The 144,179-nt window shown below is 44.7% G+C and overlaps 4 protein-coding genes across 7 annotated transcripts; 3 read left to right on the top strand and 1 right to left on the bottom strand.

Annotated features, from left to right (window-relative positions):
- The first annotated feature begins 7,268 nt into the window (after positions 1–7,268).
- LOC138372525 (coagulation factor V-like) lies at positions 7,269–8,069 on the top strand. The gene has a single exon (XM_069337996.1). The coding sequence runs from the start codon at positions 7,269–7,271 to the stop codon at positions 8,067–8,069; it is 801 nt and encodes a 266-aa protein (XP_069194097.1).
- A 2,315-nt stretch (positions 8,070–10,384) lies between these two features.
- On the top strand, positions 10,385–11,233 carry LOC123760483 (uncharacterized). Its single transcript, XM_045746172.1, has one exon. It carries the CDS (start codon positions 10,385–10,387, stop codon positions 11,231–11,233), a length of 849 nt encoding a protein of 282 aa, XP_045602128.1.
- An 8,180-nt stretch (positions 11,234–19,413) lies between these two features.
- Positions 19,414–20,361, bottom strand: LOC138372524 (uncharacterized). The gene has a single exon (XM_069337995.1). The coding sequence runs from the start codon at positions 20,359–20,361 to the stop codon at positions 19,414–19,416; it is 948 nt and encodes a 315-aa protein (XP_069194096.1).
- An 8,454-nt stretch (positions 20,362–28,815) lies between these two features.
- LOC123760292 (allene oxide synthase-lipoxygenase protein) lies at positions 28,816–123,144 on the top strand. 4 transcript variants are annotated; one of them, XM_045745835.2, is made up of 13 exons: positions 28,816–28,905; positions 38,997–40,110; positions 109,743–109,787; positions 110,021–110,146; positions 110,864–110,961; positions 111,632–111,764; positions 112,086–112,181; positions 112,769–112,983; positions 115,476–115,735; positions 116,985–117,098; positions 118,199–118,353; positions 119,025–119,188; positions 119,325–123,144. In XM_045745835.2, the coding sequence occupies exons 1-13, from the start codon at positions 28,892–28,894 to the stop codon at positions 119,437–119,439; spliced, it is 2,649 nt and encodes an 882-aa protein (XP_045601791.1). In that variant the 5' UTR covers positions 28,816–28,891; the 3' UTR covers positions 119,440–123,144. The 4 variants fall into 4 exon arrangements, with proteins under 4 accessions (XP_045601791.1, XP_045601794.1, XP_045601793.1 ...); XM_045745838.2 differs by lacking the exons at positions 28,816–28,905; positions 38,997–40,110 and adding an exon at positions 47,469–48,242; XM_045745837.2 differs by lacking the exons at positions 28,816–28,905; positions 38,997–40,110 and adding an exon at positions 73,916–74,915.
- The last annotated feature ends 21,035 nt before the right edge of the window (positions 123,145–144,179 follow it).

The following is a 144,179-nucleotide window of genomic DNA, read 5'->3' as shown; positions in this document are numbered from 1 at the left end:
ATTAGCGATAAGACCTACCATTAAAGTATAATAACTTACTGTAAATATATAGCTCTTGAAATAGAACATTCTCTAACTAGTTGACATTGTAATTATAAGGTGTGAAGGATAGATGAAACCGTTGAGGTCTGATAAAGACCTTTTGTGCCCTCTGTAATGCTTTTTGCGCTACCGCTCACAGGATGGGTATGGGGTGCACAATAAACTAGACGCCTCCGGCACCAACAATTAAATACGATGTTCCCACGAGTGTGAGGTGGTCCAGCCCCGTGGTGGCCCACAGGGTCGGTGAGGACTGCCTGCCTCTCGTAACATCTTGTGCACCCGGACGCAGTTCTGGACCAAATGAGACACCTTGAGCACAAGAATGTGGATTGAGAGGAAAGAGAAGAGAGCCCAACCGTGATGTGTCACAGGATATGATGAGAGCAGCCTCCCGGGGGTGATAGAAAGGCAGGATATGATGAGAGCAGCCTCCCTGGGGTGATAGAAAGGCAGGATATGATGAGAGCAGCCTCCCTGGGGTGGTAGTGAGGCAGGATATGATGAGAGCAGCCTTCCTGGGGTGGTAGTGAAGCAGGATATGATGAGAGCAGCCTCCCTGGGGTGGTAGTGAAGCAGGATATGATGAGAGCAGCCTCCCTGGGGTGGTAGTGAGGCAGGATATGATGAGAGCAGCCTTCCTGGGGTGGTAGAAAGGCAGGATATGATGAGAGCAGCCTTCCTGGGGTGGTAGTGAGGCAGGATACGATGAGAGCAGCCTCTCTGGGGTGGTAGTGAGGCAGGATATGATGAGAGCAGCCTCCCTGGGGTGGTAGTGAAGCAGGATATGATGAGAGCAGCCTTCCTGGGGTGGTAGTGAGGCAGGATACGATGAGAGCAGCCTCTCTGGGGTGGTAGTGAGGCAGGATATGATGAGAGCAGCCTCTCTGGGGTGGTAGTGAAGCAGGATATGATGAGAGCAGCCTTCCTGGGGTGGCAATGAGGCAGGATATGACGAGAGCAGCCTCCCTGGGGTGGCAATGAGGCAGGATATGATGAGAGCAGCCTCCCTGGGGTGGCAATGAGGCAGGATATGATGAGAGCAGCCTCCCTGGGGTGGCAATGAGGCAGGATATGATGAGAGCAGCCTCCCTAGGGTGGCAATGAGGCAGGATATGATGAGAGCAGCCTCCCTGGGGTGGCAATGAGGCAGGATATGATGAGAGCAGCCTCCCTGGGGTGGCAATGAGGCAGGATATGATGAGAGCAGCCTCCCTGGGGTGGCAATGAGGCAGGAGATGACAACAGGCTGCCTGCCGGGCAGCAGAGCGCCAGCAGTGACACTCCCGCTCAATATCCCAGCAAGTCGGCTGGTGTGGAGCCCCGTGACAGCTCTGGAGCAGCCGCGAGAAACCGGTTTTGCGACACGGTGGGGCCGGGATCGCATGACTTGCGCCTCCAAACATCCGTCAGCGACAGAACACGTAATAATGAACTTTACCACGCGGATAATAGGATTAAAGGCCAGATCTGTTTGTCTGTTTCTTCCTGTGTGTCCAAGTTCGCGGATAATAGGATTAAAGGCCAGATCTGTTTGTCTGTTTCTTCCTGTGTGTCCAAGTTAGACGCTTTGGGGGTAGCCTCACCCAGCTTCCCAAGATGACACATAGGGGATATGGGAGTGTCATAGGCCAGTTGGGGTTGACCCCCAGTGCCACAATTTAAGAAATATTGACATCTGTAGCACCCACCTCGCTTTCCCTGCGTTTTTCATTAAAGTCAAGTTTGAAATTGAGGCTTTGTTTTCCATAGAGTTATTTAGCAGTTTCATTGTTTCGAAACACATGGCCCTGTATGACTAACCATCCTGCGAGATGGGGACTTGTATTACCACTGCTACCTTATTCAATCTTGTGTTGTTGATATCCTCAAAATGCATCCGGAGTCTGCCAGTGCAGACCGCCTATCATATGTCTCTGTATGACTAACCATCCTGTGTGATGGGGATTTTATAGCATCACCTAGTTAGCTTTTTTTTGACACACTGTACTCCACTTCATATAGTCTAGGGTAGCTGCACTAATGCAGATGTACCTCATAACTTAATAAAAAAAAAAATCGAAATATTTAATTTTCTGAGAGGGGGAGGTGGGTGTGGGGGGGGGGGAGATTGGTAGAGAGGGTGAGGGATAGGATATTAGGGAGAAAGGTGGAGAGGGGGAGATGGGAAAGAGAGGGGTGGGAGGGGGTTAAAGATATAAGAGAGGGGGCAGAGAGAAAGAGGGGAGAGAGAGACCCAGGCACAGGGTCAAGGCCAGACGTACGAGGTCGCCATCATTGAAGCGAGTGCCACTTGGTACGGTGACATAGCGAACCCCCCCATAACGAATTTTGTACTTTGCAGTCTTACTCGACAATCTTACTTTTTTTCCCCTTACGATGTTGTAAAACATAATTTACTGGCTGATCACATCAAATTAAACAAAACAAATCTATTCATCATACTTACCTTTTAAAAAGCCTGACCTAATAGTTATGGCTCTGCTGTTTATAAGAGACAGACAGACAGGAAGAGAAAGGCAGACAGACAAAGGAATACAGACGTAAAAACACTGAGATACAGACCAAAAGACAGACTGACATAGAGAGGCAGATAGAAAGAACAAATAATTACCTTTTTTTTATGAAATAGTTCGTAAACGCCAATCTCATCCACAAAATAATTTAAAGTAAAATTTTAAGTAAAATTTTTAAGTAAAATTTATACATTCTCAAGTATCGCCACAAAGTTCCAGAATGAAAAAAAAGAATAAAGTAAAAATATTCTTTGTGAAAATTCTCATGAAGTCAAATATTGTGAAATAAATTAATTTAATTTATTTTAATAATAACAGCTAAACAGTTATTATCAATGACCCGTTTATAGCAGGTCCGTACTCACGTAGTTGTGTTTGCGGGGGTTGAGCTCTGGCTCTTTGGTCCCGCCTCTCAACCGTCAATCAACTGGTGTACAGGTTCCTGAGTCTACTGGGCTCAATCATATCTACACTTGAGCCTGTATGGAGTCAGTCTCCACCACATCACTGCCTAATGCATTCCCGTGTCCAGGTGTCTCGAGACCTTGAGTGTGGTACACATGCGAGGCCGAGTCATAATGTGTATTCTGTGTGAGTGTACCAGCACCTAGGCATGTACTAGCACCTAGGCATGTACCAGCACCTAGGCACGTACCAGCACCTAGGCATGTACCAGCACCTAGGCACCTACCAGCACCTAGGCATGTACCAGCACCTAGGCACCTACCAGCACCTAGGCATGTACCAGCACCTAGGCACCTACCAGCACCTAGGCATGTACTAGCACCTAGGCATGTACCAGCACCTAGGCACGTACCAGCACCTAGGCATGTACTAGCACCTAGGCATGTACCAGCACCTAGGCACGTACCAGCACCTAGGCACCTACAAGCACCTAGGCACGTACCAGCACCTAGGCATGTACCAGCACCTAGGCAGGTACCAGCACCTAGGCATGTACCAGCACCTAGGCAGGTACCAGCACCTAGACACGTACCAGCACCTAGGCATGTACCAGCACCTAGGCAGGTACCAGCACCTAGGCATGTACCAGCACCTAGGCAGGTACCAGCACCTAGGCATGTACCAGCACCTAGGCATGTACCAGCACCTAGACACCTACCAGCACCTAGGCACGTACCAGCACCTAGGCACGTACCAGCACCTAGACACGTACCAGCACCTAGGCAGGTACCAGCACCTAGGCATGTACCAGCACCTAGACACGTACCAGCACCTAGGCAGGTACCAGCACCTAGGCAGGTACCAGCACCTAGGCATGTACCAGCACCTAGGCATGTACCAGCACCTAGGCAGGTACCAGCACCTAGGCACCTACCAGCACCTAGGCACCTACCAGCACCTAGGCAGGTACCAGCACCTAGGCACCTACCAGCAACTAGGCAGGTACCAGCACCTAGGCAGGTACCAGCACCTAGGCACCTACCAGCACCTAGGCACGTACCAGGACCTAGGCAGGTACCAGCACCTAGGCAGGTACCAGCACCTAGGCACCTACCAGCACCTAGGCACCTACCAGCACCTAGGCAGGTACCAGCACCTAGGCACCTACCAGCAACTAGGCAGGTACCAGCACCTAGGCAGGTACCAGCACCTAGGCACCTACCAGCACCTAGGCAGGTCATTCATATTCCATGCGTGCTGAGCAATGTTCATAAGACATAAATCTCAGAACCAGACTTCAAGGACTAACACATCACAAGACTGAACATCTCCTTAGCACCGCTCTCCACCTCCTCCCTGGCCGGTGTGTGCACCACACGTGTCTGAGTGGCCTACACTCTGGAATATATATCTAAGACGCTCGAGACAGAAATAAACACGGCCAGAGGTCTGCATGAACGAGTGGTTGTGGCTGCTGCTTTAGAGTCAGCTACTCGGAACATGGAAATTGCATGTAGCACAGTCTATGGTGAGCCCGTAGTGGACTTACCTGGCACAGGGGCGGGGCTCGAATGAGTGGTGTTGTATAGACTCTTCAAGCATGGTTACGCCTGACAGCCGGGTAGACAGATGTTCGAATTCGTAATCCTGAGGTTCCGAGTTCGATCCCCCGGTGGAGGCGGAAACAAATGGGCAAAATGTTTCTTTCACCCTGATGCCCCTGTTACCTAGCAGTAAAGAGGTACCTGGGAGTTAGACAGCTGCTACGGGCTGCTTCCTGTGGGGTGTGTAACAAAAAGGAGGCCTAGTCGAGGACCGGGCCGCGGGGACGCTAAGCCCTGAAATCATCTCAAGATAACCTCAAGATGGTCGCGAGACGTTGGTGTAGCGTGAAAATTCCATTCTAAGAGATTGGGCAGTTAGAGTGGGTAGTTTGGGCAGCCTTGAAGGGGTGATCGGGGAGGTGGGTGGGGAGAGAAGGGAACGAGTGTGTGTGGACAGAAGGGAATGAGTGTGTGGGGAGAGAAGGGAATGAGTGTGTGGGGAGAGAAGGGAATGAGTGTGTGGGGAGAGAAGGGAACGAGTGTGTGTGGACAGAAGGGAATGAGTGTGTGGGGAGAGAAGGGAACGAGTGTGTGTGGACAGAAGGGAATGAGTGTGTGGGGAGACAGAAGGGAATGAGTGTGTGGGGAGAGAAGGGAACGAGTGTGTGTGGACAGAAGGGAATGAGTGTGTGTGGACAGAAGGGAATGAGTGTGTGTGGAGACAGAAGGGAATGAGTGTGTGGGGAGAGAAGGGAACGAGTGTGTGTGGACAGAAGGGAATGAGTGTGTGTGGAGACAGAAGGGAATGAGTGTGTGGGGAGAGAAGGGAACGAGTGTGTGTGGACAGAAGGGAATGAGTGTGTGTGGAGACAGAAGGGAATGAGTGTGTGTGGAGACAGAAGGGAATGAGTGTGTGTGGAGACAGAAGGGAATGAGTGTGTGTGGAGACAGAAGGGAACGAGTGTGTGTGGACAGAAGGGAATGAGTGTGTGTGGAGACAGAAGGGTGCGTGAAACTGTGGAATGCGAAACGAGGCTTCCATTCCCCGGATGAGCTACAAGACAGTCTCAACCAAAAACAAACTTTACAATTAATGTGTGCACTTTGAGGTATGTACATGCGAGTGCAAGGAGAACAGCAGACGGCTTTATATCTGAATGGTGAAAGCCCAGTTATTCACACGGACCCCCCCCTCCCCCTCCCCCCACCCCCTTCTACCGGAGACAGGAGTCAACTCCCAGTGTCACGACACTCTGGTATTTCCGACAGCGCCAGTGGGGCGATGAGGCTGCGGTTCCAAGGACACTTCCCCACACTGGTAAATGGAGTCCCGCAGGGTGAGGTACTGTCGGCCCCGCCGCTCTTCAGAGCACTGATGGACGGCTTATACAGCTCACGAAGGCAAAATTGTAATTAATTTTGTCAATAAAGATGTTAATAATAATAATAATACGAAGCCATCACACACACACACACGTATCAACAGCTACGCAGTTTTAGGCCAAAAACAGGTTCTAAATCTAAAAAATAATAGAAAGTCACCAGGTATTAAATGAACATTGTTGTCATTGCTTGAACTGAATACAATAGAGATCTAAGTCTCATGGTTAACCTCTAAATTGTACATGTCTAAAATTGAGTTTTTTTTTCTTTTTAATAAAAAAACTTGTTAGTTTTTTTTTAACTCACAAAACCAATGGGGAAAATATGGCACATTACACACAGAGATCACACTAACGTGATGCATCAAATGAGCAAATCCACAAGGACCGTGACGAGGATTCGAACCTGCGTCCGGGAGCATCCCAGACACATACGGCACATTGCGACTGGAGCCGTGTTCAGGTTCATAATGATCTTAACATAACAAATAAATGTATAACTGTTCGAAATAAAGGGTAAACCGAACACCTGGAGTCATAAAAATATGTAGAACGCAGTTTTCTTGAATTATATTATAGGTTAACCAAATAAAATCAAAAGATGTCAACTCTGACAGATTTAGTCGCCAAATACACTTGATTAAAACTGTAAAACTGGATTAGGTAACCCCCCCCCCCCACCATGACCGAATGTTAGAAACCGGTTATTGATATGTGGGCAGCTGACTGTTATTCCCCACCCACTTGGGCCGGACGGTAAAGCGACGGTCTACCTTCATGCAGGTCGGCGGTCAACCATTCCTTTCCCTCCCCCGTCACATCCCAAATCCTTATCCTGCCCCCTTCCCAGTGCTATATAGTCGTAATGACTTGGCGCTTTCCCCCCCTGATAGTTCCCTCCCTTCCCGCATCCAAGCCGCCAGAGCCAATCCCTCCTCTCAAAATAACGTCGCTTTTCGCTCGTATTCGCGCTATGGCCAAAAACTGACGTAATTTGAAATGAAATCGGCTCACGAAAGTGACGCACTGTCCCGTTTTCTGTTTGGGTCCGGGGTAGAGCCCAATTCTGACACTCTCAAAACCTCTCCTCCTGAAGCCTGAAATAGTGAATAGTTTTGCTGACAAAGTTTACATTCGGTCAGATCAGCAGGTGGAGCAAACTCACCAGGAGTACTTGTAGCTGAGCCTGAACCTAGCAGTAGTAACGTCTAAATGTCTGCTGACTTTATTGGATGACCCACATATATATATGTGACTCTTCCTGCATAGTAGAATGATGATAGATGGAATAGCTAGTCTAAATTTCACTTTGTTTCCCATCTATTACATTTTGTTCAAGTTCTTGGTATTATACCGTCCTTAGGCTTGATATCTGCTTGATGGGGTTCTGGGAGTTCTTCTACTCTCCAAGCCCGGCCCGAGGCCAGGCTCGACTTGTGAGTGTTCTTGCTGTTCTTGCTGTTCATCAGGCTGTTCATCAGGCTGTTCATCTTGACTGTACCCGCAGGAAACACTCTTGTGTCATCAGTAATTATTTGACCCTCATCCTTGCTTCAGACACAAGCACTCTCATCCTTGCCTCAGACACAAGCACTTTCATCCTTGCTTCAGACACAAGCACTCTCATCCTTGCTTCAGACACAAGCACCCTCATCCTTGCTTCAGACACAGGCACTCTCATCCTTGCTTCAGACACAGGCACTCTCATCCTTGCTTCAGACACAGGCACTCTCATCCTTGCTTCAGACACAAGCACTCTCATTCTTGCTTCAGACACAGGCACTCTCATCCTTGCTTCAGACACAAGCACTCTCATCCTTGCTTCAGACACAAGCACTCTCATCCTTGCTTCAGACACAAGCACCCTCACCCTTGCTTCAGACACAAGCACTCTCATCCTTGCTTCAGACACAAGCACCCTCACCCTTGCTTCAGACACAAGCACCCTTACCCTTGCTTCAGACACAAGCACCCTCACCCTTGCTTCAGACACAAGCACCCTCACCCTTGCTTCAGACACAGGCACTCTCATCCTTGCTTCAGACACAAGCACTCTCATCCTTGCCTCAGACACAAGCACTCTCATCCTTGCTTCAGACACAAGCACTCTCATCCTTGCTTCAGACACAAGCACCCTCATCCTTGCTTCAGACACAAGCACATTACATTTGCCTCAATAAGACCTGAATGCCACTACACACATAAGTCACATGTCAGCTCCGAGTACAAGCAACGTCTGAGTGCGGGGTCTATGGCATGTAATTCTGCCTGAAGGGAATGATAGTAATTTGGAAAGTAATGGAGGATAGTAATTCGTGAAGAGATGGATAGTAATTGAAATGGGAATGATTTCCTACGGTGCAGGGAGGTGTAGGTCTTCTCTCTCTCTCTAGGTAAAGGTTGTGAGTGTGGCTGTTATGAGTTAAATAGCAGTTTCAGTATTCCATTTCGAGATCTTGTGAGAAGGTCTTGAGACCCATAAAGAAGGTTTGGAGGATCTTGATACCAATTAAGTCGCTGATTTCACTGACTCAATCACTTACACTTAGGATATTGAATTCCTTCCTGGTGTAGTAACTAAGTAATATGGGGGGCATGTGAAGATGATCATCTTGGCTTGGTTTTGCAACTGTTCCAGCTCTCCATGCATTCTTTTAAGCACTAGAGGAATCAGGGCTGGAACATAATCAGTTAAGGATCTAATACATGTATGCAATGTGCATCATTTTTGCCATTCTGGCATTTATGCCACAGACGAGGTGACAGCTTGTCACGACCTTGAGGCCCTCAAGCCTCTCTGTCTCTCTACACTGACGACCTCAAGGTGGTATATGCCAAGTTATATTTTGTTTTTAAGTTACAAACTCTTCCTACTGATTTGCTAAACACCAGTTTTCATATTAGGAATTTCTTTTTCAGTTTTATTTAACAATGGAGATTTTATACAATATTTGACAATATCCTGAGTTACTTTACTATTTATTTAAATATTTTGGTTTTGTTTGTACTTAAATAATAATAATAATAATAATAATAATAATAATAATAATAATAATAATAATAATAATAATAATAATAATAATAATAATAATAATAATAATAATAATTAATTTTCAAGAAGGTACAATGGGTTGGGGAGATTACATAAGATTGATGTTTTTACAGTCATGTAAAGCCACTAACACGCATAGGTAATCGGGCAGGTCCTTAGTCTAACATATCAGGTAAGATGAAAGGGTACATGGTAGCAAGACTTTTATATCAACAAATAACTAGAACATAAGTTGAGAGCGGTGATTACACTGGTAAAGGATATACGTCTTTAAGTACTAATATTGGGGAAGTGGGTAGTACAAGACACAGTGTGAGTTTGAAGCACACGGTAGGAAACTATGAGGAGGAAATTAGGTACTTTTTTATTTGACTTTTGAACAGGGTATAAAGTTGGGACTTTTTAATTCACCAGGGAGGGAGGGAGGGAGGGAGGGTGGGAATTATCAGGGAAAAGCGCCACGCTATTACGACTATATAGTACTTGGAAGGGATCAGGATAAGGATTTGGGATGGGACGGGGGGAAGGAATAGTGCCCCAACCACTTGGACGGTCGGGGGATTGAACACCAACCTGCATGAAGCTAGACCGTCGCTCTACCGTCCAGCCCAAGTGGTTGGACATAGGCATGGAGTGCTTTTATTTGCATGGAGTGTTTAAACAGCTTTAGCCTGACTCTGGGAATATCAAAGTGATATTTATTTCTGGTGTGGTAGTCATGAATTTTATTATACCTAACAAGGAAAAGTTTCAGATCACGATTAGCATTTAGGAAGAAGGTGTTGTATATATAGATAAGACATGAGTATGTATGGAGTGAGGGTGTTTAGCATTTACAACATCAACAGTAAGTGTGTCTACGTATGTATTAACACGATGTACTGAACGGGGTGAGAATAGATTGAGCTACCTCATCCCTTTGTGTGTATTTTACCTCAATAAACTTATTTCAATTTCAATTTCAAAACACCAACATTACGACATAGTCACGCGGAGGTCCATCACACAGTTGCATCCTCCAATCATCCTCTCCCATTTTGAGTGGGCGCCAACGTTCAAACATGAGACTTATACTTTTGCTGAATAGAATTAGTATACCTTTTGAGAATTAGTATACCACGTGGCGTGCATCAATACATCATTAGCATAACTAATGAAATGTTTGTTGAGTTTGCCAGCCACAACGTTTAGCACATTAACACCTTCATCAGGGCTGAGGACGCCTCCCTCAGAGGTGCCTATAGTCCACAGCGGCGCAGGGCTGAGGACGCCTCCCTCAGAGGTGCCTATAGTCCACAGCGGCGCAGGGCTGAGGACGCCTCCCTCAGAGGTGCCTATAGTCCACAGCAGCGCAAAGTTGGAATTTCTCACCTGATAATATCAACAAACACCCAACAATAAGACATTAAAACACTAGTGCTGATAATAGTACACCCAAACACCATGTACAACACCCGCCCTCTACAACACCCGCCCTCTACAACACCCGTCCTCTACAACACCCGTCCTCTACAACACCCGCCCTCTACAACACCCGCCCTCAACAACACCCGTCCTCTACAACACCCGTCCTCTACAACACCCGCCCTCTACAACACCCGCCCTCTACAACACCCGCCCTCTACAACACCCGCCCTCAACAACACCCGTCCTCTACAACACCCGTCCTCTACAACACCCGTCCTCTACAACACCCGCCCTCAACAACACCCGTCCTCTACAACACCCGTCCTCAACAATACCCGTCCTCTACAACACCCGTCCTCTACAACACCCGTCCTCAACAATACCCGTCCTCTACAACACCCGCCCTCTACAACACCCGCCCTCTACAACACCCGTCCTCTACAACACCCGCCCTCTACAACACCCGTCCTCTACAACACCCGCCCTCTACAACACCCGCCCTCTACAACACCCGTCCTCTACAACACCCGTCCTCTACAACACCCGTCCTCTACAACACCCGCCCTCAACAACACCCGTCCTCTACAACACCCGCCCTCAACAACACCCGCCCTCAACAACACCCGTCCTCTACAACACCCGCCCTCAACAACACCCGCCCTCAACAACACCCGCCCTCAACAATACCCGTCCTCTACAACACCCGCCCTCAACAACACCCGTCCTCTACAACACCCGCCCTCAACAACACCCGTCCTCTACAACACCCGTCCTCAACAACACCCGCCCTCAACAACACCCGTCCTCTACAACACCCGTCCTCAACAACACCCGCCCTCAACAACAACCGCCCTCTGTAACACAGACCTTGAACCACCAGCCTGAACAACTAACAGCACTGCTCCCTGGAGGGAAAAACGGAATCTCAAATATTTTCCTGAAACCCTGGACACGTGGGAGCCTTGACCCCCTCCCAGGGTGGTGTGTGGGGTCCACCCTACCGACCCCCTGGTTGCTGTGGGAGTGTGTCTACCAGCCCCCCTGGTTACTGTGGGAGTGTGTCTACCAGCCCCCTGGTTACTGTGGGAGTGTCTACCAGCCCCCTGGTTACTGTGGGAGTGTGTCTACCAGCCCCCTGGTTACTGTGGGAGTGTGTCTCCCAGCCCCCTGGTTACTGTTTGAGTGTCTACCAGCCCCCTGGTTACTGTGGGAGTGTGTCTACCAGCCCCCTGGTTACTGTGGGAGTGTGTCCACCAGCCCCTGGTTACTGTGAGAGTGTGTCTACCAGCCCCTGGTTACTGTGGGAGTGTCTACCAGCCCCTGGTTACTGTGGGAGTGTCTACCAGCCCCCTGGTTACTGTGGGAGTGTGTCTACCAGCCCCCTGGTTACTGTGGGAGTGTGTCTACCAGCCCCCTGGTTACTGTGGGAGTGTGTCTACCAGCCCCCTGGTTACTGTGGGAGTGTGTCCACCAGCCCCTGGTTACTGTGAGAGTGTCTACCAGCCCCTGGTTACTGTGGGAGTGTGTCTACCAGCCCCCTGGTTACTGTGGGAGTGTGTCTACCAACATCCTGGTTACTGTGGGAGTGTGTCTACCAGCCCCCTGGTTACTGTGGGAGTGTGTCTACCAGCCCCCTGGTTACTGTGGGAGTGTGTCTACCAGCCCCCTGGTTACTGTGGGAGTGTCTACCAGCCCCCTGGTTACTGTGGGAGTGTCTACCAGCCCCCTGGTTACTGTGGGAGTGTGTCTACCAGCATCCTGGTTACTATGGGAGTGTGTCTACCAGCCCCCTGGTTACTGTGGGAGTGTGTCTACCAGCATCCTGGTTACTATGGGAGTGTGTCTACCAGCATCCTGGTTACTATGGGAGTGTGTCTACCAGCCCCCTGGTTACTGTGGGAGTGTCTACCAGCCCCCTGGTTACTGTGGGAGTGTCTACCAGCCCCCTGATTACTGTGGGAGCACAATATCGCCTTTTACCGCTGATATCGACGTCTATACGCGAGATACACTAAGGGTAAACTTTGTCTCACATGAAGGGTCCAGAGGGACCCGAGTACGCATCAGAAGTTTGTGGAAAAAGTGCCTGAATCTCACCACGAGTGTTGCCGGAGGTTAGTTGGTCACGGAGCTCATTCCTAGTGAGTTCCAGGAACAACTAATTTAGCCTTTTTTCAAATGCCATGAAACTAATCGCAGATAAAATAGGTCGAATAGTGGGTCTTGTAGCGCAATAGTCTACGTCCTCGGCACACAACTGGAAGGGGCTCCGGGTTCATTATTTCCCCCCCAGGCGGGACAGCAGCGGTTGGGTACTTTTTCCTTTGGGCCTGATGCCTCTGTTCACCTAGCAGTAAGACAGAGATGCCCGGGAATTAGGCAACTGGGTGGCATCCGAGGGGGAGGTCAACAGCTGACATAGGGAAGGATGAGCTTAAAAAGCACAAGTGCAGGCTTCCTGTCCCCCCAACAACAGGAATTAAGCAAAGTTAAGCTGACCATCTCCTGGCCCACAGCTGGCACCAGCTGGCAGCGGTGCCACCTGTGGGTCCAGGCAGCTGTGGGGCTCACCCAGGCCAGCTGGCACGGCACAGATGCCACCAGTAATCTGACAGAAAACTCCAGCAATATGGCAGAGTCCGGACGCTGTCGTAAGCGTCCGGACGCTGTTATATGAGTCCGGACGCTGTCGTAAGCGTCCGGACGCTGTTATATGAGTCCGGACGCTGTCGTGAGAGTCCGGACGCTGTTATATGAGTCCGGACGCTGTCGTGAGAGTCCGGACGCTGTTATATGAGTCCGGACGCTGTTATATGAGTCCGGACGCTGTCGTGAGAGTCCGGACGCTGTCGTAAGCGTCCGGACGCTGTTATATGAGTCCGGACGCTGTCGTGAGGGTCCGGGCGCTGTCGTAAGAGTTCGAACGCTGTTATATGAGTCCGGACGCTGTCGTAAGAGTCCGGACGCTGTCGTAAGCGTACGGACGCTGTTATATGAGTCCGGACGCTGTCGTAAGAGTCCGGACGCTGTCGTGAGAGTTCGGACGCTGTCATAAGAGTCCGGACGCTGTCGTAAGAGTCCGGACGCTGTCGTAAGAGTCCGGACGCTGTCGTAAGAGTCCGGACGCTGTCGTAAGAGTCCGGACGCTGTCGTGAGAGTCCGGATGCTGTCATAAGTGTCCGGACGCTGTCGTAAGAGTCCGGACGCTGTCATAAGTGTCCGGACGCTGTCATAAGTGTCCGGACGCTGTCATAAGTGTCCGGACGCTGTCATAAGTGTCCGGACGCTGTCGTAAGAGTCCGGACGCTGTCGTGAGAGTCCGGACGCTGTCGTGAGAGTCCGGACGCTGTCGTAAGAGTCCGGACGCTGTTATATGAGTCCGGACGCTGTTATATGAGTCCGGACGCTGTCGTAAGAGTCCGGACGCTGTTGTAAGAGTCCGAACGCTGTCGTAAGAGTCCGGACGCTGTCGTAAGAGTCCGAACGCTGTTATATGAGTCCGGACGCTGTTATATGAGTCTGGACGCTGTTATATGAGTCTGGACGCTGTTATATGAGTCCGGACGCTGTTATGTGAGTCCGGACGCTGTTATATGAGTCCGGACGGTGCTATATGAGTCTGGACGCTGTTATATGAGTCCGCACGCTGTCGTGAGAGTCCGGACGCTGTCGTGAGAGTCCGGACGCTGTCGTGAGAGTCTGGACGCTGTCGTAAGAGTCAGGACGCTGTCGTGAGAGTCCGGACCCTGTCGTAAGAGTCTGGACGCTGTTGTAAGAGTCTGGACGCTGTCGTGAGAGTCCGGACGCTATCGTAAGAGTCCGGACGCTATCGTAAGAGTCCAGACGCTGTCGCAAGAGTTCGGACGCTATCGCAAGAGTCCGGACGCTGTCGCAAGAGTCCGGACGCTGTCGCAAGAGTCTGGACGGTATCGTAAGAGTCCAGACGCTGTCATAAGAGTCTGGATGCTGTCATAAGAGTCTGGACGATGTAGCAAGAGTCCGGACGCTGTCGCAAGAGTCCGGACGCTGTCGCAAGAGTCCGGACGCTGTCGCAAGAGTCCGGACGCTGTCGTAAGAGTCCGGACGCTGTCGTAAGAGTCCGGACGCTATCGTAAGAGTCCGGACGCTATCGTAAGAGTCCAGACGCTGTCGCAAGAGTTCGGACGCTATCGCAAGAGTCCGGACGCTGTCGCAAGAGTCCGGACGCTGTCGCAAGAGTCTGGACGGTATCGTAAGAGTCCAGACGCTGTCATAAGAGTCTGGATGCTGTCATAAGAGTCTGGACGATGTAGCAAGAGTCCGGACGCTGTCGTAAGAGTCCGGACGCTGTCGCAAGAGTCCGGACGCTCTCGTAAGAGTCCGGACGCTGTCGTAAGAGTCCGGACGCTGTCGCAAGAGTCCGGACGCTGTCGTAAGAGTCCGGACGCTGTCGTAAGAGTCCGGACGCTGTCGCAAGAGTCCGGACGCTGTCGTAAGAGTCCGGACGCTGTCGTAAGAGTCCGGACGCTGTCGTAAGAGTCCGGACGCTGTCGTAACAGCCACGTGACGCTGATGTACAACGAAAAACAAGGAGTCACTCTATTGTTACTAAGCCACATAAAAAGACGATTTGCATAGTGTTTTTTTTTTATTTTAAATTTGCAAGTCAAAGCCAAGCATCGGACGCGGGTATATATATATATATATATATATATATATATATATATATATATATATATACATATATATATATATATATATATATATATATATATATATATATATATATATATATATATATATATATATATATATATATATATGATATTCAAGACCACGTTTTGCAAGGAAGCATTTATCACTCAGACAGGATGCCCTTTAGGCTTATTAAGGTCTCCCTATAGGCTCTATAGGCCTAGAGAAACGGCTGATCTTCCCGAGGACGCAACCCCACAATAGCTGCCTAATTCATGAATATATATTTACTGTTAGGTGAACAGATGCATCAGGTACAAGAAAATCTCAGAACCTCTCGGTTGTGAACAGACTGAACTGATCCACTGAGCCACGCCCGTTGCGGGTCCTCATAATCTGGAAAAACATTAAAGAATAATGATTTTACCGAAGTTGGCCTGGTCGACGACCGGGCCGCGGGGGTCGCTAAGCCCCGAAATCACCTCAAGGAAGAGGAAAGAGTGTGACCTTACAGCCAGAGGGGTCAGGTGTTGGCCTGTCCCTCTTGGCTTCCAGCCAGGGAGAGTCAACATTTTTGACTGTTGCCGGTAACTGGAGACGACATTCCTGGGGTCGACCCTCACACACACTCACTCAGGTATCCCAGGAACGCTTCTTGCTCACCTGATGCTGTTGTTTACACTCAGCTGCTCGGGACGAAATGTCCTGGGGCCAGATTCACGAAGCATTTACGCAAGCACTTACGAACGTGTACATCTTTCCAAAATCTTTGACGGCTTTGGTTACATTTACTAAACAGTTTACAAGCATGAAAACATGCCAATCAACTGTTGTTATTGTTATAAACAGCCTTCTGGTGTTTCGGAGCTCATTAACTGTTTAATAATTGTAAACAAAGCCACCAAAGATTGACAAAAGATGTACAGGTTCGTAAGTGTTTGCGTAAGTGCTTTCGTGAATCTGCCCCCTTGTTTCCATGTAAAGTTATAGTGAACCCGTAATTGAGATCGGTAATTATTCGCGATAATCGTGTTACTGAGATGTTTGGGTCAAAGTTTTTAAGTGAAGGTAGAGTTTCTCGTCTTTTTTTAACACTGGTTTAATGTTTTGTTTTAATAACGTTATCTTCGGGAGCGAGGACCTGATGCTGCGGCACTCTTGGCTTTATTGGCCTTTATGGAGCCTAGATTTATAATGTCAGGCCTTTTAACACCTAAAGTCTAACATTTATATTATAATAAAATAATATGATTCTATAGGAGTGCGTGAGTGAGGGGGGGAGGGGTCACTGAGGCTGGCTTATGTCGGTGATGAAGTAATCAGGTGAACTCTAAGAGATCCTGTCTAAAACACGTCATGAATGTGAAACTAGGTGAGCACACACACACACACACACACACACACATACACATACACATACACATACACACACACACACAGTAGGCTCAGGAATCTGTACATCAGTTGATTGACGGTTGAGAGGCGGGACCAAAGAGCCAGAGCTCAACCCCCGCAAACACAACTAGGTGAGTACAACTAGGTGAGTACACAGATGATGGAACTCAAAGTTGTGACCAAGGGGACAAGAGGTCTGGGAAAGGAGAGTTGATTACAGGAAAGGGGACTACAGAAGGATAAGGGACTACCTGGGAGAAGTTCAGTGGGAGGAAGAAATTAGAGAAAAAACAGTGCAAGATATGATTAACCTAGTCATAGGGAAAAGCAAGGAGGCTGAAGAGAGATATATTCCAAAAGTAAAGGAAAAAAGCAGGAGGGAATATAATAACCCATGGTTTAATAGACAATGTCAGGAAGCAAAAATGAGAAGCAGGAGGGAGTGGAGGAAGTACAGAAGACAAAGGACAGAGGACAACAGGATTAGACGTAACAGAGCTAGGAACGATTACATTAACATAAGACGAGTGTCGGAAAGGAATTATGAGAATGATATTGCAGTCAAAGCGAAAAAGCAACCTAAATTACTACATCGCCATATATGAAGGAAGATGTCGGTAAATAACCAAGTGACAAGACTAAGGAAAACAAAAGAGGCATATACAGAAAGTGACAAGGAAATCTGCGAGGTACTGAATGCCAGTTTCCATGGAGTGTTCACAACCGAGCCTGAGTGGCTCCCATTGCTAGAAGAGATGACCCTAGACGGAAGACTACCAGATATAGAGGTGACAGCAGAGGAGGTAATGAAACAGTTGACAACACTGGATGCAACTAAAGCGGTTGGACCAGACAAAGTATCACCGTGGATACTAAAAAAGGCAAAATTAATGAGAAGAGTTGTGACAGATGAGGATTGTAGGATTCTCCAAGAGGACTTAAACAGGTTGCAGAGATGGTCAGAGAAATGGCTACTGGAGTTCAACACGAGCAAATAGAAAAATTATGGAAATGGAATCAGGTGATAGGAGACCAAAGGGACAGTACAAAATGAAGGGAAACTGCCTACCTGTAACGAGACCTGGGAGTGGATGTGACACCTAATCTAACTCCTGAGGCACATATAAATATGATAACAACAGCAGCGTACTCTACACTGGCGAAAATTAGAACATCATTCAGAAACCTAAGTGAGGAGGCATTTAGGGCGCTTTACACTGCCTACGTGAGGCCAGTCTTAGAGTATGCCGCGCCGGTTTAGAAATTTGCGACGAGGCTCGTCCCAGTGTTACGAGGGATGGGGTATGAAGAACGCCTGAAGGAACTGAACCTTACGACACTAGAAAGAAGAAGGGAGAGGGGGGACATGATAGGAACGTATAAAATACTCAGAGGGATTGACAGAGTGAACATAGACGAAATGTTCACACGGAATAGTAACAGAACGAGGGGACATGGATGGAAGATGGAAACTCAGATGAGTCACAGGGATGTTAGGAAGTATTCTTTTAGCGTGAGAGTAGTGGGAAAATGGAATGCACTTAGGGAGCATGTTGTGGAAGTAAACTCTATTCATAGTTATAAAACTAGACATGATAGGGAAATGGGACAGGAGTCATTGCTGTAAACCACCGATGGCTAGAAAGGCGGAATCCAAGAACCTATGCTCGATCCTGCAAGCACAAATAGGTGAGTACACACACACACTGGTTAACACATATATCTTGACGTGTCCGAACATTCGAAATGTCAACCTATTTGTCTTAGTTGATCTAACTACAGTAATCCTGCCGACCCAAGTAGTGGCTCCACCTCCACAAACTAGAGTCAAGGTTCATGTCAAGGTCAAGGTTGCTACAAACTAGAGACACACAGCTAAGAACATGTCAAAGTTGTAGAATGTCTTGGACATTATAACATATAAGTATTTACAAAGAACAAGTCCTCTGCAAAATAAAGCATCATTCATCATGAGACGGTGAAGAAAGCAAGCTGACCCAGCCCACAGCTGGCAACACTCCCTCGTGATGCAACCAAATTTGTACAATTTTACGAAAATGGCGACAACGAGAAGGTTCCATGACAGCACCGAGGGCCCCCTGTCTCAGGCCTCACCGAGCGACGACGAGAGGGTTCCATAACAGCACCGAGGGCCCCCTATCACAAGCCTCACCGAGCGACGACGAGAGGGTTCCATGGCAGCACCGAGGGCCCCCTGTCACAGGCCTCACCGAGCGACGACGAGAGGGTTCCATGGCAGCACCGCGGGCCCCCTGTCACAGGCCTCACCGAGCGACGACGAGAGGGTTCCATGACAGCACCGCGGGCCCCCTGTCACAGGCCTCACCGAGCGACAACGAGAGGGTTCCATGGAAGCACCGAGGGCCCCCTGTCACAGGCCTGACAGATTCCCATATCCTGTCATTACGAGTTAAGCTGTGATCGCCCGACAACTGTCCTCTTTCCCAGAAACGAGCTGCCGAGGGCGACATCGCTGCTCCATTCTTCCGTCGCTCGTATCCTCTCGCTACGTCATCCTACCTCGCTCGTATCCTCGCTAACACCTTTAACAATAATCCTGACACACACATACATCACAATAACGTAATATAGCAAGGAACAAATCCACAGGAGCCCTGAAGAGGGTTCGAACCTATGCGCTGAGTGTTCCAGGAAGCACTCTAGTCGACTGTACCACGACATGGTACAGCTGACTAGAGCGCTATGACTGGTAAAGAAAATGTCCTGTCGAGACGGGATGCCTTGCCCGTCCTCACCATTTGTCACAACAGAAAATAATGTACTCTATTTACCCGAACCTAACCCAACCCAACCCAAGCATAGAAAATGTGAAATTTTGTGAGCGGCTATGTGATTTGTGATACAACATATTTTGTCCGTTGGAGGATTTTGACGTCGAAATGCTGTTGTGTATTATTTGAGAGGAGAAGGGAACGGTATTTACAGATCCCGCCCTCCCCCGTTTTCTGTGTGAATCACTGCTGATGCTCCTGTCTCATACATAACACCTGGTAGTCCCATAACTCCAGGTAGTCCCATAACTCCAGGTAGTCCCATAACACCAGATAGTCCCATAACACCTGGTAGTCCCATAACACCAGGTAGTCCCATAACACCAGGTCGTCCCATAACACCAGGTAGTCCCATAACTCCAGGTAGTCCCATAACACCAGATAGTCCCATAACACCTTGTAGTTCCATAACACCAGGTAGTCCCATAACACCAGGTAGTCCCATAACACCAGGTAGTCCCATAACTCCAGGTAGTCCCATAACACCAGGTAGTCCCATAACACCTGGTAGTCCCATAACACCAGGTAGTCCCATAACACCAGGTAGTCCCATAACACCAGGTAGTCCCATAACACCAGGTAGTCCCATAACACCAGGTGGTCCCATAACACCAGGTAGTCCCATAACACCAGGTAGTCCCATAACTCCAGGTAGTCCCATAACACCAGGTAGTCCCATAACACCAGGTAGTCCCATAACACCAGGTGGTCCCATAACTCCAGGTAGTCCCATAACACCAGGTAGTCCCATAACACCAGGTAGTCCCATAACACCAGGTGGTCCCATAACTCCAGGTAGTCCCATAACACCAGGTAGTCCCAAAACACCAGGTAGTCCCATAACACCTGGTAGTCCCATAACACCTGGTAGCCCCATAACACCTGGTAGTCCCATAACACCTGGTAGTCCCATAACACCTGGTAGTCCCATAACACCAGGTAGTCCCATAACACCTGGTAGTCCCATAACACCTGGTAGCCCCATAACACCAGGTAGTCCCATAACACCTGGTAGTCCCATAACTCCAGGTAGTCCCATAACACCAGGTAGTCCCATAACACCAGGTAGTCCCATACATAATCACTAATAATAACCTGTAATTCAAATTTGCTCTCAAATCTGCGTTCCATAAAGTATTAAATTCAGAAGCAAAAACATCACGCGATAAATTCCCAACATTAACAAGGTCCAATTGACCAATAGAGTGACTGGACATTGGGATTGAGGGCCTGAGCCACAGGAGTCCTCAACCCACTGACGAAACCTCTTCATCTTTACATTCATCACAGCCATTTGGTTCACCCTTTTAAACAATTTATGAGCTGGTAAACTTTATAACCCAAGGCTATTATTGTGATGAATAGATATATGGAGAGATGGGACACAGACAGACTCTGACAACACCAGGAAACAGCAAACACACACACACACACACACACACACACACACACACACACACACACACACACACACACACACACACACACACACACACACACCACACACACACACACACACACACACACACACACACACACACACACACACACACACACACACACACACACACACACACACACACACTACTCCCAAGTCCCATCAAGGTGTAAATTTTTGAATACAGTTTTCCGTGTGTGTGTGTGTGGGGGGGGGGGAAGGTACGGGCTCCTGGGGCTCCCGGACGTGACGCTTTGCACGTGCGTGTGGGCCAGCTGTGCACGTGCGTGTGGGCCAGCTGTGCACGCGCGTGTAGGCCAGCTGCGGGGACGCATCAGGATGTCATGTAGCACTTTGTGATGTCATGTGCTTGAGGGTGAGGGCTGGGTGTTGTGTTGGTGCTTGAGGGTGAGGGCTGGGTGTTGTGTTGGTGCTTGGGGGGTGAGGGCTGGGTGTTGTGTTGGTGCTTGAGGGTGAGGGCTGGGTGTTGTGTTGGTGCTTGGGGGGTGAGGGCTGGGTGTTGTGTTGGTGCTTGAGGGTGAGGGCTGGGTGTTGTGTTGGTGCTTGAGGGTGAGGGCTGGGTGTTGTGTTGGTGCTTGGGGGGTGAGGGCTGGGTGTTGTGTTGGTGCTTGAGGGTGAGGGCTGGGTGTTGTGTTGGTGCTTGAGGGTGAGGGCTGGGTGTTGTGTTGGTGCTTGAGGGTGAGGGCTGGGTGTTGTGTTGGTGCTTGGGGGGTGAGGGCTGGGTGTTGTGTTGGTGCTTGAGGGTGAGGGCTGGGTGTTGTGTTGGTGCTTGAGGGTGAGGGCTGGGTGTTGTGTTGGTGCTTGGGGGTGAGGGCTGGGTGTTGTGTTGGTGCTTGAGGGTGAGGGCTGGGTGTTGTGTTGGTGCTTGAGGGTGAGGGCTGGGTGTTGTATTGGTGCTTGAGGGTGAGGGCTGGGTGTTGTGTTGGTGCTTGAGGGTGAGGGCTGGGTGTTGTGTTGATGCTTGAGGGGTGAGGGCTGGGTGTTGTGTTGGTGCTTGAGGGTGAGGGCTGGGTGTTGTGTTGGTGCTTGAGGGTGAGGGCTGGGTGTTGTGTTGATGCTTGAGGGCTGGGTGTTGTGTTGGTGCTTGAGGGTGAGGGCTGAGTGTTAGCAAGGGAAACACTCTGGGTCACGTAGGTGGCTGTAGGTTAAGGGTGGGAGTAACGGTTAATTAAGTACTTAAGATTAAGAACGGTACAGTTAAGTTAGGCTAGTGTTTTGTCTCTATTAGTATTGATATCTTTTGTGGAGATTGGTTTAGGTGACAAGTTAAAAGTAGTGACGACCTTATTCTCTCTTCTCTAACTTTACTCTGTTACTGTTTTATGTTCCACCAAGTCAGTATCATTCAGTGTTAATTGGATTATTTTAAAATTTAAGTGTAGTCGTTGCCAGGAGGAGAGCTGTATAATTAGACTGTGTGGACCCTATACAAACTACAGGGTCAAACACAACATGTTGGAACACGGGTATTGTCGTCTTTCTGTTCATTCCCAGGTCGGAGCCAGAGGAGAGGCGAGGTGCACATACAGAAGAGGGAGACGGCTGCCTTATACCACACTCACGGCAGCTCCTCATTACCACCTCGACGACCAGCCCACTACCTGGAGGTCATGGCTCCACCACCACCACCCCGGGGGACCCCAAGATGCAGCCCTCTCGGTCGGTCAACATTGGTCTACCCAGTGGACCCCAGGACGGACGGACCCCAGTGGACCCCAAGACGGACGGACCCCCAGTGGACCCCAGGTCGTTCTGCAGACGACCCAGTAAAGATGGAAGAGGAACAACAACGACTCCAGTCTGTCCTACCAACATCGGTCTACCCAGGATGGACCCAGGACGGACGGACCCCAATGGACCCCAGGTCGCTTGTCAAAGACCCATGGGAGGAGGAAGAGAGAAGAAAGAAGAGAGAAGAAAGAAGAGAGAAGAAAGAAGAGGAGAAGATAAGACCAAGCTGAGTGAGACACGATGCCTAGTGTCCCTTGCTGGTGTCAGCATCATTGCATGGAGCGTAATTGCAAGACAGGATCGTTTGCCTGCACTGGCCGCCCCTCCTGCAAGCATGTTGCTCTGTTGAGTGATTCCTCCTGTGTCGTGCAGACTTGATGTGGCTGTCAGAAGTGGCTCTCTGAAGGAGGCGTGCTGGAGCAACGGGGATGAGAAGAGTAGGATGGGCCACTGTGCCAACTATATGAGGTCTCGAAACTTGTAGTCCCTATAGTTGTGAAGAACCCCAATATACGTCTCTCATGGTGACTGACGTAGGGCCAATTACAGATCAGCTGGGACAACCGAATTCCATGGTCCTGTGCGCAGTTCAAGTAGCAACGGCTTCCTGGTTGACCAAGGGTTGTTGTGCATTAACGACGGAGAAGCGACGGAGGCAGTTGTGTTGAAGAAATGTGGTACAGGACTATCTACAAGACCAAGCAGTGACGTCGCCCAGCCAGAGACAATGGACGTCTGTCTACATATTTCAGTTTTTAGAGTAGGATGATGTATATTTGTTTAGCTAGGATGTATTCTTTTCGTTAATAAAGTTGTCGCACACAGCTAGCTCGCTTTAGCAGTGTTGCAAAAACTTTATTTTCGGGGAGAAGGGGAGATGTAACACTGTAAAAGGTGTTTGGTTTAGTTGTATTTAAAATACATAGAGATACATGAGTCACAGACAGGGATTTGAGAAGGCGCCAGTTTGTCGGCCGGAAAGTCACACCTCTAAGCGTTAATGACCTCAAGTGACCTGAGGTCAGATCATGCGAATTTCACCTTGCTTCTGCTAATCTTATAATTGGAGCCTGGTAGCCTTCAAACATGCCGACGTTTAAGGAGTGGCTTGGTAGATTGCCTGAGGCTATCTACTTGTGGGCGGAGTTAGCTACTAGGTTCCCCAATATATACTCGGAGAGCTATCGATTAAGGGAGGATTAGAAGAACAGGAGCCAGCAGAGGAGAGAAGACGGCCTAGCAGGGAGGCTGTCGGCCGGCAGGGCGGGACAGTCTCTGTCAACTACAGACCCCCCCCCCCTCTCTCAATCCAGCTATAGGCAGACACTTGGTGAGTTGAACATTAAGGTGACTTGGTCGTGTTTACATATGTTGTGTGATGATCAGGGGCAGTCAGTTGTAGGGTTCTCAAATTCTTGGATGATGGCTCACTTTGAATATTAATCTTTAACATTTTAATTGGATTGCTTAAGTTATGATACTTATCATGAAAAATATAATTGTTGAATTTATTATTTAAATGGTCTTTCACTTTGTTCCCTAGAGTTTTTGAGCTGAGGTGAGAAAGCCTCTGTGATTACTGGTTTCATGATTTAATGAGTACATGTTTGGAGTTGATACATGGTAATAACATCTTTTGAGAATATTGTAATACAGACAAGTTCCATTCCTTGTCTTGTATGTAATGGTCTAGAATGGATGGTGGCAGCATTTCGTCTTCTACTTCTACTATCTACTCTTCTACTTCTACCTATCTATTCCTCTCCCTCCACACCTCTCCGAACTTTCCCTTTCAGCTAATGACCCTCCTCGCTCCTCCCACCTCTCTACCTCTCTCACCCCAAACCCTCACTAATTACTTCACTAGTCTTCTCTTTCCTTTCGTGTCTCTTATACGTTGTGGCAGTGAAAAGTATATTCTAGAGTTCTCTCTAGAGTTTCGGGTAGCTGATCAGGTTACGGCGCCTTGTATTCTTAGCACCTAGGTAGTCAAATATCTAGGTTACAAGGTGTTGAACGAGAGGGGCTGCCTTAGGAACTCTGGAGGTACTCTAGAGTAGTTAGCTAACTGGGGACGGGATAACGGACTAGAGAGAGCTGTTTCCCCCGGCCTCGTTAGTTAACTGGGGGGTGGAATAATGGACAAGATAGAGTTATTTCCCCCACCCCCCCGTTACATGAGGGGTGAGGGCTGGGTGTTGTGTTGGTGCTCCGGAGTGAGGGCTGGGTGTTGTGTTGGTGCTCCGGAGTGAGGGCTGGGTGTTGTGTTGGTGCCTGAGGGGTGAGGGCTGGGTGTTGTGTTGGTGCTTGAGGGGTGAGGGCTGGGTATTGTGTGGATGGCGTCAGTCAGCTGATCGCTACTGTTTCTCAGTGGAAGTGTTCGCGTTTTCTATGGTTGGTTGCGAGGGGTGACTTGAATTGCAAGAATTATCCTCAAAACACACAATACAGAACCTCTTTACTGTTTTACCAACATACTTCTACCCGCTCTAATTATAACCTGTTTTTACGGCTGCAAACACTGTGCTTGGATTGAACCTGTTCAGTTCAACAACAACTATTTATTCCTAGAAAATTCTTAGGAATAAAGCATTTATATATACAACAAAGACGAAGAATAACTAAAACACGAAACACAACAAACATGATAAAGAACAACAAGGACCACACACACACACACACACACACACACACACACACACACACACACACACACACACACACACACACACACACACACACACACACACACACACACACACGCACACACACACACACACACACACACACACCGTAATATAACCCAGAGGTGATAACTTAGGCTTGAAGAGCATTACAAGAAGCGAGCGCCGCCTCCCTCAGCCACAAACACCAACACGCCTCCACACTCTTCATATATAACATTTATTCCTCCCTGTAAGAACGTCGTCACGTCTAAGTGGCGCACAAGACGAGTGCTTATGATGAGGTAAGTGAGGAGGGTGAGGTCAGGGAGGTGAAGGTAAGGGTGTGAGGTCGACCCGCTGCAAGACACAACAGCTCGGGGAGACATGATCACCACATATAAAATCCTCAGGGGAATTGACAGGGTAGACAAGTATGGATTATTTAACACGGGTGGTACACGCACAAGGGGTAACATTGGTGGAAGCTGAGTACCCAAATGAGCCACAGAGACATTAGAAAGAACTTTCTCAGTGTCAGAGTAGTTAGTAAATGGAATGCATTAGGCAGTGATGTGGTGGAGGCTGACTCCATACACAGTTTCAAGTGTAGATATGATAGAGCCCAATAGGCTCAGGAACCTGTACACCAGTTGATTGACGGTTGAGAGGCGGGACCAAAGAGCCAAAGCTCAACCCCCGCAAGCACAACGAGATGAGTACACGGCGCAAGCGGAAACAAATGGGTAGAGTTTCTTTCACCCTGATGCACCTGTTCACCTAGCAGTAAATAGGTACCAGGGAGTTAGACAGCTGCTACGGGCTGCTTCCTGGGGTGTGTGTATGTTAAGAGAGAAATATATATAGTAGACATAATAGAGGAAAAATAGATTGGCTAGAAAGGCGGAGTCCAAGAGCTAAACAGCTCGATTCTACAAACACAAATAGTAAATACACACCACCAAATTTCCCCAATCAAACACAATCAACAATCACTAAGAGCTCACGGCAGCCATGCTAACCAACGTGAAGCACACCACCTTCCCGCCAAACACACACCGAAACTACGACGTTGTTACAACGTTCGAACAAGTTTTAAACACCTCCTAACCAGTTATAACAACCAATATAGCAAGTTGTAACAACGTTCTAATGCGTCATAAGCACGTTAAGCCAAGATGTAATAACTTTATTACAAGTTGTAACAATCGGAAAATAGAGATAGTTTCGGTTTGTGTTTCCAGGGAATTCACATTGGTTAGCAAGTCCTATTTACATGGACCCCGCTGAACAAGTCACCTCCTTGTCCATCGAGTGAATGATAGGGGGTTTTGAATCTTCTAATTCAAATGCTTTTTGTATGTGAATCTGAGCGAGTTTGACATTTGGCGTCCCAAAACATTAGCGGGGATATTGTCCCCTTTTCCTTTACTTTATCCATAGGATCATTCACTTCTCTCTGATCCTGTGTACTGTACAGGAAGAGTGATAAAGGAGAGTATTTGTTAACTTCTCGTGGGGTGGAACTTGGAAGAACAACTTACTTCCAATTACGTGGGACTTGTCTATGTGAAATAACACGAGTTTTGTTTTCCATCAACTGTTGTTGTTGTTGTTTTAGATTTAGCTACTCGCAACGAAATGTCCATGTAGCACGGGCTATGGTGAGCCCGTAATTGAGTTCGGTTATTCGCGATAACCTTGTTACTGTGATATTTGGGTCAAAGTTTTAAAATGCAGGTGGGGTTTCCTCCTTTTTCCCCGTTTCTTTTTCGCTGCTGTTCTAGTGCACTGTTCCATCAGCTGAAACCGTGATCATATATAGCTTGTTACGGTGTATGTGAGGGTGACGTGTGAGGGTGACGTGTGAGGGTAACGTGTGAGGGTGACGTGTGAGGGTGACGTGTGAGGGGGGAAAGGAGGAGTGGCCAGGTCTGGTGGGCTCCTCCTCCCTGCTAACTCAAACAAACAACGCTGTAATATATAATAATTACATTAACAGCGTCGCTTCTCGACTCCTTTATTGCCTGTTGTGATGGCGTCACCCGCTGCCCCCCCCCCCCCCCCGACACATTACCATGGGGCGGGTGTTCATGGTGAACACTGGGGCCAAGGTGAACATTTGTTTGTTATTATTTTCTACCACAGACGTGGCCAGACATTTACAATACTAACCAGCATATATACATTTTCTTCTGTCCTCCATGGACAGGGTGAGAGATGTGTTAAACATATAGTTCAAAGGTTTATTGAACATGGTGGCGGGTCGTCCTGATGTTCATGGGATGAACATGGTGGCGGGTCGTCCTGATGTTCATGGGATGAACATGGTGGTGGTCGTCCTGATGTTCATGGGATGAACATGGTGGTGGTCGTCCTGATGTTCATGGGACCAACCTACTCGTGGACTACATCCTAATCTACACAGACCAAGTACAAATTAAGCTACCCTTACCCAACCCGCCAGGAGAGAGAGAGACACTGTCCCCTTCCCCTCTAGGGAGGAGGAAGCCTGACCTTCTCCAGAAGCTCCTGCACCTCCTTGCTATTGTCTTAAGACTGTTCCATCTACAGTTATTTTCAGAACTAGTTATGTTTTTATTTACAGTATATTATATATATATATATATATATATATATATATATATATATATATATATATATATATATATATATAAAGTATATATATATTATATATATATATATATATTATATATATATATATATATATATATAATCAACATTTAATGATGATTTCGTCAATTACACTTAATTACACCAACTCACAAGTCAGAACTTGTGAAGTAAAACTCTCTGAACCCCATCCAGGGAGTAGAAGAACTGGTCGCCAGTTCGACCAGGTCGAAGTCGTCTGGTCGCCAGCTGGTGGCAGTGTCGTCTGGTCGCCAGCTGGTGGCAGCGTCGTCTGGTCGCCAGCTGGTGGTATCGTCGTCTGGTCGCCAGCTGGTGGTATCGTCGTCTGGTCGCCAGCTGGTGGCAGCGTCGTCTGGTCGCCAGCTGGTGGCAGCGTCGTCTGGTCGCCAGCTGGTGGCAGCGTCGTCTGGTCGCCAGCTGGTGGCAGCGTCGTCTGGTCGCCAGCTGGTGGCAGCGTCGTCTGGTCGCCAGCTGGTGGCAGCGTCGTCTGGTCGCGAGAGCAGCTTCAGGATAATCAACTCTCCCTATCAAGCTGAGGAGAAGAATGATTTTGATCATAAGTCACAGAGCAATGAATGAGTCTTGACGCTTGAAATACGCAGCCCCCTCTGCTACTGGCGCCCCAGGCCGATATCAATGACAGCAATCTGAAGAAGTACCTTTGTTATTTGCTATAAAATGTATGTCAACACGTAAAGAATAATGACTTAATCAATAAGAACGCTGTGTTCGGGTGTGGATAGTTACTGACGAGGTCGACCAGGGCTCTGAGTCGACCAGGGTTCTGAACACGGCCTGATAACACGAACACATCGAAGATATATGCCATTACCGCCCGGAAATAACTAAAGATCACAAAGTTATTAGATATCTGTAGCGTTCTTAAGTTACACTGCTGATGTGGTTTGTATAATGAGAATAATTGCTTAGTGAACATGTTCAATTTGATTAAAAATGAGGAAATGATCTTAAAAAAATGAGAGGAGGGGGGGGGTGTTCTCTGTCATGGCTTGGCGTTTTTCTGTTGATAACTACTTCCTTGCTTATCTGCAACTGTCTTGAGATAAGGCGATGGTTCGGACGTTTAGATGTGTGAGTGTTGGTGCAGGTGTGTGTGAGTGTGTGAGGGCTGCCAGGGTGAGCGGCGGCCACGATGTTCTCCTGCAGGTGAGTGACTCCTCCAGGGTGTGAACAGTCACACAGGCCATCATGTTCATCACGGTGAACACCACGACCACCATCATGTTCACCATGAACACCACGACCACGCATCATGTTCATCACCATGATCACTAATCATTCTACACTAATCACTATACAATCATCTTCTGCCACCAGGGAATGGTTCCAATAATCTTAAACAACCCTTAAGAGATTTGTAAAAAAAAAAAAAAGTGTTTTAATATTCTAAATTTGTGGGAAGGCTCACTAGGGAAGAGCTTCACACTTGGTGTGTGTGTGTGAGGAACCTAAAGAGACGTGTTGCATACAGTACACTGTTGCATTACTGCCTCTCTTGTAGTCTCTATTACCTTACCCTGAAGGACCGTTTTTAACAACACTTTTAGAGCGTCTGATAATTGAGTGAACAGCGGATTCGTAGTCCTGAGATTCCGGGTTCGATCCCCGGTGGAGGCGGAGACAAATGGGCAAAATGTTTCTTTCATCCTGATGCCCCCTGTTACCTAGCAGTAAATAGGTACCTGGGGAGTTAGACAGCTGCTACGGGCTGCTTCCTGAGGGGGGTGGAGGCCTGGTCGAGGACCGGGCCGCGGGGACACTAAGCCCCGAAATCATCTCAAGATATCCTCAAGATAGCGTGTTATGTCCGAATCTCACACTGTTATTAATAGCTCCTGCAGCTGGAAAACATCCGTTATCCTTCGTTATCCTTCGTTATCCCTCGTTATCCCTTGTTATCCTTCGTTATCCCCCGCATGACTCGTTAGTACGTTTGTCGAGAGCAAAAACGTGTGTGTTTGTGTGTGTGTGTGTGTGTGTGTGTGTGTGTGTGTGTGTGTGTGTGTGTGTGTGTGTGTACTCACCTATTTGTGCTTGCGGGGGTTGAGCTTTGGCTCTTTGGTCCCGCCTCAGTGTGTGTGTGTGGGGGGGGGCAGTGACAGCAGTCTGGAGCAGTGAGGACGTAACTCTTGGGCATTGAATTCTATTTCGTGTCAGTTATTAACGTTATATTTGGTGGGTTGAAATGGCTTGTATGTTTGGGACGACCATGTTAACAATACAGGGTCCATAATATCGCGTGGTTTGGCGTCTTACGAACGTGAGTGTTTCTCTGTTCGTACACAGTGAACTTAAGTGTGGGTATGTTGCTATGTATGTAGGTATGTTGTATGTGGGTATGTTGTATGTGGGTATGTTGTATGTGGGTATGTTGTATGTTGCGGCGCCTGTTGCTCCTTGTGGCTTGTTATGAGGGTGTTGAGGCGAAGCCTAGCTTGAGTATATATATAGCTTGTGGACCAGCTTGTGGTCCAGTTTGTGGTCCAGCTTGTGGTCTCTGGCTTGTGGTCCAGCTTGTGGTCTCTGGCTTGTGGTCCAGCTTGTGGTCCAGCTTGTGGTCCAGCTTGTGGACCAACTTGTGGACCAGCTTGTGGACCAGCTTGTGGACCAACTTGTGGACCAGCTTGTGGACCAACTTGTGGTCCAGTTTGTGGTCCAGCTTGTGGTCCAGCTTGTGGTCCAGCCTGTGAACCAGCTTGTGGTCCAGCCTGTGGACCAACTTGTGGACCAGCTTGTAGACTCTGAGGTACACAGACCAGCCACCTCTCTTGTCTTGGAGAATCTGAATGCAAATTATGAGGCGGGTTGAGCAGTATTTCCCTCTCACAAGATCTGTGGCGCTGTCTTCAGTTTGCTCTAACGACGTTAGTTGCGTAGACAAGACTTCTAAATTAGTGGGAGTACTCCATGATAGAGTTGCGCGAGATGCAGAACATCACTTAGCATCGAGGCGTAGCCCAGCGTAGATTAATTTAATTTTGCCTCGAGTATGAGTGAATAATGAACATATTCTCATATCATTGCCTAAGATATTATTTTATGTTAAGTTTTTCTTGTCTATCTAGGTTATCTTGAGGTTATCTTGAGTGTCATGTTGGTTATCATAATGTCTAGCATTATGATACGACGGAAAATATGACGCTTTCTTCGGATACAAATTCCCTTTGTCGATGGGGGCAGGAAGCCTTATTCTTAGACTCATCGAGGTGCCCGAGGCCAACTATTGACTTCCTATGAGATGCTATTCACTGCTGAGTGAATAGTAGCATTAGTTGAAAGAAAGCGTGGCCGGAGATTGAACCCGGGTCCCCTCGGGTGTGACGAGTAACTTGCCAAACACCGTCCCCGTGATAAAATAGTTTTGAGGGTTTGAATAATGTGACGATCGTTCTGTTTCTCGTCTCGTGTATAAGTCAGTGTGTAGTTGTTTGAGTAGTCACGCGCCCTTGACGGTGGCGTCACAGTCAGTGGTGCACAGAACAGTCACTGGTGCACAGAACAGTCAGTGGTGCACAGAACAGTCAGTGGTGCACAGAACAGTCAGTGGTGCACAGAACAGTCACTGGTGCACAGAACAGTCAGTGGTGCACAGAACAGTCAGTGGTGCACAGAACAATCAGTGGTGCACAGAACAATCAGTGGTGCACAGAACAGTCAGTGGTGCACAGAACAGTCAGTGGTGCACAGAACAGTCAGTGGTGCTCAGAACAGTCAGTGGTGCTCAGAATAGTCAGTGGTGCACAGAACAGTCAGTGATGCACAGAACAGTCAGTGTTGCTCAGAACAGTCAGTGGTGCACAGAACAGTCAGTGGTGCACAGAACAGTCAGTGGTGCACAGAACAGTCAGTGGTGCACAGAACAGTCAGTGGTGCACAGAACAATCAGTGGTGCACAGAGGAGGTTTGATCGTTTACGTGGAGTGGTCGCGCCAGGAACCATTTTCTGTGACATCATAAAATGTTCGGTAACTTCAAGTAAATTTTCAAGGCGGAACACTAACATTTCCAGGAAGCCCCCAAGTGGCTGTAACCTGTACAGTTTTGTGACCACCGGCGTCAACCGCTCCAACAACATCCAAGATATAGTGTTTCTCCCCCACAGTCAAAACTTTCTACAGTAGCAGATCTAATGTCTCTTTATCTCTTTAACTCTTATCTCTTTAACCAAATTACTTGGCATTTAGTAAATAATTCTTATCAAGGTGGGCTGCAAATCTCCCACGCGACCCATAACCTCTCCGGCACACCCTGAGCGCCGACTTTCATTATATATATATTTTTGGGCCGAGAAATATATATATATATATATATATTAGTATATTTTGGTAGCAGTCTTTCCTGTAGACATATTATGAACATCATGTTGATGAAATTAATACCCTATTAATGCCACCTCACCCCATCCACCTCACTAAAATGTAGATATAAAATCGGAGATGCGTAAGTTCTATTCAGTTGTGTATTTGTAAACTAAAGTCTTTGAAAATGTAATAAGTTTTACGAAACGCGCTCGTGTCGCGTCAGACTAGAAATAAAAATGAATTTTGGAGAATTGATTTTTGATTTACCTCCAACAGTGAAAAGAAATGTACGAAAGATTGAGAAAATTCGTGTTAGAATTATTAATCTTACTTTTTCGGTCATATTTAATATATATATATATATATATATATATATATATATATATATATATATATATATATATATATATATATTGCAAAAGCCAAAAAATCAACAAGAACAGTAACCGGATCAACTTTGTCTGCGATTTACTATTCATCATCTGGATGAATCACGAGTCCCTGACTACGACAAAAGCTGCTTACGAGTTCTGCTTCACTCTCTGGAACTGCGAATCTCAAAACAGAAGCTTCGTAGGATGCACGAGTACGACCTCACGCTGAAGGCTGAGGCCGCAGGCAACACCTCCGCCATACAGGCAACTCTAAGGGAAAGGGAATCATCAGGAGAGAGCATCAAGCCATTACGACTATATAGCACTGGGAGGAGACATCTCCCGTCACGCAGGGTGCAGTCGCACCTCCACAGAGCTCCAGTATCAGCTCTTGATACTGGTAATGGCTCAAAAGGGCCACCACTTACGGGCTATTCATGCCCGTGTCACCTTTTGGGTGGCTTAATCTTCATCAATCAATCATCAGGATAAGGATTTGGGATGGGACGGGGGGAAGGAATGGTGCCCCAACCACTTGGACGATCGGGGATGGTATGAAGCGAGACCGTCGCTCTACCGTCTACCCCAAGTAGCTGGTCCAGGCAACTCTAAGTGTCCAACCAATAGTGCGCAATAAACAAACTTTAGCAACTATGGCCTTGGGAGGACGATAGTGGTAGAGGCAGCGAACATTCCTGGCTCTTAACCCTCAGCCATGAGCATAAAGCCGATGATAGAACCACTTTAAAATGGCTCGAGTGCAACCAATAAGGCAAAACGTTTTGGATTCAATACGACTTTCATCGAATGGGTTAGTATATTCCTGTTTCTGTAAAGTATATCATTGTCACTCAAACAAAGACAGGAAATTGTGAGGAGGAGGAGGGGGGGGGGTGGAGGAGCAGGAAGCTCCCTTTACCCCCCCCCCCCCCCGTGCCTCAACGCCAACGCCGACGTCTGGTGAGGAGGGCCGGAGGAACAGGAAACTTTCCCCCTCGACGCCGACGCCGACTCTGGCGTCTGGTGAGGGGGCGGAAGAATAGGAAGCTTCCTTAACCCAACGCCGACGCCGGTACTCACCTAACTGTGCTTGCTGGAGTTGAGCTTTGGCTCTTTGGTCCCGCCTCTCAACTGTCAATCAACTGGTGTACAGATTCCTGAGCCTACTGGGCTCTTTTATATCTACATTTGAAACTGTGTATGGAGTCAGCCTCCACCACATCACTTCCTAGTGCATTCCATTTATTAACTACTCTGACACCGAAAAAATTATTTCTAACGTCTCTGTGGCTCATCTGGGTACTAAGTCTCCACCTGTGTCCCCTTGTTCGTGCCCCACCCGTGCTAAAGAGTTTGTCTTTGTCCACCCTGTCAATTTCCCTGAGAATTTTGTAGGTGGTTATCATGTCTCCCCTTACTCTTCTGTTTTCCAGGGACATGAGGTTCAGTTCCTTTAGCCTTTCCTCGTAGCTCATTCCTCTCAGTTCCGGGACGAGCCTGGTGGCATACCGCTGAATCTTCTCTAACTTTATCTTGTGTTTAACTAGGTATGGACTCCAGGTTGGAGCTGCATATTCCAGGATTGGTCTGACATAAGTGGTATACAGGGTCCTGAACGATTCCTTACACAAGTTTCCAAAGGCAGTTCTTATGTGGGCCAGTCTAGCATATGCCGCTGATGATACCCTTTTGATGTGGGCCTCTGGGGACAGGTTCGGTGTGATATCAACCCCCAGATCTTTCTATTTGACTCTTGAAGGATTTCACCTGCCAGATGGTACCTTGTGTTCAGCCTCCTGCTCCCTTCGCCTAATTTCATTACTTTACACTTTCCTGAGTTGAACTTTAGCAGCCATTTTCTAGACCATTCCTCCAGTTTGTCCAGGTCATCCTGTAGTCTCTGTCTATCTTCATCCGTCTTGATTCTTCTCATAATTTTTGCATCATCAGCAAACATTGAGAGGAACGAGTCTATACCCTCCAGAAGATCGTTTACATATATTAGAAACAGGATGGTCCAAGTACTGAGCCCTGTGGGACTCCGCTGGTGACATCTCGCCACTCTGATGTCTCCCCCCTCACCGTTACTCGCTGTTTCCTGTTGCTTAAGTACTCCCTTATCCACTGGAGCACCTTCCCTTTTACTCCTACCTGTTGCTCCAACTTTTTTAACAGCCTTTTATGGGGTACTGTGTCAAAGGCTTTCTGGCAGTCCAGGAAAATGCAGTCGGCTCACCCTTCTCTTTCCTGCCTAATTTTTGTTGCCTGTTCATAGAAACCTGTGAAGCACGATTTACCATCTCTGAACCCATGTTGGTGGTGTGTTACAAAGTTATTTCCCTCCAGATGCTCTATGAGCCTTTTCCTCGCGATCTTCTCCATCACCTTGCATGATATACAAATTAGGGAAACTGGACTGTAGTTCAGTGCCTCTTGCCTGTCACCCTTCTTGTATATTGGAACTACATTAGCTGTCTTCCAACTTTCTGGTAGGTCTCCTGTTTCCAGTGACCTGTTATACACCATAGAGAGTGACACATTTAGTGCTTCTGCACCTTCCTTTAGTATCCATGGTGAGATTCTGTCAGGCCCAACAGCCTTTGTCACATCCAGCTCCAACAGACACCTTTTGACCTCATCACTAGTGAGGTCAAATTCCTCAAAGGTTGCTTGGTTTGCCTCCTCATTTAGTGCAGGGGCTTCTCCTTGTTCTATTGTGAAGACCTCCTGGAATATCTTGTTGATTTCTTCACTCACCTTCTTGTCATTCTCTGTGTATCTGTTCTCCCCTTTTTTCAATTTCATCACTTGTTCCTTCACTGCTGTTTTCCTCCTGATGTGGCTGTGGAGCAGCTTTGGTTGGGTCTTGGCTTTACTCGCTATGTCATTTTCATACTGTCTCTCTGCTTCCCTCCTCACTATGAGGAACTCATTTCTGGCCCTCTGGTATCTCTCCCTGCTCTCCGGTGTTCTGTTATTTCTGTAGTTTCTCCATGTTCTTTTACTCAGTTGTTTCGCTACCTTGCATTCTTGGTTGAACCATGGGTTTTTCTGTTTTTTTCGTTTTTCTCCTTTTGGACCGGTATAAACCTGTCTGCAGCTTCCTGGCACTTCTGGGTGACAAAATCCATCATATCCTGCACAGTCTTGTCTCTAAGTTCTGTTTCCCATGGTATTCACCTGAGGAAGTTCCTCATCTCGTCATATTTTCCTCTTTGGTAATTTAGTCTTTTCCCCTCCGATTCCATCCTTGGATAGGTTATCCCTACCTCCACCAAGTACTCAAAAGTCAGTACACTGTGGTCACTCATTCCTATGGGGGGCTTCAACTTTGACTTCCCTTATTTCTGACTCATTCAGGGTGAATATCAAGTCGAGTCTAGCTGGTTCATCATTGCCTCTCACTCTTGTGGGTTCCCTGACGTGCTGGCTCAGAAAGTTCCTTGTTGCCACTTCCAAGAGTTTAGCTCTCCATGTATCTGCACCACCATGTGGGTCCCCATTCTCCCAGTCTACCTTTCCATGGTTGAAATCGCCCATGATTAAGAGTCTTGAGCCATTCCTGTCGGCAACTGAAGCTGCTCTATTATATTATTGGTTGCCATGTTGTTCCTATCAAACTCCTGTCTAGGTCTTCTGTCATTTAGGGGAGGGTTGTAAATGACTGCCACTATTATCTTAGGTCCACCCATTGTTATAGTTCCTGTTATGTAATCTCTGAACCCGTCATAGCCCGGAATTTCCATCTCGTCAAAACTCCAGTCCTTCCTTATCAGTAGGGCCACTCCTCCACCTCCTCTCCCTTCCCTCTCTTTCCTTACCCCATATAGTAGTCCTTTGGAAACACAGCATCTATTATGACTCCTGACAATTTTGTTTCCGTGAGTCCTATTACATCAGGGATTTCTTCTTGCACCCTTTCTGCCAGTTCACTTGCTTTATTGGTAATCCCATCAATGTTTGAGTACATTACCTTGAAGGTCACTTTCTTATATCCAATTTCACCCTCCCTCCCCACAAGTGTAGGAAGTTGTTCCATGGTCATTTCTACTTGGGTAGGCTCATCCTCCTGTGAGGTAGTTGCCAGGGGTTCAGGGGGAGGTGGAGTGGGGATGGAGGGCTTAGGTCTTGTTCAGGCCTGCTTGGGGCAGGAAGAAGTTCTGGGGGTGAGGGGGCAGGGATTGCTTGGGAAGAGGGCACGCCCTCCTGTGGTGTAGTTGACAGGAGTTTGGGGGGAGGTGGAGTGGGGGATGGAGAGCTTAGGTCTTGCCTGGGCCTGCCTGGGGTAGGAAGAAGTCCTGGGGCTGGGAAAGCAGGGGATACTCGGGGGTTAAGGGGATAGGGAGGATTTGGGTGATATGGTGGGCATTGTGCAGGGGCAAGGAAGGGTTTGTGCTGGGGGTTGGAGGTGGGCCCTATTGGGTGGTGGGCTGGGGTGTTGCAGTTCCCTCTGGGGTTCCTGTGTTTGGTGACGGGGGTTGGGGGGGGGAGCCGTAGGAGCAGGAATCTCACCACCCGAACACTGACGTTCAGTGAGCAGGCTGCACGGAGGAGCAGGAAGCTCCCCCTGGCCCCCTCAACGCTGGCATGAATCAGGAAACGCCACACACGACTACAACAGAAAAATAGTTAAGGAAATGGAAATCCGGCGTCCGGTTTCTTATCTGCCAAGATCTGGACTACCGCTGCTCCCTCATGTCGTCTCTCAAACTTTATTAAATGGTGAAAATGATGATGTTGGTTTGCTGTGAAATGGTGACAGTTTTATTTGCTCATGAAACACTAGCTGGTTTCTGGTGAAATCTAAATCTATAGAACAGAATGTCTGTGTCTATGTGTCCTAGGTTGGAAGTCAAATGCTTAGGGCTAGCCTCACGCAACCTGGGATGGTGATTTATGATAGTATGGTCATGTTAGATCACCAGCGTGACCTACCTGGTTGATACCTGGTTGATGGGGTTCTGGGAATTCTTCTACTCCCCAAGCCCGGCCCGGGGCCAGGCTTGACTTGTGAGAGTTTGGTCCACCAGGCTGTTGCTCGGAGCGGCCCGCAGGCCCACATACCCACCACAGCCCGGTTGGTCCGGCACTCCTTGAAGGAAACAATCTAGTTTCCTCTTGAAGATGTCCACGGTTGTTCCTGTAATATTTCTGATGCTCGCTGGGAGGACGTTGAACAACCGTGGACCTCTGATGTTCATACAGTGTTCTCTGATTGTGCCCATGGCACCTCTGCTCTTCACTGGTTCTATTCTGCATTTTCTTCCATGTCGTTCACTCCAGTACGTTGTTATTTTACTGTGCAGATTTGGGACCTGTCCCTCCAGTATTTTCCATGTGTATATTAATTGGTATCTCTCTCGTCTCCTTTCTAGTGAGTACATTTGGAGAGCTTTGAGACGATCCCAATAATTTAGGTGCTTTATCTCGTCTATGCGTGCCGTATATGTTCTCTGTATTCCCTGAATTTCAGCAATCTCTCCTGCTCTGAAGCGGGGTAGTGAGTACTGAGCAGTACTCAAGACGGGACAACACAAGTGATTTGAAGAGCACAACCATTGTGATGGGATCTCTGGACTTGAAGGTTATCGTAATCCATGCTATCATTTTTCTGGCTGACGCAATACTTGCTTGGTTATGCTCCCTAAACGTTAGGTCGTCGGACACCATTATTCCCAAATCCTTGACATGCTGTTTTCCTACTATGGGCAGATTCGATTGTGTTTTGTACCCTGTATTATGTTGAAGATCCTCATTTTTGCCGTATCTGAGTACCTGGAATTTATCACCATTAAACATCATGTTATTTTCATGACCTAACATGACCAAGTGTGAAGAGCATGACCCAGCCGGACCCAGCATAACGCAGTGTGATTCAGCGCGTCCACACACATGTACAGTGTGACCCAGCGTGACCCGGCGTGACCCATTGTGACTCAGCATGACCCAACGTGACCCATTGTGACACAGCGTGACCCATTGTGACCCAGCGTGACGCAGCGTGACACAGCGTGACCCAACGTGACCCATCATGACCCATCATGACCCAGCGTGACCAACAACTACACAAGGAGGGCCCAAGACGGCCGGGACGACTAAAACATCAACACATATATATTCCTCATCACTAAAGGAGACAAAATACGTCATATAGACCACCAACATTTCAATGTAATTCTTATTTATACTAAAAGAGTGAGAGAAATGTTCTGATATAAAGACCACTTTATTATGCCTTCAGCTGAGGTTATGTTACATGATATTCGGGTGATTATCATTTTGTTATTATTATTTTTCTGACTTATAATTATTAGTAGACATAATTATATTTATTATCAGCAATGACTTACAGTAATTACATTTATTATTATTATTATTATTATTATTGGTATTATTTATAGTATTATTATTTTTATTATAATTATTATTTAATTTACCTGATTTGATCACAAGGGATGATAGGGAGATTAGGATATAATGAACATCTATATAACATGAAAAATAAATGTCTTCTCAACACGTGTAAATTATGACGGTGTAACTGTGTGCCTGTCTGTTCCAGAGGAGCAGTTGTGAGACGGGGCGCTGCCTGGCGGTGGACGGGCAGAGTGGACGGCAACCTAGGCTGGGTGACGGAGTGTGACAGACCCGTCATTAGCTGCCCCATCAAGAACCCATCTCGCGCCTCGTCTTATCTCGAGGGCGTTGGTTGTGACATTAAACTCTCTGATAGAGGGAGTTTAACCCCAGTGGCCCAGCACCACCTCTGGCCGGCTGACACCTTCAGCTCGCTCCTCACTTCTGGGGCTCCTGAGACCCGAGCACCACCGGCCACACGTGCCCTCCAGGCCAGGCGTGCCTACACTCCTGCACGACACACTAGCGCACGTGCAAACATTTGTCTACATTTAGGTAATATACGACATTGGAATGATAATCAGTTTGGCAATTCTCCGTTAAAATTCTCACCATTTCTGTTGAGCTTGGCTGGAAGTGGCTCTTATTGTGCCACTGCCTTCAAAGACGTTACCTTGAGAAGGCAAAACACATCTGTTTCATCCTCCGGTGAAGAGCGTTCAGGCGACGGAGATTCTGCGAGTGAGGAAGCTTCTTCTATGACCATGAAGAAGGCTTTCCATCTAGTGGTCAAGACAGGCGACCAGGAAGGCGCTGGAACCGACGCCAACGTATACGTTGCCTTAGAGGATGAAAAGGGCTTGGTCACCCCAAGCGTCAAGCTGGACAAGATCTTCTACAACGACCTGGAGCGTTCCAAGCGAGACACCTACAACCTGGAGTGTCCGGTAGACTTCGGCATCGTCAAGCACCTGAGGCTCTCCAGAGACACGAGGGGCCTCGCCGACGACTGGTTCTGCGACTACATCCACGTCGAGGATCGCCGCACCCCCAAGAAAAAGATCTCCAAGGACCACGGCACGAAGTCGAAGAAAAACTTTTTAGGCTCCAAATATTTGCAAGAGAACTCGTCGACAGAAAAGGGTGTGTATTTCTTCCCGATACATCGTTGGATCGCGCCCAAGCACGACTACCACTTCCACGAGTACGCCGTCTGCCTGCCCCAGCACGACCCCTGCCTGGGTCCCAGGAAGGCCGACCTGGAGAGGAAACGGAACGCTTACAACTACATCGTGCACGCAGCGGGGATGGTCGCCCAGGTAAGTCGCGCGTTTTCTTTGTCCTCCGCGGGGAACACTCAATTATATTATTATATATATATAATCATGCTGCTCTTTGTCACGAAGGGGAAGCCTATAATCTTTTATTTTTCTATGTAATTTTGTCCTGAAGGAAAGTTTTTAAAAAAGCGACATCCAGCCTTCCAGTCAACCTATCGTCACGACAATATGCATATCCTCCCCGTATATCCTTTTCCCCACCTCGACAGAAGGAAAACTGGATGGAGTGTTCATCCTGTGAGTGAACATACCGTCACAGGTACACACCCCGCTTTGTTCATCCTGCCACTTGTACACTGCCGCAGCTGGTGTTCTACTTCATCCTGGTAGTTAATGTGGCGTCAAACAAGGTGATTCACATTTATCAACCCTTAAGCTCATGTTATCTGACGGATACAAAGTGCGGGAATATCAATACACAAAACCGTACTCATTTCTGTCATTTATCGACTGTCCAAACTGTAGCTGAGAAAACTGCTCAAAATCCACTATTCCTCTTACAAGTTATCGGTCACTGGGGACAACCCTGTGTACATACGAAGCATACACGGTACAAACATACACGCTACAAACATACACGCTACAAACATACACGCTACAAACATACACGCTACAAACATACACGCTATAAACATACACGCTATAAACACACACGCTACAAACACACACGCTATAAACATACACGCTATAAACATACACGCTACAAACATACACGCTACAAACATACACGCTACAAACATACACGCTATAAACAGAAAATACTCAACTTAAGTATTTGAACTCACTCATACGTAGCTGAAGGGTCGAGTTGTGACCTTACTGCCCCCCCCTCCCCCCCACTTCCCCCCCTCCCCCCCCCCCAGCTATCGGTTGGTGCAACAAACACTCTTCCTACAGTAATTACAGCAGGAAGAGGTGTAATTATGTTCAATTATGTTCTGTAATTGTTCTCCTGTTCGTTCTCTCAAGCACCCTGGAGTGAACGCTGCGGTTGTGTGCTTCCTTAATAATACAGATATTAAGTACATCTGCGATGTCCCAAGTCTGTGTCTCAAATGGTGGTCTGACTGATTGATTGATTGATGAAGATTAAGCCACCCAAAAGGTGGCACGGGCATGAATAGCCCGTAAGTGGTGGCCCTTTTGAGCCATTACCAGTATCAAGAGCTGATACTGGAGATCTGTGGAGGCGCGACTGCACCCTGCGTGACGGGAGATGTCTCCCGGATCAAGTGGTGACCAGATGGAGGTCCGTGACGTGCTGTTCTGACTGACTGATTGATGGATATTAAGCCACCCAAGAGGTGGCACGGGCATGATTAGCCCGTAAGTGTTCTGACTGGTTATTTCTTCTGTATGTATTATATCTCAACTCCTGTGGGCAGATGGGAGACATCTCCCGTCACGCAGGGTGCAGTCGCACCTTCACAGATCTCCAGTATCAGCTCTTGATACTGGTAATGGCTCAAAAGGGCCACCACTTACGGGCTATTCATGCCCGTGCCACCTTTTGGGTGGCTTAATCTTCATCAATACATACAATCTGTGGGCAGAGTTAGGTATAGAGCGACCCACACATCCATCGACCATCTTTCCGGAGTACGATTCGTGGCTTATTTCCTGAGACAGATATGGAGGACGGGTAGACGGGTGACGCGTCGTCTGTCCACTCCCCCGGGAAGGACGTGAAGGACCTCTGATATAACCGGAAAGGAAAGGAACTGTCAGGAGAAAGCACCAACCCATTACGCCTATGTAGCACTTGGAAGGGATCAGGATAAGGATTTGGGATGGGACATAAGGAGTGGTGCCCAACCACTTGGACAGTCGGGGATTGAACGCAGACCTGCATGTAACGAAACCGTCGCTCTACCGTCAAGCCCATGTTCCCCGTCGCACACTTGACATGACTCGATCATAAAGACTAATTTGACCGGAATTGGTTCCATGATATGGAACCACGTCCACTAATTTCTTTCTCAAAATGTGTAGACAAAAATATACTGAAAAATTCTTGACTGGAAATGATGAATGAGTGTCTTTAGACGTGAATGTAGGAAAAGTGTGTGCCTGAGGTGGCACTCCTGGCTTATCGCCTTCGAGTGCCACGCTAAAGGGGTCTTATCTTATCTCTGCATCCGTCACACCCATGTCTTTATCAAGGCCATTATACCCCATTCAACTTCCCCCTCCACTAACCCCCAAATATTAAGCTGCAACAAATCTTTAATTACATGTGGTGAGGGTCAGTAAACTCAAAAATCAAGTCATTGTTTGGTCCTATGGTACAAGACGGTACAATGGGTTGTGTTCACACAGGTTGTGTGGTGATATATGACTGTACCATAAGGGGTACAGTCTGGCAAAGCCGCCACTAACACGATGTTGTTGTTTTAGATTCAGCTACTCAGAACATAAGTTCCAAGTAGCACGGGCTATGGTGAGCCCGTAGTGGACTTACCTGGCACAGGAGCGGGGCAAGTAGCACGGGCTATGGTTAGCCTCGTCTCTGTGTGTGGACTAACACGAAGAGTTATTGTATTTTACCCCAGAGGCTACAGTAAGTACCAGTTACACTCTGTAAGTACCGCTGTCCTTGCCTAGCCTCTCATGTGTTAACTCCGTCAAGAAGTGAACATCTTGCAGTTCTTGAACGGTGAGATTGATGCACAAAAGTGGCCAATTGATCCTTCACAGTTGTGAATGATCCATTAATCATCCAGATAGATCCTCCATTAATCCTCTTTTGAAGGACCTGGTGAGGTGGTGGTCTGAGAAGCTTCTCAAGCACACTGTTTACATTACGGGCTGAACCCAGCACCAAATATTGACCACGGCTGACAACGACCAAGTTGTGAGTTGACTTAACCTGGTGTTAGACTTTCAACTATACGCTGAGGTAATCTAACTCTGAGGCTATAGTTGACCAGACCACACATTAGAAGGTGAAGGGACGACGACGTTTCGGTCCGTCCTGGACCATTCTCAAGTCGATTGTCTTGTCACCATCGACTAGAGAATGGTCCAGGACGGACCGAAACGTTGTCGTCTCTTCACCTTCTAGTGTGTGGTCTGGTCAACTTACTTTAGCCACGTTATTGTGACTCTTCGCCTGCGTCTGAGGCTATGTATCGCTTACATGGTGAGATATATCGCTTACATGGTGAGATATATCGCTTACAAGATGGTGAGAGGACAAGGAGCTGAAGTATGAAGACTTCACCAAGACGAAACAACGGCACTAGACTATCTTTACACTGTAGTTTGATTACCGTTAATCTTATCAACATCTGTCAATGTTATCCTTGAGTAATGGTTTCATTAGTACGGGTTAATCTCCTCAGACCCTGGAGTGATAACAGCAACCAGTCCTCGGACCAAGTCCATTCTATCCAGCGGTCGACCCCAAAGACGCAGTCATCAATTCATTCTGTTCATTCAAAATTCAAACTGAACTTTTCTCAAATATAAATTATTATAATTATATATTAGCATATTGTGCATATTTAGGCATTGGTTAGGTTAGGTGTTTAAGTTCTGTTGGCGATTATTTGTATTCGTAGTACGTGGGTGAAGCATTTACAGCGTTGTGGTTCGAATAAGAGTCGTCAGTGAAGCACTTGTTCAGGAAGTGTTCGGACGTCATCAGTTGTGAGTCTTGTGTAAACCGTTTTTCATTCATAAACAGCTGGGGGGGGGGGGTTAGCGGATGCATGGAATGGTCTTTGGGTTTTTGTTTAGAGGATGGGCTGGATAACAGACTGACAGACACAAGAACGATAAAGATTCATAAATACAAGAGAGATAACAGACTCACCCCCCTCAGACCCACAGACTTGTTCACAGATACACCAGCACAAAATGCACTAAAAGCCTGGTGAAAGATTAGACTTCACAACATATATATAGAGAGGGAGACTACTCTCATCTTGAAACCATTCACCTTCAGCTGTGATGCTCCTTCACTTTCCATCAAGTGTGTGTGTGTGTGTGTGTGTGTGTGTGTGTGGAGATATATACCTCCACACACACACACACACACACACACAAACACACACACACACACACACACACACATAGATATTAGAAAGAATTTTTTTAGTGTCAGAGTAGTTGACAAATGGAATGCTTAAGGCAGTGATGTGGTGGAGGCTGACTCCATACACAGTTTCAAGTGTAGATATGATAGAGTCCAATAGGCTCAGGAACCTGTACACCAGTTGATTGACGGTTGAGAGGCGGGACCAAAGAGCCAGCGCTCAACCCCCGCAACCACAAATAGGTGAGTACACGCACCCCTTCAACGCCGCCTGCTCCAATACTCTCTTCAATGTTCCCTCCTGCACCTCACCTCTCATGCCCTCCCCCCCCCCTCCCCTAGCACTGCACCTCCTCTCCCCGTACTGCTCCCCCTGTCTCAGCATCCCACCACACACCATCTGCGGGGCATCCTTGATCTCAACAGTATCCCCCCCCCCCCTTCCCCCCTGATCCGTTTTCTCTTATTCATTCTACTGCCAACTCCTCCCACCTCCCAGCATCTCCCCATCTTCCCCCCCCCCTCCCCACAACCTGTTCTCCTACAAAGAACGTTGCTTTTTCGCTTGATCTGCTACCAGAAATCTTAGCCAAATATCCCCAGTTTGCTAACTGTAGGTAGTAACTGAGTGACTGTAACCTATCCACCGCTGCCCACTGGATGGGGGGGGGGCGGTGTGCAGGACAAACATATCAATTGTGACACTAACTCTCCACATGTCAGTTGCTTAATTTAGAACCTGTACTTGAGGTCGATCTCGAACCCACTGTTGATGTGATGACTTATACTGAATTTTGTAACTAGCTCAAAATCAAGATTGAGCTAGTTACACTCATCAAGTTAGAGTGTAGTTATCAAGCCGAAGAGGTTGATGAGTTACACTCATCAAGTTAGAGCTTGATGAGCTCTAGTTAGAGCTCATCAAGATTGTAACTTGCTTAGCTAAATGAATTGTGGGGTTCAGTCCCTGAGCCCATTATGTGCCTCTGTAACCCTTTCCACTACCGCCCACAAGATGGGTATGAGGTGCATTAATAAATGAGCTAAACTAAACTAACTTTTCGCTCGTATGCGTTACATAAGGCTAAAAATTGTCGTAGTAGAAAATGGAATCGGCTCGTGAAAGTGACGTACTGTCCCGTTTTTCTGTTTTGGATCCTGTGGTAGGTTAGGAGAGGACACACTGAATTGACCGTTTTCTTGACGGTTGGAAATCTTAAGAGGGCGGGCTGAACCCCCCCCCCCCCCCCCACCACTCCTACACAATATATATATAATACACTCGTGATACACATTCGTGAACACTCATACTCGTTCATAATGCACTCATAACATAGTACATATTCGCAGCACACGCTTAAATAACTCACAAAATACACTCATTAAAACACTCATAAGATACGCATGGCTAAGAAGATGCTGTCTTGCTGGGTGTAAACTCACACCGGATCTCTTATCACGATACAAACGGATACAAGATCCGCTCATATTTTTGTATTGTGTACTTTTATTAACGAGAGCGAGTGCAACAAATTCCACTCTCACATATACGTACGTGGTTGCAGCGTGCATAGGCTTATGATCATGCAGAGGCGTGTTGCGTTCTAAGAGTTGGTGTGGTGGATATAAGGTTATTGGATGGTGTTATCTCCGTGGCTAGGCCAGATCAACCAGGCTGTTATTCATACGTCAGGCTGCGAGCAGCCGCGTCCAAAAGCCTGGTTGACCAGTCCAGCAACGAAGAGGCCTGAGCGATGACCGGGCCGCGGGGACACTAAGCCCAGAAACCATCTCAGGTATACGATTCGTCAAGCATGCGTGCAACCAACCAAATACGAAATGTGTACATCTTTCCTTAATCGTGGCGGCCGTGTTTACATTTATTAAGCAACCAGTCTGCATGTGTTTACGATAAGAGTCATTCTTAACGTTAAGGTCCCATGTGCTTCCGTTCCCAAGTCTCGCTAAAGCAGCACTTGCAGCAATCGGTTAACAGCGACGTTCTCACGTTTTTGCAGGTCGAGGGGGGTGGGGGGGTTCGATGCCCGACGGTCCTGCCTGAAGTTTAGGCACCATTCCTTCACTCAGTGCTCATATTCCTTCGAGGCGCGAGTCAAACTAGCGCAACGCCTTCACTTCATAATTATCTTAAGTATATCTTGTTGAACTCTGGTACTCCCAGACATGTTCTCCAAAGGTATTTCTAACGTCTGTATGTGACGGTGGCAGCGTGGCTGACAAAGAGGGCGGATGAGGTCCATTTTAATCTTTGTGTGCTTGTGTGGCCTGCCGGAGCATCGCTGAGGGGACCTCTCAGGTGTGTGTTGACACGCCTCTCAACTTGGCAGGTGTGTACCTTCCAGGAGTCTCAATATCTCTCACCCTGCTTAAGTTTGGCTTACAACTGACTGGTCCGGCAGGGTGAAGGGAGCCCCAGGTCTACTGGCTGGCCCATACACATATGCTGCCCCCACACACACACCTGCTCTCCCCCACACACACCTGCTGCCCCCACACACACACACCTGCTCTCCCCCACACACACCTGCTGCCCCCACACACACACCTGCGCCACACCAGCATAGTTCCTCAACACTAACATACAATAAAGCGTCACAAATTGTTCCCAAAAACTCGAACACAATAAGGGTTACACGTGATTTATAGAAAATTGGAATACATCTTTTTTTTTCGAGATATATACAAGAGTTGTTACATTCTTGTACAGCCACTAGTACGCGTAGCGTTTCGGGCAGGTCCCTGGAATACGATCCCCGCCGCGAAGAATCGTTGTTACAACCAAGTACACATTTTACTGTTGAGTTAAACAGAGGCTACAGTTAAGGATTTGCGCCCAGTAAATCCTCCCCGGCCAGGATACGAACCCATAACAAAGCGCTCGCGGAACTACTGTATCATAATGAGGACTATCTTCACTGACAAGAGAGAGATATATAACAAGAGAGTGGTGATACACTCATGTTAGAGAGATAAGCAGCAGGAAGAAGGCTAATGAGGCAATATCATGGATCGAAGCCTGTGTTTGCCGGGAGAATATAAGGGATATAATTAATCTCATGGCCTTATTGTAGCGTGGAGGCAAGGTGGGTGCCGCCCTTGCTCGCTCAGCAGGTGACGACTGAGAGACATAAGACGCAAGACCCAAGAAATATTGTCCAGGAAACTTAGTTATCAGGTCTAGTAGTGAGCGGATGCGCGCGAGAGCGACGGGGCCCACGTGTGCCTCGCTGCGCCAGCTGGACCAAAAAAAAAAACAAAAAACCGCGGGTTGGCCCCACAGTGCTGGCAGTGACTCGGGCCCTCCCAGCCAGGCCACAAGTGCCAGTCTTCCTCCACTGCTGCCACCACTGTTGTGCTGCTCTCACCAGGAGCGCTCACGGGCCTCGCTGCTGCTCCCCGTCCTACTGCACCCCCCAGACACCCTCAAGGTCGTGACAGCTGCGAGAATCGAACAGCAAACTCCTTAACGTCAACCTTCGTCACAACGCAGGCCGTGGGGAAGACACTTCCTGCTCTGCTAACTACAATGAAGAGTCCGTTCGTTAAGCGTCGCGGTGAGGGCGGGGTTGAGCAGAGCCCAAAGCACGACGTAGTGATCACCGTAGTTACTGGCGACCGACGGGGCGCCGGCACCGACTCCAAGGTGTTCGTCATCCTTTACGACGCCGAGGGCCACTCGTCCTCCACGCTCCGCCTCAACAACCGCATCACCACCAACTGCCGAGGCCAGACGTCCACTTTCAAGAGGAACTCCGAGATCTCCAACCTGACGAGCGTCGTCAGGATCGAGTTCTGGATTGAGAAATTCGGAGTGGGAGCCGGGTGGTTCGTGGACCGCATCTCCGTGAAGGTGGCGGCCACGGGGAAAGAGGCAGTGTTCCCGGTGCTGCGATGGGTGAAGCCCTCCCCGGTGCACACCTTCCTCACCGTCAACGACTGTCTCCTGCCCCAGGACACCCCAGACTTCCTCAAGGCTCAGCGCATGACCAACCTCGGCCACAAGAAGAAGGTTTACCGCTACAAGCAGAACGTCCCCGATGGCCCGGCTCAGGTAAGTCAGTTATGCTTGTAGCCGTCTTCACTGTTTAGACCAGTTGTTGGGGGTCTATATCTCCGATATGCTTTAGTTGTGTGCGCGGGGGGCTGACCTCTTCTGTCCAGCCTCTCCACCTTCAGTAGGCTGTTGTACAGTTGTTGTTTTAGATTCAGTTACTGGGAACAAAATGTTCAAAGTAGCACGGGCTATGGCGAGTCCGTAGTGGACTTACCTGGCACAGGAGCGGGGCTGTAACTTGGTGTGTGCTGTACAAGTTCTAAAGTATTTAAATAAGCTCTTGAAGTTGTGTCTTGAGTCTGTCTCCACCACCACACTCAGAACAGTGGTTCCCAACCGGGGGTCCATGGGGCTAATATTATTTATTGCACTGTACTCAACACAATAAGAACCACTTACGTGTTAAACTGAAGGTCTCCTGTTATTTAAATGCAGTTTTAACTGTGACTAACATTGCAAAGTTTGTGGCAAACTCCAAACGATTTCAGATACTTTATCATTTGTAATAAGATGGTTTGCCATTGCATGTACAGACGAGTGTTTAGATTCATCTCTAAATGGCTCAATTTTTTCACAGTCTAAGACGTAATGCTGTAGTTTTTTTTTCTACCACAGACGTGGCCCAACATTTACAATGCTAACCAGCATATATACATTTTCTTCTGTCCTCCATGGACAGGGTTAGAGATGTGTTAAACATATAGTTCAGGGGTTTATTGAACAATCAACCACAGAAGGTGATTCGGTACTTTTAAAATGCTAAGCTAACCTACATACGTAAATACATAGATACACAGATATGCCCTACATAAAGTGTTCGATGTGTCTTTTACATAGTGTCATTAACGTGCATTTACAAAGGTGAAATGTAATTCTGATCAGCTTCCATATATACTTTATACATATACATACACACACACACACACACATATATACGTACATATACATATATATACACACATATGCATTCACATACATTTGTCTCTTTTACTCTGACAGGGTGAGATAGCTGATAGAGAAACTAGTGTGCAATTAAGCACTTAATCACTGAAGGTGATTAAGGTGCTTTTACAAGCTCAGGTTATATAGTTACATCACATACATACATTATATATTTGATACATTATATGGTTAATCTTGGGTACAATTCCAATATATCATCAAGTGTTCCAGTACTCATATAGTAATTACACAGTTCAGCATACCTTAGCCCAGGAGGGCGAAAGTCAGTCAATATGGGTCGTAGTGTGTGTGTGTCCCTGTCTTTGACCGCATACTTCACTTCATCTAGAGCCCTATACAAGCCGAACTGCCAGAGATACTTGTAGCCAAGTATCTCTAACATTACTATCTGTATCAAACATTCGAGCTGTGACAACGTCTGTTAGTCAACTGATTTTGTTACTTGCCCAATACACATGTTTTGACAAATTGTGATAGACAATGGATCTGCTATTTCATGTTCTGCACTACTCTATTTTCTTCAGATTCATTCAAGAGTTCTCGTCTTGAATGGATCTATTGAAACGTTTTCCACTTTTAATGGACTTATTTGATAGCTCAAGATTACGGTGGCGTTATTCAGGACTAAGGTATGCTTGCGGCCTTAATAAGCCTTCAGATGATAAGCTTAACCCCATCACGAAACCAAGACATAAATTTAATAACATTTTGGACACTTGAAATTGTGACTCAGTAAGCTGCGTTCACTTAAATATAAGACAGACTACATATATAATGACTTTCTAGAGTTTATCACAACCTCTCAAACTTTACATCATCAACAAATTCACGGGTTTGTTTGGGACTCCCACTGTGAACAATGTTGCTTATTTTAACAATGAGACTGCCTCATGTACGCTGGGTCACTATAAACAAATCTCCGTCACAACCAGACCTTGTATAGAGACTTGTGCACCACTCCTTCAATCACTTGTGATATAAAAAGACTACTGATTATATAATGTGTGATTAACCAGCTTCACAAGATCGTTAATTGTTCAGCTAATCGAACAATAAATGACTAAACTTCAACTTAACAGCCCGGTTGGGCTTCAGTGTAAGCCTCGGGATACCTAGAAGAATCAGTTAAATCCCCGTTGCATAGTTCTTGGACCGCGTCGTGGCGTAATGGTCTAGGGTGTGTGTGTGTGTTTGGGAGTCTGATCGCTAAGTGTGCGGGTTCGAATCCTCCCTCATGGCTCCTACTGATTTTTCTCACTGATACATCACGTTAATGTTATTTCACTGCGTAACCAGGCCTTTACACTGCCTCCCTCCCGCCCAGCCACTGTGCTCACCATGCAGCTCCTCCAGCCATCACCACCACCACCACCATCCAGCTCATGTCTGCTACTCCAACTCATTTCCTCTGTCCAATGCTGCTGTCCTGCTCCACGAACTCCGCACCCCTATGGTGCTCGCAGCGTAATGTTAACTATATGTGTTCAGTAATCTTTAATCTGTTGATCCGCGATTTTGTAAGACTAAACGACTTTTCCCACCCAGTGATGGGAGCCCCTGGGAGGCGGGTGCTGGCTACGCTGTAGTGGAATGAGAGTGTGAGGAAGGAGCCTAGCCTCCTAATATGACGGTACCTATAGTAACGATGTGGGCGAAAGTACAAACATATGATGGACCACCAGAAAGTTGACTCTTGTACTATTGTATCTGAACCAACCAGAAAAACAGTTATATTTATGTTGCCAATAAAAGCTAACCTAAGCCTCTTAGGCCTAAAATCTGATTGCCTAATATAGTACATATATGTGCTAGGCTAGGGCCTAGGAATATCTAAGTTTGGGGTTTAGCTTTATTTTTCCGGACTATCAAAAATAGTTCAAACAGTGGCTTCATGGGGCTCCATTACTACATATGGGTACACTCCATCACATAGTTACAACAAGTACTGTGGTTCCCGGAGGCCAGGTTGGTGGAGGTGATTCACAGATGCTGATACGTGTATTCACCTAGTTGTATTCACCTAGTTGTGTTTGCGGGGGTTGAGCTCTGCTCTTTCGGCCCGCCTATCAACTACCAATCAACTGTTTACTACTACTAACGTGTACTCACCTAATGGTGCCTGTGGGGACTAGGCTCCGCTTTTGGTCCCGCCTCTACGCCAATGGGATCAATGCCCTCCATCTGATCGCCAAGTACGCACTGCACCAGCCTGTAGGTTTTATTGAAATAATACTAGTACTCAGACTAAGTGTCAAGCTAAATAACTGGCTGAACTCTCCGTAACTGAACTAGCTGAACTACAACTAGCTACTAGTACGCTAAAATACTTTGGCGAAGTTGTTTTATGCTTCAGTCTGCTCTTCAAGCACTTGCAAACTTCTGCAAGACAGACAGCAAAACCCTCTTAATAGTAGATATATATATATAAGTTGTTCGTTGCTGAGTAAAAAAGTTTAGAATATATTTTGTAAAGATTCCATCTCGTATAAATATAACATTATGACATAGGCATAGTAGCCAAATTAGCGTGCTACAGCGATGAAGTTGAACTAGACCTAGCTATCTCCATTATTCCAAACATCAGGTCTAAGAGGAGAGAAATCACAGACTCTCTAAGGCCTGACAGCACCAGTGTAAAAAGTTATGATTTGTTTAGATCTGAAACCTGTTTATATATGAGCAGCACCAACCGTCCACTAGAGAGTACGACTTAGTGGGTGTCAAGATCATGTTGGGTTACCGTTACCTGTGGCAGGTGCAGGCTACAGGTGACGAATCTCCTATCCCTGAGCATTCCATGTGTAAACTGTGTGTGTAAGCTCTATAAGCAGGAAATGGGTCATGATCTTATATATACACACTACATTATTGAGTGTCCAGTCATTAGACCCATCAGACCTGGCGGCATGAGGAACCTGGAACTTTGTAATTACTTTGATCACTAAAGTGTTCTAGCTGATAGCCTCATACTGCATCAAACGTTTGCGAGCGCAGGCTACTCTCAACCCACAGATTTTTTTTTTCCTATAAGCTTTAAGGAGAATTTCCTCTCCCACTTTATACGTTATGTAAACTGTGTCCGGTCTACTATTATCAGAATTCAGCTTCATTACTTTGTCCTTCCGATAAACCCTTTTAAACTATTTTTTTTCAGTTTGTCATGGACATCTTGTTGAGTTTTATTGTCTTTCGTCGTATTTATCCTCTTCGTTATGTGTTTAATTACTATTTTGTGCCTGCAGAATCGAGCTATTAGCTCTCGGAACCCGCCTTTCTAACCAATCTGTTTTTCAGCTATTATGTCTATTACATATATTACTCTATACAAGCGCACACATCCCCTGGAAACAGCTCGTAGCGGCTGTCTAACTCCCAGGTACCCAGTTACTGCTAGGTGAAGAGGAGCATCAGAGTGAAAGGAACTCTGCCGATTTGTTTCTGCCTCGTCCGGGAATCGAATCCGGGTCCCTAATTAGGACTACGACCCACGAGCGCTGTCCACTCAGCCGCGAGACCCTTGTGTGTGTGTGTGTATCGGCGTGTGTGTGTGTGTACTTACCTAATTGTACTTAGCTGTGCTTCCCGGGGTTGAGCTTTGGCTCTTTGGTCCCGCCTCTCAACTGTCAATCAACAGGTGTACAGATTCCTGAGCCTACTGGGCTCTATCATATCTACATTTAAAACTGTGTATGGAGTCAGCCTCCACCACATCACTGCCTAGTGCATTCCATTTGTTATCTACTCCTGAGATATGTGTGTGTGTGAGAGAGAGAGAGAGAGAGAGGAGACAGACAGACAGACAGACAGACAGACAGACAGACAGACAGACAGACAGACAGACACACAGACAGACACACAGACACACACACACACACACACACACACACACACACACACACACACACACACACACACACACACACACACACACACACACACACACACCCTGGATAGTGAGTATTATGGGGGGGGGGTGTGGAAGGGGTAAGACTGTGAATGGAGCGAGGGGGTGCGATGGACCCCGGGCGGCCCTGGCGGCCTGGGCCTTCCCCACCACGCCTGACCTTGGTGGCCACGCTCGCACTCTCCACACAATCTCACCCCCGAGGAATGTCTATTTCATACCACAGTCGCCTTATAGAGGTAACCCAGGACACAGCCCCATGTGTCCTGGGTTCGGTTCCCGAGCAGAAAGAGACGTTTGAAAACGTTTCATTCACCTGATGCCTTGCAGTCAATAGCTACCTTGGAGATACTAATCTATTGTGGGACGCCTCGCCTAACGGTGGAGAAAATATAACAGCATAAATAACTTTTTATTATTAACATCTTTATTGACAAAATTAATTACAATTTTGCCTAATCTGAGGATTTTGATAGTCTTATTAAATTGAGGTTAATGCTAGTATTCACTGTCACGCAGGACAGAGGGTCATACATAAGACAATAGGTCTAAACTGTAGGCTGAAGCACATATATATCATGGTTACAATCAATGTTTTAATGTGTGGATATGTGAAAACAACTTTCTATTGTGCACTGCCACACAAGGGCAGGGATGGGTTCATAAGTGATACAGCTTAGAATATAAATCGAACCTAACCGAGGACACACGAATAGAAAACGGGGTTGTTTTATGAGCCGGTATGATGCATAGTACATCATATTCTGTTCGTCGGAGAGTTTGACGTCAAAATGCAATATATTATTCGAAAAAGACAGCTTGTTGATATATTTTTAAGCAAATTAATTAAATGGTGGTATTCCAAGACAATCTGGAAATGACATCAAATAAATGTACATTACGTTAAAATAAACACTTATAGCTTGCTTACCTTAAGTAATAAATCTGATGATAACACTATAAATTAAACATTAACCTACAAATTCTTAACTATGTTATTCCTAAGAAAACGAACGATACTGGGAAATCATATAAAACAGAAATATAACGTATATAAAATTAAATAAACTTAACGGATAATAATTGGAAACAAAATAATACAATAAATTACTGACACATATTAGAGCTATGGAGAGTAAACAAAGAAAACACACATATAAACGAATAAATAACATTGCTCGATCATAATACGGGAAGCTAGAGAAAATGGGCTCATAACACTAGAGAAAATGGGATCATAATATGGGAAGCTAGAGAAAATGGGCAAGTAACACGGGAAGCTACAGAAAATGGGCTCAAGTCTGAAGTTGCACACACGCGTCGCTTGTCTAAACGCCTGACCAAGTTCCCTAATGTTTACTGACCATTTAATCATTGATCGCAGAAGCCACCACAATTATTTACAATACATACCATAAACTACCATCAAGTCTGGGACGATATGTATAAAATATGGACATTACCGTTTGAAAGATTGCTGAGTGCTTAAGGCTAACCCAGGGGTGTTGCAAGGAATGAATATGAAGAAAAAATGAATGAAGAAAAAATGCTGGCAATGCTGTAAACGTGTCCTGGGAGTTGTGCATGGACACGGCGGCGGCTGCTGCTGCTGTTGCTCTTCAAGCTGCTGCTGCTCAGGCTGCTTCTGCTGCTGCTCAGGCTGCTGCTGCTGCTGCTCAGGCTGCTGCTGCTGCTGCTCAGGCTGCTGCTGCTCAGGCTGCTGCTCAGGCTGCTGCTCAGGCTGCTGCTCAGGCTGCTTATGCAACTCCCACCGCCGATGTAGATGCGTGCTGTGACGTCACCAGGGAATCTCCATGTGACTCAGGCATCAAAGATGTTCCTCCCACCCTCAAGCCATCCTTGGTAAGGGTAGGGTGAAGGGAAACACCCACCCACACCCCCCACCTGGGTAAACAATACCGTCACTTGGGAATTTGTCTTCGAACTGTTTTCTTGGAAACCAATTTCATTCTGTGCTGTATGACGTTAACCTCTCGCCCCTGCTGCTCTGTGTGTGTGTGTGTGTGTGTGTGTGTGTGTGTGTGTGTGTGTGTGTGTGTGTGTGTGTGTGTGTGTGTGTGTGTGTGTGTGTGTGTGTGTGTGTGTGTGTGTGTGTGTGTGTGTGTGGGTGTGTGGGTGTGTGTGTGTGTGGAAGCTAAGATTTCTCTGCTTTACGAGGCGCCTATACTTCAAGCATGTATATAAATGCTGGTGGTAAGAGAAGACAGTATTATTAGAAGAAGAAGTAATACTAACTCTGAAGATGTATTATTAAATACGAAAGTACTTAAGGAAATTCCTGTCTTAATCCTTCCTTCGTGGTATGACATTGTCATTCATATATATATATATATATATATATATATATATATATATATATATATATATATATATATATATATATATATATATATATGTGTGTGTGTGTGTGTACGGGGAATTCTGGTCAACCTAAGCACGTGTCTCAGTATGCACCACGTGTCGGTATGTATCGAGTGTGTCAGTAGATCTCATCAATATGTATCACGTGTCAAATATGCACAACATGTTCAGTATGTATCGCGTGTCAGTATGTGTGGAAGGTGTTGAGTGCTTCCGGGTGGTAGGGAACAGTAGGAGGGAGGGAAGGCAGAATGAGGAGAGAGAGAGAGAGAGAGAGAGAGAGAGAGAGAGAGAGAGAGAGAGAGAGAGAGAGAGAGAGAGAGAGAGAGAGAGAGAAAGGGGGGGGGAGGAGCACCATAAGGGAATGTAGGGGGGGGGGCAGAGGTGGGAGTAGATGTGAGCGCATGCGCACTGGCCAACACCACCACCACCACACGTACCGGGTGAGTACGTGCAGGGATGACAGGCGTAACCTGATCCCCTTCACTCATGCGTCATGTGAGATATATGAACCAGAGCGGCCATTGTTGATGGTGCTTGGGGGGCTCTGGCGACGGCTGTACTCACCTGTGCTTGCGGGGGTTGACCTTCGGCTCTTTGGTCCCGGCTTTCAACTTTCAATCAACTGGTGTACAGGTTCCTAAGCCTACTGGGCTCTATCATATCTACATTTGAAACTGTGTATGGAGTCAGCCTCCACCACATCACTGCCTAATGCATTCCATCTGTTAACTACTCTGACACTGAACAAATTCTTTCTAATGTCTCTGTGGTTCATTGAGTACTCAGTTTCCACCTGTTTCCCCTTGTTCGTGTTCCACCTGTGCTAAATAGTTGTCTTTGTCCACCCTGTCAATTCCTCTGAGAATTTTGTAGGTAGTGATCATGTCTCCTCTAACTCTTCTGTCTTCCATGGACATGAGGTTTAGCTCCCGCAGCCTTTCCTCGTAATCTTCTCCGTGTGGCGGGTGACGTTTTTTTTATTTTTAATATCTACCACAGACGTGGCCATACATTTACAATGCTAACCAGTATATATATATATATATATATATGTCGTACCTAATAGCCAGAACGCACTTCTCAGCCAACTATGCATGGCCCGATTTGCCTAATAAGTCAAGTTTTCATGAATTAATGTTTTTTCGACGACCTAACCTACCTAACCTAACCTAACCTAACTTTTTCTGCTACCTAACCTAACCTAACCGATAGAGATAGGTTAGGTTAGGTTAGGTAGGGTTGGTTAGGTTCGGTCATATATCTACGTTAATTTTAACTCCAATAAAAAAAATTGACCTCATACATAATGAAATGGGTAGCTTTATCATTTCATAAGAAAAAAATTAGAAAAAATATATTAATTCAGGAAAACTTGGCTTATTAGGCAAATCGGGCCTTGCATAGTAGGCTGAGAAGTGCGTTCTGGCTATTAGGTACGACATATATATATATATATATATATATATATATATATATATATATATATATATATATATATATATATGTCGTACCTAGTAGCCAGAACTCACTTTTCAGCCTACTATTCAAGGCCCGATTTGCCTAATAAGCCAAGTTTTCCTGAATTAATATATTTACTATAATTTTTTTCTTATGAAATGATAAAGCAACCCTTTTCTCTATGTATGAGGTCAATTTTATTTTATTGGAGTTAAAATTAACGTAGATATATGACCGAACCTAACCAACCCTACCTAACCTAACCTAACCTATATTTATAGGTAAGGTTAGGTTAGGTAGCCAAAAAAAGCTAGGTTAGGTTAGGTTAGGTAGGTTAGGTAGACGAAAAAACATTAATTCATGAAAACTTGGCTTATTAGGCAAATCGGGCCTTGAATAGTAGGCTGAGAAGTGCGTTCTGGCTATTAGGTACGACATATATATATATATATATATATATATATATATATATATATATTCAAAGTTCTATACTTCACTCTCGTGTTTAGGAGAGTTGTGCCTTAAGCATAGACACTGTGTCTTCCCATATTAACAGGGACTTGATGAAATTAACGTCTAAATGACCCCTCACTTGCTCTAGTGCTCTTGGGAGGTGGTGATCTTTGGTGTATTTAAATACTCCGAAATTACCATCTCTTTTAAGGGTCTGAGCGGGTGGTGGAGCGGGTTAAGGCGTACCTGTTATGCCAGTTGCTGGAAGGCTTCTGTGCTGGCTAGGGTTCGAGTCTCCTGGTGGGAAAGTGTTCTAAAGTTATATATATATATATATATATATATATATATATATGTATATATATATATATATATATATATATATATATATATATATATTCTTCTGTATTCACCTAGTTGTGGTTGCGGGGGTTGAGCTCTGGCTCTTTCGGCCCGCTTCTCAACTGTCAATCATTCAACTTTTTTTTTCACACACACACCCCCAGGAAGCAGCTCGTAACACCTGTCTAACTCCCAGGTACCTATTTACTGCTAGGTGAACAGGTACATCATGGTGAGAGAAACTCTGCCCATTTGTTTTCACCATGTTCCAGTATTCAAATAGTAATTACAGAGTTCAGCATACCTCAGCCCAGGAGGGCGAAAGTCAGTCAGTATGGGACATTCTACAATATAATGTTCAAGAGAGTGCATGTTTTCTCTTTCACAAAGTTGACACATTGTGTACTCGACATTTGGGTTTTGAGAAAGCTGCCAGATACGTCTATATCACAGGCGTATTCTGGCCACTATAACATCATATTGCCGGGTTCTTGTTCTATTAGTCCCACATGTGAATGTTTCCGCACGATATTTATCATAATGTTTAATGCTAGGACTTTCAGGTCTTTGTGAATTTGTTAGGTCGGTGAGATTTTCATTAGATATTTGTTTAAGTATTCTCTTTGTCACTGCTAATGAAACACCCATATCAATTTCTACTGCAGGCTGTCTTTGCAAGCATATCAACAGTGTCATGCCTTGAGATGTCAACATGTGATGGTATCCAAAGGAATTTAATTTCAAATCTGTTTTCTTTAGCAGCTAAAACATTCATTCGAATATTACTGACTATTTTCTGGGTGTCACTACTATGTGCGTTCAATGCCAGGAGTGCACTCTGCGAGTCACAGTATACAAGTCCACTGCCCTTGTCTTTTAAAAATTCATTGGCAAGGCAAATTCATTCATTATGATTTTCATTCATAATTCAATATGGCTGCAAGTTCGGTTTGAGTTGTACTTGCCGAGTCATTGAGGCGCTTCATTGTTGTATGTACGAGAGAAGATTGTTCAAATATATTACATGCACATCCGGCACATCTTCCACCACAGTTAATCTCTTCCACAGCTGCCACGGGTGTGTGGCGGGTGTGGAGGAGTGGAGGAGAGTGACAGCGATGAGGGAAGTTGTATGAGTGAGGTAGTGGAAGAGACACAAGGTGGTGGAGGATAAATTTGGTTTTATTATTATTAATATAATGATAATAAAACTTATTATTATTGTATTATTATTTAAAATAAATAAGGAAAATATCCTTATTCAGTGTGAGGGGCGCTAATTGTTTTGTGGGAATGTGGGAGGGGGGGGGGGGCGCCCCCCTGAAAACTCAAACCGTAACTGTCTCTATTTTCCGCTTGTTACAACTTGTTATAAAGTTGTTACATCTTGGCTTAACTTTTTATGACGTATTAGAACGTTGTTACAACTTGCTATATTGGTTGTTATAACTGGTTAGGACGTATTTAAAACTTGTTCCAACGTTGTACCAACGTCGTAGTTTCGGTGTGTGTTTGGCGGGGGCCGGGTACTCAAATGACTGGTATATTTGACTGTGGGAGGATCTGGGAGGGGGGGGGCGGGGTGAATTGGTGGGTGATTGTAACTGTCTTAGGCCTACTGGCTGTTCTTGGTGTATGTTCTTGATCCTCCCCCCCCCCCCAACACTAGCCCTTTGTCTGGTTGCTTGGTGATGATGACTACTGTACGTGGTTGTCTGGGATGTGGAGAGGTCCTGTCCCTTTCCGTCCCAGACCCTCCAACCACTTGGACGGTCTCGCTTCATGCTGATCAGCGTTGAATCCCCGACCGTCCAAGTGGTTGGGGCACCATTCCTCCCCCCCCCCCCGTCCCATCCCAAATTCTTATCCTGACCCCCCTTCCCAGTGCTATATAGTCGTAATGGCTTGGCGCTTTCCCCCCCTGATAGTTCCCTTCCCTTCCTTAATTAATTATATACGTGTAGTGTTGCAGATATACCCTCCCATAGCCAGCTGTGTCACTCAGAGCTCTATTGTGCCAACAAAAGGTTCTGGTGCTACCTCGCTGGCAGGCTGCCAGAGGTGCTTGTGTCCGAGTCTGTCTAGGCAGCACTGACGTCTACAAGCCTGATGATCTGATGGCATAACCCAGAGATACGTAGATACGACTCATCATCTGCCCCATAGATACGTAGTTATTCCCGTACTTCCCTCTAGTGTAATTTGTCTACTTTGACCGCTCTCCTCTCAGCCTCTTGCGGGCGAGGAATATACGCTCGGCTGTGTACCTCAGTGTACACAACCCGTCCCTCCTGGTACACGCCGTCGGCTGAGCTACGCCTCAGCGGGGCCTGGAGGAGACCTCGCAATATTCCCAGAAATCTTAAACATTTCCCAAGCGTGACATTAGAGAGGTTCCTTACGGCTGGCGCGGGTGTTGAGATGCGTAAATAAGTTGACCTTGGGCGAGCCACCAACCAGCCTCCTTCAGTGTAGACAACTGGCCGTATTATTATTATTAACATCTTTATTGACAAAATTAATTACAATTTTGCCTAATCTGAGGATTTTGATAGTCTTATTAAATTGAGGTTAATGCTAGTATTCACTGTCACGCAGGACAGAGGGTCATACATAAGACAATAGGCCTAAACTGTAGGCTGAAGCACATATATATCATGGTTACAATCAATGTTTTAATGTGTGGATATGTGAAAACAACTTTCTATTGTGCACTGCCACACAAGTGCAGGGATGGGTTCATAAGTGATACAGCTTAGAATATAAGTAGAAATTGTTCTTCATTCTTTAAAATGGACAAGCAAATTTTGGGTAAATTGTTAGGATGTCGTCCAGAACACCTGAGTCAATAAAATAGTTACACAGTTGGTGGTACAATAGGCCAGGAGGTCTAAAGTCCTTTACGGTTTCACATTCATCAATATAGTGTTCTAGTGAATGCATTAAAGGTTTATCACAGAGTTTACAATCTGAATATTCTGGTAGTGGCTCAGCCTCACTAACCTGCCAGATGTGTCTATAGCCAAGGCGAATTCGCGCGATTACTACATCACATTGCCTGGTCCGGTTACTGTGCTGACCATACAAATACCTATTATTACAGAACTTGTCATAACTTTTAATACTGCAGCTTTCAGGTCTCTGTGCATTTCTTAGTTCTTCTAAATCTGAATTAATTTCTTTAATTTGTATGTTTCTAATAACTGCATTAGATAGTCCAAAATCATAATCAATGTTTTCTTTCCTGCAAGCCTCATTGGCCAATTGATCTACAAAGTCATGTTTTTCAACTCCAACATGGGATGGGATCCACACAAATTTTATACAAGAATTATTATCATTGGCAAAAATTACATTCCATTTAATATTACAAGCTACTTCCGACATACATTGTGATGGGTTATTTAACAACTGGCCGTAGACACTGCTGGGAGGGGGGGAAGAAAGGCCTTTGACATGGCCCATCTGGCCGCTGTTGGAGTGGGTGGGGGGTTGGGGGGGTTGGGGGGGCAGCTGGCGTGATGTAACGCTACTCTCCTATTCTTCCCCCCCCCCCCACCCCCCACATTAGCCTCCTTCCACCCACACTTGCAACACTTCCCCCCCCTCCTTCCTAAGTCCCCACTTGCAGCATCCCCCTCCCCCCCCACACTTATATTACCCTCCCTCCACCCCCAACAACAATATTCCCCCCTCCACCCTATTGACATTTTCCCTCTCCACCCCCACCTACATTTCCCACCCTCTACCCCCGCTTACAACCCGCCCTCCACCCCCCCCCCAACATCCACCTCTCACTAGGAAACATGATAGCACTTGTATTAATATGCACCAGATTTACACTACCACTCATCAGAACACTCCTCTCCTCCTCCCCCCACATATAACACCCCCTCCCCTCACTTACAACACCCCCTCCCCCACATACAACACCCCCTCCCCCACATATAACACCCCCTCCCCTCACTTACAACACCCCCTCCCCCCACATACAACACCCCCTCCCCCCACATACAACACCCCCTCCCCCACAAACAACACCCCCTCCCCCACATATAACACCCCCTCCCCTCACTTACAACACCCCCTCCCCCCACATACAACACCCCCTCCCCCACATACAACACCCCCTCCCCCACAAACAACACCCCCTCCCCCCCACTTACAACACCTCCCCCCTACATACAACACCCCCTCCCCCACTTACAACACCTCCCCCCACATACAACACCCCCTCCCCCACTTACAACACCTCCCCCCCACATACAACACCCCCTCCCCCCCACTTACAACACCTCCCCCCCACATACAACACCCTCTCCCCCACTTACAACACCTCCCCCCCACATACAACACCCCCTCCCCCCCACTTACAACACCTCCCCCCCACATACAACACCCTCTCCCCCACTTACAACACCTCCCCCCCACATACAACACCCCCTCCCCCCCACTTACAACACCTCCCCCCCACATACAACACCCTCCCCCCCACTTACAACACCTCCCCCCCACATACAACACCCTCTCCCCCACTTACAACACCTCCCCCCCACATACAACACCCCCTCCCCCCCACTTACAACACCTCCCCCCCACATACAACACCCTCTCCCCCACTTACAACACCTCCCCCCCACATACAACACCCCCTCCCCCCCACTTACAACACCTCCCCCCCACATACAACACCCTCTCCCCCACTTACAACACCTCCCCCCCACATACAACACCCTCTCCCCCACTTACAACACCTCCCCCCCACATACAACACCCTCTCCCCCACTTACAACACCTCCCCCCCACATACAACACCCCCTCCCCCACTTACAACATCTCCCCCCCACATACAACACCCCCTCCCCCACTTACAACACCCCCTCCCCCACTTACAACATCTCCCCCCCACATACAACACCCCCTCCCCCACTTACAACATCTCCCCCCCACATACAACACCCTCTCCCCCACTTACAACACCTCCCCCCCACATACAACACCCTCTCCCCCACTTACAACACCTCCCCCCCACATACAACACCCCCTCCCCCACTTACAACACCTCCCCCCCACATACAACACCCCCTCCCCCACTTACAACACCTCCCCCCCACATACAACACCCCCTCCCCCACTTACAACACCTCCCCCCCACATACAACACCCCCTCCCCCACTTACAACACCTCCCCCCCACATACAACACCCCCTCCCCCACTTACAACACCTCCCCCCCACATACAACACCCCCTCCCCCACTTACAACACCTCCCCCCCACATACAACACCCCCTCCCCCCACTTACAACACCTCCCCCCCACATACAACACCCCCTCCCCCCACTTACAACACCTCCCCCCCACATACAACACCCCCTCCCCCACTTACAACACCTCCCCCCCACATACAACACCCCCTCCCCCCACTTACAACACCTCCCCCCCACATACAACACCCCCTCCCCCACTTACAACACCTCCCCCCCACATACAACACCCCCTCCCCCACTTACAACACCTCCCCCCCACATACAACACCCCCTCCCCCACTTACAACACCTCCCCCCCACATACAACACCCCCTCCCCCCACTTACAACACCTCCCCCCCACATACAACACCCCCTCCCCCACTTACAACACCTCCCCCCCACTTACAACACCCCCTCCCCCACTTACAACACCCCCTCCCCCACTTACAACACCTCCCCCCCACATACAACACCCCCTCCCCCACTTACAACACCTCCCCCCCACATACAACACCCCCTCCCCCACTTACAACACCTCCCCCCCACATACAACACCCCCTCCCCCCACTTACAACACCTCCCCCCCCACATACAACACCCCCTCCCCCACTTACAACACCTCCCCCCCACTTACAACACCCCCTCCCCCACTTACAACACCCCCTCCCCCACTTACAACACCTCCCCCCCACATACAACACCCCCTCCCCCACTTACAACACCTCCCCCCCACATACAACACCCCCTCCCCCACTTACAACACCTCCCCCCCACATACAACACCCCCTCCCCCACTTACAACACCTCCCCCCCACATACAACACCCCCTCCCCCCACTTACAACACCTCCCCCCCACATACAACACCCCCTCCCCCACTTACAACACCTCCCCCCCACTTACAACACCCCCTCCCCCACTTACAACACCCCCTCCCCCACTTACAACACCTCCCCCCCACATACAACACCCCCTCCCCCACTTACAACACCTCCCCCCCACATACAACACCCCCTCCCCCACTTACAACACCTCCCCCCCACATACAACACCCCCTCCCCCCACTTACAACACCTCCCCCCCACATACAACACCCCCTCCCCCACTTACAACACCTCCCCCCCACATACAACACCCCCTCCCCCCACTTACAACACCTCCCCCCCACATACAACACCCCCTCCCCCACTTACAACACCTCCCCCCCACATACAACACCCCCTCCCCCACTTACAACACCTCCCCCCCACATACAACACCCCCTCCCCCCACTTACAACACCTCCCCCCCACATACAACACCCCCTCCCCCACTTACAACACCTCCCCCCCACATACAACACCCCCTCCCCCACTTACAACACCTCCCCCCCACATACAACACCCCCTCCCCCCACTTACAACACCTCCCCCCCACATACAACACCCCCTCCCCCACTTACAACACCTCCCCCCCACATACAACACCCCCTCCCCCCACTTACAACACCTCCCCCCCACATACAACACCCTCTCCCCCACTTACAACACCTCCCCCCCACATACAACACCCCCTCCCCCACTTACAACACCTCCCCCCCACATACAACACCCCCTCCCCCACTTACAACACCTCCCCCCCACATACAACACCCCCTCCCCCCCACTTACAACACCTCCCCCCCACATACAACACCCCCTCCCCCCTAACCCACAAACACAGTAGATCAGGACCCGGAAGTCAGGCGTACAGAATCATTACATTATTTCTGTCACTAATATAACCAATAACATGTCATATAACCAATATAATGTCAATAACCTCAAGATAACCTCAAGATAACCTCAAGATAACCTCAAGAGTACTCCGAGACAGGTCGCTGCTCCACGTACCCTCCAGGAATGACGGCCTTCCCCCCCCCCCCCCCCCCCCCACCCCAACATGTCATACTGGAAAGTCGCCGGCAAATTTTGTCCCGATCCAAAGTGATGACAATGAAGGGCACTGAAATAACCCGTAGTGTGACCAAATGTGCATGGAAGCAAAGCTCACAAGCATGAGAGTATGGAGACATTACAACACCAACAGAAGGCATATAGATAAAAGAGACTCGGGAATAAGTCCATCAGAGCGTGAGAGGCGAGCCAGCTGGAGAATGACGTAAAGATCCATCCTGAACTTTTCCAAAGCCTAATCAGAAATAAAAATTGTTAGATGGTGAAGCTAAGGCTGAGGAGGACTCATTCACATATAATAAAGTGAGTGAAGGAAAAGCTTTTTACAACAGTGTATGACGGCTGCTGAAACTAGGAAGGTGTGCGTGACGCTGGAGGACTTAGAGAGTACCAGAGACGAAGGTAGGAAGCCCTTGACAGTGTTAAACACAAGAAAGGCCACGAGACCAGACATGATCTTACCATGGATACTAAGTGAAGGAGCTGGGGCCAGATTCACGATAGCACTTACGCAAACACTTACGAACCTGTACATCTTTTCTCAATCTTTGGAGGCTTTGTTTACAAGAATTAAACAGTTAATGAGCTTCGAAGCACCAGGAGGCTATTTATAACAATAACAACAGTTGAATGGGAAGTTTTAATGCTTGTAAACTGTTTAATAAATGTAACCAAAGCCGTCAAAGAATGAGGCAAGATGTACACGTTCGTAAGTGCTTTCGTGAATCTGGCCCCTGGAGTCTTATGACGGCCACTTACACTTCTATGGCAAGTCACTCGTGTAACGGGGCGGGGGATAGTGATAATGATGTATGAATGTAAGTAATGCAAAATAAAGGTAGAAGGAGGAGAGGAGGAAAGAGGGAGAAGAGAGGGGATGGGTAGATCATGGGCGGAAGGTTGAGGCAGGAGCTGAGGTGGGGAAGAGGCGAGCGGGAATAGAAAACGGGAAGCGAACGGGGAGATGGGAGACAGGAGGGAGAGAATGAGGGAGGAGGAGTAGTGAAGTGTAGGAGGAATAAGAAGAGTAGGGAGAGTAGACTGATTTTATTCTATCTATACTATGATGTTATACTATACTGATATTCCAAGATGTTCTGAAGTTTGCTGCCACCACCTGTCATTGAATCTAAATTCACTTCCACTTAAACAATGCGACAGGAACACTGCTTAATTTAGTTATCTCTCACGTGTTCATCAAGATATCTCTCTAGCCGTTCGCTTCCCGTTTTCTATTCCCGCTCGCCTCTTCCCCACCTCAGCTCCTGCCTCAACCTTCCCCCCATGATCTACCCATCCCCTCTCTTCTCGGTAATCTGCAGCCTTCCCTTATAGCATGTATATATACATGCTATGTATATATACATGCTATGCAAGACCACGGAAATATAGATTAACTGAACATATGTATATAATGAGGATCTCTTTTGATGGCTCACCAGCCTGGGCTGATAACGGCACAACGGTAGAATGCTATAACAGGGCAACAGAAACAAGGCAAGACAGAAAAGCATGAACAGATATAAGTTGGTGATTGTTAGAAAAGTCCTTGCCACTGCACTCGAGTCATTGCATCAACCATCCGGTATCTAAAAAGGCGGGACTTAGGAGCTGAAGCCCGACCCTGCTAAGCACAGATACGCGAACACATCATGGCTAACATAAACACAAACACCAAACATACACCGACACACACACACTTCAAAGTTAATATTCACGAATTGTGACGAATACATTTCAAACTCGTAAATATTTTGAAGCACAGAAACTTTCATTGGGGTGTGAATGAGTCGGTGAGCTGCGTGAAGCAGCGTCCTGCTGCAGGCTTCCTGTTGCCTCACTGACTCACCTTTGGTCGTGACAGGCGACCTCCGGGGCAGCTGCTCTCTCTCTCTCTCTCTCTGTCTCGTGTGATGTAACCTTTGTGTCTGCCGAGTGTCTGCAGTCTCAGATGGGTAGTTGTGTCCTGTGCTTCAGCGGTGTACATGAAGAGAGAGACAGACAAACTGACTTAGACACACGCGCGCGCACACACACGCACAGACACACATACATGATCTTCCAGAGGGTATAGACTCATTCCTCTCAATGTTTGCCGATGGTGCAACAATTATGAGAAGAATCAAGACAGATGAAGATAGACAGAGACTACAGGATGACCTGGACAAACTGGAGGAATGGTCTAGAAAATGGCTACTAAAGTCGAACTCAGGAAAGTGTAAAGTAATGGAATTAGGCGAAGGGAGCAGGAGGCTGAACTCAAGGTATCATCTGGGAGGTGAAATCCTGTAAGAGTCAAACAGAGAGAAAGATCTGGGGATTGATATCACACCGAACCTGTCCCCGGAGGCCCACATCAAAAGGATATCATCAGCAGAATATGCTAGATTGGCCAACTTAAGAACTGCCTTTACAAACTCTTGTAAGGAATCGTTCAGGACCCTGTATACCACTTATGTCAGAACAATCCTATAGTATGCAGCTCCAGCCTTCAGTCCATACCTAGTTAAACACAAGGTAATGTAAGAGAAGATTCAGAGGTATGCCACCAGACTAGTCCCAAAACTGAGAGGTATAAGCTACGAGGAAAGGCTACGGGAGCTAAACCTCACGATCCTGGAAGACAGAAGAGTAAGGGGAGACATGATCACCACCTACAAAATTTTCAGAGGAATTGACAGGGTGGGCAAAGACAAATTATTTAGCATGGGTGGAACACGAACAAACTGGTGGAAAGTGAGTACCCAAATGAGCCACAGGGACGTTAGTAAGAACTTTTTCAGTGTCAGAGTAGTTAGCAAATGGAATGCACTAGGAAATGATGTGGTGGAGGCTGACCCCATACACAGTTTCAAATGTAGATATGATAGAGCCCAGTAGGCTCAGGAATCTGTACACCAGTTGACTGACAGTTGAGAGGTGGGACCAAGGAGCCAGAGCTCAACGCCCGCAAGCACAACTAGGTAAATACACACACAACTAGTAGAACATCTGGAGAGACAGAACTTTGTAACACATCAGCAGCCTGGGTTCAGAAATGACAAATCTTGCCTCACAGAATTAATAGTTCTATGACCAGGCCACAAAAATCAAGCAAGAGAGAGAAGGGAGGTCAGACTGCATTTTTTTGGATTGCCAGAAAGCTTTCGACACAGTACCCCATAGCAGACTAGTGCACAAATTGGAGATACAGCCAGGAGTAAGAGGAAAGGTACTTAAAAGCTACAATTCGACCCTGAAAAAAACAATTGAGTACACCTACACCGAGTGAATGACTACAAGGAGGAAGAATGTCCGCTATTTTTGAGAGCGTGTCTTAGGGTTGACATAACCTTCCATCTAAATATAGAGACGGAGCATTGTCGTCGGGGTGAGAGGCTGGTTATTCCCTGTAGCAGTGAGCAGCGTCATGTTGTGAGGTGGTGTTGTGAGGGGTGGTGTTGTGAGGGGTGGAGGTGGTGTTGTGAGGGGTGGAGGTGGTGCTGCGAGGGGTGGAGGTGGTGCTGTGAGGGGTGGAGGTGGAGTGGTGGGGTTGGTGGTGGTGAAGCACTTTAGGAATCTTGTTCTCTCTCTGCCTCAACATGGCCGCCCATCCTCATAAACAAAGGTCAGGTGACCGTTAATCCCGCCATAAACCCGCTCTTTATGAATGAAACTTTCTTTACACATAACCCGTCCTCACGCTCGGCAAGTTCACCTTTTTTTGTAATTATCTATTATATTATATTATTATTTTCTACCACAGACGTGGCCACACATTTACAATGCTAACCAGCATATATACATTTTCTCTGTCCTCCATGGAGAGGGTGAGAGATCTGTTATACATATAGTTCAGTTATTTATTGAACAATCAAGCACAGAAGGTGATTGTAGGATTCGAACCCAGACAGTCAGGAGCACTATGCACATGGCGTACCGGGTTCCTTAACCACTCGACCAACCGTGACTGTACAAAAGACATTGGTTAGCCGAGGCTATATTCCCCAACGACCCGACAGCACTTGGTGGTAAGCTCGGGCATAGATATTTCATTGAATCACCTCACTTTGTGGGGCCACGTGAGCAACACAAATGCGAACAAGCTTGAATGGTCCCCAAGCCAATATGCAACTGAAAACTCCACACTCCTGCATATTGGCTTGGGGACCATTCAAGCTTGTTCTTGGAGGTTGTGAGATGCTGACGTTGTGAGATGTTGAGGTTGTGAGATAACACAACCTCAACATCGTTATATAACATCGTCCGAGAGGTCGCGTCTGCCAGTGATGAGTAAAGAACATCTGCACAGGGATGTGGAGAGAGATGTTCAGCCCAGTTTGTTGACACTAACATGGCCCTGCTGCTGCTGCTGCTGCTGCTGCTGCTGCTGTTGTTGTTGCTGCTGCTGCTGTTGCTGCTGCTGACCTGATGCCCGCCTGCTGAGGGAGCAGCAGCCCTCGGGACATGCAGGAAGATGCCGGCGTGGCAACCAGGCTGACCTTGGGGGTACCATGAGGTGCCCCAAGTGCACCCCTCGCCTCACCCCTCCCTACATTGTCTCTCCCCCCCCCCCTCCCTTCAAGATTGCATCCTCATCCCCATCCCTCCCCTCCCCCCCCCCTATCCACCCCCCCCCCCCCCGCCCCCATCTTAATAACCTCCCCACGTCTCTTAATACCTCACTTTATTGTTATTCCTGCTGCTCTTACGAGCTTCCTCGACCTAATTACCATGATACAATTCGGGCTGTCCCAAGATGTCTTCCAAGGACGGAGCGAGCGGTGGTTTACGTAACAGTGGTGGGAGGTGGGGGTGCTGCAGGGGCCACACACAGGTGTGGCGGACCTGGGGTGTTGTAGCGTGGGGAGGGGGGGGGGCACACACAGGTGTTGTAGTGGGCGGTGTTGTGCGGGGGGACCGCTGCTTGGGGCGGCGTGGCGCGCCTCACCACAACACCCAGATCACACCCCAGTGATGTTGACCAGACCAGACCTATTCACGTGTTTATTTATGGCACCAAAAACTAGTTGACATTCATCCTGCACTAATTCTCTCTCTCTTCCACGTAAAAATAAATTGGCAATTAACCATTATGAACTGATTGATAAGAACAAGACACTTCTTACACCAGTATTTCAGAAACTCAGGAATGTCTTCACCACCAGTTGATTGACAGTTTACACCAGTTGATTGACAGTTGAGAGGCGGGACCAAAGAGCCAAAGCTCAACCCCCGCAAGCACAATTAGGTGAGTACCAGTACAGAATCCACATAGACCCCCCCCCCCCTCCCCCTGGCCAAAGACTATGCCCAGACTGACCTCTGCTTACACAAGAAACCCTTTTTTCAGATTATTATTATTATTAACATCTTTATTGACAAAATTAATTACAATTTTGCCTAATCTGAGGATTTTTATAGTCTTATTAAAGTGAGGATAATGCAGGTATTCACTGTCACGCAGGACAGAGGGTCATACACAAGACAATAGATCTAAACTGTAGGCTGAAGCACATATATATATCATGGTTACAATCAATGTTTTTTCAGAGGGATAACTTAGCTCTGTCTCTAAAGAAGGAGCTAAGGAAGAAACCCTATCACGAGCTATTTCTCAAACAGCCTACCCCCAGGCCCTCACTAGAGCAGCCGAGGGATGTTCGTGTGGCGCGCGTTGAGTAGTGGTGATGGGATAGGTATTTGGGAGGCGTGGCGGGGACGCAGGAGAGGGGATGTGTGTGGCGGGGATAGGCAAGCGGGAACAGCTGTGGAGGACGAGAGACAACGATCCTAATGAAATATAATGGGGTCGTCCGGGTCGCTGCCATCACCAACATCAGTGAATAATGATCGTCCGTCAGCAGCTGCGTCCACCATACAGTGCAGGCGATGAGTCACAATAACGTGGCTAAAGTATGGTGACCAGACCACACACTAGAAGGTGAAGGGACGACGACGTTTCGGTCCGTCCTGGACCATTCTCAAGTCGATCAACTTGAGAATGGTCCAGGACGGACCGAAACGTCGTCGTCCCTTCACCTTCTAGTGTGTGGTCTGGTCAACATTCTTCAGCCACGTTATTGTGACTCATCGCCTGCATACGGGATATAATTGACAGGAATTATATACTATGCATTGAAAACACGAGGATTCATCATATAATTTATTATAGCAACCCTCGTACAGCTTCCCTCATTATAAGAAATAACAATCTCTGCCTCCACTGTCAAACTGAAGTATACTAATGTAGTATATCAATACATGTGCAATTGTTGAGACTGTGCTCTGAAATGTATGCTACACTGGACACACTACGAACACTCGGAGTAGACGTGGTGGAATAGTGGTAGAATGGACTACTATTAAACTGACTGAGTAGAGTAGAGTAGAGTAGAGTAGGACTGAGTAGAATGAACACTTCATTTGCAAGAAGGAAGTATTAAGCAACATCACTGCCACCATCACGACACCATCCTGAATCGCCAGGACATAGTGAAGGACATCACAATACTCCAACCCCATCCTCCTGTTTTAGACAGTACTTTTTGTAACTATATTGACCATTGTACATACATAGACATAATGAACAATTAGATAGTAGAATTTGGTACTATTCACTTTATAGAGTCCATAAAAATAAAGCTAAACAGCAAACTTAAACATTTCTCGTCCTATTATATGTCAGATATGTACTATATTAGGCCTTAGATAGCGTGTATTAGGCCTAGGGAAGGTTAGGTTAAGTTTTCTTTGCAACTTCAATACAAAAATTATTTTTGATTTGTCCAAATTCATTAGTACCAATTTCTCTACTTTTTAATTGCCTTTTACGTCAATATATGTACGATGATCCTCATCGTTACTCTCAAGTATTACCTAAACAGGACGACGGGCTGCAATAATCGCTTGCACCAGTGATTGCAAGAGGCTCAATATACTTGAGGCTGTGTTCATTTGAGAGCTGACACCAGTAATCAACATTCAAGTTGATTATTTGGAAGAAAATGAAATTCCTGTTAACGTTCCTATTAAGGCTGTCTCATAGTATGGTGGATATATATATATATATATATATATATATATATATATATATATATATATATATATTGCGTAGAGCACTCGCTAGCTTTCGCTAAAAAGAGTGGCTGGGGAACTGACGTGGTCGTCAACTCACAAGTGGACCGCAGCTACAGGCAAAGAGTCGCACTCTCAGAGAATCTTGAGGTTTGCCAACCCAGACACACCAGCCGAGGCTGAAATATAGTTCAAAGACTACGAGTTCAGGAACACACACACACGCACACAGTTATACACGAGGTCAGGGTTGATGTCGACTGAGATCAGTCTTGTTGTTGTGGCTGGTAACTTGCTACTGTTGAGCTGACATAGTGACTGAAGCAAATAGGGTACGAAGCATTTGAGTTTCTCGACGTTGGGTGAGATTAGTTACTTATTACTGCCCCATACTCATGCTGTGGGGGAACCCGATGCCCATGCTGTGGGTGGGGGGCGAGGAGGATTTACAGGTGAGGGGGAACAGTTCCCCCTCCCCAAAGGGGTCAAGTGAGAGGGGAACAGTCCCCCCCCGTCCTAGAGGGGTCAAGTGAGGGGGAACAGTCCCCCCCGTCCTAGAGGGGACAAGTGAGGGGAGAACAGTCCCTCCCGTCCTAGAGGGGTCAAGTGAGGGGAGAACAGTCCCCCCCCCCGTCCTAGAGGGGTCAAGTGAGGGATGAACAGTCCCCCCCGTCCTAGAGGGGTCAAGTGAGGGATGAACAGTCCCCCCCGTCCTAGAGGGGTCAAGTGAGGGGGGAACAGTCCCTCCCGTCCTAGAGGGGTCAAGTGAGGGGGGAACAGTCCCCCCCGTCCTAGAGGGGACAAGTGAGGGGAGAACAGTCCCCCCCCCGTCCTAGAGGGGACAAGTGAGGGGAGAACACCAACAGCCAGCGGCTCAGGTGATGACGCCACGAATAAACACATTTCCCTGTTATGGTCGAAGCACGCGTCAAATTCCTGCTAAATTTAGGGAAGATCAATTACAATTTTGCTAAGATGGTTATAAATATTTGATGCACTCACCTAATTGTGTTAGCGAGCGTTAATGTTTCAGTTCTTGGGTCCCACCTCTCGACCTTCAACCGTTATACAGGTTCTGGAATCTATTGGCATCTAACACACTGATCTATCGGCATCTACCGCAATATTTGAGAGTGTGTGGGGCGTGGCTCCCAACACAGTCTGTGGGGGCGTGGCTCCCAACACAGTCTGTGGGGGCGTGGCTCCCAACACAGTCTGTGGGGGCGTGGCTCCCAACACAGACTGTGGGGCGTGGCTCCCAACTGTGGGGCGTGGCTCCCAACACAGTCTGTGGGGCGTGGCTCCCAACACAGTCTGTGGGGCGTGGCTCCCAACTGTGGGGCGTGGCTCCCAACACAGACTGTGGGGCGTGGCTCCCAACACAGTCTGTGGGGGCGTGGCTCCCAACACAGTCTGTGGCTCTTAGTTCATTCTGCTGTTCACCGGCGCGTCGTCGCCTCTTAATCAACAAGAACAATTTTTGTTCACTGTTTTGATATTAAATTAATGTTCCTTTGGTGTTTGTTAGGTTTATTTGGGTACCTTCCTTGTTGTGTGTCGCTCGTTCCAAATTATATGTTCTAGTCTACGAAATCAATTCGTCTGAGAACTTTGTATGTGGTAATCATGTCTCCACTAATTCTTATATAATTCAGTGTTAAAATAATTATAAATGTACAATCATACATTAATAATTTAACACTGAATTCAACTGACACGCAATCAATAAATTTAAACTTATTATACTGTAAGAATATCACAGCTTCTATAACAACTACTAAACTTTCGTCAACGCTCCGTGAAATACATCTCGTTTTTTTTATTCCACCTGTAGCAAAAAATGGGTAAGAATCCAATTAGTGGCAACCGCGGTGTCGTGGGGGCTGGGGCCGCCGGAGCAGCTCCTTCTCTGCCCACTAGTGGCCCAGCGGCCGTGGGCGGAAGTTCCCTTCTAGCATTTTCGACTGCGGAACCTTCGGATGAATTGTGATCTGAGGAAATCAAAAATCTAGGGAGTGATTGTGCCTTTGGCAGCTGAACATTCATTAGTGAAGACTTCAACATTTCGTGTTATTACTCCTGGCGTTTATATGGGTCCATTTGTATGGGTGGAGGTTTGAAGCGAACGGTTGTAATGACTAATAGTTTCAAGAATACACCGGTGGTATACGGCCAGTGACTGCATACTGTTATTTAGAGGAGAGTCGGCGGTCGTATTGCCGGGCGTTGATTTTGAAGATATTCCTGTGAAACAGTTGTAGACCTCAGCCATGAACGGGATCAGTAAGAGACTCTGCCCGGCGTGGGACCACCTCCGGAAGACGTACGATGATACGGACGTTCAGTATCGTCTTCACTTAGTTACTGGAGACCGTCGAGGAGCTGGTACGGACGCCAACGTGTACGTGGTGCTCTACGACAGTCACGGACGCGCATCTGCGCCAATATCTTCCAATAAAAAGTTAACTAATGATAATGAACGAGGGTCTACAACCACCGTAGACTTAAAAGCTGACTGCGGTCTACAGGGTCCCATTGTCAAAGTGAAGGTGTGGAGGGACAACTTCGCCGACATTACCGTGTTGGCCACTATCAAGAAGGTTCTCTTCGGCGAGTCGTCCAGTCAGGGCTCTGCCGCTTGGTTTTTGGAACGCATCGAAGTTGAAGAAGTTCTGACCAAGAACACAGGCGACTCCGTCGATAATACCGTGGAAGCTGTGAAGACGGTGCACAAGTCCGCTGCAGGAGGGCGAGTGTGGGTGTTTCCCCTGCAGAGGTGGGTCTCGGCGGACAGGATATACGGTATAGAACTCCACGACTGTTTCCTCCCTCAAGACGACCCCAACCTCGAGGCCCGCCGGTTGGATATCCAGCAGAAGAGAGAGGAATACCAGTACGACCAGAAGGTGGAAGGCGGTCCAGCACAGGTAATACTGTCCGGTAATATTCACGTGTTCTATTCCATGCTTTGGCTGTTGCTTATGATGTCCAACCACTTGGGCTGGACGGTAGAGCGACGGTCTCGCTTCATGCAGGTCGGCGTTCAATCCCCCGACCGTCCAAGTGGTTGGGCAACATTCCTTTCTCCCTGTCCCATCCTAAATCCTTATCCTGATCCCTTCCAAGTGCTATATAGTCGTAATGGCTTGGTGCTTTGCCCTGACAATTTCCTCCCTCCCTCTGTCGATTTCATTATATATATATATATATATATATATATATATTGTTGCTTATGATGTAGTTGTAGGTCCGGAACTGAGGTGATGCTACCCTTCAATAATATGAAAGTAAATAAAAATATATAGCCTGAAATTTTAAACTTTAAAATCAGGTCATCCTCCTGTCTCGAGAGTACTAATAGTGACGATGTGGACCATCGTACATATATTGAAGTGATGGACAATTAGAAAGTTAAATTTGATGCTATAGATTTTGGACAAACTGGAAAAGGTTTTGTATTTATGTTGGTATTGGAACCTGACCTAAACATTCTAGGGTTAATACACGCTATCTGAAGCCTAATTTAGTACATATATGTGCTATACTAGGCCTAGAAATATTGAATTTTGGTTTTAGCTTTTATTTCCGGACTCTATAAAGTGAATAGGATCATTCTATTCACTATACTAATAGAATAGAATCTATTCTTTCTATAGTTCTACTATCTAATTGTTCAATAAGCAAATATCAGAAATTATCTGATATTTGTGTTGCCTGGAGGCCATGTGTGGTCGAGTATAACCTTCATGCCGATATATCCGGTATACGCTATACAGTGTATACGCTCTGATAAGAACATACGAACGAAGGTAACTGCAGAAGACCTATTTGTCCATACAGGGAAACTCCTATTTATAACCACCAGAACTCATTCATTCATATATATATATATATATATATATATATATATATATATATAGCGCCTCAGTGTCGCGATCCAGAGGGGAAATGCCCGCTGCGTCCTCGGTTCCTGCCCGGCGTCGGAGGAGTTCGAGGAAATCTACAGCCTCTAGGAAGCGAACTTTTTCTTGTGTCCTCTTAATGTTCATTTTTTGTATAAAATCAGATATGTAACTGTATAACCTTGCATAATAAAGTGTACATCATAATAAAAAAAAAAGGGGGTGGTAGGAGAAGTGAACACTCTTTCGTATTCAGAGTTAAATGTCAAGTTTTTCCCTGAGTGCTATGTGTTCCCTTCTCTGAGGCTGTGGGTCCCTATAATTACACCAGTGGTGGTACCCCCCTATATATATATATATATATATATATATATATATATATATATATATATATATGTCTAAGCTACGCTTGAAACAATCAAGGGATCCCACTTCCACCATGTTGCCTCAAGACGGACGGAAACAATATTAATATCTTGATGTGAACGCTCGTCACTGGAAGCGTCTGGTTCAACGACACTAATTAGTTAACACTACACACAGACATCACAATAACGTGATAGATGAAATGAACAAATCCACAAGGGCCGTGATGTGCGTTCGAACCAACGCATCCCGTGCGAAGGTTCGAACCCCTCATCACGGCCCTTGTGGATTTGTTCACTAATTAGTTTGTTCATCAGTTCAGATGGTGCAGTTGCTGACTGTTCCCTAGGTCAGTGCCAGCCTCTGAAGACCTTACCCCGGCGTGGGTAGTCAAGAACATTCGCTCTCATGATGGGTATGGGGTTCATAATATACTAATTCAACTAACTATATGTAGGTGTGATCGCGTCTGTTTGAGGTGGAACATGAGCCACGCAACACCAACATATTCTAGCAAGACTTTCCTGAAATGATGAATATAAGTGACACGTATTGCAGTATATTCACATTGCCACATACGTATATTGGCGTATACTCACATTTCCACATACGTATGATAATAATAATATTGCCACACCGTCAATGTATCGTGGGGGGCGGGGGCGGGGGTAGCTTCCCGGAGCTGAGCACCAAACGTTCGCTGGCGTGCGGGTGTACAATGACAGCACCTTTCAAAGCTGGAGAAATTGCTGACCTGGAGAGCGTGCAGAGATCCTTTACTGCTAGAATCCACTCGGTAAAACATCTAAATTACTGGGACCGACTAAAGAGCCTAAATCTGTACTCCCTTGAGCGCAGGCGGGAGAGATACATAATAATTTACACGTGGAAAATAATTGAGGGGCTGGTCCCAAACCTGCACACAGAAATAACATCACATGAGACCAGAAGGCATGGCAGGATGTGCAGAATACCCCCGTTGAAAAGCAGAGGTGCAACAGGTACTCTGAGAGAGAACTCTATCAACATCAGAGGCCCGAGACTGTTCAACACGCTTCCACTACACATAAGGGGCATAACTGGCCGACCCCTCACAGTGTTCTAGAGAGAACTGGATAAGCACCTCCAAAGGATACCTGATCAACCAGGCTGTGACTCATACGTCAGGCTGCGAGCAGCCGCGTCAAACAGCCTGGTTGATCAGTCCAGCAACCAGGAGGCCTGGTCGACGACCGGGCCGCGGGGACACTGAGTCCCGGAAGCACCTCAAGGTAACCTCAAGGTAAGGTGTGGAGGTGGGCTGAGGGTGTGGTGGTGGGTTGACGGTGTGGTGGTGGGTTGAGGGTGTGGTGGTGGGTTGGGGGTGTGAGATTTGGTTCTGGAGCAAGGCTGCCTCCGCTCTATCACACGCATCAGGGCCCAACCACTGCTTCTGTACTTACCAAACACCACCCATCCCGACACTCACTCAGTATTCAACCCCCACCACCATGCCCAGTCAACCCCCCCCCCCCCTGGTACTGTTTCAGAACAATACTACTAGCTAGGGAGGAAAATATTGTCCCACACTTACAAGAAGTTGCTCACCTAGAGACCGTCCAGCGATCCTTTACTGCCCGAATCCATTAAATAAAACAGCTATTTTTTTTCCTAGGACCGCTTACAATCTGTTAATTCCGAGAACATAATAATTTACAGCTGGAGAATGTTAGAGGAACTGCCACTAAATCTGCACGAGGAAACACCTCCTTATGAGACCAACTATAAGACTTGGCAGAAAGTGCAAGATGGCCTCGCTGACATGTAGAGATGTAACAGGGACGCTAAGAAAAAATTCCTTGACCGTTTATGGATTAAAAGTTATATAAAGGGCGTAATCCGCACACTTCTTCGTCATATGTCAGACCGGGATGGGTATGGGGTCCATCGTTGCCCACGGGATGGGTATGGGGTCCACCACCGCCCACGGGATGGGTATGGAGTCCACCACCGCCCACGGGATGGGTATGGGATCCACCACCGCCCACGGGATGGGTATGGGGTCCATCGTTGCCCACGGGATGGGTATGGGGTCCACCACCGCCCACGGGATGGGTATGGAGTCCACCACCGCCCACGGGATGGATATGGGGTCCACCACCGCCCACGGGATGGATATGGGGTCCACCACCGCCCACGGGTGGTGGACCTGGTACTTCTTTTATAGAAACTAAAATCTCGTTTTATCTGTTAACGCTTGAGAGGCTCTCATGTGTGAAGATGGCTGTTGTAGAGGTGTTGACCAGCTGTTGCGGAACATAAGTCAGACTGGATTGGGTTATTCTATATTGAATTAGTTAGGTTGTGTTAGGCTGGTTTGATTAGATTAGGCTTTAATGCAACAAATGACCTGTAACCTGACTGACCTCACAGAGAGGGGGGGGAATCTCTATAATATATATATTATATATATATATATATATATAATATATATATATATATATATATATATATATATATATATATATATATATATATATATATATATATATATATATTATGTGGTGACACAAGACACACGTGGGATTCATTAACCATGACATGTACACTTCCAACTGTATACAATGACAACGTTAGTATTCCCCCAGTGTCTCCAGTTTACGAAACTCTCGACACAGAATTATATACACAAAAAAGTGTCCCCCGTTTCTCAGTGTGTATACTGTACACTGAGAGTTTACTGTAGTCTTGGACTATGTTCAGGAATAAAGTATTCTTGCTGGTTAGTCAGAATTGTAAAATTATTAGTGTTAAATCTTCGTTAAGTGGATTAATTCGTAGGTCCCAGCCCCATGTGAGTCTGTTTTCACTTAATCAGGTCCAGAAAATAGGAATGGCAAGACTACCTGTTTATGGCAGATAGGAAATCTTCCAGAGTAACATTTATGCTATAAATATTGATATACACGTGTAATCAAGAAGCGTAAAGAATTACATCATTCCGGAGTCCAACCGACAGGACAGGCAGGTTCACATATATATATCACCAAGCCTTCTCCAATATATATATAAGACCACTGGACTTTCAGTAACATGTATTGCATATAAAAGACATATTACTTTTTTAGAAGTACTCGCATTGTCCACCGGTGAGCATGATCTAGTTAAAAACAAAGGTACTTTTACAGGAGCTTCAGCCGGCAGCCATATTGGTTCACTATGAGACAGCGTCCCCAATACACCCGGTATCATATGGTCTGCCACTTAGCGCCACCATACACTCTCCGCCAGTTAAATTTTCATTCAAGATTTTCAATTTAACATTACTATTACAATATTTATATTCACACTAGCTAACAACTCCAGCGGGTAATCCTCCAACTAGCAGCACGCTTCAGTTCGTCAGTAATCCGTACCCGAATTTAAGATGTGTTCACTAATGAACTTTATCCTGTAAACATCTAGATCTACAAACGTATTAATATACTACCCCCAGTAATTTTGCTGATAGTATTTATACACCAATCAATTGCGTGTTTTATTAAAGTTTCTTAAAAATACTTCGGCCTATCTTAATTCACAAGAACCGAAAAAGTAAAAAAAGGCAATTAACAATCTTCCTGAAGTCGATAGGCTGTAAGCCAAACATCGAGCCAAGCCGAAGACTCTATAGTTGCCAAGCTCCAGATAAACCTTCCCCCCCCCCCCCCCCACCCCCTGTTGGATTGTACTCAGCTTTCGTAAATCGGTTATTAATAGATAATTTATATTCCTCAGCATCAAATGCACAGCGACGCGTTGAGGCTACGTAACTAGGAAGCCTACTCACCCACTGACCCCCGCCCAGCTCCACCCCAGGCCCGGGCCAGATTCACGAAGCAGTTACGCAAGTACTTACGAACGTGTCCACCTTTCCTCAATCTTTGACGGTTTTGGTTACATTTATTAAACAGTTCACAAGCAGGAAAAGTTCCCAAATCAACTGTTGTTATTGTTATGAACAGTCTCCTGGTGCTTCGGAGCTCATTAACTCTTTAATAATTGTAAACAAAGCCCCCAAAGATTGAGAAAAGTTGGACAGGTTCGTAAGCGCTTGCGTAACTACTTCGTGAATCTGGCAGTCTGTAAACATGACCGCAACTCCGTCAAATAAAGAGTAGCGTCATTAGATCTGGTGGACTCCAGCCCTTCACCCCTCAAGAGTGACGGGCTGGAGGAGGTGATAGCCTCACGGGATGGGTTGAGGTGATAGCGTGAAGGAGTGAGAGGGCTGATAGCATCATCACCATGTGATAACCTTGCAACACTTACGATCACCTGCCCTGCACACTCTCCTCCTGCCCTCCACACTCACCTCCTGCCCTCCACACTCACCTCCTGCCCTCCACACTCACCTCCTGCCCTCCACACTCACCTCCTGCCCTCCACACTCACCTCCTGCCCTCCACACTCACCTCCTGCCCTCCACACTCTCCTCCTGCCCTCCACACTCACCTCCTGCCCTCCACACTCACCTACTGCCCTCCACACTCACCTCCTGCCCTCCACACTCACCTACTGCCCTTCACACTCACCTCCTGCTCTTTACACTCACCTCCTGCCCTCCACACTCACCTACTGCCCTCCACACTCACCTACTGCCCTCCACACTCGCCTACTGCCCTCCACACTCACCTCCTGCCCTCCACACTCACCTACTGCCCTCCACACTCACCTCCTGCTCTTTACACTCACCTCCTGCCCTCCACACTCACCTACTGCTCTTTACACTCACCTCCTGCCCTCCACACTCACCTCCTGCCCTCCACACTCACCTCCTGCCCTCCACACTCACCTCCTGCCCTCCACACTCACCTACTGCCCTCCACACTCACCTCCTGCCCTCCACACTCACCTCCTGCCCTCCACACTCACCTCCTGCCCTCCACACTCACCTCCTGCCCTCCACACTCACCTCCTGCCCTCCACACTCACCTACTGCCCTCCACACTCACCTCCTGCCCTCCACACTCTCCTCCTGCCCTCCACACTCACCTCCTGCTCTTTACACTCACCTACTGCCCTCCACACTCACCTACTGCCCTCCACACTCACCTCCTGCTCTTTACACTCACCTCCTGCCCTCCACACTCACCTACTGCCCTCCACACTCACCTACTGCCCTCCACACTCACCTACTGCCCTCCACACTCACCTCCTGCCCTCCACACTCACCTACTGCCCTCCACACTCACCTCCTGCTCTTTACACTCACCTCCTGCCCTCCACACTCACCTACTGCCCTCCACACTCACCTACTGCTCTTTACACTCACCTCCTGCCCTCCACACTCACCTACTGCCCTCCACACTCACCTACTGCCCTCCACACTCACCTCCTGCCCTCCACACTCACCTCCTGCCCTCCACACTCACCTCCTGCCCTCCACACTCACCTACTGCCCTCCACACTCACCTACTGCCCTCCACACTCACCTACTGCCCTCCACACTCACCTCCTGCCCTCCACACTCACCTCCTGCCCTCCACACTCACCTCCTGCCCTCCACACTCTCCTCCTGCCCTCCACACTCTCCTCCTGCCCTCCACACTCACCTCCTGCCCTCCACACTCACCTCCTGCCCTCCATACTCACCTCCTGCCCTCCACACTCACCTCCTGCCCTCCACACTCATCCCCTGCCCTCCACACTCTCCTCCTGCCCTCCACACTCTCCTCCTGCCCTCCACACTCATCCCCTGCCCTCCACACTCACCTCCTGCCCTCGAACCTGTAAGAGCAGGTTCGAACTCTCATAATTTATGCAAAAATTTTGCGTCAGAATTCCAATAATATTTTAGTAGTGTTTATTTATATATAAATAGGTACAGTGGGTTGCGTCATTACAGATTTCGGTGACAAATTGGTACCTTCTCGCAAAGCCAGAAACACGCATAGCGTTTTAGTGGAAAATTAGCATTCAATTTTTTTTCAATAAATCTTAGTGTCTCTACTTGGAAAGTAAATTTCAAATGTCGTGTGGAGAGGAGACACAGATCCTGCACTCCCAGGCTTTTGTTGTCAGAATATAGAGTTGCAAAGAAGTATTGAAGAATTTAAGGATAAAAGAAGTATTGAAGAATTTAAGGATAAAAGAAGTATTGAAGAATTTAAGGATGAAAGAAGTATTGAAGAATTTAAGGATAAAACAACCGGTGAATTTCGTGCATTATTTTCCAATAATGATGAGTACTCTGGGAGCTCATCATATTTCCTGTGACTTAAGACATTTGACATTATAGTACCATAGTTAAGATATGTTAATATTAATCTGGATAAATAGTTAAGTAACTTAAAACTAGGGTCGACTAGGCGAGAAGCCGGTCCAACTAGGCTAGTTTAGTTATCAGAGGAATGACAGCTGGAACAGGTCTTCTCTCACCTGAAGAATGCCTAATTAACGTGTTCTCTTATCTTTAAGAATACTTGGTAAAATTAACATAATGATAATTTGTGAATTTTCGGCATTTCTCCGTCACTTCTTTATGAATTAGCCAAGTTAAATCCGCCAAAGGAACCGGTTTGAGGAATATTATAAGAATGTGCCTTTTTTGTTATACAAGAGTTCTTACATACTCTTACACACTTGTACAGCCACTAGCACGCATAGCGTTTCCGGCAAGTCCTTAATACTATGTTACCCGGAATACGACCCAACAAATTGTTTAACAACCAGGTACCCATTTTACTGTTGGGTAAACAGAGGCTACAGTTAAGGATTGGCGCCCAGACAATCCTCCCCGGCCAGGATACGAACCCAGGACAAAACGTTCATGAAACGTCATGCGAGTTTCTTACCAACTACACCACGGGGACTAGCTAGATTAACTAAGCTGACTAGTTAGATACACAAGAGGAAGTATCAACGAAAACTGTTGACGGATGAAGAGGCAGTTTTAACCTCCTCTAGTTTGTCAGATATTACATCTGCTTGGTATCTCCCCTAACCCAAAGGCGCCACATCCCCACCTCCTTCCACCTCCACCCCACAATTATATTACGTTTTCAAGTGTTGATTCGGGATTATGAGCAAAATTCCCTAAATATAAATAAATATTAATTAGATTTTTTTCCTTTTAATCATTCTTGAAGGCAAAGAAAAACTGCTTCCGAAATGGAGAGAGAATGATAAGTATCAGACTCTGCTTAATTATTCAAATCTCGCAATTTGTCTTAGAGAAAATGGAAGATGTAACATAAGAGAGAGAACGGAGTGTAGTGGACTGTATATTTTAAAATGTAAAATGGCTTGATGGCAGAACAAGATTTGTGACGTCGAGAAGGGGGGGGGGGAGGAGGAGAGGGCCGGCGTAAGAACCACTTGTCAGGGGTAACAAATAAATTGAAAACACCCTATACCCATTTTAATTAGGGAAAAATAAATAAGACTTGGCACAAGGGAACCAAACTTGTCATCGAAAACGCTTAGAGGTGTGACAGTTTAAAAACACCTTAGTAGTGTGAAGAGCGTGTGTGTACCCTGAGCCTCTCTAGGTGTAGTTGAGTCGAGATTTGGGGATTTAAGGAAGTGGAAGACAACTCATGGACATTTTTAAGCCTGTATTAGTGTGGGTAGCCCAACCCGCGCTCTCTCTAGCTCCTGACTTACACTACGGACCAATGGTCCTAATACACACCCAGTGAAGGGAGAAAGTAGACTTCACTACGGACTATCAGCACGGAATCGCAGCAGAAATATCTTACCACACCAACTTTAACTGTGTGATAGATTAATAAAATAAAGGTTTCATCACAAATCAAACATATTTATTTATTTATTTATTTATTTATTTATTTATATACAAGGAGGTATATTAGGGTTATGAGAGTACATAGCATTATTGTTTTTATAATAATGGGGATGGGTGCTCCTGGGGATGGAGGAGGACCTGGTCAACACGAGGCGTCGAGGAGGAGGTGGTGCTCCTGGGGATGGGCAGGAACGACAAAGATGGGCTGCCTGTATCTTCTTGAACTACCAAAAAGGCTTTAACATTATTTCCCGAATGAGGATTCTTTTCAAACTTGAAAAATAAGTTGGAGTAAGTGGAAGTGCAGTGGACTGGGTGAGCAAATATGTATTCAACAGAAAACATAACAATAGCGAGAAGGAAGAGCTCACAACAGAGGGAACTAACAGTCAGAATACCATAGTGATTAACACTAAGGTCTGTACTAGATGTGGAGCTCTGAATAGCTTTCCGAACCAGCGCTTGGCCTTGAGGTTATCTTGAGGTTATCTTGAGATGATTTCGGGGCTTTTAGTGTCCCCGCGGCCCGGTCCTCGACCAGGCCTCCACCCCCAGGAAGCAGCCCGTGACAGCTGACTAACACCCAGGTACCTATTTTACTGCTAGGTAACAGGGGCATAGGGTGAAAGAAACTCTGCCCATTGTTTCTCGCCGGCGCCTGGGATCGAACTCAGGATCACAAGTCCAGCGTGCTGTCCGCTCGACCGACCGGCTCCAAACCAAAACTCTGTTATCATAAGATCCTACATGTCAGTGTTTCCTGGCGGTGTAAAACTGATGAAAGTATTCCTACCTGAGAAGACAGGATGTTCCAGAGCGACTGGGAGAAAGTAGAGAGCTGGTTGGGCATATGACAGTTTAACATGAGCTCATGCTCATGAGCTCATGTGTGTGAGGATCGAGGACGGAGTCATCAGGGACAACATTTGCTTCAGTCAGAAAAGGTACAAAGGTCTAGCACTAAACATAACTCCAACTCTGTCATCGGGGACACACATTAACAGGTTAACACCAGCAGGATATGCAACGCTAGTGAACATTAATGTAACCTCAAGCAACAAGGACCAGAAAGTCTTACTGACGTTGAACACTAACTTTATTTAACTAGTATTAGAAGATATATATATATATAGCCTCAATTTGCAATTCATATATAGAGAAGCACGGAACATAATCAAAGAAAACGTATAGGTTAGCTGCGTCCTTAGAGTTAAGCTTTACTTCAGCATCAGTACCATGGACAAGAGAAAGGACATGCATATCTTGAGGTTATCTTGAGATGATTTTGGGGCTAGGCGTCCCCGCGGCCCGGTCCTCGACCAGAGCGCTAAACCAGAGCAGGTTTCTAGTTCTAACAGGGACTAGAAATCCAGCTAAGCTACAGGAATGTAAGGTGTGTGTTGTGGTATTCTCTAGTGAAAACACTAGTGAACAATGGGAATGATCTAGCCGGAGAGGAGGATTGTTGTATAATAGATAGGGACAGTGGGAATCTCGTTAATCCATTCATGCGCGTCACTAATTAGATGACGAGGCATTTGGCTACCTTAAGAGAGTCAACAACATTCCACAGGAGGATGTTGTTATCGTTAATCTTGTTTGCTAGAGTGGCCAACACGACCAGTGCCTCCACCCACGTTCCTGTCTTTGCTAGGTTTTATTCCCAGCAAACACTCAAGGTGGCCACAACTAACTGTTAACACTGTTACAACGTGAACATAACTAACTGTTAACACTGTTACAACGTGAACATAACTAACTGTTAACACTGTTACAACGTGAACATAACTAACTGTTAACACTGTTACAACGTGAACATAACTAACTGTTAACACTGGTACAATGTTATTAGCAGTGTTGTAACAACATTGTTGCTTTTGTTGCAACTGGTAAGCATTGTTGCTTACCAGTTGCTTGCTCGGTGGTATTGGCAGGTGTGTGTTGTGGTGGCAGGGTGTTGTGGTGGTGACAGAGTGTTGTGGTGGTGGCAGAGTGTTGTGGTGGTGGCATGGTGTTGTGGTGGTGGCAGAGTGTTGTGGTGGTGGCAGGGTGTTGTAGCAGGGTGTTGTAACAGGGTGTTGTGGTGGTGGTAGGGTGTTGCGGTGGTAGTAGGGTGTTGTGGTGGTGGTAAGGTGTTGTGGTGGTGGTAGGGTGTTGTGGTGGTGGTAGGGTGTTGTGGTGGTGGCAGGGTGTGTGTTGTGGTGGCAGGGTGTGTGTGGTGATGGCAGAGTGTGTGTTGTGGTGGTGGCAGGGTGTTGTGGTGGTGGTAGGGTGTTGTGGTGGTGTAGGGTGTTGTGGTGGTGGCAGGGTGTTGTGGTGGCAGGGTGTTGTGGTGGTGGTAGGGTGTTGCGGTGGTGGTAGGGTGTTGTGGTGGTGGTAGGGTGTTGTGGTGGTGGTAGGGTGTTGTGGTGGTGGCAGGGTGTGTGTTGTGGTGGCAGGGTGTGTGTGGTGATGGTAGAGTGTGTGTTGTGGTGGTGGTAGGGTGTTGTGGTAGTGGCAGGGTGTTGTGGTGGTGGTAGGGTGTTGTGGTGGTGGCAGGGTGTTGTGGTGCTGGTGGTGGTAAGGTGTTGTGGTGGTGGCAGGGTGTTGTGGTGCTGGTGGTGGTAAGGTGTGTGGTGATTTTATATTAGTATTATTATTATTATTATTCTACCACAGACGTGGCCACACATTTACAATGCTAACCACATATATAAATTTTCTTTTGTCCTCCATGGACAGGGTTAGAGATGCATTAAACATATAGTTCAGTAATTGTAGTTTTTTAAATGCTAATCTAACCTAATTATAGAAATAAAGATATACGCACACAGATTTTCGTCTGCCCTGCATAAACAGTGTTTGAGTTATGTTTTACATAATGTCATTAATGTGTGTTTACAAAGGTAAAATGCAATTCTGACCAGCTTAAACGCTTAAACATACATATACAAACACACATTATATATATTTCTAACGTCCCTGTGGCTCATGTGGGTACTCAGTTTCCACCTGTGTCCCCTAGTTCGTGTGTGTGTGTGTGTGTGTGTGTGTGTGTGTGTGTGTGTGTGTGTGTGTGTGTGTGTGTGTGTGTGTGTGTGTGTGTGGTAAGTGGCCGGGTGAGTGTTTAGTGACAGACTAAGACAAGAATTAGTACTCACCCCGGCCTCTTGAACGTCCACACTCAGTCTATCCTCCTAGTCTCTCTCCTCAACCTGTCCTCGTTGCTCACTTAGCCTGTCCTCATACCTCTCTCAGCCTGTTCTAGCAGCGTTTCCAAGTTAGTAAACTGTTTAATAAATACAGACTAACCCGCCATAACTGAGGAATGATGCACATGTTTCGCAAATGGACACGTAAATGTTTTACGAACCCTGTCCCTGGAAAGTATCAGTCATAAGGTAGGGCTATGTCCAGTCTCTCAGGAACTTTGGTAAAGAAATTACCACCAGAAGCATGCACAGCCCGCCCTCTCTCCGTCCCGTGCGGATAGGCTTCCCCAGGGAGAATGTAATCTTCACCGGGTATATTCCCGCCCAGCCTGGTGTCTGTCCATTTGTATGTGTCCCGTCGGGAAGTGTATCAAATTATTATTATCTTTATTGACAAAATTAATTACAATTTTGCCTAATCTGAGGATTATGATAGTCTTATTAGAGTGAGGATAATGCTGGTATTCACTGTCACGCAGGACAGAGGGTCATACACAAGACAATAGGTCTAAACTGTAGGCTGAAGCACATATATATCATGGTTACAATCAATGTTTTAATGTATGGTCATGGGAATATGTTACCTATTAAACCCATTCCTTAATCTTGCCACTGTCGTAACATTTAGGTTAGGTTTGTCAGCAACGATTTTCCTTCCCCTGATCCCTTGTTATTAATTGGTTTTGTACTCTGTCGTGTGCAGGAGTCGTGGTAGATGTGTACTCACCTATTTGTGAGTAACTGTTGATTGTCTAAGGTATAAACTACCGACTTATTTTCCTTTAACATATCCACTACATATATTTCTAACATAGACATCACCAGGATGCAGCCTGTAGCAGCTAACTCCCAGCTATCTATTCACTGTTAGGTGAACAGGAGCGTCAGGTGGAAGAAACAGTCAATTTGTTCCTGCCTCGGCAGGTAATCGAATCCGAGCACTTTGGACTATCACCCACGAGCGCCGTCCGCTCGGCCGCGAGGACGTGTGTCTCTGTTTACTATTTGTATCTACAGAATCGAGCTATTAGCTTTTGGACCCCGCCTTTCTAACCAATTTTATTTGTCCTCTATTATGTCTACTATATATATATTTCACACACACACACGCGCGAACAAGGGGACACAGGTGGAAACTGAGTACCCACATGAGCCACAGGGACGTTAGAAAGAACTTTTTCAGTGTCAGGGTAGTTAACTGATGGAATGCATTAGGCAGTGATGTTGTGGAGGCTGACCCCATACACAGTTTCAAATGTAGATATAATAGAGCCCAGTAGGCTCAGGAATCTGTACACCAGTTGATTGACAGTTGAGAGGCGGACCGAAAGAGCAGGGCTCAACCCCCGCAAGCACAACTAGGTGAATACACACGCGCGCGCAGGGGCCTGATAGCTGAGTGGACAATGCTCTGGACTCGTAATCCTAGGGTCCGAGTTCGATCCCTGGTGATGGCAGAAACAAAACGGGCAGAGTTTCTTTCACCCTGATGCCCCTGTTACCTAGCAGCAAATAGATACCTGAGAGTTCGACAGCTGTTACGGACTGCTTCCTGTGTGTGTGTGTGTGTGTGTGTGTGTGTGTGTGTGTGTGTGTGTGTGTAAAATAGTAAGTAACAATTGGTTGATTAACAGTTGAGAGGCGGACCGAAAAAACAGACCTCAACCCCCGCAAGCATAACTAGATGAATACAACCAGGTGAATACACACACATACGTGGGCTGCAATAGAAGCCCATTGGACTACACTCTGAACATTTCCTTGAAGCTAAGTAATTCACATTTGTGTTAAACCATTGGTCTCTACAACACCCACGGCAGCTGTCACTACACCTTCCAACACTCTTTATTTACGTTAGGCTGGGTTAGGTTAGACATGACTTTTGTACTGTATATTATCTGATAAAGAAGAAAAAATTAGCTTTATTGGGGAAGGTTTACAAATCCAATGACGAACTAAGTACCTGTGTCTGTCTGAACGGCATCTAGACATGAGTAGCCGCCGCTACACTGTAGTATAATACTATGGAACACACACATTACTGACGTGTCACATCAATCGACCCTTGATTACCTTGTCTGGTCAGTCTCGTTCCTATACGAAATGCTGCATAAACACGTTATTTTGTTTATGCCAAAAATACGTAGCCTAACGAATCGTTACGTCACGATTGCCTAACGTCACGTAGCCTAACGTCACGTTAGAACTCTGAAAACGTTTCGTTATCCAAACGACCAGCCTAAAACGTACCGTGAGTATTACTAAACTTGCTGCATACGTATGATGGTTCCCCTTTCAGCCACATTTTTCCCGTCAACCAGAACAGTTCAAATTGCATCGCCGTTAGTCATAACATAAGACTCCGAGGTTCCCCGACATTATTAGGCTTCCGAGCATATTAAAACGGCTTATACGTGAATATTTTGCCGAACGTTCCGGGTGAGAATCCTCTGGTAAATTCCCAGATAAAAAGTCTGGAAAAGCTAGAGTGGCAACTGTAGAGGCCAGTCCCCCAATCCTCACCACCAGACGCTCTCCGCCCGCGACTACTGACGGAAGTTGCCTGTGCTGGTTCTTAGTCTATTACCTGGAAACTACATTATCGTGTAGCCATTTCCCTAAGGAGATTGACTTAAACTTGATGGTGCTATTGTTGATTTGAAACACAGGTAACTTAAGTGTGATACTCGCGTGGTTTATATGGTATACAGTGAAATGAATAATACACATGCGACTAGTGATAGCTTCCTGGAGCACCGTTTGCATTTGTAAATGTGGCGCAAGCTTTCCTGACGCCAGTGCATCGTAGATCTTGGCCAGAGAAGTTTTCCAAGACGTTCGTGTGGTTAAGGAATCTGAAAATTTTCCTGTGTAACTGTTATTTAATCGCAGAGAACTGTTACAATCATGAAAGGGATTGCCAAGAGACTCTTGAAGTCAAGGGACAAGAAGGGGGTGATGTGCGATGGTACGGACGCTCAGTATCGTCTTCACTTAGTTACCGGAGACCGTCGAGGAGCTGGTACGGACGCCAACGTGTACGTGGTGCTCTACGACAGTCACGGACGCGCATCTACGCCAATATCTGCGAATAAAAAGTTAACCAATGATAATGAACGAGGGTCTACAACTACGGTAGACGTGAAAGCGGACTGTGGTGTACAGGGTCCCATTGTCAAAGTAAAAGTGTGGAGGGACAATTTTTCTGACATCAGGCTGCTGAGTAAAGTTACGAAAATTCTTTTCGGCCAGCGGACTAAGCAAGGCTCCGCCGCTTGGTTCTTGGACCGCATAGAAGTTGAAGAACTTTTGATACAGAACAACAACATACACAACATACAGGAGACGCTCACCAACAGCAGGAACAACTTGCATACTGACGAAATTACCATGGAAGCTGTGAAGACGGTGCACAAGGCTGCTTCAGGAGGACGAGTGTGGGTGTTCCCCCTGCAGAGGTGGGTCTCGGCAAACAGGATATACGTTATAGAACTCCATGATTGTTTTCTACCACAAGACGATCCCAACCGCGATGCCCGCCAGGGAGAGTTCCTACAGAAGAGAAAGGAATACCAGTACACTCAGAACGTGGAAGGTGGGCCAGCACAGGTAAATGATTTATTGAGAGATTAATTTTAGCAACTGTACAAACATTTTTACATTTATTATTTATTTTCAAATTGAACTTACAGCAATTTGTTTAGCCAATGGATTACATACAATATAAATACAACATTTTAGTTTGGAGACCTATGCTAACACACACGAAATGTGAATTTTTTTTACACATAATATGTTTGATTTTGAGGGAAATAAACGCATATTATATATATATATATATATATGTATAACTGAAAACTCACACCCCAGAAGTGACTCGAACCCATACAACCCACGCATATATATATGTATATATATATATATATATATATATATGTCGTACCTAGTAGCCAGAACGCACTTCTCACCCTACTATGCAAGGCCCGATTTGCCTATTAAACCAAGTTTTCCTGAATTAATATATTTTCTCAATTTTTTTTCTTATGAAATGATAAAGCTACCCATTTCATTTTGTATGAGGTCAATTTTTTTTTATTGAAGTTAAAATTAACGTAGATATATGACCGAACCTAACCAACCCTACCAAACCTAACCTAACCTATCTTTATAGGTTAGGTTAGGTTAGGTAGCCGAAAAAGTTAGGTTAGGTTAGGTTAGGTAGGTTAGGTAGTCGAAAAACAATTAATTCATGAAAACTTGGCCTATTAGGCAAATCGGGCCTTGCATAGTAGGCTGACAAGTGCGTTCTGGCTACTAGGTACGACATATATATATATATATATATATATATATATATATATATATATATATATATATATATATATATATATATATATATATATATATATATATATATTGGAAATACACGCATATTATATATATATATATATATATATATATATATATATAATATACACGCATATTATATATATATATATATATATATATATATATATATGACAATATCAGACCACGGAGGAAAAATGAAACAGGAAATTTCCTTAAGTACTTTCGTATATTAAATACATCTTCAGAAGGTCCTTCTGAAGGTTTGGACCTTCTGAAGATGTATTTAATATACGAAAGTACTTAAGGAAATTTCCTGTTTCATTTTTCCTCCGTGGTCTGACATTGTCACATTCTTAATCACGTGTTTATTTTCGTGATATACACACACACATATATATATATAATATATAATATATATATAATATATAATATATTATATATATATAATATATATATATATAATATATATATAATATATATATATAATATATATATAATATATATATAATATATATATAATATATATATAATATATATATATATATATATATATATATATATATATATATATATATATAATATATGTGGATCCTGCCATGTGGTCTGTGGAGGTGTGACGCGCACTAGGCACGGAGTGTTAGACATTGTTGCAGAGCTTCATTCCCAGAGCGTTGGGTCCTGCAGGGAGCACTGTCAGTGACAGGGCGAGAGTTTATGCTCTCGTGTATAGAACCACTAGTACTCGCTGGAGCACCGGTACACGGTACCATGTGAGGCTTGCCAAGTATCTCGCCAGCTGAAGGGATGTCGGGGACAGCGCAGATAATATGTATATATCAAAATATACGAGCACAGTCGTAACGAAAATTGTACAAATTTTCTAAGTTTTTATTTTACACAAAAAAAAGTATTGTACAGATGTCATACGTTCTTCATAATGAAAACCTTCGCGAGCTAGGATGGTTGACAGTGCAACCCGTCCTCTTAAAAAGAACGTCACTTTTGGCTGGTATGCGCACTATGGCCAAATTTGGACGTAATTTGAAATGAAATCCACTCACAAAAGTGACGTTCTGTTCCGTTTTCTATTTGAGTCGTCCGGCGTACGCGCAGAGGTTATAAGAGGACACTTTAAATTAACGTTTTTCATAACGTTTTGAAACTTTATAAGAATTTCCTGCCCACCTAACCTATCAGAGGACCCTTAACTTACTGTTGTTGAAAAAAAAAATCCCAAATTTATTTTCATATTTTTTTCAATTTCAAATTACGTCCAAATTCGGTCATACGGCCAAAAGCGACGTTCTTTTTAAGAGGACAGGTTGGTCGAACACAGCCCAGGTGACACGCGGCTGATCATCAATACTCACCCCTTCTATTTCATGCTTTGGAACGATGCAGTTGTTTATACACATGATTGGTGGTCATGATGAAGTTTTAGGTCGTGAAACTCAACTCATCGTAACTTATAACAATACTGTTATATGGTCAAATTATTATCCTGTAAGGATCTCGTTTCAAAGAAGGTTGACATAATAGATGATATATACCTATTAACGCGATAATCTCGACAAAAAAAGTTAACAACAGACTATGTTTTATTAGAATGGTAAAGCCTCAAGAATATAATTTTTTTTCATCTTATGATGTTCTTGCGTGCATGTATATTTAACAGTGTAAAAGAACGTAAGTGTTGGCTCTCGTTCTGACTTTATCAGTATACGCTTCCCATTACTTTGTCTTGTATATGCAACACTTCCTGCAAAATGTTCCCACTTCTCTACCCTACGTCTTAGTCCCTGCGCTTGCTTCAATTAAATTTTAATTTTACCCCGAAGGACGAGTTTGTTGGGCCGCTTGGCTCATCCTGTGCTTAAACTTACCGCCATGCCAGTATAGGCTACACCCCCTTAACAAGACCCGCTGAGTTCTTCATCCTGCTTGAAATATGCATCCCAGCGTTAATCTGCATGTGTTTAAGGAAGGACAATCTTGGGCATCTTGGTTTTAGAGCATAAATATCTTTTCTCTGTCAATTACTTAACTGCTATGATCAAATCATAAGACGCAATAAGAACAAATCTGATATGTAGATTTGTTCGAATCATAAGAACAAACTTGCTATGTAAGTTCTGTATATACGGATTTTGCGAAGGCGCACACCATGTGTGACAAAAGAGTGACAGCGCACAAAAAAAATAATTTAATTAAATATCAGAATATGTGATAACACAAGGACAAACCTTTATTTTCTAGGCGCTTCATGAAACGTTTTCAGTACACGTTTTGTCTTGTAAGTTTTTTGTTTGTACCACATCTTTCTTGGCAGCCGTAAATCTGCGTCCGCATTGGACGCCCTAGGTACATACCCATGTATGTAGCTTAGCCCTACACCCATATTGGCACCCCTAGTCCTACGCCGATGTTGGCAATCTTGGCTCAACGCTCATGAAGGCAGTCTTGGCTCAATGCCCATGTTGGCAGTCCTGGCTCAACGCCCATGTTGGCAGTCATGGCTCAATGCCTATGTTGGCAGTCCTGGCACAACGCCCATGTTGGCAGTCTTGGCTCAACGCCCATGTTGACAGTCCTGGCTCAACGCCCATGTTGGCAGTACTGGCTCAACGCCCATGTTGGCAGTCCTGGCTCAACGCCCATGTTGGCAGTCCTGGCTCAACGCCCATGTTGGCAGTCCTGGCTCAACGCCCATGTTGGCAGTCCTGGCACACAGTCCATGTTGGCAGTCCTGGCTCAATGCCCATGTTGGCAGTCCTGGCTCAACGCCCATGTTGGCAGTCCTGGCTTCATCATCATGTTGGCAGTCCAGGCTCCACCATCATGTTGGCAGTCCTGGCTCCACCATCATGTTGGCAGTCCTGGCTCCACCATCATGTTGGCAGTCCAGGCTCCACCATCATGTTGGCAGTCCTGGCTCCACCATCATGTTGGCAGTCCTGGCTCCACCATCATGTTGGCAGTCCTGGCTCCACCATCATGTTGGCAGTCCTGGCTCCATCATGTTGGCAGTCTTGGCTCCACCATCATGTTGCCAGTCTTGGCTCCACCATCATGTTGGCAGTCCTGGCTCCACCATCATGTTGGCAGTCCTGGTCCACCATCATGTTGGCAACTCTAGTTCAATTCCCATATAATTGGCAGTCCTGGCTCAACGCCCATGTTGGCAGTCCTGGCTCAATGCCCATGTTGGCAGTCCTGGCACACAGTCCATGTTGACAGTCCAGGCTCCACCATCATGTTGGCAGTCCTGGCTCCACCATCGTGTTGGCAACTCTAGTTCAATTCCCATATAATTGGCAGTCCTGGCTCAGCGCCCATGTTGGCACACCTCGCCAGACGTCCAGCAGGTGCGTATACGCGCACGACCCAAAAGCCTTGAGTAAAGCTTCTCCCTAAAGCTGGACTGTCGTAAAGATGTTGTTCCTTGTGTGATGCTGCAGACAAGACGGTGGCTGACGTTCAAATCATATACCGAACACAACTCAAGAGAGAAAATATATTGGACAACATCCAATATCATTGCGTTGATCGGCAAGGCAGTGTGGCCTCGGGTAGGGGTGTGTGAGTACACTAGACTAGCGTAGACCAACTCGATCCTGTCCATGGATCAGCAGGGAATTATCAAGCATTGACGCAACTTCTTACGTAACCTGAACATCTTGCTTCAATCATGGCGGCTTTGTTTACGTTTATTAGAGAGTTTATGAGCTCCGAAGCACTAAGAGGTTGTTTATTCCAATTATAAACTTGGGTTGTGATGTTTCGAAACTTGTAAACTGTTTAATAAATGTAAACAAAGCCGCCGTGATTAAAGAAAGATGCACAGATTTCTTAAGTGGTTGTGTAGATGCTCGATGATTCCTACAGTGTATAAACCACATGTAAGCTTGCGCTAATAAATTGGATCAGACTTGAAATAAAACATCTGGCGATCAGTGTACCCTGATGCGAACCAGTCAAGCTCTGCAGCTTGTTGGCATGATCAGGCAAACTGTTTGTTGTTTCTTTCAGCTCGTAGCACTACCTCAACACAACAGTCAGGCTGATAGGAACATCTTTAAGTACGTAACAAATCCCCACGTGAACACGGGAGAGTAAACAAACACTGGACTCCTTTATGTATAGTTATCCCTCAGTGTACATGTTCTGCGCCGTGTGGGGAAAAGAGACTGTCATCCTCTTCCTGAATTTCATCTCCCCATCCCTCTACCTACCCCCATCCTTTCCAATCCCTTTGGACATCAAAGCTAAAGAAGTCTGTCCTGAGGAAGGTGCAACATTTTTTTCCGGACTATTTCGAGAAATGTCTGAGTAATGAACTGAATTTCGAAATTGAGGATATGTTGGATATAGGCTTATGGGGTGCTCTGCTGCGTGGATATATATACAAATAATTTACACTTCTTGTACAGTGCTGATTACGTCATCTTAATCTGTACCATATCCTAATAGCACATCAGGAAATGTAGATGTTTATCTCTCAGAATGTTTGGTAATATGTTTATTGTTTGTGATGTGTTTATATGTATGTATTAACACGATGTACTGAACGGGGTGAGAATAGCTTGAGCTACCTCATCCCTTTGTGTGTATTTTACCTCAATAAACTTATTTCAATTTCAATTTCAATAGCACAGCACACCGTGATTCTACATTTATAAGACTTAGGTTTGCGTCCAAGTAATGCTGCTACTTATAGGCATGTATACAAATGCAATGCTCACCTTAAGCCTGTAACCAAAGAGACCTGTATCTATGTATTCAATATATACGTTAGGTAAGAGTTCATAATTCAAACGATTATAAAATAACATTAATATTCGCTGGTCATATTCCAATATGGCTCGGTTACCGAGACGGTGCACGTCCTGCACTCTTGAACTTGTCATTGGGAACAGTTAGCATGCATCTGGCTCGCGTAAAACATTAGTATGTCAACATGCAGATTTGGAACCAGTCCTTCCAGTATTAACCAGATGTAGGATATATCTTTCATGGTGGTGTAGGTGTATGTGTGAATGGATTCAGACAGTAAATTCACTGTGTACATTCTCCCGGTTATCGGTACCCATATACGGGGGCAGTTCACGTGTAGGTACACAGCCCCGCTCCTGTGCCAGTTAAGTCCACTACGGGCTCACCATAGCCCGTGCTACTTGGAACTTTTTGTTTCGAGTAGCTGAATATAAAACAACAACAACTTGCAGGTACATTCCGCGACCAACCATCGACCAGAAGGTATGTGCCTCCCGAGGCTTCCGTATCATGCCTTCGTTTGGTATATAGGGCTGTCTCCCAGCAAACTGTCACAATATTCTTTCCTACTGCGACCACCGTGAGGGTGTTGAAGAATACGTCCGCAGAATAATGATAAAGACACACGAATAAGAAGCAGCGACCAGCCAAACCCTTAGGTCTGTTACCTATCGTACGTTACGGCTCGTGATCCTACAGCAGCCAAATTTTAATAAGTCTAGGGATACGACACAACTGCTGTTCTCAATAGCGAATCACCAGTATAACCCCTTAATAGGTAATGAGCACATAATTAACAATCTTCGTTTAGGACTGAAGAATAGATACACAATATGATAGCTATATATTCAAAACAGTATAATATAAAAACACAGATGGTAAAGTTAACTTATAGAATATGATTGTATAGTCATGTCACAATATATATAATAGTAATTATGGCAACAAATGAATAATAACAGACTTATCTCCCACTTGTTACTCCTCCTAGTTCCCCGAAGCTACTGAACTCTCGCTCTGTCGCCACCCACATTCACACCTCCCGTCTGCCTCATCCCAGGATGAGGGATGGAAACTAAGGACTTTTTAATATTATAAACTAATTGAACAACCACTTGTTCTCAAAACACATAAGAATGTAATTTACATATAATAGTTGCTTACAAAATATATAAGTATAATGACACCTGTTTAATTACAGTATATGAAACATTTTCTAACTAAATAAAGTGACATCTGGAACTCTCAAACTGAACAGGTCCAGCTTTCCCGTATCAATCAGGTATTAGACTTGTGCAACGGCAACCGCTCTCCTGTCCACTGACGCTGCCAAACCACACGACAATTTACCCAAAACACAATGTGTGTACATATACATGCAATGATAAAATAAAATAATATTTATTTTAAATTTATATACGTATTCTGCTAGGAGTACGTAACACTTCCACCTCCAAGAAAAAAAAAAATGCAATAGATTGAAGATCAATGGCATTTTTTCAAAGTAAAATGTATGACACTTGAGATTTATGGTATTAATTACACCAAACATGTATAAGTAATAAGAACACATTTCTGGATAAAAATGAAAACACTCCAAATATAGTCTTACAGGAAACTCAGAAATTTCAGTCTTATGACTATGTTCTACATATGTGTCACTGGAGTATGCAAATTTATCTCTCCAAGGTACTATCTCATTTATTTCACTTTGTTTTAGATCATATTTCACACTCCTATCTACATTATCATTAGTAGCATGAATAGAATTGTCAATAAAGGTAGCTGCTTTCACACAGTTATCATGGCAATTTAGTTTTTCATATGTTTCTACTATTTCTCCAAGATCAGTTTCATTTTTCCATGTGATTCCTTTTCCACATGGTGAATTTTCCCAAGACAGCCTCCACTTTCCATTACTCCCTTTTTCTGGAGCTGAACTGCTTAATTGAAGCAGGCTGTATGTTGAGTTGAGTTGGGACTTCTCCTGGGTATGCTCTGACACAGACATCTGCTCATCACTCTTGATCCTCTGTGGAACACATACTCTCGCCCAATGGATACTAAAATTAGAGAAAGTAGCATTAAACCTCACAATTATGCATAAAACTTTCCCATTCATAGAACCTTCCGAAACACAAGACACCGACTTAGCAAACCTTTGACCTTCCAACCAAGAAATACAACTCAAGATTAGTGCAAAGACTACCTGATCGAACTGACTCAGATGATCCATAAGGAACACAGAAATCAATTTCCTCATAACTCTGTCATAACGATCAGTGAAAGAAAACAGGTATATGCCTAGGCACCATATCTCAATCATAACTCTCAAGACAAGTTCACACCCTCTGATGGTGAACTTGAACACAACACACACGTTCATCAACCGTCTAGTCTTCCAAGAGACTAAATAAAACATGCCGAAAACGTTACAATCCTCACCATCACTTCCCAAGTGATTTACGTCTGATGACAACCAATCAACCAAGAGGTTTAAGGGTCTTAACATCTTGAAGATGAACAGCAGATTACCTGGAAAACGCCCAAGGACAATCTGAAACCCTTCACAATGATTAACTCTAGGTAGGATAACCTTATCCTCCAACTTGAATTGCACACCTGGAGCCTCAAACATCTGCTCCCCAGTATGATTTAATCTTTCACCCACAATATGACTCTGAAAGTCAACTCCAATATGACTCTGAAAGTCATCACCACACTTAAGTGGAACATACACTTTTAACACTCGTGCATCAAAATTAACTGGATCTGAATATAGAGACACTGCTCTAGCATAACTCACCACTTCCTCAGAACTGGATGCACAACCTACTTGAGTAAACTCTCTCTGCTCAACCACAAGGCTTGACAAAGATGTCCCACAGTCCATTACTTCACAAGAAAATGGCTCCTGCAGAATAAAAGTAGATTTCAACATCCTACACACACTCTGACTCAATGTACACAATGAGAAATACTTCCTCCACATAGAATAAGAATCACAACTCCTCAACTTAGATCCAAATGCTGCTTTACCACTCCTAATGATTTTACCAAAATTTCCTCCCATGACTTCTGGAGCTGCTTGGAGTACTGTCTGCTCACAATCAACAATATCACTACCAAGCTGGGTCACATCCTCACAGACAACTGAAGAGGGAGGCTCAATGGGTCTCCATCTACTCAACAGAAGCTGATCCTCTGGCTGCTTTCCCACACTCTCCAAAACTGGATCTACAGTACAGACTGTCTCCTTGCTTCTCTCTGAAATCTTAGGGTCAGTTCTACTCAAAGCACATAAATGAAGGGAATCTGAAGCGAGCGGGCAAGTAACAGGTAGTTTGACCTCCTCCCCTATTATATCACCTTGACTAGGGTGAGGCGGGGCCTCTACAACGGACTTACTCTCGACAACTGATTCTAAACTTGGAGTGAGCGGGAATACTTCTGCCAACCCGACATCTTGTCCTAAACCATTCACTTGGCTGGAATACAGAGTCGTGGCTTTTAAGTTTCTCTCAACTCCTGGCACAACGTTCGTAGTGAGCGGGCAAGACAATGGTACATGGACATCCTTTCCCAATTTATTGGAATAAAGCAGAGTCATAGTATCAGGCTTACTCTCAACAACTAAATCGGCCACACAGGAATCTGGAACAACCACATCCCACTTCTCCACTGAAGGGGTACTGGTTACTGGAACAAATGCTTGAGTAACAACATCAGAACTGACAACTGGATTTATAAGAGTACTGACATCAGCACAGGTAGAAGGGACAAAACCATCTTCTACAACAGGTTCATTCATAGAACTAACTTCAGCACAGGCAGAATAAACATGGTCTGCAACTGGCTGTTTACACAAACGGGGATCATTCTCACCCACAACATGATTTATGGCCACATCATTACCCAATATAACATCCACACCTGGGATGGGCAACTGTGTACTAACACCCACAGTGCATAAACGTGGTGTAATGGTGGATCTGAAATTAATGTCTATTAGAGGTACAGTTTTACATCCTGCAACACTCTGAAGAACAACAAACTTTCCAGTATCTCTCTTTTCAACATCAGAAAGAATATTGGATGAAATTATGGTTTGGGAAGCACCTGTATCACGAAGAATAACCACTGGCTTCCACTTTCCATTAATACACAAGACTTCACCTGAAGACATATATGGTGAATACTGTTTCACCCAATTGGGGTTTACAGTTACATGTTTATTAGTAAGTTTATTTTGCACACCTCTGCAATAAATGAGACCAGTTGGTCGTAACTCAGGGTGCAATATAAAACATGAATGAATTCCATGGCCTTTTCTCTTACAATGGGAACAGGACCTTACAGTGGACACACTGGTAGAATCAACTGTAGGTTTAGAAATAACCTTATTATTATTTGACATTCCTGACAATGAAGTAGCAGGGTTAGGTTTTGTAAGAGGAGAGCTCATGGGAGTAACTGGAGTACTAGGACTGGATGGATTCTGATAAGGAGTTCGGTGAGCATTATAATTTACTCTACGACTAAACTTAGGTGAAGTGGCCGTAAACGGGGCCTTAGTCAGCAACTCATGCTCATCCGCGAGCTTTGACAGCTCATCAATGTCTGTTACATTCTTTTGTTCTGCCATAAAAGTAGACAACTGGTCTGGGAGACATGACAATACTTCTTCCATTATAAGAAGATTCTTTAGAGCATCAAAATCAGTGACTGCAAGTGACTTTAACCATCTGTTACAAAATTTCGTCTTCTGACGAGTAAAATCTGCTATTGTCTGATCACTTGTCCTCCTTAGATTTCTGAACTTTTGCCTGTGTGCCTCTGGATTTAGTTGATAAGCATTTAAGATGCTTTTCTTTACAAATTCGTAATCAAAGCTATGAGCGTCAGGTAGGGATGTGAAAACCTCCTGACTACGCCCCTTAAATTGAGACTGCATAATGGCTACCCACTGATCCCTTGGCCAGTTCATACTGATGGCAATTTTATAAAAATGTGCAAAGAAAACCTCAGGATCTTCCTCATTGAACTTGGGCAACTCTATATACTTATTCATCCTGATGGGATTATTATCACTATTTGTTGAAACATTACTAGTATTTCCATGCCCAGCTGCCATACGCTGTGATTCAAGCCTGAAGTTAGTGTCAGCCATTTGTTGTTGAATCTCTAATTGTTGCTTCTTTGTGGCTTCAAGTTGCAACTCAATTAAACCTCTCTGGTTTTGTGCCGCAATTTCTAAACGCCTAGTCTCTAGCTCCCTTTGCTGAGCTTCAGCCTCTAATATTTGCTGTTGCTGTTGAGCTTCAATCTCTCTTTGACGAGCTTCAGCCTCTAATATTTTCTGTTCTTTTTGAGCTTCAAGCTCTAATTGGCGAGCTTCTAACTCAAGACGCTTTAACGTCATCTGATCACTCGACTCCTCTCTTAACTCCTCTAGAATTTCTTCCTCTAATTCCCCATTCTCAACAAAATGCGTCACAATGACTTTCAATATTTGGGCTTTAACCATTCTATTGCTGGCGGTCAAATCCAAATGATTTGCCATTTGTATTAACTCAGTCTTTTTAAGGTTCTGAATCCCTTCAAAGTCTGGGTGAGCCACCAACGCTGCAACTTTCTCCTCCATCGTTACTAACACTTGGCACTTAATTCACAAAAATAATTAACACAATGGCACTGCACTACACTTCACTGTAAAATTGTCACCACACTGAAAATTCGCTTGGCCTCACTGCACAAACAAAATATATAGGATGACTTACCTCAAAATCGTGAAACGTTGTTACTTGACACACAGGAAGGCTTGCTTGGCACATGGAATAGTTCTTAAGAAACACACAGAGACACTTGACACTGGTACCTAGGAAGGCAAGGTTAGATTAGCATAGTTAAGTTAAGTGGGACAATATTTCCCGGCACAGGCCCCCATAACTCTTTGTTACCTATCGTACGTTACGGCTCGTGATCCTACAGCAGCCAAATTTTAATAAGTCTAGGGATACGACACAACTGCTGTTCTCAATAGCGAATCACCAGTATAACCCCTTAATAGGTAATGAGCACATAATTAACAATCTTCGTTTAGGACTGAAGAATAGATACACAATATGATAGCTATATATTCAAAACAGTATAATATAAAAACACAGATGGTAAAGTTAACTTATAGAATATGATTGTATAGTCATGTCACAATATATATAATAGTAATTATGGCAACAAATGAATAATAACAGACTTATCTCCCACTTGTTACTCCTCCTAGTTCCCCGAAGCTACTGAACTCTCGCTCTGTCGCCACCCACATTCACACCTCCCGTCTGCCTCATCCCAGGATGAGGGATGGAAACTAAGGACTTTTTAATATTATAAACTAATTGAACAACCACTTGTTCTCAAAACACATAAGAATGTAATTTACATATAATAGTTGCTTACAAAATATATAAGTATAATGACACCTGTTTAATTACAGTATATGAAACATTTTCTAACTAAATAAAGTGACATCTGGAACTCTCAAACTGAACAGGTCCAGCTTTCCCGTATCAATCAGGTATTAGACTTGTGCAACGGCAACCGCTCTCCTGTCCACTGACGCTGCCAAACCACACGACAATTTACCCAAAACACAATGTGTGTACATATACATGCAATGATAAAATAAAATAATATTTATTTTAAATTTATATACGTATTCTGCTAGGAGTACGTAACAAGGTCCTGAAGACGCAAACAGCGACCAGCCGCATAATAGCCCCAAGGTTAATAGCCTCCACGTTTTTGTCCGACCCTCCTCCCCCAGACATCCCATCATCCCATCCCACCGAACCCCGCCCTGACCACAGGATCGTAACCTCTTTTACCATTTCTTCCCTACACCAAGTACTGTAGTTAGTTTAGTCGTTTGTTATAGAATTTATACCCATCCCGTGGGCGGTGGTGGAGAAAATCAGAGGTGCACAGGAAAATCAGAGGTGCACAGGAAAATCAGAGGTGCACAGGAAAATCAGAGGTGCACAGGAAAATCAGAGGTGGACTGGTTGATCAGTCCTGCAACCAGGAGGCCTGGTCGACGACCGGGCCGCGGGGACGCTAAGCCCCGGAAGCACCTCAAGGTAACCTCAAGGTAAGGTACATAGTGGGTTCAGGAACTGATCCCAGCAGTTCATTTAGCTCATTTAGCTCAGCAAGTAACAGTCTTGTAAAGGCAGGTATACAATTTTAGTTAATGCACACGCATATGTGCGTATCCACGTAGGAAAATTAAACGAAAACACGGAATGTTTTCGTGTTTCAATACATTATCAAGAATACAGACCAAGAAGGTATGGGTTTGGGACTATATACCCCATTACACCTGATAAAGATCCACTAACAAAATATCAAATAATGAAAGTAACGTGATTAAAAGGGTATATACACATATACATACGTACATGTATATACACACACACACATTTATATATATATATATATATATATATATATATATATATATATATATATATATATATATATATATATATATACATACATACATACATACATACATACATACATACATACATACATACATACATACATACAATATATACATACACATAACAAAGAAAATATCAATTACGACGGCAGTATAAAAAACTTTTTTCTTCTTTATTAAATAATATACAATATAAAGATCATAATTACATCAATTTACAAGGGAAATACTTCATTTATATATAGTTAATATGATTCTCAGTAAACTCATTTTTCATATCATCACATAGCAAGAAAACTAGAAGTTAACAATGCAAAAGCAACGAGACACTAACAGTGTTTTCATTCAAAATATGTTATCCTATTTTGAAACTGTTTTATCAATAGTTTACAAGAATGCGCGCCAACATCTTATCTAAGAAAAGCACGTGCCTTGTCCGCAGGCAGCGCTTGATAAACAATCACCTGTCCGTGTCGGGTCAAGTCAACATCTGCCTGAAGGCATGGCTGGCTGCCAACTCCATCTCCCCATATTACCAGCGTCAGACAAGAGGCCATACCAGAGGCCAAGCCTGGCCTCGGGCCGAGCTTGGCCTCTGGCCTCAAGCATTATGCGTATTAGTGTTTTGCGAGAAAGGACCTATATATGACTTCATTCAGGTGAATTAAATAGTAGCTATCATCAGTACGAACATGTTAGTAATGTTGGCACCAGTGTCAGTACCAGTTAAGCACTATTGAACGAGCAACTGGATGTACATTTGCTGTGACTCGTTCTGATTCTGTGCTATATGAAACCCGATTAGCTACATTAATTACCTAGCGTTATATGACTATTTTTGTCTGCCACACAGGGTCCATCTGCTCGAGCCAAAATAATTAATGTAAATAAGAATGTTTAAACATGAAGCCTCGGTACAAAAACAAGTCTCTCTACTCAACAATTACTCGTGCCAAATAGTATTCATACACATAGCTTCAATAGGCTAAAGTACCCCAGCAAGTAGGCAAGGTCTGTCCTTTATACAAGACCATATATTCTGGCATACGCAGTTCTGGGTATTGTTCGAGGCTTAATTTCGTTTTGCAGCGATACGCTGCACCCTTAATGTCCTTCATTTTTTTCCGGCAATGTAGTTGTTATAGATACCTGGTGAAGGCAGGTTGTGTGGCTGGGTTTCGTATTAAATTTGATTTGTGTTTGGCTAATAAAAAAAACTTGTTTCCTGTCTGGTTGGTGGTACTCATCGTATTTCTTGATTAGTTGCCATTACTGTCCGAATTTCGTGATTGGTTGGCAGTACTGACCCTATTCCGTGGTTGGTGTACTTCAGTTTGTTTCGTGTATTTGACGGTTACTATATTCATGGTTAGTGTGACGAAATATTAAGCTGCGTAGTGAAGCAGCGGCTTTTAGGGTTGAATGTTGCCGCCAGCGACAGCTCGTATTTGTGTACAGGTACTTCATATTTATCAGGGCTCTTTAAGCCTCCAGACACCTCACGAGACAATAAATATTGGACCAATTTAGATTTTAAGAGAATATATTTACTGGTTCCGTGATAAGCCGCGGACGAGTGGGAAGCATTCAACTGCCAAGTAATATCAAATACATTAGGAAGTTTAAAGCGTATGACAGATACCGTAATGGATGTTAGTGCAGGGGTCACCATCCTCACCATCATCGGTTCACAACCGAAGGATTCATCAGTTCAAATGTCTGTCCTGTCGCAGGGGGCGGCAGGACAGACATTTGGCCATCCATCCTTTCACCTGATGATTTTGTTTACCTAGCAGTAAAAAAGAATAGTCAACTTTTATGGGTTACAGCCTAGGCCATAGGAGGACCTCGATAAACGTAACAGGCTTCCTGTGCCACAGTCGGAAACCACGTACATAGAACTGCCTCGAATGGGCCAGTAGGCTTACCGTAGTATTGAGTATAATTAGAAAATGTCTCATGGCCCAATATGCCATCAATGTTTATGTTGTTCTTACGTTCAAGTATGAGGTGGCAATATTAATTAAATTAATCTATCTCCTTACCGAATGACAGTGTATTTTCTTAGTCTATTAAAATAACTGATGTGAGATTGAAGCCATTAGTCACACTGCTATTCGAGCCACCAGCTGTCCTTGAAGGCAAGCTGTATTGGATGACAATGACCCTCCTGCAAGCATTCTGCGCTTGTTAGTTGGTAGTCATTTATTGTGCACCTCATACCCATCCCGAGGGCAGTGGTGGAATATACAGTGGTAGAACGCCACTTCAGTATTGTGCCCACTGAGTAGTACTTCTGAAAAATCAGATACAGCGTCTCGGAAGTCTTGCATGTAGGATGATGATATCGTAGCCAACATCCACGTGATAAATCGTCAAACTAATGTAACAGCCCTTAAATAATACAGAGCCTGTATCACACACCCACCAGTGTTTACTTCCTTCCACCCACCTCTCCGGGCAAACGACGTTGATGCAACGATGAACAAACGTTAATAACGTTAATCCTACATTGATCAAACTTGATTGGAGCAGGTTTTGTACAGTTATGTCCCATTTGGTGTGTCTATTACATCAGGAGATAGTCTTTGCATAACGACTTGGAGTTTAGTTTAGTTCATTTATTATGCGCATCATGCGGGCAGTAGTGAAAAAAGTTACAAAGGCAACATAATTTTGGTGTTCAGAACTGAACCCCAAAATTAATTTAGCCAAGCAGCTTACAGTCTTGATAAGCTAGTTACACAGTTTCGTGTATTTTACAATATTATATTAGCAATGGGCTCAAAAACGACCACAAGGACCGTGACGAGGGTTCGAACCTACGTCCGAGAGTATCCCAGACGCTGCCTTAATCAATCGACTGAGCTACGACATGGTTAAAAGAATTGCAACCGGGAAATCATCCTGATTTACCAACGGATCCTGCAGTCTCTCAGAGACCCAAACCAGAGTTTTACGCAATTCTCCCATGCACCCGAGCTATGTCAATAGGCTGTTCTACCTCTTCGCCCTTACTTCATTACACACAGAAATCACAATAGCGTGATGCATTATAATGAAGTAAGGGCGAAGAGGTAGAACAGCCTATTTATATAGCACGGGTGCACGGGGGAATTGCGTAAAACCCTGGTTTGGGTCTCGGAGAGATTGGAGGATCCGTTGGTAGATCAGGATCCCATCATCATCACAGCAAAAATCTGCTATCAGAATAATAACTAACTCTGCTTTCAGACAACACTCAGCTCCCTTGTTTAAATCCCTAAACTTGCTAAATATTAACTCCCTCCACACATTCTCTTGTGTCAACTACATTTACAAAACCCTGTTCTTAAATGCAAACCATGCTCTGAAACTCTCCCTGGACAGATGTAATAAGACCCATTATCACCACACCAGAAATAAATATCTCTTTGATATCCCCAGGGTTAAACTTAATCTGTGTAAAAACACTATGCAAATTAAGGGACCTAGTCTATGGAACTCACTCCCTAGTGAATTGAAAAACTGTAAAACTTTTGCCTTATTTAAAAGCAAAACCAAAAAGTACCTAACTTCATCTTCTTAGTTTCCTACACTGAGCTTTAAATTTGCTCTGTACCTAGTGTTACCCAATCTCCTAATTTTTATGTAATATCAAACAACCTTATCATTGTGTTCATTGCTGTCTTCTTTTATGTGCTAGCCATATGCTGTATTGTGCCTACCAATTTTTGTCAACTACCATTCAAGCTGTCATTGCAATCAATCTTAGCTACCTATGTGCTTTAATATACTGTACCTACAATTTTCTCTCATCTTCTTTTTTTCATTTCATGTAACTGTTATCATTTTTTTTCTATAAATTTTGCAAGTATTTACCTCCTTAAAATTTTCTTAGATTAAGGACCTGCCCGAAACGCTGCGCGTGCTAGTGGCTTTACAAGACTGTAATTACCATATTTGTATCCTCACATTCCTTATGTACATTCTTGTATATGCATAAATAAATAATAAATAAATAAATAAATAAATAAATAAATAAATAAAAGGATGATTTCCCGGTTGCAATTCTTTTAACCATGTTGTAGCTCAGTCGGTTAAGGCAGCGTCTGGAATCCTCTCGGACGTAGGTTCGAACCCTCGTCACGGCCCTTGTGGATTTATTCATGCAATGAAATAGTTTTTAAAATTCATATTCCACATTCTCGTCAATAATACACCATACTAATGTAACCAAATGTAATGAAACCTAACCTAACCAAACCTTAACCTAAAGTAACATAACAGTGGAGAGAGAGTAGATAATAGCACTAATTATGTAGTCGTTCCAAATCCATCCCTTTGCACCTCTTGAGTGGCATAATCTTCATCAATCAGTCAGGACAGCTGCACTTCCAGCTGCACCCGTGAGGCAATATAGGGAACTATCAGGGCTTGAGATAGGGATTGTTGTGGACAGAGTACCAATATGGCTTAAGGCGTTGAGCTTTGTCTCAAGACGAAGCTTGGGTTTATCTTTAATTTGCTTCTTGGGTGGAAAGGGGGAGATTAAAATGTGAAAGGCAAGGTAGTCTTCCACTGTGCAGGAAAGTGCCGTTGTTGTCTCTCTGGTACAAATTGTAAAATTTGATACATTCTTAGGTCAGTTCCAATTTTAGTATATTCCGTTTGGAACAATGTTGACCTTCTGTAAAGAAATTCTGGATGGTTTTTGTGCAAGGATTAAGATGAGCAAATCTAAGTACGTTTATATAAACTAGACAATTTCAGTAATAAGATCAGTGACACTTGGAATATTAAGTTCCTCTTTCATATTAAGTATCTTTGTTGTTTCCGGGACACCCAAGAGTAATCCTCAAGGCTTCATTAAGCAATTTTCCAAGCCCTAAAGCCTTTGTCAGGCACTTAAGCAAGCCGAGGTGCAGCATAATCTACGTTTGCACGGTACATAATTTTAACAAGTCTGACATTGGCACCCAACCACAGCCCTGAGCCTCTCTTTGTACTGACGACAGCGTCCGATTACAACATGACCATACAGTGGGACCTCAAGGTCAAGGTATTCATATCTGTTTATGTAGTCAAGCTGGGAGCCATCATACAGTTAGATCTTGCGAACAGCTTCTCCCTGCCTGGGTGAACGCCGTTTTAGTATCTTTGTTTATTTTGCTTAGATGACTAAGCGTAGGCCCTGACCAGAACCTAATACAGAATTAAGGATGTCTTGAGTGTTAACTTACACAGCAATTCGAGTAATGGAAATCACCTTTGACTATTACTTGAGAGATTGTGCCCACCTAAGAGACGTTGGAAATATGAGGAGAATAACTGGCCTTAAAAGATTTCCCCTCTTTGCACCCGCAAAGAAAACGTAAGTTTAGAAGTGATAAATGTTAATCTTCTTGTTTGATAAACTGTTCACTTGAGACAGTTAAGCAAAACCCAGCTGTGTCTGGGTATGACTAAGGTATGGTATGGCTAATATGACTGGTACAAGCAACAAGATGAACAACCCAGCGGGTGTTCTTCCTAATTGGGGGTGTTGAACATGCTTCTATGGCGGTACATGTTCACTCACAGGATGAGTGACGCTGCCCATTAAATTCGCCATTTGGCGAAAAAATAGACATTAGGGCGTGTGGGTGTTGCTGCCACACTGACTTGAATCAGAAGCCAGTGTGGCATCACCAGCCATCTCCACAACCTCGTAATAACATTTCAGCATAGAGGTTCCCGGGAGTCGAACTCCTGATCCTCGATTGTGAATCAAGAATGTAGATCACCGTGCAAATATATATGATGGTAAAAAGACTGCCTTTGATTGTTAGGTCATGTAGCCGCCCTGGTGACAATTTCAAGTTAGTATTTCATATTCTAATTTAGCAACTTCGTACAGTGTTAACTGACATTTTTTTTTTCAGATCGAAAACTTGCCGAGTGATGAAAAGTTCTCCGAGGAATATTATGTAAGTACAGAACACACTGCATGTAATTTTACCTCAATTTCATAATAAAAGTCAGGTAGAGTAAATTTCGAAATATATAGTTAGGCTTTCTAAATTATGACAGAGTACTCAGTTACGCAATTAAATACTAAACCATTTACTTCCCGTGTAGATAGCTAATCCCCCAATTATTTTTCTGGTGAATAGCACGAAATCCAAATAACTAGCAATTAATAACTTAACTGAAATTTCAGTGGACTTTTGCTACTGAGAAAATGAACCTGTTGGCACGGACGAAGTTGATAGAATGGACGACTAGCAAGTGGAACACCCTGGAGGACCTGAAGAAGGTGTACAAGCAGAGTCTGGGAGAACCTGAGGTAATCTTCTAGCTATACCCGATTCACACACTATTTATCTCTGCCATATTCAGAGTACAGTCTACACATATTAAATGATGGACACATTTGTAACAATAATAATAATAGTAATACAATAATTTGTATTATATCAACACTACGTCTCCAGGTTAGGGGATAAAAGCTTCTCAATAATTTTACTACAATTGGACATAGGCATTTTATATGAATTCAATTAATGCTATTTATTTGATTAAATCATAATTCAAATAATTTGTATTTATATAATATTCATTAACGAACATATAACAATGGTTTATTAGTAGGTACATAAATTGCATATTATATAAAGCCATTATATACTAGGCAAAACGTTTCGGACATAATTTAAAATAATTTACTTGACTTATTTATAAATTTAATGTGTGTAATTACCTGGACTAAACATTAGGGCGACGGTCTTGCTTCTCTAATGTATATTATAATACAAATTATTTTATTGGATGGGATGCTGTGTGATGGGGAGTTTTTGGCATCATGTAGCTAGTTTTCTACTCCCCTTCATATAGTCTAAGGTAGCTATACAAATGCAGAGGTACCTAAATGTGTAAATACAAAAACTACAGAAGCCACTTTTCTTGTTAAAAAACATGCACATTTTATAGTGAAAATGATCTGAAGATATAACTATTCAATATCTATATATATAAATGCATATATACTGTATATATATTTCAGTGTATCGATGTATGGAAAGAAGACTGGTGGTTCGGAATTCAGAGGCTTCAAGGTGTTAATCCAAACATTATTACCTTGTGCAACAAAATCCCGGAGAAGTAAGTCATCTATTGTGCTGTCCTTCACCTCTTATACCATCATGGGACTTCTCCTTCCTGTCATCCTACCCCCCTCTCTTGCCCTGCCTGTCATCCTACCCCGTTTTTTTGGACTTCTGCCTGTCCTCCTACCCCCGACTGTCCTCCTACCCAATGCGTTTACTATCCCCTCTTGCACCTGTCAGTACTCTTGTCCTATCTTTAGTTTTTCCCATCCATTCCTCTTTTAAAACTCTAAGTTCTAATGCTGGTTTTCTCATGTTTAGTAATCTTAACTTTTCCTTTCTTTCTAAAATGGGCTATCACCTGCTGCTTCTGTTCACTGAGCAGTAGATAGGTACCCAGGTGTTAGTCAACTACTTGTGGGGTTGCTGCAGCCAGAAGGGCAGTAATATGACATTGGGGGACCTCAATATAAGCCTAACATTTATTTATATAATATACTGTATATTTATTTTGGGGACAGGCAGACTATAAACATTCTGCCTGTCCCCAACAAAATTAATTACTGTACTGTACTATTATTTATTGTTTGTTTCCTTATTAAGCAGTGCTCAAGCCTTTTATATGCTAAACATGCAGTTTAGTTTGTAATATAATATTGCAAGTAAATTATAAAGATTCATAATTTTTGTATATCTATTCATATGTCATGTTTCTCTGTGTACAGATTTGATGTGACGGAGGATACCGTGAAAGGTTTGCTTGATGATCTCTCTCTAGCCGAAGCACTTGAGAACAATAAGATTTTCATCTGTGACTTAGAAATAACTGATAATTTGTCCTGCAAGGATGATCGTGAGGTATGTTGTATATGTATTAATTTATGAATAATATATGTCTTTAAATGTCCACAGATCATCTAGAATTTCTCGATTGCTATGATAATCCTGTTTAGACAATTCTCAACATAATAATATATTACCATAATGTTAAGAGATTAAACTTTGATTATGTTGATGGTTCTTGCAGCTTACTCAGTTTGTGTAGCAGTTTTTCCAAGCTGGCAATTAAAACTAAAAAATAAAAGACATTTTAAACAGTTTATCCTTGGCCTAATGATCTTCTATAGGTTGTTGGCCATGAAGCCCAATAAGAGAGTGAATTTACCCTATCTTTTTCAGTTGGCATCTCCCTTGGCTCTCTTCTACCTTAACAAACAAGACAAGTTGATGCCCATTGCAATACAACTCAAGCAAGCAAGAGGACACGACAATCCAGTAAGTATTACCCTGGTTAATGCTATATAAATATTACTAAAAGGAAAAGTAAGCAATTATTAAGTGAGTTGTCATGTAATTAGTAAAGTAAAAAGTAATTATTTTTTGTTTTCTACCACAGACGTGGCCACACATTTACAATGCTAATCAGCATTTATAAATTTTCTTTTGTCCTCCATGGACAGGGTTAGAGATCTGTTAAGCATATAGATAGATGATTTTGAATGACTTCCCATCCCTACATGGACCCCTCTGTCCACACTCGTAACAAACTATTCCAGTGAACATCTCTATGTTCACCCTCATTACAAACCATACCAGTGAACACCACTGTGTTCACCCACATTGCAAACCATACCAGTGAACACCACTGTGTTCACCTACATTGCAAACCATGCCAGTGAACACCACTGTGTTCACCCTCATAATCAACCATGTCATTGAACACCTCTGTATTCATCTTCAAAACAAAAGACAAGTTGAGAAAAGGTTATAAATATGATTCTAATTTTCAAGTCTAACTTTGTTGAATAACAATACTGAACACTGCATTTACCAATGTCTTAAATCATTTTTTTGTCTCCTAGGTGTACACACCAAATGACCCAGCAAACACATGGTTGGTGGCGAAGATGTTCTATAACAATGTCGAGGCCCAGCATCATCAAGCGCTAACTCATTTGGGCTACACACATCTTCTGATGGAAGGCGTGGTCATTTGTACACATCGAAACCTCTCTCCGTCACATCCACTGTTCAAACTAATGGCACCCCATTTCCTCTTTCTGCTAGCCATCAACACGTATGTTAAAATAATCGCTGTTTGTAACTGATATTGGTTTAGTGTAATATATACATTTTCAGAGAAAAATTTATTCAACATTGACATTTGACAATGAATACTGAGTTGTCATGCAGATTTGTAATATATAAAGATTCACTAAAACATTCAGACATATATTAGTACAATACATAGATTTAATATAATGTATTGTTCATATCATTGTATGCACAAATTTGGATCCCATAATACAATGAGCAGTGTTTAAGGCAAGACTAAAGGGGTAAAGATAATATGTATTAAAATAGTCAGTCACTTAATCTTTATTTAAATAGAATCTATTACTACATGTAATGGATTCTATTACATGTAATTGCGCTACATGATTGGTGTGTACCTTTAGAAGCTTGTAGTCTTTATAAGACCTACTTGAGGGGCACCTGTATATACTGGGAGGGTAAGGGAAGTAATGATGTTTATGTAATGTGTATACATATTGCCAAGCCTTAACTATGAATTTAAAGGATGAACTTTGAATCTAGAGTGTTATAATTAAAAAATAATAATAGTAGTAGTACAGTAGTAATAATAATGTTTAGAATACTGTATATATAATAATTATTTATTCTATCGACGACGGGCAGCCAGTGTATACTGTATATACAACATATTAGGCTTATATCGAGGTCTCCCCCCAAAGGTTGAACTACTGACCCTCTCTGCAGGATGCAACCCCACAATGTACTGACCAACTCCTGGGTACCTATTTATTGCTAGGTGAACAGGTGCATTTGGTGATAGGAAACACACCCAACCATTTCTGTCCACCCAGGATTCAAACCAGGAATTCCTGATTACATTGTACACATACATGGTGCAACATTACAATTTTTATTTAAGCCCTTTAAACATGCAAAGCATTTCCAGAAAATCTTAAATTGGTTTGCATAGGAGATTGTTGCAGTCAGTGCTCATAAATGGTTTCAGTACATCATTAAAAGACCAACTGAACATTAAATTTTATTGTGGTGAGCAAATAAAGCTACACAGTTTAATATGGCAGCACACAGCTGCCATAATTATTATGGTAGCATTTGTACTTCATAATAAAAAACATGTACAGTACTGTAGTTATTTATACAGTTCAGTACAGTATATGTTGCTGTATAAATAACTTACTGTATAAACAGATTACTGTATTTGTTATATATTAATCTTTACTATTTAAAAACTAATTGGTAATTGTGCAGGATTTGGGGAAATCATATCCAGTATTTCAACATAACTTCCTGTATGTTTATTGTTGACAATATAAGATGGACTGATTGGTGATAAAGCTCTGTAGGACAGATTGCAAAATGATATGTCTACACTGGTCAGGGTTACTTGGATATTTATGGCAAGATTTGTCCCTGTCAATGAGAAGTTGTTCAACTCTGAGCATTTTAAGAATTTAAATGAATGAATTATCTTTAGTGAATTTTATCTGTTGATTTCCTGTGTGTTTGTCAGATCTTTAGGATGTTTTGAGTGTCGGATCATATGATATTTGAGATCGTTTTCCTTGCATTTCCAGTGTTCCTGTTAGTTTCTTTAAGTAGTTAACCAAATTTAAATTAAAGGACCAAATTAACATATTAATACTGTATCCTAATATTAATAAATATTAATATATATTAACATATATACTGTATTAACATATTATTTAACATATTAATATGTTAATTTGGTTCTTCTGTTTATAATAATAATAATACAGTATATTATTATTATTGTTATTAATATTATTATTGCTATTATTATCATACAGTATTTACATCGAATACTGTATAGTGGATCAGATTACAGTGGTTACTATAGTAAATTACAGTTTTATACAGTAGTTGTATATTTTAGACATGCATTAATTATGTACAACATTTCAAGGACAACATAAAATAATAAGTGTAGTAACTGGGATGAATATTATTGTAATTATTACCCAAGTGTAGTTACCTAAGTGTAGTTACAGGATGAGAGGTATACTCAATGTGTCTCATCTTCCCAGTACAGTTCTCTTTGTCGTATAACACTTTGAAACTACTGACAGTTTTGGCCACCACCACCTTCTCACCTAACTTACTTTCCGTCTACCACTGTTTGCTTCCTATCCTCGTTGAGGCCACAAGTGTTAGTGGTTCTCAGTTAAACTTGTTGCTACTGTAACCCACATATAGGGTCTTGCTGCTACCACAACCCACATATAGGGCCTTGTGTGGGAGGAATAGTACATAGACAAAATGGTATCTTTTCTTCACATCCGTGTTGCCTATTACACCATGGTTGGCCATGTTGTCATGGGCAACCAATAAAGTACAGTTAACTTACAAGTTCAAACCTTCTTCACAGTAATTTTATTTCAATTTAGAAATATTTTTGGTTTTGTGTAGTGAGGTATTGTTTTTAAGTCTTGTAGTTTATCATACAAAAGCTTCCAAATGTTTAATATAATGAGTGGATTGTACTTCCTGTAGGAGAGGATTAGAAAAGCTGGTATCTCCTGGTGGTTGGGTAGATACGTGCATGACCCAAGGAGTGAAGGGCATCTTCGAACTCATGCGGAGAGGCTTTGACCGCTGGAGATTTGACCGTGAAGGACAAATTGAAAAGGAACTGGAATCTCGAGGTGTCTTGGACAAGAATGTTCTCCCATATTATCCATACAGGGATGATGGTGTTCCGCTTTATAATGCCATCAAGAAGTATGTTACTGCTGTTGTCACTCATCATTATGGTAAGTCTGGTTCTCATTTCCATTAGTTAAATTGATAAATTAAAGTATTATTTCCTATTGTAGAGGACAGGAAGCCTATTAGGCTTATTGAGCTTCTCTTATCCAATGACTGGCCTTCCCCAGGCTGCAACTTACAACAGTTGACTATCTCCCAGGTACCTATTTACTGCTAGGTGAACAGAGACATCATTTGTAAGAAAACATGTTAAACTTATCTTGTCTTTCCAATAAATCTCACTAAGGATTAATTTTTTGTGAGTCAGCTGTTCTAATCATTGCACTACTCAAGAAGCAAATATAGTGTTAGGAGGACAGATAACCCAGGGAACATATATGGTGTATTGAGAGTAAAATAAAGTGCTATAGAGCAATATTTTATTTTTTATTTTATTTATACTGTATATACAAGTTCTTACATTCTTGTAAAGCCACTAGAATGCATAGCATTTTGGGCTGGTCCTTAATCTTCATTTTACCTGGAATTCAACCAGCAAAATTATTTAAAAACCAGGTACCCATTCATTGCTGGGTGAATAGAGGCATACATACAGTTAAGGAATGGCGCCTAGTCAGTCTTCTCCGGCAAGAATACAAACCCAGGTCAAATCACTCGTGAAGCGCAGGGCGAGTGTGTTACCACTGCGCCACGGGGACCAACTTGGTTAGTCCAACCTGCAGCACGGGGATTGACGCTGTACAGCCCTCAGCCAACCTGCAACACAGTGGTCAGTCTTGTACAGCCCTTGGCCAACCTGCAACACAGTTGTCAAAAAACAGCCAGCTCATAACCAACGGATCCTGGGTTTGATTCCAGGATAGGGCATGACATTTGATCATGTTTCCTGACATATTTTTATTTTATTTATATATACAAGCATTCTTACATTCTTGTAAAACCACCTGATGCCTCTGTCCACCAAGCAATAAATAGGTACCCAATATGATTATGGTATATTTAATATGATTATATTCAATGTGATTATTATACTGTATATTTATATAGAAAAATACTTGCATTCTCTGGTTATACTGTATTCAATTGTAGATACATTGTATGACATTACTATTTTTTATTAGGCTGCTAATATTTAAATCAAATACTGTATAAAATGCTATGGAATTACTATGCCAATAATACTTACACCTTATGTATATATCTTATGACATGCATGACTAATGTAAAAACCAACAGGTTCAGTTAAATTCAAATGGCTTACAATAAAATTTCATAGCAAACCTCAATTAACAGATACGGCAGAAAAGCTGTCGGAAGACTGGGAGCTGAAGTGGTGGCGGAAAGAATTAGTCACAGCTAGAGACAACAATGGAGTTGGATTACAGAATGTCCCTGGAGATTGTGATGGTAAGTCCGTTTATGATTATACTAGCTCTAAGGCAACTCGTGCTCAGAGGGCAGACAAAAATGTCGAACCAAGCACCGGAACTGAGACTTGAATCTCCACTCATGTGATGCAAAGCTGAGTGCTGTACCACTGGACCACTACACCACAAAAGCAAGAGACAGTACACACAGAAATCACAATATCGTGATGCATCAAATGAACAAATCCACAAGGGCCATGACGAGGATTCGAACCTGCATCTGAGAGCATCCCAGACACTGCCTTAATCGACTGAGCTACGACATAGTCAAAAAAAAAAAAAAAAAAAAAGAGTTGAAACTGAAGTTCTACTGAACTTACTGGATCCTGCACCTGCAGCCTCTCGGAGAGGCTGCAGGATCCAATAAGTTCAGTAGAAGTTCGGTTTCAACTCTTTTGACTATGTCATAGCTCAGTCGATTAAGGCAGCGTCTGAGATGCTCCCGGACGCAGGTTCGAATCCTCGTCACGGCCCTTGTGGATTTGTTCAACAGACAGTATTTTTCAACAGATTCAACCCCTTGCCCGGGTGCATTCGAGTTTCATAGTCAACTACAGTATTACATTAAGTCCACATTTAGGCAATAAAAACATACAGTACTATAATTAATTTTGTTGTGGACAAGCAGCCTGTGTGTATATATATATTTTTTTTCTTTACATTCTTGTACAGCCACTAGTACGCGTAGCATTTTGGGCAGGCCCTTAATCCATATATAAATGTTAGGCTTATATCATGGCCCTCACATTAATTCAGGTAAATTTACTGTATTCCAGACCAACATTCCTATACAGCACTGTATTCTAGACCATTAACTTTTACCTTTCTGTATTTTAGACCAACACACATATAAAACAGACAATGGGATATTTTTTCACCCATAGCATAGTAAACCCAAGGAATCACCTACTTGCCAATGCCTTAAAATTCAGCTGGAAAAAATCCTCGGTAATAATAGAGTACAATACCTTTGACAGGTTGCTAGCTTCTTGTTTCTACCAAGAGCACAGAGATGGTAGCTATCCTGTAAATTCAGATAAATTACTTGAAAAGGAAATTAATGTAATTTGAATTTTTCAGGATTTAATTCTGTTGATGAAGTGATAGATGTAGTGACGATGATCATTGCCACTTGCTCCCTGGGCCATGCAGCCGCCAATTTCCAGCAATATGAGCAGTACGCTTTTGTTCCCAACTACCCAGGAATTTTAATGATAGATGTGCCTAAAGAGAAGGTAAGTGTAGCTTGTGTCTTCTTAACTTTAATTATAAACATGATCATAAAATAATTACGAGTAGTAGTGTATGTGACTTTCTACATTCAACATACAGTATAATTTTGTTCTTGGGTAAGTATACAATACAGTAAAATGAGGTTTTCATTTTACATGCTGAAAACCTCTGTGTGAGGTTTTTAGCATGAATATAAGAAAACTAATTCATAAAACACACCAGTAAGTTGTCACTGTATAAGAATCAGAACTTTTACTTTGTTTATAACTATACATAGCTAAAGGTGATAAAATTATCATTCACATTATGAATTATGTGACAAATACTGTATAATTATTAAAAAGATACTTGGAATTCGATAATTTAAATTAAATGGCAACTAATGGGAAGTATTTTACACCTGGCTGAATGAAGCTGCGGCATGTGAACACTCCTTATGTTCAGTGTAACAGTGCTGACTGTATGTAGCGGTGAAAAGATGGGGTACTGTATATTTCTGGGATACAGTACCTTTATTCATATTTTTCTATTTACTCCTCTATTCCTTCTAGACTGATGACCCAACACCCTTTCAGAGGAGAAAAAAGGATAGTGATGATGACAATAATAGAGATGAAATCAGTGACATTTTGAGTAACAATAATTTCATATTTACTTTTTCAATACTTTTCAGAAAGACTATACAGAGAAGGAAATAATGGCAATGCTGCCAGACAAGAGGATGACCTTAGATATCATGGTGATCACAAAACTCCTCTCCAGCAGGGGTACCAACAGCTTGGGAGATTTTGAAATGCAATATCTCTATGATCCAGTGGGTGTTAAAGCAGCAGAGGAGTAAGTATTAACTTTGATATAAGACATTTCTGCTTATTTATTTAATAAACTACTGATCATCTTAAACCTGTTAAATTAAATATACAACAAGATCAATGCCAAGACACTGCAATAACTGTAACTTTTATCATTTTAGATTCCAAAAGGACTTGAAGCGACTGAGCTTAGATATGAAGAAGCGCAACATTGATCGTGACTGGAAGTTTGAATGGCTGGACCCAGAAATTGTTCCAAACTCCATCAGTGTGTAGCAGTTTACAGCCAGCACATGTATTGATGATAATACCAGAGCTTCAATGAGAAGAAACTAGTGCCTATTTTAATTATCAGGGAGTTTTGAATGAAGTAAATTATATTGTTATATACATGTACAATAATTTCAAATAAAATCTGTTTATGAAATATACCATATTTCATAAAAATAATAAAAAATTATGGTTTGTTTACAAAAAAATCATACATTGGTTTAGATAATTACATTTTTAAATGTTTTTTTTAAATTGTAGATTGTACTGTTTAAGGAAGGGAAGTCATTCCAGATCTAAAACTAGTTAACTTTATCCAGTGAGACAGTACTCAATCTGGCAGTAAGAAATGTAATCAAATTTACAATTGTTAAGTGCTATATTATTGTTGCAAATGTTCATTACATTATTGCTATAAATATTCTATACAAGATAGACAACTGGACTTTTAACAAATTCTTCTATTCCAAGTAATCTCAAAATTATTTTCATAAATTATGAAACAAGAGTACCAGTACTGAGGTACTGTATTTGTATTTAATGAGTGAGAGTCAAAGAGATCACCCAAGATATCAATACAAGAGCAGATGGACATAAGGGAAGTGATATCAGAAATGGTGTTAGTGAGGAACAAGTGACTCTGAGGTGTCAGGAAAGCAAGATCATCATCTTGAAAATCTGGAGTTCCTTATGAAGAGTTGTACAATTGTAAGTGAGACAGTGCAGTTTGAGGAAGGTGCAAGTCTTTGTTCCATTAAGTTAGCATGTGTATGACTAATATGTAGCCTAGCCAGAGCCTGTTCCCATTTCCTATTACAGTAGTAAGAAGAAGGCCATAGAAATATACTATGCAGTTTGTTATAATTCATTGTGTCTGGGGAACAGGCAGCCAGAGTGTATTCATATGGGTTAGGCTTATATTGAGGTCTCTTCCCACCCTCCCCCTGAGGTCAAATTACTGACCCCCGCCCAGGATGCATCCCGACAACAAGTTAACTCCTAAGTACCTACTTACTGCTAGGTGAATGGGAGTATTAAGTGACAGGAAATACGCCCAATATTTCTGTCCCTCCTGGGATTATTATTTATTAATACAGTACTCTATTATTTTGTATTATTATTATTATTATTATCGTGTATTGTTATTTTGTATTAATAATAACTGAGTATTATTTGTAATGCTCAACCAGCTATCATCCTAGCAGTTGCAAACTGTGGCATGAATGACAGGATAGAAATCAAAGATAGGAAACTCATTTGGGAGACAGGACTGACATTAAGGCCTTTTCAATTGCGGCATCTGCAACTTCATTACAGGTAACAATAAAATATATTATTTCATACATTGGCTTGCTTTGGTGTTCCTTTGTAGGGAACCAAATGTCTATTAGGCTCATTCAGGTCTCCCAGTGAAGGACGAGGCTATACACATTGTCATCCAACCAGTTTGTGGCCAGACCAAGCAGTGAGCAGTGTTTAAACCATAGACCAAGTGATGCATGCATCATTTACTGCACAATGCCATTAGCATGGTGCAGTGCTTGTATATTTGGGCATTACAGTACAGTATATTTTCTTTTAAACACTTTCACTGAATGCAGGTATATTTAGTATTGAATTAATATCTTGTGAAAGTTACCAATACTGTATTGCATGGTTCTTATTACAGTACGTATTTAGTGCTGCGTCGTAAATTCAAACTAATTTCTCCTATACTGTACAGTATTTTTCATTTTATTTGTAACATTTCGACAAACTTTTTCCTATCTTCAGCCAACATAATACTGTAGCATGTCATAAGTGTATGTACTGTCGAGCCAGTTCAGATCAGGTCAATAATCTGTAAAAATAGTGTGTTAGTGAAAATTATGTCTATTAACTAAAACGAATTCTTCACATATTAGTTGGAATTCAAGTACTGTACAGTACATATAATTTACATAACAACAATAATTACAATTATTACTTGATTTTTTCAAGTACTGTACAGTACATTTATATAATAATAATGCAATTATTACAGTGTATTTTTGGTCAACATCTGTCTTGAAATAAATACTCCATTTGTTGTCACCTGATTTTTAATATAAATAAAATGATTTTAAACATTACTAAGGTTCCATTTCATATTATTAAGTTAATTTACAATATCATGCAGAAGGTCAATAACTCAGCAGTCTCTCTTCAGTAAGCTTTCCGATGCAAACTTCACTAATTTAAATTATGATTATCCTTACAGAAGAATCCTAATTGCTCACTCATCTTGTTTTATATTTAAGTATAATATTAATGAAAGCATAGCTATTCCAACTCATCCTCCAGAAATTATAGTAGTTATAACAACTGTTGTATTCTGCAAAAAAGTTCAGATTTTGTACTACTGAAAGGCTCCAAATGGCATTCTAAAATATGGAATAGTAACTACAACTAATTTAACCTGTCCTAGGTCAATATATACAATCCTAGACCTAATATATATATAACTTTTAGGCCTAATATGTGCTATTTAGGCTTAGTAAATTAAATTTTAGGCCGTATATATACCGTTTTCAGTGCAACATATGCCATTTTAGGCCTAATTTGGTACATATATTGTCCTATGAATATTTAAGTATAGTTGTTGCCTTTTTTCTCATGCCCCCTTCTAAATTAATAGTACAAAATGTCATATATTTTTGGTGTAACAGTACATTTTTGTACATTCCAGCAATAGTTGCTGTAAGTACTGTACTACTCAAATTTTTGTGATGACTAAATTGGATATTCCAGTGCTAGTGTTGTTCTAGGGTGTTGACACAGTACTTCCAAGGAGAGAGAGAGAGAGAGAGCAAGCCATTTACTGTACCTATATGGACAAATTAATTTGAATCCATATGGTACTTGGAATGATAATTCCAATCACTTTTCTGCATAAATGACTCATTTATATATGTACTGTATATATATTACTGTATCACCAGAAATGTCATTACAATTATTTATTCATTCAAATCAAAGAGCGCAGTATAACAGATTACTGTATCATCTCTTGCATTCTTATTCATAACTCATATTCTCTCTAAATTATGCAAAGTGCATAATATATCAGGGGGAAAATTTTCTGTGATTTGTGTTAGAGGAAAAAGTGTGCTGCTAAATGCACTTCATTTACAAACTGGCAGTACTGTATATTTTACCTGCTGCTTTTAGCATTTGTTGTTTAGTGTATAATGTATTAGAGATTAAATATAATATTTTTTATCAGTTAACCAAAATAACATCGTGATATAGAGAATTTAATGTGTGTGAAAGATGGTGATTTTGTTTCTGTTAGATTTATTAGTGTGTGTGTGTGTAAATATTTTCTTACATATGGAATGACAAGTTTTGTGGCCCTCTGTATTGTTCTTAAGTGAGTGCATCAAATATATGATGTGAAATTGTCTGTTAGTGTATAATAAAGAAATTTTATATATATATATTTTTTTTTTTTACAGAAGGAAATTAGTACTGTAAATTCACTTCAAGCTCTGAATGTTGTATATTAATAGCATGAAGTTTTGGACTTGTGTATATTATTTGCTACAGTATCTCCAATCATACATAGCATGCTATACAGTATATACTATTCTCCTAAAGCCTTGATAAAACATCTGCTTTAATATTATGCATCTTATTTTTGTATTTAAAGTGCTACCCATCAAATATAAGAAATACATGTATGATTCATTATTCTGGTTTTCATTAACATTTTTTGGTAGCGGCAATGAGTATGTGTTACTAACAAAGCATCCTATAGGATGTGACAACTAAGGAAATTTTTAGGAAAAAGATATGTTATAGGAATAAAAGGTCACTTAAGATTATGTTCATAATGTTAAGAGCCAATGCTCCTTTGTCTATAAGGTATGTAATGTTTATATTCATGACACCTATACCTGGTAAGACATCGTCTGTTGTCTAATAAAGGTTAGGTTTATTGCCTAATTGCCTAATATAGGTTTCGCTAGGTGGTGCAACATAGATTTCTGTCCATTTTTGTCCTGCCCGGAATATTTCTGTCCGAGGCAGGGCAGAAATGGTTGGGCACATTTCCTTTCATCTAATTCCTCTGTTCACCTAGCAGTGAGTAGGTACCCAGTAGTCAGTCAGCTTGTTGTGGGGTTGCATCCTGGGCAGGATCAGTAATTCGGCCTTGGGGGTGGGGGGGCCTAGATATAAACCCACCGTGTATGAATTCACTCTGGCTTCCAGTCCCCCGACACAATGAATTACTGTATAATTATTAGATACAATCAAATTAGTAAAGTGCTAACATATGTACATAGACAGATACATTTTTCAAAGGTCCTAATACATTTTCTTAGACTCGCATCTATTTTGTCATTTAAATCAATGACACAGATGACTCGCATCTATTTTGTCATTTAAATCAATGACAAAGATGACTCGCATCTATTTTGTCATTTAAATCAATGACATAGATGAGAATATTACAAACCACATCATCAAATTTGCGGAGGACACAGTCCGTAGAATTACCCAAATCTACTCAAATCTACCCAAATTTATCCAAATCCTCCTAGCATTACGTAAGTAATGAAGAAATATGGTATATTTATTTACAGTAATGTTGATGTTGAATGCAGAACATGATCAAACCTATTTTTACTCTGAAATAATCTAATTTCATAACAAAATTAGAAGTAAATATGTAGCAGGTGACGCCATAGGAAGTCGACGGTCCAAGCGACAATGTTGTGGAGGGAATTATCCAAGATATACAGTATGGTCGCCTGGAGAATGTTGCCATATCAGCTTCCTGTACACAGTGATCCAGTCGTCACACTTCTTTGTTCAAATTGTCGCAAATATAATTAATGATATTAACAAGTAGAATGGGAATTTGAAATAATATCTTTCATAAATAGCCACAAAATATTAAATATTTATTTAAAAAAATGTGTCTGGAAGTTAAATCAACTCCACAGGACAATACTTTTGTTATAATAGATACTAACGTTATTTGTTGGTATGTGTTCGCTACTTAAACTACTCATGTCCTTTTTTGCTCATAAAACACTGAACCCTACACACTCTATGATATATTGCTTAATTAATAGAGATTCACAAATATAACTTATATTTGAATATGTTATCAGAAAGGCAGAGATAAAATAGTTTTTGTGAATCCATCACATAGATTATACCCTTTTAAACAGGAAAGATATATATATTTTAAACAAGGTTTCTTGGCCAACGCTCTCCCTATCGATGGAAACTATGACCTTTCGAAGATCAATGTTAATTTAATCTAGATATTGTAATAAACAAAGTTTTCTATGTCATAGTGTCTGGACACTGTGGTGCCTAGTGTCTGGACACCATAGACCTAGTGTCTGGACACCCTGGTACCTAGTGTCTGGACACCTTGGTGCTATGTGTCTGGACACCATGGACCTAGTGTCCAGACACCCTGGTGCCTAGTGTCCTGACACCCTGGTGCCTAGTGTCTTGACACCCTGGTACCTAGAGTGCAGACACCCTGGTTTCTAGTGTGCAGACACCCCTGGTCCTAGTGTCTGGACACCATGGTGCCTAGTGTAGACACCCTTTATCTAGTGTCTGGACACCCTGGTCCCTAGTGTCCAGACACCCAGATGCCTAGTGTCTGGACACCATGGACCTAGGGTCCGAACACCGTGGTGCCTAGTGTACAGACACCCTGGTGCCTAGTTTTTGGATACCCTGGTACCTAGTGTCCAGACACCCTGGTGCCTAATGTCCGGACCTAGTGCCACCATGGACCTAGTGTCTGGACACCCTTTTGCCTAGTGTGTGGACACCATGTACATAGTATCCGGACACCCTGGTGCCTAGTGTCCAGACATCCTGGTGCCTAGTGTCTGGACACCCTAGTGTCTGGACACCCTGGTGCCTAGTGTCTGGACACCCTGGTGCCTTATGTCCAGACACCATGGACCTAGTGTCTGGACACCCTTTTGCCTAGTGTGCGGACACCATGTACATAGTATCCGGACACCCTGGTACCTAGTGTGCAAACACCCTGGTACCTAGTGTACAGACACCCTAGTACCTAGTGTCCGGACACCCTGGTGCCTAGTGTCTAGACACCCTAGTGCCTAGTGTCCGGACACCATGGGTGCCTAGTGTCCGGACACTGTGGTGCCTGGTGTCCAGACACCCTGGTACCTAGTGTCCAGACACCCTGGTACCTAGTGTCCAGACACCCTGCTGCCTAGTGTCCAGACACCCTGGTGCCTAGTGTCCAGACACTATGGGTGCATAGTGTCTGGACACTGATGCCTAGTGTCTGGATGCCTAGTGTCCAGACACCAGTCCTGGTGTCCAGGGGCCTCGTAGCCTGGTGGATAGCGCGCAGGACTCGTAATTCTGTGGCGCGGGTTCGATTCCAGCATGAGGCAGAAACAAATGGGCAAAGTTTCTTTCACCCTGAATGCCCCTGTTACCTAGCAGTAAATAGGTACCTGGGAGTTAGTCAGCTGTCACGGACTGCTTCCTGGGGGTGGAGGCCTGGTCGAGGACCGGGCCGCGGGGACACTAAAGCCCCGAAATCATCTCAAGATAACCTCAAGATAACCTCAAGATACCCTGGTGCCTAGTGTCTGGACACCCTGGTGCCTAGTGTCTGGACACCATGGTCCCTAGTGTCGGGACACCCTGGTGCCTAGTGTACGGACACCCTGGTCTCTAATGTCAGGACACCCTGGTGCCTAGTGTCTGGACACCCTGGTGCCTAGTGTTCTGGACATTGTGGACCGAGTGTCCGGACACTGTGGTCCCTAGTGTTGGGACACCTTGGTCCCTAGTGTACGAACACCCTGGTGCCTAGTGTCCAGTCACCATGGACCTAGTGTCTGGACACCCTAGACCTAGTTTCTGGACACCTTGGTGCCTAGTGTCCAGACACCCTAGTGCCTAGGTGCCAGACATCGCAGTGCCTCATGTCCAGACACTGTGGACCTAGTGCACGGACACCATGGTGCCTAGTGTCCGGACACCCTGGTGCCTAGTGTACAGACTCTGTGGTGCCTAATGTCCGCACACCCTGGTGCCTAGTTTGCAGACACCTTGGTGCCTAGTTTGCAGACACCTTGGTGCCTAGTTTGCAGACACCTTGGTGCCTAGTGTCTGGTCACACTGGTGCCTAGTGTCTGGTCACACTGGTGCCTAGTGTCCGGACATTGTGGACCTAGTGTCCGGACACCTGGTGCCTTGTATGTGGAAACCGTGGGCCCTAGTTTCCAGACACGCTGATGCCTAGTGTCTGCATTCCATGGACCTAGCGTCCAGACACCCTGGTGCCTAGTGCCCAGACACCATGGACCTAGTGTCAAGACATCCTGGTGCCTAGTGTCCGGACACCATGGACCTTGTCTCAGGACACCAAGGTGCTTAGTTTCTGGACACCATGGACCCAGTGTCTGGACACCCTGGTGCCTAGTGTCTTGACACTAGATTTTGTGTCCGGACACCGTGGTGCCTAGTTTGTGGACACCCCTGGTGCCTAGTGTTGTGTAGCCTGATCAACCAGGCTGTGACTCATACGTCAGGCTGCGAGCAGCCGCGTCCAACAGCCTGGTTGATCAGTCCAGCAACCAGGAGGCCTGGTCGGCGACCGGGCCGCGGGGACGCTGGGCCCCGGAAGCACCTCAAGGTAGTGTTTGGAAAACTGAAGTAAATGGAAGAGAGTAAGAAAGGGAGGGGGGAGGGAGGAGGAGGATGAAGGAATAGAAGAGAGGTCGATAGAGAAGAGAAAGAAATTGATTAAAGCAGAGAAACGAGAACTAAAGTGTGGATAGCGAATAAGGGTTAAGGTTGGTGGAGAAGAAACATTGTGGGGTTTTATATTGTCCGGACACTTTCCCCCAAGGAAAGTTAAACATAATAAGTTTTAATATGGTTTTGAATAGTTTTCTTAAACAAATGCAAGATTAATGTAAGTTCAAAATAGGCACTTTAATGACGATGAAGCTGGTTAAACGCAATGTGGTATTTGTGAATTCTTTATACCGAAATATTAAGGGCATCAAGAGCAGAATTAGAAGCAATTAGGACTAGACTTGAAAACAGTGACTAAGTTGGAATGTGATTTGTATTTCTTTACGAACAATATATTAGAAGAGCAACAGCTTAAGTTAGTACAATCATATCAATGTTTGGTGATACCGAATGTCTGGGAGTTGTAGTCCGGGTGTTATTGTCCGGAGATTGTAGTCCTGGAGTTGTAGTCCGGGTATTGTTGTCCTTGGATTGTAGTCCTGGAGATTGTAGTCCGGGTATTGTAGTCCGCCCAGAGGTAATCACACTGTAGAAGTGTATATGAGGTCTAGCTAGCAAGGGTGCGGATAGAGCCGGCCGCCAGCCACAACAATTACCACCCAAGAAGGAAAAAGGGTTAATTATATCTAACAATCACACAATCATAAAATTAAGTCAAAAGGCGCCACATCTAAATATAGATTCTTCCAATAAAAATGACACAAAAAGCTAATTGTAAAACTGTTGGAAAAAGGTTGGTCCTCAGCTCCAAAATATGTCCACACAAGAGAAACAAGTGATAAACGCAGCGGGAAGAGGAGACGTGAACAAAGAAGTGGGTGGCTAATGAGGTCCTTGAATGTGGCCTGACGTCACGCCTCGAAGAATGGGGATTAGAGCACAGCTAATTATATGGGATGGGAGATGGTGAACACGGGATGACACGGGATGGGAGGAGCAGGAAGATGAGTGAAGAGGAAGAGGGAGAGAGAGAGAGAGAGAGGACGAGCAACAAGATATGCATGCCGAGGGAGGCCATGGAAGGGAGACAATAACAAACTGGAGGAGGATTAGAACTGGTGATCCACTATGGGTGGAACTGGTGATCTACCATGGGTGGAACTGGTGATCTACCATGGGTGGAACTGGTGATCTACCATGGGTGGAACTGGTGATCCACTATGGGTGGAACTGGTGATCTACCATGGGTGGAACTGGTGATCTACCATGGGTGGAACTGGTGATCTACCAAGAGTGGAACTGGTGATCTACCATGGGTGGAACTGGTGATCTACCATGAGTGGAACTGGTGATCTACCATGGGTGGAACTGGTGATCTACCATGGGTGGAACTGGTGATCTACCATGGGTGGAACTGGTGATCTACCAAGAGTGGAACTGGTGATCTACCATGGGTGGAACTGGTGATCTACCAAGAGTGGAACTGGTGATCTGCCATGGGTGGAACTGGTGATCTACCATGGGTGGAACTGGTGATCTACCATGGGTGGAACTGGTGATCTACCAAGAGTGGAACTGGTGATCTACCATGGGTGGAACTGGTGATCTACCATGGGTGGAACTGGTGATCTACCATGGGTGGAACTGGTGATCTACCATGGGTGGAACTGGTGATCTACCATGGGTGGAACTGGTGATCTACCATGGGTGGAACTGGTGATCTACCAAGAGTGGAACTGGTGATCTACCATGGGTGGAACTGGTGATCTACCATGGGTGGAACTGGTGATCTATCATGGGTGGAACTGGTGATCTACCATGGGTGGAACTGGTGATCTACCATGGGTGGAACTGGTGATCTACCATGGGTGGAACTGGTGATCTACCATGGGTGGAACTGGTGATCCACTACACGTGGAACTGGTGATCCAATTTAGGTGGAACTGGATATGCTCACACAAAATTTCATGGTGATGTTGTGAATGTGAGTGAAATTGATTTCAAAGTTAACATTTGGCCATATCTCTATTATCCGGCCCCTGTACCGTCATCCGGCCTGTATAAATCTCACCATGTATACTGCTCCTCTACCGGAGCAGTATACATGGTGAGATTTAGGAGTCCGCTGACCTCATGGATGACAGTGAGTAGTGAGGTGGATGAACGGGTATATAGCTGCTGGCTATTTAAACCTTTTCTCTGATTTATTAAATTTACGGGCTATTCATGCCCGTGCTACCTCTTGGGTGGCTCAATCTTCATCAATCAGTTTATTAAGCTATCATGAAATTTTTGGTACTTTATTTCACTCTGCATGTTCATAGGGAATCCAAGATTATAATGCCTTTCCTCTGTAGAAACATAATTTGGTTAAATACTTTATTCTATCATGCATTCGGAGGACAATGCGGGATGGAATCCATATGCCACACAGTATGATAAAGTGTGATTCTATCATTACAATTACAAGTGTGCTGTACCTTGTTAGAGTTGTGTCCGGAAGAACTAAGTGCATTCAGAATTGACAGAAACATGTGAAATTAAAGTGTAGGCTTTGGATCTATATACACATTAGAATGCAAAGCACATGGCAAATATACCCGAGTGAAGAGTGGCCTCAGACACGAGCCCCGCTTCGGACACGGACACCGCCTCACCCACTTCAGTTCAATGAGCTCAGGGACTGAACTCGGCAATTCATTTAGCTAAGCAAGTTACAATCTTGGTGAACTAGTTACAAAATTCAGTATAAGTCGCCACATCAACAATGGGTTCGAAATCGACCACAAGTACAGTTTCTAAATTAAGCAACTGACATGTGGAGAGCTAGTGTCACAATTGATATGTTTGTCCTGCACACCGCGCCCTATCCAGTGGGCAGCGGTGGATAGGTTACAATCACTCAGTTACGACCTGCAGCTAGCAAACTGGGGATATTTGGCTAAAATTTCTGGTAGCAGATCATTTTGAATGAAATATTTACACATCGTTGGAACATAGGTTATAGAATTGTCTGAATTCACGTATCTTTCCGCACTCCATCACATAGTGATGAAGGGTGTGTGCGAATAATTTTGTTGACACAGTTTACATTTGATCAGGTCAACATCGGCAGATAATGAGAATTCCCAGAGATACTTGTAACCGAGTGTAAGCCGAGCAGTAGTAACATCTAGAAAGAAGTCTGCTGATTTTATTGGATGAACCATAGATGTGTGGCTCCTCTTGCATGATAGTATGATGATAGATGGCTTCACCCTGAAACCATAACTGTACTTCCGACAGCAGCAGTGGACTGGGGAAGAGAACCATCAGTGTAAATGGTTTGAGAAAGGGGGCGCTCAATGGCCCCCAGCATTTTACGTCAGGCTGCGAGCAGCCGCGTCCAACAGCCTGGTTGATCAGTCCAGCAACCAGGAGGCCTGGTCGACGACCGGGCCGCGGGGACGCTAAGCCCCGGAAGCACCTCAAGGTAGCCTCAAGGTAAGGTAGCATCAGTTGGACTTAAACGCTCTGTACTTTGCTTCAAGTCGAGAAATGGGTTGACTTTGAATTACCTCTTTGGGATGGGAATAGATGAAAGAATAAAGGGGTTGATCTCCCACTGTGAGGGAAAGTGTCCTTGTTGTCTCCTTTGGTAAAGAGACAACAAATCTGGTGCATTACGAGTGCAGTTGCAGTTTAAGTAATCCCGGGCGGAGTTGCTGACCTTCGATAAAGAATGCTTCGAGGGCTCTTGTTCAAGAGTTGGCCTAAGCGTCGTAATTATCCATTAAAGCATTAAATTTAACGATGCGATCACTGACTCTTATGACACTGCGTTATGTTCCTTATATACAGTAACATAGTTGTATGAGGACATCGTAACATAGTTGTACGAGGACATCGTAACATAGGTGTACGAGTAGATCCTATTACCACTCCTATAGTTTCGTTTCGCATATTGTTAAGTCATGCGAACATTTGTCTATTCACTAGATTAGTTACGGGTACTGAATAATCAACTAATGATCTAATATATGCAAGGTACAGCATTTTTGTAATTATGACAATTACAAAGATACACAACCACAACCTTGAGACCCCCGACCCCCTGGGCCTCACTCTACATCAACGACTCAGTCTAGCTGCAACCTAGCTGTTCCTCAAGCTACGTACATCAACGTAGCTGTACCTCAAGCTGCGCATATCAACGTAACTCTATCTCAAGCTATACACAACAGCGAAGCTGTATCTCAAGCTATGGCCTTGGGACGTCAAGGCCAAGATATGTGAAAATGGTAACATATTCAGACCATGGCACAACTTGCAAACATCTCCTCCCAGTATGGCTGGGCGTGTGTTTAGTATGTTTTATCAGCTGGGGTGAGTAAGCCTGGGTCCTGATGAATGTCTGATACATGGATAAGAATGCCCTGGGTGTTAGTATGCTCAATGGTATGGATCATATCTGCAACATATCATGTAATGGGATCGTTGGGTTTCCTAGGCACGTGGGCAAAGAGAACATTAATATATATATATATATATATATATATATATATATATATATATATATATATATATATATATATATATATATATATATATATATATATATATATATATATATTGGTGTATACTGGCAGCAGGTTTTCTTTCAAACATGTTTCATTGAATATGACCGCATATTCTGTATTTATTATTTTCTGGTTTAGGGCTTCTATCCCTCTAACTATTTTCTTAGCATCAGGGCTTAATTGGAATAGGAGTTCTCCAAAACTCATTTTCGTACTTTTAAGGTGAAGAAAAGAAGTGATTTACTATAGAGTGTATTACACTTATTTGTATAATTTGCACGACGTGCAAATTATAAGTAATAGAAATAGATTATAAGTAATAGAAAGTTACGTCGTGCAAATTATACAAATAAGTGTAATACACTCTATAGTAAATCACTTCTTTTCTTCACCTTAAAAGTACGAAAATGAGTTTTGGAGAACTCCTATTCCAATTAAGCCCTGATGCTAAGAAAATAGTTAGAGGGATAGAAGCCCTAAACCAGAAAATAATAAATACAGAATATGCGGTCATATTCAATGAAACATGTTTGAAAGAAAACCTGCTGCCAGTATACACCAATATATATATATATATATATATATATATATATATATATATATATATATATATATATCGGGTTGAATGTAGGTCATATTCCAGTGTTCAATGTGTCTTATTTGAGTTTGAGTGTAAGTCATATTTGGGGGTTGAGTGCAGGTCATATTCAGGGATGAGTGCAGGTCATATTCAAGGATGAGTGCAGGTCATATTCAGGGATGAGTGCAGGTCATATTTGGAGTTGAGTGCAGGTCATATATAGGGTTGAGTGCAGGTCATATTTGTGGTTTGAGTGCAGGTCATATTCAAGGTTGAGTCTAGAACACATTGAGGGCTGAGTGTAGGCCGTATTCAGGGAACAGCCTGTTGTAATCCCTTCCTCACTCTTCGTGTAGTCAACGAACCGTTCTTTACCGCCTTTCTCATAATACAACGTTTGTGTGGCCAGATCCTGATCCAGACTGCTGAGGCAAGTCGTGGAGGCTGAAGCCTCAGCCAGACCACCTAACCCTAACCCCTACACTCGAAATGAGACGACAATAACGACATTTTAGGTCGTCTTGGATCCTCCATTAAGTCGTGACGTTAATTGTCTTATTATCTGCTTAGCCAAGTTATCTTGGCATTCTAAAGACCAGAATTAATTGACTAGGCTTAATTAACCAGTTTTTGACCGTTAAGGAGGCTTGTATGATGTTGAATTATTTCAGCTTGTCTGATACAGGAGTATAGTTAAATTCTCGAAGTCACCCATTCAGTTACTGGTCAGACACTTCGGAGTTTAACCTGACAAACTGAGTGCCCACTGCGACACGCTCAAGGATCTATCACCATTTCTCGGAACTTTTAATTTTTATTTTCCCCCGACCCACATAGCGTGTAAAGTGACACGAGAACTAATCTGTACAATATCTGGCGTGAAAGGGGCGCTCCGACGATATCCTACTCACTTGATGCCAGCCTGAGTGCCCCCCATTAACAGCGTGAAAGCACTTAGATCCAATCTTATAACCGGAGAGACGAGCTTCTACAGATTTATCAGAGTGCCAAGGGCAGTGACGTGAACCAGCCTGGCCTCAGTGACACCATTTGATGCAGGGAGCTCCGTCTTTTAACCACAAAAACGTTCACAAACGGCTCCAGCACAGGGATGACCCAGCGTGCGTGTTAGCAGCTGAAGATCAGGGCTAACAAGCAAAATTGAGTTAAATTCGAGGCTCGCATGAGTGAGCGTCGCCGTCCCTGTGATCAACCGCTTATCAGATGCTGGCTGCTACTTACAACATTGTGACTGATGATGTCAATCTAAATTCCGTTCCTGTGAATAAAAATCTAAGAATATTATATGACGATACACTCTACTGGAGCCGGATAGAAGGCTGACTGCGTCTGCTTAGGACAGGCACCCCGCACTAAGATATAGAGATTGTTCCATATTAACTATCTCTTATCCCTCGAGCGAGGCTTCACCCGTTACCCGGGCAGAAAACCACGTCACATCCTCACAGTGATCCCCATCACTGTAACATCCTCACAGTGATCCCCCATCACTGTAACATCCTCACAGTGATCCCCCATCACTGTAACATCCTCATTACTAAGGACGAGCCTACCGGACCCTCGGTGTTGCTCGAAAATCCTAATTTCGTGCGTTAGATCGTCACGTACACGAGCGTCAACATGGGCCAATAGGTCTTCTGCAATTTTACTTATCCTTACGATCCTATTACAAACACGATCTCCTTCACTGGAAGAGTCTCACTACTCTGGCCGACGGTCTGGGAGCCCCAAAGCACAAAATTCATAGGCTACGAAGGGCCACTTTTGGTCCCGTGGGCCCTGAGGTTCCTCAAGAACACAAAGTATTTGCAGTCGGCTTTTTTCTGCGAGTAGAAGATGATCACGACAGGATGTTATAAAATACACAGCTGCAGCTACTGATATGAACACAAAACAATCGGAACCCCGAAAAACTTTTGACTCTCCTTGGAATAAATGCAAAAGGGTTGCCAATTATTTGTATTTATGGAATGTACTCGTTGTGCTTTGAATATAAGGGAGTAAAATCCTTTTTAAGAAAGCTTCAAGCCGTATCAAAATAGTAACTGATAAAGGCAGGTCCCAGGAGCTGGAACCCCATAGAACTAAGGACCGTCTTCGGACAGGAAGTCATGCAAAGTTTTAGTGCATTCTATTCAACGGCGTCTTTATTGCATAGTGATAAGACACTCATAGTGATGCGCTCAGGCACACAGATCTGTGTCTGTTTGTTCCAATTACGCCAGAAATAGATGCTTCTTACTTTACTGACATTAACGTTTTCCAAATTCCAAAATGTATGCTCGACCTCTTGTTAAATTGTGACTTGTCAAGTTTAATTGTGACTCAAGCCTAATCAAATACACTACTGGCTATAAATTTATATGAGGACAAATAAATGTATTTGTACAAAAGACAAAGCTCCTTGAGGAGTCAGGTACTCGAACAGAGACGGGTATAAACAGCTCTGAATTTAAATGATGTAATTATGTCTAATTACTTTCCTTATTATGTTCCCACACAATTCATGCCACCGTATGACGTCATGTTACACACACAATATATAATGACGCGTTTCCCCGCGTGAATGTCCTGAAATATAGACGAAAACTTGGAATATTTGATTTCTGTTCTGCTATCAATGTAAATGTATATACTAGATAATAAAAAATATATACTATATTTTAATTATATGTGTATGTATCAACATAGGAGAAATAACACGAAAATATTCCGGGCGCTTTCGTAATTAAATACATTTTCAAGGATTGTAATATGAATATGATAGGAGTACAGTATGTGTACAGGAGTACAGTATGTGTACAGAGTACAGTATGTGTACAGGAGTACAGTAGGTGTACAGGAGTACAGTAGGGGTACAGATTACAGTAGGTGTACAGTAGTACAGTAGGTGAACAGCAGGAGAACAACATGAGTAGCAGGACGGTGGGATAGAACCAGCGTCCTGGGTCACCCCAGACGCACACTCTTTTTCTTTGAGGTTGAGGTTTTGGGTTGGCATCAGGTGGAGCCCTTGACCGTCTTCCCCGGCCAGGAGAGAGTATACAGAGCTGCTACTGTTACCCTCACCCCTGAGGAAGACTGTGCAGCACTCTGCTGGTATGCAGTATTCTTTCCCTCTATCTCACTCGCACGCACGCACGCACGCACGCACGCATGCACGCACGCACGCACGCACACACACACACACACACACACACACACACACACACACACACAAAGAGCCAAAACTCAACCCCCGCACGCACAACTACGTGAGTACACGAGGGCCTCGCGTCTGAGTGGACAGCGCTCTGGGGTCGTAATCCTAAGGGCCCGAGTTCGATCCCCGGCAGAGGCAGAAAGAAATGGGCAGAGCTTCTTTCACCCTGCTACGTCTATTCACCTAGCAATAAATAGGTACCTGGGAGTTAGACAGCTGCTACATGCTGCTTCCTGGGAATGTGTGTGCGTGTGTTAGAGAGAAATATATGTAGTAGACGTAATAGAGGAAAAATTAATTTGTTAGAAAGGCGGGGTCCAAGAGCTAGTAGATTCTGCAGATACAAATAGTAAATATAAATAGTTAATACACAAACAAATATAAGGAAACTGGAAAGGTTTCAGAAGTTTGCGACGATGCTCGTCCTAGAAGTGTGAGGGGATGGGATATGAAGAGCAACTGAAAGAACTGAACCTGACGACCCTAGAAAAAAAATGGAGATTGAAGGGAGACATGATAGAGACGTATAAAATACTTAGGGGGGTTGGCAGATTGGAGAAAATTAAATGTTCATATTGAATACTAATAGAATAAGAGGACATGGGTGGAAGCTTGAAACTTAAATGTGTCAGATATGTCAGAAAGTTTTCATTTAGCACAAGATTAGTGGGAAAATGGAATAAAGTAGAGGGGCAGGTTGTGGAAGTCAATTCCATTCATAATTTTAAAAGTAGATACGATAGGGAAATAGAACAGGAGTCGTTGTTTTAGACAACTGGCTCCTAGACAAGCGGGGTCAAAGAGCTAGAGCTCGATTCTCCAGGCACAAATAAGTGAGTACTAAGAGGTGAATACATACACATATACAATGTATTACTGAGGTATATTACGCCTCTTATCATAGGGGTAAAGTGAACAAGAGGTCACCCAACCTAGCCTATCCTAACCTAACCAAAATAAGAGATAACATTTTGTGTTTTATACACAAGAACCATGACACTATGACGTCATAATAATATCCCGGCTCAGGTTTCGGACCCTACTGTTGGGTGCTGAGGAAGGCCGGCTGTGAGGAGGGCCAGCACAATGCTCAGTGTCCTGATAGCACAATTAATGCTCTCAGGACACAGCTGCCAAGCCTCCGGGCGCTGCTGGGTGAGGCCGCCCATGCCTCGCTCGTCAACAATGGTTCCCACACTGGCTCCTCTCTCATGCCCGAGTACTAACCCCATCCCCCCCCCCTTTTTTTGCACAATTAAACTATACAGAAACACACAAGACCTGCTGGTTCATGGCAGACGATTCTCCAGTCTCCTCGCCTTTCATGGCGGCAACGTCGAGGGCTTCCCACTCTCCTGCAACTACCGAGGGCTTCCAACTCGCCTGCAACTACCGAGGGCTTCCAACTCGCCTGCAACTACCGAGGGCTTCCCGCTCTCCTGCAACTACCGAGGGCTTCCCGCTCTCCTGCAACTACCGAGGGCTTCCCACTCTCCTGCAACTACCGAGGGCTTCCCACTCTCCTGCAACTACCGAGGGCTACCCACTCTCTTGCAACTACCGAGGGCTACCCACTCTCCTGCAACTACCGAGGGCTTCCCGCTCTCCTCCAACTACCGAGGGCTTCCCACTATCCTGCAACTACCGAGGGCTTCCCACTCTCCTGCAACTACCGAGGGCTTCCCACTCGCCTGCAACTACCGAGGGCTTCCCACTCGCCTGCAACTACCGAGGGCTTCCCACTCTTCTCAGAACAATTCATCTTGTCTCACAAATTCCAACGTCTCTTTTGTCTCCATCTAGATACACTTGCCCCAATACACATGTTTTACTTGACACATTTTACTTGACACATGGACCTGTTAGTTCCAGTTTGTACTGTTCTGTTTTCTTCAAATTCATCCAGGAGTTCTCGTCTAATGACACATTAGGACCTATTTGATAACTCAAGATTCCGTTCAACGCTATCTTTATTTACCTGCAACCTTAGCAAGGGCGTCAACTGTATTATGTTCCTGCAAGATAATGTGAGAGGGAATACATAACATTTTGATGATTGTATCCCCCTTATTAAGTTTGACTATATGTTTATGTCTAGCTTCGGAGACAAGCACGTTATTACTTGATTGTAAACTATTTAATGATAGTAGTGAGGAAAGGGAGTCAGAAATAATTAAGCTGTCTACTTCAGTCTTGTCAATAATTTTGAGTGTTACTAGTATTGTTACGTTAACTTGCCCGGTGGATGCCCAGTTGCTGACTCTTATATTCTTCTTAATTGTGCTTCCATCGGGCTAATGGATAATTACAGCACGTCCTGCCCCTCCCTGTAGTATAGGAGTATTGAGTGATCCATCAGTGAGTCTGGACTTTGACTCCGGATCCGGACGCTGACTGACTCCGGATCCGGACGCTGACTGACTCCGGATCCGGACCATGACTGACTACGGATCCGGACCATGACTGACTACGGATCCGGACCATGACTGACTACGGATCCGGACGCTGACTGACGACGGAACTATTCACAGCAGGCTGTAGTGAATATGTTCCTAAGTCGCCTAGTGACCTCGGAATATATCGTTCCGTAGGACGTTGAATATATGGTTCCAACGCCGCGGGGACGTTGATCCCCGAAATCAACGCAAGGTAACGGCAAGGTAGGTTGATGTTAGTCGGTGTAAACCAAGGTCACGGGTTAAAGTGAAGTCCATTGCCCCCCCCCCCCCTGGGCTGAGGGGGGGGGGAAGAAAGAAGTAAATAATTATCAGAACAAAGCTCTATGACTTTATATAGCATCTGGATGGGAATCTTATATAGCATCTTATATAGTTTTACATAGCATCTGGATGGGACGTGAGACACACTAAAACCTGGGATATGAGGATGGACTAAGATCTGATAGACTAAGACCTGGTATATGAGAACGGTTTAAGACCTGGAATAAGAGGAGAGACTAAGACCTGGGATATGACGGAGGGAAGACGGGGCTCAACCATCAGGTCAGTATAACGTCGCATTTTTTTACGGAGTAGGAAATCGAGAAAGCGGGGCCGATGCCCTTTCAGTGTGCGGCGTCCGGGAGGACTATGTTCTACCTTACAGAAGCTGAGAGAAGAGTTTTAGGGACAGTACCATCCTGCGAGATGGGGACTTTTATTTCCACTGCTGCCTTATTCAATCTTGTGTTGATGATATCCTCAAAATGCTTCCGGAGTCTGCCAGTGCAGACTGCCTATCACATGCCTCTGTATGACTAACCATCCTGTGTGATGGGGATTTTATAGCATCACGTAGCTAGCTTTTTTGACACACTGTACTCCACTTCATATAGTCTAGGGTAGCTGCACTAATGCAGATGTACCTAATGTATTAGTAACAAAAATAGGGACAGTACACGAGAGGGGATGACGAGACTGGCTCGACTTTACCGGCTGGTTATGTTAGGCAGATGAAGTTGTTGGTTACATCTTATGGCAGCTCCTTGCGTAGTGTGGCTGTTTCTTGTGGGTTGTTTGGTTAAAGTGGGGTTCATTGTTGCTTGTGCGTCTCTCCGGTTGGTAATGCCGTTAGGCTAGATGAGAGTTTGGGGGATCCCAGTCTTCTGGGTACTCCGAAGCCTTGCTTAGAACAACTTGTGTAAGAAACTGTCTGGAGTGTGTGACTGTGGTGGTGACGGCGGCCGTGTGCGGTGGGATCTGTGTGTACCGCTCAGGGTCTGTGACGTAGGTCGCCTGCATCACTTACTTACATCACTTACACTTACACTTCTCTCACCAACACTACGCTTGACGCCTGAGTCGCTTCAATTAATATGTAACCCCCTGTACTTAAGAATATATTACAGATGCATATTCGTATATATAATTGATGAATACAATTATTATTTTTCTTCTTATTAGTATTATTATATAATTTTCCATTTGTTAACTGGATATATAGTGGGTCTTGTTGTTCCTTTCAGACTTTCGAATTTTCGTGGCTGCATGTTGCAATATGGCTGGCAACATTTAGTACTCTTTATAAGCTCTCATATTGGTGTTGCGATTAGCAACAGTGGGGATTCCAACGATGGATATCTCAGCCTTTTATATCACTGTTGCTTTCTCAATGGAGGCTCGAGGTAGACTCGGGGCTTGGAGTCGTCAAAGACTTCACCGTCCACTTACGAGTTTGTGCAGCTTCTCCCTGATCATGGCAGCTTAGTTTGTATTTATTAAACTGGTTACGAGCTGGGAAGCACCGAGATGTCGTCCTCGACCCAAGGTCATGGTTGCAGCTTGACGGAAATCGTAAACTGTTTATTAAATACAGACCAAGCCGCCTTGGTAGGAAGTTACACATGTTTCGTAAGTGGACGCTTAAGTGCTTGGTGAATTATGGTCCTTCGAAAGTGGAGTTATGGCAGGTGGTGATCCTGGTGAGCTCTTGGTGCAAATTTGCGTTGGAAAAGTTCGCCTTTTTCTCTCATAAGGCGAGTTGTGCAGTGTTGGTGCCCCGTGGTGCGCCGTGGTGCTCTGTGGTGCCCTGTGGTGCCCCGTGGTGCTCTGTGGTGCCCCGTGGTGCTCTGTGGTGCCCCGTGGTGCCCCGTGGTGCTCTGTGGTGCCCCGTGGTGCCCCGAGGTGCTCTGTGGTGCTCTGTAGTGCCCCGTGGTGCTCCGTGGTGCCCTGTGGTGCTCTGTGGTGCCCCGTGGTGCTCTGTGGTGCCCCGTGGTGCTCTGTAGTGCCCCGTGGTGCTCCGTGGTGCCCTGTGGTGCCCCGTGGTGCTCTGTGGTGCACCGTGGTGCTCTGTGGTGCCCTGTGGTGCTCTGTGGTGCCCCGTGGTGCTCCGTGGTGCCCCGTGGTGCTCTGTGGTGCCCCGTGATGCTCTGTGGTGCCCCGTGGTGCTCCGTGGTGCCCCGTGGTGCTGTGGTGCCCCGTGGTGCTCTGTGGTGCTCTGTGGTGCCCCGTGGTGCTCTGTGGTGCCCCGTGGTGCTCTGTAGTGCCCCGTGGTGCTCCGTGGTGCCCCGTGGTGCTCTGTGGTGCCCCGTGGTGCTCCGTGGTGCCCCGTGGTGCTCTGTGGTGCCCCGTGGTGCTCTGTGGTGCCCCGTAATGCTCTGTGGTGCCCCGTGGTGCTCTGCAGTGCCCCGTGGTGCCCCGTGGTGCTCTGTAGTCCCCCGTGGTGCTCTGTGGTGCCCCGTAATGCTCTGTGGTGCCCCGTGGTGCCCCGTGGTGCCCCGTGGTGCTCTGTAGTGCCCCGTGGTGCTCCGTGGTGCCCCGTGGTGCCCCGTGGTGCTCCGTGGTGCCCCGTGGTGCTCTGTGGTGCCCTGTGGTGCTCCGTGGTGCTCTGTGGTGCCCCGTGGTGCCCCGTGGTGCTCTGTGGTGCCCCGTGGTGCTCTGTGGTGCCCTGTGGTGCCCCGTGGTGCTCTGTGGTGCCCCGTGGTGCTCTGTGGTGCCCCGTGGTGCTCTGTGGTGCCCTGTGGTGCTCCGTGGTGCTCTGTGGTGCCCCGTGGTGCTCTGTGGTGCCCCGTGGTGCTCCGTGGTGCTCTGTGGTGCCCTGTGGTGCCCCGTGGTGCCCCGTAATGCTCTGTGGTGCCCCGTGGTGCCCCGTGGTGCCCCGTGGTGCCCCGTGATGCCCCGTGGTGCTCCGTGGTGCCCCGTGGTGCTCCGTGGTGCCCCGTGGTGCTCTGTGGTGCCCCGTGGTGCTCTGTGGTGCCCCGTGGTGCTCTGTGGTGCCCCGTGGTGCTCTGTGGTGCCCCGTGGTGCCCCGTGGTGCCCGATGACAATGGTAATGTCGCTGACGATGAGACTAGTAACTGTGTTACTCACCATACATGTCAAGTGCCTTGTATAGTGACTGTTGTGAGCCTTTTGTTGAATCACTTGCGATATAAAAAGATTATTGATATGTATATGTATTTAGTATTTAGTAGTATATATGTGTGTGTGTGTGTGTGTGTGTGTGTGTGTGTGTGTGTGTGTGTAATATTAACAATTGTGTAACTAACTTCACTAGATTGTCACTTGCTCAGCTAAACGAACTATGGAGTTCAGTTCCTGAACCGATTGTGTGTCTCTGTAACCCCCTTTCCACCACCGCCCAAGGGTATGGGGTGCATAATAAAGAAATGAAATGAACATGATGGTGAGCCTCTGTTCAGTCTACAACAACGTGCACCCAAATGAGTCACGCACCAGTGCCTCACAGTCACGTACGTCCCTCATGTTTCCGACTCCCTCTCCTCATTACTGGCGTTCAGCACCTCACAATCCACTCATAACGTGCTTGTTTTCGAAGCCTCGCGTACTTACCAAGGCAGCCACAGTCACGGAGCTGTGGAGCCCCGCTCACGCCGGGTTCCTGGAACACGACAATGTTGGCGCCTTTGCTAAGCTTGCAGTAAGTCAAGACTATGTTGGAAAATAAATTTGGACTATCAAATACAATTCTAAAGAATGCGGTTAGACGAGGACCATTAGATGGATTTGAGGAGAGTAGAAGAGGGCAAACAAGATCCTTTGTTTATGACAGTGTCAAGCAAAACATGTGTAGACTGACAGATGTTGTCACAGCTTGAGTACCACTTGGCCACGAGTGTCTGTGACACAGCGGCTTGTCAGGGGAACGTGAAGTGTGAGGACAAAGACAGAGAAACACTTCATCATGACATTTTACAATGTAACTCTGTACTTTTATCTCGAAACTCAGCTATTCACAGATCAAACTAAACATACGTTGCGTGAATAGGCAAATAATTTTATTGTAAATGATAAAGTTTCTGAAATACTTATAGTTTGTATCCAATGACACGTGTACGTTGAATATTTGGGTTGTGAATTGAAACCATAAACAACAACTCTACTGTTATCTTGTGAAAACTAATGTTGAAAACTGTTAAGAGTTAAGAAAGATTCCGACCTGAAGAGCATAACAATATTGTTAATACACAGAAGTTGCAGTGTGGGAGTCTGTTATGAGTTGACAATGTAATTATAAGGCGTGCAGAGTGATTGTAATTAATGGTCTAACAAATTACGTCGAGGTGTGTGTGTGTGTGTGTGTGTGTGTGTGTGTGTGTGTGTGTGTGTGTGTGTGCGTGTGCGTGTGCGTGTGTGTGTATTTACTAATTGTGTCCTCAGAATCGTGCTACTAGCTCTTGGACCCCGCCTTTCTGACCAGCCTATTGTTTCTATATTATGTCTACTACATATATTTCTCTCTTTTTATTTCTCTTTAACACACACACACACACACACAGGAGACAGCCCGAAGCAGCTGTCAAACTTTTAGTTACATATTTACTGCTAAGTGAACAGTGGCATCAGGATGAAAGAAACTGCCCATTTTTTTCTGCCTCGGCCGGGAATCGAACCCATGGCCCCTTAGGATTACGACCCCCGAGTGCTGTCCACTCAGCCGCAAGGCCCCACCACACACCGGTGTGTGTGTGTGTGTGTGTGTGTGTGTGTGTGTGTGTGTGTGTGTATTAAGAGGTTGCATGTAAAAGGGAGGAAAATTTAAGGAAATAAGATAAATGAGCTCACAACCCGGTCCAATAGCCTGTAGTGGTTGGTGTTGGCAGTGACGAACCGGCTGTGGAAGGTTTCGCCTGAGACTCTCCAAGAGACGTCACGAGGCCGACACCACTCAGCTCGCCTCACAGTGTATCCACAAAACTCAAACAACATAATTATATATGCATTGTAAGTCATCCTGGAGCAGCTCAATAGTTGCAGCTCGGAGGAAGACCACGATACAAGCCTAAGTACAATTCACACCTCTAAGCATGATCTGACCTCAGGTCAATTTGAGGCCATTAACGCTTAGAGGTGTGAGTTTCAGGCCGACAAACTGGCGCCTCTCAAATCCTTTTTTAAATTTTTAAATTTTGCCCCGAGGGGCGAGTTTATTGGGCAGCGCCACTCATCTTGTGAGTGAACATACCGCCATAGCAGAATGTACAACACTCCCCAATAGGAAGAAAACCCGCTGGGTTGTTCATCCTGTCACTTGTACCCAGACACAGCTGGGACTTGCTTAACTGTCTCAAGTGAACAGCTCCTCAAACAAGAAGATTAACATTTATCAACCATTAAAAGCTTACGTTATCTTGCGGGTGCAAAATGGGGAAATCTTTTAAGAACAGTATCAATATTTGACAAATCCTTGTCTGTGACTCATGTATCTGTATGTATGTATTAAATAAAACTAAACAAAATACCTTTACGGTGTTACAGCAGGTTGTCGAACCCCCGACTGAAGGAGCTTTTGTTGCCTTTTGTAAATGTTCTTGCGCTGCTGCTGCTGACATAAACAGAGGGGCCTCGGGGGCCGTGGGGGCGACTGTTGTCCTTCGTCCTGGAGATAACACAGACAACAGTCGCGGGACTTTTCGAGGAGATTTGGCTTTATCTCCCCTTCGAAGGTCAGCCTCTGGATGATGCTGCGATGCTCCGTGGAAGAGAGCTGAATGTCACTCTTATCTCTGCCACAGAGGTCGGCCTCTGTTGTGATGCTCAGTGGCACTGTAACCTGAACCGCTCACATGTTATCCTCCCGGTGTTTGTGTATTATCAGTGCATAGTATGTGGCACAGTCTTCTCGCCATGGTACGTAACGCAGTCGTGCGTCACGTATGCCATGTGACGCAGTGGTGCGTCAC

Source organism: Procambarus clarkii, chromosome 39, assembly GCF_040958095.1.
Source record: "Procambarus clarkii isolate CNS0578487 chromosome 39, FALCON_Pclarkii_2.0, whole genome shotgun sequence".
NCBI classification, from domain to species: Eukaryota; Metazoa; Arthropoda; class Malacostraca; order Decapoda; family Cambaridae; genus Procambarus; species Procambarus clarkii.
This window is presented reverse-complemented; position numbering and strand designations above follow the sequence as displayed.

Excerpts from the sequence above, each read along its gene's own strand:
- LOC138372525 (XM_069337996.1), top strand. The coding sequence starts at position 7,269 with ATGGGGTTCTGGGAGTTCTTCTACTCTCCAAGCCCGGCCCGAGGCCAG.
- LOC123760483 (XM_045746172.1), top strand. The coding sequence starts at position 10,385 with ATGTACAACACCCGCCCTCTACAACACCCGCCCTCTACAACACCCGTC.
- LOC138372524 (XM_069337995.1), bottom strand. The coding sequence starts at position 20,361 with ATGGAACGCAGATTTGAGAGCAAATTTGAATTACAGGTTATTATTAGT.
- LOC123760292 (XM_045745835.2), top strand. Across the intron at positions 40,111-109,742 it reads CAGCGGGGATGGTCGCCCAG|ATCGAAAACTTGCCGAGTGA; the intron begins GTAAGTCGCGCG and ends TTTTTTTTTCAG. Across the intron at positions 109,788-110,020 it reads AGTTCTCCGAGGAATATTAT|TGGACTTTTGCTACTGAGAA; the intron begins GTAAGTACAGAA and ends CTGAAATTTCAG.